The sequence below is a fragment of the Columba livia genome, chromosome 4 (assembly GCF_036013475.1).
Source record: "Columba livia isolate bColLiv1 breed racing homer chromosome 4, bColLiv1.pat.W.v2, whole genome shotgun sequence".
Classification (NCBI taxonomy): domain Eukaryota; kingdom Metazoa; phylum Chordata; class Aves; order Columbiformes; family Columbidae; genus Columba; species Columba livia.
In genome coordinates, this window is record NC_088605.1 from 34,365,271 (window position 1) to 34,492,204 (window position 126,934).

Consider the following 126,934-nt stretch of genomic DNA (forward strand, 5'->3'; position numbering starts at 1 on the left):
TGAACGGAAGAAAAAAAGGGCTGTGAGTTGAATGAAGTTGTGGTGATAATAAAACATGCACCTGAGGTATGGAGTGATTCTTCAAGCAGAAAATGGAATTGCTGTGAATGATTTTGACAAATTGAGAAAACTGAGGATGAAAAGGTTTGACTCAGAAGGCTGGGGGGAAAGAGCTAGGTGAAGTTCAGGTAATAACACAACAGAGAAGAGATTGTACAGGGCCATATGAGGATGATGGAGATAGCAAGCAGCAGCAATACAACAGAGACCACCCACCTGTTCTCCTCCCTTTCTTGGGTTTGATCCAAGATTAGAAGTGTGAGAAAAATTAGATACTGTACTAGATTTTCAGGTCAGGGTATATTTGTCCTTGTAAGTCTAGCTGCAGTGGTTGAATGAAGAAGCCTTGAGTGTGATTAAGCATCCCTTCCTTGACTTGCTTTCAAATGCGGTGAGCCTCTTTCAGCCAAAGTGGGTTGGGTTTTGGCATGATTTGGGATCACTTTGTACTTTAACTGCAAACAAAACAATGTCTGCTATGTAGTACCAGCACAGAGGTCTGCAATGGAGAACTTGGTTGTCATTCAATTTTAAAGAAGGGGTAAACTGATTCCAAGTGTCTTGGTCAGGAGTACTGCGATAACTCTCAAGGTCATATCCAAATTTCTGCCTCTTCATAGTATGTTAAACTATTTGGCAGTATCTAAATCTGTCTCTATCTAAATCTGTCATTAGATGCAAGCAAAGTTGACAGTTGCCCAGGGGTAGGTAGATGTGGGTGGAAAATGATGTCCTGAAGAAGGAGTTGGGGGATGCACACACAGAGCAAGCATATAGGCCTTCCACATCTCAGGTTGTGCCAGTAATGGAGTGGGAGCATTGATGGGGAGCAGATTATTTGTTTTACCCTTTTCTCCCCAGGTCAGCAGTATCATGTAATATGTATTTTGCAGGTGATGAGGAGGGAAACAAGCACAGGCTGAATACTGTAGATGTGTAAGCATGCAAAGAGCTGAACTAGACTGTGGCCTCCTGTTGCTGAGATCAGGGAACTCATTTAGCTTTAGCACCATGAGCCTCTCTGAGGCAGCAGTGTATGTCAGAGCTCTTCTGCCACCCCTGTACAGCTGAATTTTGACCTCTCCGAAGGAGAGAGCAAGAAGTGCCACCCAGCTTCATCCTCAGAGCAAGCGCAATTCAGCTTTGCCGAGACCGCTGAGAACTGCTGAGCGCTCAGGATGAACGATGTGTGATTGGTACAATGGGGCTGCAAGAGCAAAGTCAAATCTCTGGTTTACATAAGAAGGAAACAGAAACCCTTGGACTTGCAACACTGGGCTTCAGCACTGTACTTAGGGGTAATAGGCTACAGACTTAAGTGGAAAATCCATGACTCAGACAACCTTAGCGGAGCTCGGAGGAAATAAACCACGCTTCGAGGCATTGCCTTTGGGAACATTTGTAATGGTTTATTCTGCATGTTTCAAAAGGCAGACAACACATTTAAATGGAATATTTGTTTTCTGAGGATATTCAGGATCAAAAAGAAGTTATGAAGCCGTAAAATAACTTCATGAACAAAATATTCCCTGAAGGTATGCAACATAATATATAAGAATATCACCCTGTGTAACATAAAAGTAGTCAGTAACTGGTCATCTTCAAAAATTTAGCATTCTGCTTGCAACAAAAATAATCTCTTTCAGGACAATGTAAACAGGCTTCACGGCAGCAGTTGGTCAGGAATAGATGCAATTTCAATTTCCTCTACTCCCCTGAGAATGTTATAATAACATACACAAGATGTGAAAGTTCCTGTCTTTGGAAGTGGTCCATGCCTGATTTTTATCTACCATTAGCTGCTCAGTGCCACCCATTGACAAATCTGTGCCACCCTAATCCAGAGTGGATTGGAGAACCAGGTATCCCATGCTATCCCACACTACAGAGTGGTGTGGCCCACCCACTCTTTTCTCTTGCTGTCCTGGAGCTGATGGCAGAAAAATTTGAAAAACCTACATGATGGATTTGATGACCTGGATGAAGTATGGTATAGGATGTATATGCATAAAATCAATGGATTGTGATGATTTTGTAACAAGAGAGTGCCTTATAGATAAAACATATAGCCAAATGAGAAGTGTGCTGGAGGGGTTCCATTGAGAAGTCTCCTCAAAGCCTGTAAGATGTTCTCTACATGGTGAGGGCTGACTCTAAGTGAGAGCACCCTGCCTAGGCAGAAAGAAGGTGTGGTGAGGGGCTGAAGGTCATGGAGGCATAACTCGTTCCTTGTTCAATTTTGTAAGTCTCTTTCAGAGCTACGGGAGCTGTGTTGTCCTTTCTGCGGACCTTCTTCCTCCTGATAGCTGAGGGGACAAGGTGAGATCAAGCAGCTGAGGCTGTAAACAGCTTCTGTGAGCCAAGGTAGATAGACTTTGCCTCCGCTGCTTGCCAAGGAGATGCTCAGTAGCTGTGAATTAACTATGTTTGGGGCCATAATGAATTCTCTTCAGTTCTCAAAGGCATGAGGGGCTGCGTGACTGTTTCAGTATTTCTGTAGTAGCTGCAAGTGATCCTAGAGACAGCTGGGTAGAACCGTAATTATGAAATTGCCTATGGGTTGCTAAGTATAGACATAGCACAGACAAAAGCCTTCAAAGCAATGCCTAAATGTCTCTCAGTCATGCTTAACTGTTGGTGACTAAAACCCCTGCCACGTTCCCTGCCATACATGCGTATGAGAGTTTTCACACCCTCCCAGGCTTGCAACAAAAGTAACTTGGAGGCAAACGATCTCTGTGTTAATTTGGAATTTTTTTTCTATACCTGTTAGTTTAAAATCTGTATTTCAATCATGTAAATTACACCAACAAATCTCTTAATGAAGTTAATTTTCTAGAACAAGTGACTATTACAACACTTGTGGGGGTGGATGGGAAAAGAGTGGCTTACTTGAAATTCAGAGTTAAGATCCAGTTTAAATTGTTAGTGGTTCTGTGGGAGGGAGAAAAGGAGGGAGGGCAAGACTGGATATGAGACAGGCTTGAACAGATCTGGATTCAAATCAGACAGCAGCACTGCAGCCCTTGTGGCAGGGCTCTGTGTCAGTGATCACAGCTTTCCACAGCGGTACTGGGAAGGCATGTGCACGAGTTCAGCACAGATCAGCTGAGGACACAGAACTGCCTGTCCATCCAGTGCGCTAGAGCAGCTGACATGGAGTTTGTGGCATCCATGTGCTCTGATGCCAGCATGAAAGAGGAGGGGAGAGCACCTGCGCTAGCCCAAAGCTAGTCACTGCAGTGTTAACTTGTCACTACTTCGTCCAGAAATTTGACTTAGCATGCTTGAGGCTGCTGCCATCTGATGCAAGGTAATTTTGGTTCAACGCCAGGAGTTGTGAAACTAGATTTAGTACTATGAAACCACAACAATGTCTATACAGTCCAATACCTAGGGTGGTGACAAACTGGTGTTATGAAAACCCTTTGAACAGTTTATATGGAAACAGAGATGGGATCAGTGCGGAGCAAGTGCTCTTGCAACTGCTGGGGCTGCATCTCCACCACATCCAGCCCTTGCTGGGTGCAAAGGATTAGCTCCCACCTGCATGGAGGCCTGGGCAGGGATGGAGGGCACTCCTTGGGTGTTCCAGGTGAAGCAGAACTGGACAGATACTCTGCTTCAGGGAGCATTTCATGGGTGTGCAGGCTATGATTTTAATTGATTTCTAGGATCAGACCCTGGACTGCATTCTTGCTGCCTTCAGTGAGAGCATGACTGCAATAATTCACCAGCAACAGCGGCAACGGAGAGCTCCCTGTATTATGGCCAGAAAAGCAGTGTAGTTCTGTATGTTATCTGCATTTTAAGTACATATTTGTGCTGCACTGTCTGTATGGAAACCAAGGTATCAGATAAGAGTATGTGATGTCTGAAATGCAACTGCAAACCAAAGCTGCAGTGCAATCAGACAGAGGAAAAATGCACGTAGAGCATCTTTGTAAGACTGAACTTTCTTTGTCTTTAGGAGCCAGAATGTTTGAAGTGGATATAATATATATTCACATAATACTGGCAAAAAACTTATTTTTAAAATATATGAGTAAATCTCTTAATGAAGTCAGTCATCTCTATAACCTGTAGTATGTGAATGAAGCATAGCTCACTCAAATGGCTAATCAGGAATATAATTTTGATTTAAATATTGAGTGGCTGGTTGAAAACAACATCCAAAAGCATCTAAGAGGCACAGAACGTGTGGTGTGCGGAGTGCACTTGTATGCACGGGCACGCCTGTGCTGGGATGGAGAAGGGAGCAAGGAGCGGGGAGGGGCAGGCTTGATTGGATGTGAATAATGGGCTTGATTTCCAAGCTTTTCATCATGAAGCCTCTTCCAGACTGAAAACTTTCCTGTTCTTCCTGCCTAAATGCAGATTTCATGGCAAAACAATTCCACGACTTTGGCCGTCGTCCAAACATACTTGGAGCTGTAGTATTTTAGCTGATCGGCAAGCCCCTTTAATTTTTCTGTCATGCAGCCAAGATCTGGCCGTATAAAGATAATCCCCAGTTCAGCTTTACCATCTGAGATGACTTTTCCTTAGGAAGGAGTTCTTGGCCTTAATGAATCTGGGATTTCTGTAGATTGATAATGGATATTTCAGAAGCATCAGTCTGATTTCTGTGTATATATATCGGATATATGTGTGATCACATATATGTGTGTGCTGTATGATTTCTAATAGTTTAACAAATTGCTAAGAAGTTCTGCCCAAAAATAGTGGGTAACTGATATTTACATGCATTTCTGTAGGCAGTGTGTGGGGAGACTCTTCCCTGTAGTGGGCTCAGTAATTTTAAAATATTCTTGTTTTTTAAACCATAGACTATTATACACCTTTGTAAGCAATAATAATGTGGGCTTGTGGGTAGAAAAATCTGTGTGAAGGCAAGTCCTATGAAATAAAGTTGCAAGCTGTGCTGTAGCTACTTCACCTTTTGGTCTAGTCTTCATGTATCTTTAATAGTTTTCTGTTTAAGAGTAGAATCTAGAAACCCTTATTCATAAAAATGAACAGAATACAGGCAGCAGGATTGCTCCCTGTAAACCATGTTGTTTACAAGAACAGGATGCACATACCCTGAAATTACAGATTAGTTGGATAGTGACGTATTAGCAGATACATTTTGAATTTAGTTCGGTCTTCTCAGGTTTTTTGGATTCTTTGGATTTGGCTCTCCTCTTCTTCACCTTTAAAAGCTGAGAAGGAGACAGCATGGTGAGTGCAGCCTTGCAGAGCTGAGTACTAGGGGCTGCCCCTGTACCGTGCATGAGTTTACACCAGATGAGTTGCTTCTGCTATTACACGCTGATGGGATTTTACCTCCTCTAACTACACTGCTTGGAATCTCAGTCAGTTTTTGTGTCCTTTTTGCTCACCGATTATTTTGCAAGGCTTTGGTTGCTTCCAGAAAGCAGAGATAGTTGAACAGTTGCAGTGGTCTGGATTACAGGCATCTACATTAGCCTCTGTTGGTGACTACTTTATTGTATAAATTCCTATATAGTGTCTGTTCTTTTCAACAACTGGTTGTGGGGAGACTGCTTTGCCTTAAATGGGGTGGCATTATTTTCTGCAAAGCAATAAAGTTGAAATGTCTCCATAACCAAAATTCCTCTGGGTTATCTTTTTTTATAATCCTAGGATTGTTGTATGCTTGTAGTGATGTCTCCTGATGGACTCTACCAAAAAGACCTTTCCAGTGACATTCAGAAGATACTTTTTTTTTTTTTTTTTTTTTAACTCTTTTTTCCCCCCCTCTCTTCTCTTTGTTTTCCATCTGGCCATAACTTTGTCACATTCAAAAGAGGATTGCTGACTTTCCAGTGACAGCAAGGCTCCCATCGTGCACAATGGGTGAAATCTCTGCGTTTACTCTTAACCAGTGTTGTAACTTCGCAGATATTGGTAAACAGTGAATGCCAAGTATGTGAGGAACAGTGGCTCTGTAGTGACCTGGGGGCACTTTTGCCATTCCCTGAAAGATACGGATTTTCAATTCATGATCTCTTTATTCATTAGGCAGTTTGCATGATTTTTAAAAAGAATATTTCTTTTCAAACTGAACATGACTCCAATTCTGCCTGTGAGAAAACCAGCTCAGGAAGCAGCACAGTGTAGAAACTAAGTTTACGTTTATCTACTTTTGCTTCACATCCTGTGGGGCTGCATTTGGCTTCCTTCCCTCTTTCCTGCCGACCCTCCCCCAATATTTTTCAGGTGAATCTCAAATATGACATGTTTTTTTTCCCAGGATCCTGTTGTTCCTGTGATAATCTCTGCTGTTCTTCCCGTGTGCAGCCTAATAATGTCTCAGGCCCATTCCAGCAGTGAGACGACTGTGCAGGGAATGCCATATAAGGGTCTGGAGAACCTCTTATCATACGAGTGGCACCCAAGTTTTTACCCAAAACTTGCATCTGGGAATCCCTTCGCTACTGTTTTTACCTGGGCTTTCCGTGGTCTCCACCATATCTTCTTGTAGCCCTGCGTTATTTTTAGTGGGTCATTAAAAGAACGTGATGCTGTTTATTTAACTCTGCCTCCTTCTGTAATTCACTCTTTCTGAAAATCCAGAAGGTGTTCATGCTGGCCAAGAGGTTTGTCCATAGTAGATCAGTGTAGGATGGAGGCTTTACAACAGAAAGGGACTAATTTGAACATACCAGGGTGTTCAAATGAGTTAACGTTCACTTTAAAAGAAAAAATAAGTTTTTCAGCACAAGTGACATGCCCCACCTCCAAGTTTACCAGAAAAATTAATCTATGAAAGGACAAAAAATAAATGTCACTGCTGAAACTGCAGATTTCTGTTCATGAGTTTGAACTGAGAATAATTCTTGGAGCTCAGTGCTAGAAACGGTATCCTAGGGTTTTGTAGGCACAAGGGGGAATCTGAGTCTAAGCTCCAAAATTTGCATCTCGTCACTCAATTACCACTAACTCTGGAGAGTTTTTCTGGCTTTATGCCAGTGTATCTGACAGATCCTAACACTAGTTTTTTTTCACAACTTGAAGGAGTCCCTGATCTTCTCATCCTTGGCAATGTGCAAACAGAAAGCAGAAAAGAGCAGAAAATAGAGTCCCTCCCCTCCTCAGATGAACTCTGACCTAATTTGGGGTATAAACGGGGAAGGGCAAGTGTCACCAAAAGTTGCTGGGGAGCTTCGAGAGGAAGAGGACATAGGAGAGTTTTGTGAGACAGCCCGACATCAGTCAAAGCTTAGTCACCTATTAGCTCAGTGTTGATGACATTAGCCATTCTACATTCAGCCGTAGCTTCTTTCTTTCAGATGTTTTATTGTTTTGGAGGGTTTTTTTGTTTGTTTTTTTTTTTAAGGGAGAAAGATCAGATAAAACATCAGCTTCAACACATAATTATGCTTAAAGTAATGAAAAATCCCAAGAGCAGAAACTCCTGTCCCACCAGTAGTTTCTGCCTGAGCATGGATATTGAAGATATTTTTCTTGACAGCTTTGTTTGTTATGGTCACCATACAGACATGGATGAGCACATTTTGTGCTCTGGCTCTTGTTATACTGTGGAAATCCTGAAAGGTCATGGAGGGCACAAAGGTCTGAGTATCATTTTAGAAAAAGGTCTAAACGCTGATGTGTTAGTAAGTAGAGAAATCTCAAGGGTTAAGTTCACAACTTTGCCGTGTACTTGAACATAGGAGAACCACTAACTTTGATGCTGAGTAGACAGTGTGATTCAAATTGTGGTGTTACTTTAGCACTAAAGGGTGCTATGAAAATATCAGTTGCAGCAGTCCACCCCACAGCCACAGTTGGGATAGGAGTGTTTTGCCAGGGCACACATTAACCACAGACATGGGCAGACTCTTTATTTTTCTGAGTGAAATAAACCATGGCACCTCTTCTGAGTGTTGTTGTGTTGACACCAGGGACCCTTGCCAAACTGTGTTGATATGAGATCTTATCTTTTGCCACCTATCCCTGAATTACATCAGGGAAATTTTGCAACATAGATCTGATCTGTTTTATTTGAAATAGAAGCAAAGATCCTTAGGTTTTCAGGCTTATGCTCTGATGAGTAGGCACTGGAGTAACACAGAACAAATATCTGCTCTTATCTTGCAGCTCTCCATAGCTAGTAGCTTGGCATAGAGGCAGAAACACTTCTCGATTTTTCTCATATTCTTGGTATTTATTTTGCTGTGTCAATGAATCAGTGCACTTCTCTTTGCCCTTCTTTCTCAATCTGTGAAATGGAGGTAACTCTGCTCTGAGATTTGAGATGTCTGGGCAGTGCCATTGCGGGCTAAATCCCAGGGCAGTTTCAGAAACCTAAACGAGTCAGCATCACTGTGACTTAGTTGGGAACAGTCCTGGTTTGGCCTGGTTATGTGTCAGCAGAAAAGTTGACCTCAGGAGGGTATGTCTGAAACTGTGACTTTTCTACTAGTCATGGTAAGGCCATGAAATATGAAGAAAGATCAGAATTGTTAAAGAAGATGTGCTTTTGATGTAATCAAATATGTGTCTTGTGGTTGGTTCTCTGGTAGCATGGATCTGAAAGGAAATTAGGAAATGTGGTTGAGAAAGAAAAAAAAAAAAGTGCTGACCAGAGCACTAGGAGATGATTATCCTTTTTTCTACAGGAAAACAGCAATTGACCATTTTCTTTAATGACTGGAAATAAGATATGTTCAATTTCAAAGGGAGCTCTTGAAAGGCTGAGTCGGTTATATCAAACTCTGTCTGTCAGTCACACTCAGGCTTGCCCTCTGGGCAGCCTTGTAAAGCTGTGCAGGTTTGTTTATAACGCCACCATGTCCCATCTAAGGCTGGGAGGAGATGCTGGAAAGATAGCTGGACCTACAGGCAGCACCTGCACTGTAAGAAACTGTATTTCTGACAGAGTGGATGTTTTTAAGCTCCCTACTCTATTGCCCTTGTTCCTTTCTGCTTTGAAGGGAACGGAGTGTATCTAAACGACTCCACTTCAGGTTATATGCAGATTGTTTGTTTTCTTGAAACTTCTCTGACAGCAAAAAGAGATCAGACAAAGTGTCTGTAGAAGAGATTTAACATACCGTAGGGTTTTAGTCAAATGTGATGTTACCTGAAAAGTAAAAACCCATAGAGCATCTATTGGAGTGATAGGAGAATGATGTCCCCACATATACTTGTTTCTAGTCCTCCATTCACCACGCAAGCCCTGCAAGGCCTCTGTGCCAGGGCGTTTGCTGCATCGCTGCTGGCTGGTGCAGCTGATACACTCTCGGTTTGTCTCTGAATGGTTTTTGGGGTGGGAAGAGGTCATCAGAGAACCGATGTGTACAATAACTGAAATTATAGGTGAAAATTGTTTCCTTTCAGTTTTAAGCCATTAGGATTTGTAGGCTTCCGTTGACGACAGCTGGCCAGCTGCACAGCCCCCAGGAAGTTTCTTAATATGTCAGAAATTTGTGCTGACGCAGACTGGGTCAGGGCTTCCTCTTCTCTTTTACTGCATGCAGTGCGTCAGGGGCTGGTCATCTATTGCACCACGTCATGGAAGCAGGTGGCTTCTTCTGGCAGCTGCTGCTGCAGAGCTGTCTCCAGGAGTTTGTTACTCCCAGAGTTACTTCTGGGTTGTACCTCCACGCAGATCAGGAGCTCAACGTAGGACAGTAAGAACCAGAGCCTGTCCTTACATCTCTCTGAAAAGGGAAGAGCGGGAGGTGTAACCTCACTGAATGTAGGGTTCTGGTTTTGTAAGCCATAGCACAAAGGAGAACTGGGCTTGGGGAGCACGCTGGAAGGAGCATCACGCTAGTGCTCATGCTGTGGTTTCTCCCCACGATGTCCTCAGGGCGTTGACTGGGGTGTGCTCAGTCCCTGCAAAGTGGAGACCAGAGCTGCTGCTGCAGAAGTGTGTCATGTTGATGTCACCCTTGTTGTTCAAATACTGATCTGAAGTGGGAAGAGAGTTAGGAATAAGTTTATTGTGTGTTTATTCTCCCCTCTGTATGTCCAGACTGCTGCTTAGAGCAGGGATTTATAGCCTAGATTTGTGCAAGGGTCAGGTACTTCCCCACCTCCTGATTTCTGCATCAGGTGTTATTTCTGTTCCTGTTTCAAAACTGTGATAAATAGTTTAAAGTACAGAGCCTGTGCACTTACTTTAGATGCATCCAAACTTTCCTGACCTTATTGCAGTACATAGGCATCTTTTGCTTCTTATTCTGTTTGTCCTTCTCTGATGTCATTGAAAGCTTTCTTGCTCCCTCCCACACTCGTGTGTAAATTAGCTGAGTTTATCTGAGTGCCTGAAGCCTAGTCAGGGCAGTTTGGCCTCAGGATTGCTGTAACAAAACTTAATCCAGTCAGCCCTCAGACCTTGCACCATGAGCTCTCTGAAGTGAAAGGAGTTCATCCTTAAAGGCAGCTGTAGTATTAGGATATCTTTGTACCACAGAGGACAGCTCAGGGGGTCCTTGTTTCTTTGACATGTCCTTGAACAAACATCCTGGTGCGAGTAAAAACCTGAACAAATACTCTTTTTCTTGGACTTCCACAGGAAGCATGGATACATGTGTGGCTCAAGCCTTCGCTGTATCAGACTGCTCTGTGTGAGGTGCACATCAGCAGCATGGCTGTGAAGTGGCGAAGCAATGAAACACCATGGTAGAGAGAGGTGGTGAATTCAGAACTCGGCTGCTCCATCGCTTCTGAAAAGGTGTCAGCCCTATAAACAAACCTTTCAGCACTAAGTTCCTCTCTTCAGCCAGGAAAGGGAGGGAATAGCCCATCTGGAAACAAATTAACCCTAAGCACTTTTCCCCTTCCCAGCTATTAACATACAAAATTCTTGAAATGACCCCCAAGTAGATTTTTTTTTTTACCCATAATAGAGGGTAAGTGCCAAGGGTTTGGTGGACTTTTATCACTGTTGTTACATTTATGTGGAAGATGGTCTGTTTTTGATGTCTGCCATCAGTAGTGCAGGGATGTGAGACAGCTGCCTTTGGATGTGCTGGGTTTAGAGTTGGGGGCTAGATCCTATCATTGTGTTAGGAAGTAATGATTAAGATAGTCAAACAAATTTTCACTGAGTAATGGGTTTACCCTGACAATATCTTTTTCCTATCCACAATCCAAAGATTTTGCTGTTGCTATTAACTTTAACTGGAAAGCACTCTTGATATTATCGGGACAAGTAGCTGGTAGGACAGATATAGCATTAGATGCCTGGTGCTTTAGTTATGATGAAGTGTTCTGATATGGGAATACTTGATAAGGTGTGTAGTTGCTCCTGTACTTATTTGCAAGCCCATTCAGTCAGGGTAAGATACTGTTTGCATGCTTCTCAGTTGTGCAGAGATCTATTGATTAAACATATCTCCGTAATCTTTCTGAATTTCATTTGCACTTTCAAGTGCCACACACATAAACGAGAATATTCTCCACTTTGGTCCCTTGACAAACCTGGATATTGGTTGAACATTTTTTCTTTTCACTCAGCCCAAGTATTCTTGTCGCTTGTGAAATTTTTAGCAAGTCTAATATTATTAAATCCATCTATTTTTTTTAATAAGTCTACTTCAAATCTGCATACTCAAATTGTGTATGAATAGAACGGGTAAAGGAAAATGAAAGTCTACAAGACACTATTGTGTTGAAAATTAATGTTCCATAACCATCCTGAAACACAGCATGTTAGTTCTAGAGCTATTTCTAAACTTGCAAACAGGAAAGAGAATTATTAATCCTGAGTAATACATCCCAAGCAAGTGCTTTTCTACAGCCTGAAGGACTGAAATAAAATCCATTTGTTTGCTTGCTTTGGAAAAGAATCAGTTTTTCTGCGTCGAAGGAAGCAGGGCAGAAATGTGGCTCCTGGGGAAGAAAGGGGAATTTAACAGGGCTGCAAATCCTTCCTGGTTCTCCCCACTGACCACATCTTCTCATTCTTGGCCCTCTTCCCACTTCACAAGAAAAAAAGAAAGGATCCTAATACAAGGCTTTATAAAAAAATCCCCATGCTTTCCCTAACTAAGAAGCTGGCACACTTTTGTGCCAGAAAGTTCCTGAAAGAAGGAGCAAGTGTACATTGAGCTGAGCAAGGGTGTCTGAAGAAGAATTACTTTTTTTTTAGGGATTTAGGTCTGGATTTGGAGTTGCGGGTTTAACAAGGAAACATTAAGCAAATTGTAGATGGCCTTCTTTTTTTACCAGACCTTACCATGTGGAAAGCCAGGGGAATCTTGGCCTGGATTTCATAGATTCATGGAATTAATAGATTAATAGAATGTCCTGAGTTGGAAGTGACCCACAAGGATCATCGAGTCCAGCTCCTGTCCCTGCATATGACAACCCCACAGTTCACACCATGTGTCTGAGGGCCTTGTCCAGTCTCTTCTTGAACACTGTCAGGCTTGGGGCCGTGACACCTCCCTGGGGAGCCTGTTCCAGTGCTCCACCACCCTCTGGGTGAAGAACCTTTTCCTAATGTCCAACCTAAACCTCCCCTGGCACATCTTCCTGCCATTCCCTTGGGTTCTGTCATTGGTCACTAAAGAGAAAAGATCAGTGCCTGCCCCTCCTCCTGCCCTTGTGAGGAAGCTGTAGACCACTATGAGGTCTCCCCTCAGTCTCCTCAAGGCTGATCAAACCAAGTGACTTTAGCTGTTCCTCATACAGCTTCCTCTCCAAATCCTTCACCAACTTTGTAGCCCTCTTCTGGACACTCTCCAGTAGCTTTATGCCTCTTTTTATCCTGTGTTGCCCAGAACTGCACACAGTGCTCCAGGTGAGGCCGCACCAGTGCAGAGCAGAGCGGGACAATCACCTCCCTTGCCCGTCTGGCAATGCTGTGCTGGATGCACCCAGGACACGGTTTGACCTCATGGCTGCCAGGGCACACTGTTGGCTCATGTTCAGCTTACCATTGAACAGAACCCCCAGATCCCTCTCTGCAGAGCTGCTTTGCAGCCTCTCATCCCCCAGTCTGTATGTACAGCCAGGGTTGCCGTGTCCCAGGTGCAAAATCCTGCACTTGCTCTTGTTGAACTTCATGCGGTTGGTGATTGCCCAGTTCTCCAATTTGTCCAGGTCCCTTTGTAGGGCCTCTCTGCCCTCGAGAGTGTTGACAGCTCCCCTCAGTTCTGTGTCAATGGTGAATTTACTAAGCAATCTCTCAAGTTCTGAGTCTAAGTCATTTGTAAAGACATTGAAGAGCGCTGGCCCTAAGATGGATCCCTGCAGAACCCCAGTAGTGACTCATGTCCAGCCCAACATAACCCTATTTCAGTGGAAGTAGGGCTGAGAAAGTCAGATTAACCTGAAATTCCCTCAGCACCAGAAGTTTACTTGTTTCTATTGGACTGGGAGTCATTTGTAAAGAATTTTGATGCACAAAAATAATTACACAAATCTTAAAATTGGAGTGTTCTCTGAAAGGTACAGGTAGTTTCCTATAAATTTGAAACAGTATTTTTGACCTTTCACTTTGAATGGAGTCTCCTACTCTGGAGACGTTCAAAACCCACCTGGACACTTTCCTGTGTAGCCTCATCTAGGTGTTCCTGCTCCAGCAGGGGGATTGGACTAGATGATCTTTCAAGGTCCCTTCCAATTCCTAACATTCTGTGATTTCTTTTACAGTTGTGGTCTCAAATGAGCAAAAACCAAGACCTTCCCCCCGAAAAAAAAAAAAAAAAAAAAAACACTCCACCCCTATCTAGAGTTCTGCTTCCCAGGATTTAGACTGCTCTTTTTCTAACCAGAGGTGCTATGAAATTGTAATTTGGTGAGGAGGCCCTTTGCAGAGAAGTCACTGCTTGGCAGGAGACTGCTGCTGCTCTGCCAATGCACCACATGCTCTATCAGTCAAAAAGCTCAGTAATTATTTGTTCTTGAGAATTTTTTAAAATATCATTAAGTGTTTGGATACTTGAAGTTTTTAAATTGTCAGAGACACTTTGGTCTAAGCCATTTACTTTTGTACTGTAAATCTCTGTGGGAATCCCTTATGTATGCTGAAGGGAATTTTTCACCTGCTGAAGAACTTGCATTTTAATACATACACATTCTTAAGTTACATGTGCATCTAAAATCTGATTGTACCAAGGGTAGGTATGAGTGTGGAAAACCAGTGCCATCTTACTGTAGATAAAAGCAGCAATCTAGGCAGTGCACTGCACCTGCTGTGAATTATTAATATCCCAATCTAGATTCTGTTGAAGCTGGGGGAAAGATTTGCATCAACTCCAGCAGAAGTTGAATGAGGCGGTCGGCCGGCCCCAGTGTCCATGTGTATATGTAATCATGCTAAAGGACCGCTAAACTTGGAGTGCTGGCTAATTAGTCACTATAGTGACAAGGAGGAGACCATTACTGTATATGACCTGTATGGACTGGTTAAAAGAGGTTGTAGATTATCTCTGCATTTCCCCTGGTCTGTATTTCCATTTCACAGTTCTTATCAAATTAACATGTCAGAAAAGTCCTCATGGTTCACCACCCCATGCTACAGTAGGCGATAACAAATTTCAGGAAACATCTCTTGCCATGCTTTAGTTGGGTGTGTTTTCCTGATGTTTAGGATGATGTAGCTTTTACTTTGTGTTCTGAATGACTGCACGATGCTGCTGGATGTGGACATACTTTTGTAGCATTCTAAGCAAGCTCAGACTGCCTTTCATGAGAGGGAAAACTTCTGCATGGGCAAAGCCATGCCCTCCACTGCTTTCTGGGAATGCAATAAAGTTCTTTTCATCCCAGCAAGATCTTTGATAACTCAGCATAGTTTGTGACTGTGGTTGCTCCAGGGTTTATAGCCTGGGCTTTGAAAGGGTTTTTTTCTGTGCTTAGCGGGGTAGATATGAGAGGAAGTTGCATTATTCAAGCCTTTGAATGGGGGAAAAAAAGAGAATGTGGAGTGTACTAAAGGGAAATGAATGAAGTCATATTTTTTCAAAGCTAAAAGGTATCTTTCAGCTTCAGCAGTTCCCACTGATGGTTCAAGATGAGCCTGTGCATAGTAAGAGGGACTTGCTGCAGAATGCACCTGGTGTAACGTTGCATTCTCTCCAGAGAGGATACAGAACACGGGGATCACACGTGCTGGCCCGTGGGCACCCTGCAGTTCCAGCTAGGAGGTCGTGCTCCAACTGAAGGCAGAGTGGGGCTGTGCCATTACAGGGGGTGCAGCACATGCCATGAGGGGAAAAATACTACCACACTTTCTGGAAGGGTTACTAACTCTTGGATGTTTTTTTCCTTTATTTTTTTTGTTAATAGCTAATTTTAAATTTCTAAATTTTCTAATTTGTTGCCAGCTAATATCTTAACTGTTATCTAAAGGTTACCTCTGCTTTTTGTTGCCTGTTAAGGTGTACTAGTCAAAGTGAGCACAAAACGTTTGCATTTGTACTCTCATAACGTGAAAGAGCCTATGCAGCCTGCACATTTGCATTTTTTTTTAAATGATGTCAAAAATTGAAATGGAAGCATACCACACTGAACTTTTACCACATTTGAGATTTGCTAAACAATTGTGAAGTTTATGGTTTCGCTCTCAGACACCATGGATTTAGTGAGAAGAGCAGCACCTGTATTTAACCTTGTAGGTGTGCAGTTAATAAACGAAGCACAAAAATGAGTAAGCAGAAACTTCCTTGTCTGGGTTTATTGGATCATTTTCAGCTTGTCATTAACTCAGTCAAGCCAAACTGATATCTACTACATTCCTCAATGGTTTGTGCCAAATAATATATTTCAACCCTTAGTAATTTCAGCTGCAAGTCTACTTTAATCTTGCCTCTTTTTTTTTTTTTTTTTTTTAAATATACTCAGTGCTCCACACTAATACCCCCAGGCCCTTGTTTTCCACAGTCACTTTAGTCAAATTAAGGTTAAAAACAAACAAACAAAAAACCCCAGACCTGCCCTAAATGTGTGGTTTTTTTGAAGTTCTGTCAGCAAATTCTCATATAATGGAAACCACAAGTTTAACTGCAGCAGTACCTGCTGCCAGGCAGGTGAGATTGGGAATGTGAATGCAGTTTTCCTTCCCTGGCCACCTACATGCCAGGCAGCTGGGAGACACGGGCTCCTCGGTGACCTTGGGGTCAGCATAGCCACCTGTTGCCCTTTTTACACAAAAGCAGCCTGTGCCAGCCAGCAGGAGCGAGCGCTGACCTCTGTGGGGAGAAGCAAATAGAGCCCAGGAGGGCAGTGAAGCACCCTGGCAGAGCGGTTTGGTTTGGAGTACACAAAACACTTGCGACTGGCATGAGCAGCCTGGGCTTCATGTGTTGTCATCGCTGCCAGGAGCCCATATGGTTTTCTTGAGAACAGGCTCTAGCTACTGAGAAGCAGTGATTGTACCGTGTTGTTTGGGGGCATCCAGGGCCTGCTAGTCCATTCTAGAGGCTCTAGTTCTGTTTCTTTTATTGGTATCTTCAAGTTTGAAAGAGGCAAGGACTAACATCCTTACTGGTGCTTACAACAACAAAAAGACTCAAGTGTCATAAAAGCAATGAGAAATATTGTATGGCGAGATCCTGGTTAGGATTTTGAGGAGCTCACGTGTTGCTCCAGGCAGAAGCTGGCTGGTGTTGGTCTGCCTGGTCTGCTGGTGACTGTGCAGCACTTGCAGCCAGCGGCAAACTGTCTGTGTGCTCTGTTACACGCTGTAAGTGCCGTCTCACTTCGGTTTAGGGTCTCTATGTACTTTATAGATTTCAAATCTATGGTAGTGGTTAAGAGACTCAGATCCCTTAATCTGAGTAATCTCTTAATCTGGTAGTGATTTAAATCTCAGAAATACGTAACAGACAGTCATATAAAATTTGTGTTAGCACACAGAGGTTAAACAACGTTGCAATGAGATCTGCCACTGTTTCACAGCAGAAAATATAAGGAAGAAACTTAATGTAGTTATTTTTGAGACAGAGAAACTTAGTTTTCTTTTGTCTCTAGTAAAAATCTGTTGCTGCTAGATATTTCTAGACAGATTTTGGAAAATGAGTTTTCTAAAGTACTGGTATGTATTTGTCTGTGAATGTTACATAAAAATAAAGATAAGCACTTGAAATAATAATGTTTAATATCACTAAGCAGTTTGTTACAGAAGTAGTACTCGACTATTGCTCCAGGTCTATCTTTATACAAGAAATAGGAATTTCACTAGCAAGATGCAGAGTAAAAGATGCCTTTCTGAAGACAAGTGCCTACCCATCACTTTAAACAGTGTTGGATGTAGCTGACTCTGAGGGGGTTTGCATCTTGAAATACAAGAAAACAAAACCAAGAATAAACTTAGACCACTAAAATATCCCTAGATGTGTTAATGAGCACCTCCCACAAGACAGAGGTTGCACACCATCTCTTCACTCCTCAGTAGTGACTGCTGAGGTGAACCTCCAGCCTTGTGTGGAGTGGGAGGAAGGAGGCAACCTGAAGCAGCCTCGCACATGCCTCTGGGCAAGAGGTTGAACACCAGCTGGGGGAGGACAGCTTGCAAGGACAAATGTGCTCCTGTGTGGGGCAGAGGCTCCTGCATGCTGTACCAGGGATCTCTCTGCTCTGGCTGGGCTGTGGTGCTGCCTGAGGCGATGGAGGGTGACACTGTTGGCAGGCCATGGCTGGAGCCAGGGATCAGGGGTAGGACAAAGCGAGGTCTCCACAGTGGATGATTGGGGTGGTAGGTGTCGTAAGCATGGCAGTGGGATGGGCTCAGGAAGCACCAGGTCAGAAGTGATGGATTGACACGCTCTTGCTGTTCAGGAATGGGATAGGGGAACTTCATCTCCAAATGCTACTCAGCATTCCAACTCTAAAGCGTGCTTGGGTCTGTGCATGATGGCACAGAGCATGCTACCCATTGCTCACTGGCTGGGGAACAGTGCCAATACCTTGTAGTTATTTTGTGTGGACAATTGGATATATGCTCAATTTGATTAATGGTGGTTCTTGATGACATAGAAAGGGCCAAACAATGCTTATTTTCCACTTTTTAACACCATTTTACCAAAGAGAGGCATATTTAACCTGTGTGTGTGTTTTGTTTTTTTTTTTTTTAAACATCTTTTTTCTGTAAAAGTCAGTTTGCTTTGGAAAGTTTGTTATTTACAAGCCAGACCCATTTGTTTTCCTGTGCAGCAACAACTCTATGAATCAGCCTGTCACAGGTTGGAGAGTGGGATTGTTTCCACCCATTTCCAGAGACAATACAGGTGATTTATGATGAAGTGCCTTGACAAGTTGTTCTTTTAATCACTGGATTGGCTTTTATCCCAAATGAAGATATAGTTTACTGACATACCTTGTGTATGCCAGCCAAGCTGATCTTATCCATGTCCTACAAGCCCTTTATTAAAAATATTCCCATGGCTTCTCTTCTCCATATCACTAGCCCTTGCCCTGTCTAAATGCAGCCTTGCACGGAAGCATGAAGGAGTGTGCAACCTCAGTTTTGTAGCCAAGAAGGTAGATTAACTAAAGCCTGAGCTACTCTGGCTGCCAATCTGAGCTCCCTCTACTTAGTCCCCTCTTCCTGCAGGAGCCAGGCACTGGAGCAGGGCTTGCCACATGTGGAAATTGTAAGATTTTTTTCAGAAGTCTGTGCTTCATCATCCTCACCCATCATCTTGAACTGGCATCTGCAGGCTTGTCCTGTTTGGCACTTGATGGGCTCAGGCAAATGAGATGTGGAGCCATCCTTTCAAAAGTGGAGCTCTACTCACACACACATATGTGTTACATGAAAATGCAAATGACAAGTTTGATGTACATATTCCAGTATGCAGAGGTGTTTTATAAGAAATAAGGTTCACTGAGGCTTTTTTGAATGATTGGCACTAATTTAAAGATCGCTGTGTACAAGCTCCTTGGCTTTTGGAAAGGGCTTGGTCCTCATTAATTCTTTCTGCGTTCCCTTTCTTGCCTCTGTAGGCACTAATATTGAGTTGGAGCCCAAATGTATCCTTGCAGTGGTAGAGCACACTGGTTAGCTGGCAGGTTTGGGGACGTGAGCATGCTCAACTTGAGAGATCCTTTAAAAGCAGATGTTCCTTGCCATGACATCTGGCCTGCTCCCAGGGCTTGTGCACCAATACTCACTGAAATAGTTGCAAGGAGGTGTGGGTATGTGAAGAATATGAAAACATGCTGTGCATTTGGAGGTCATTGCGGACAAGGGATGTTCAATACTGTAGTCTGGTACTATTTGCGGCTCTGCTCTTCAGTTTTGTGTTGAACATGCGCTGCTGACTGTAAACTGTAGCTAATAAAACAACTTACTCCTTTTGTCACCCAGAAAATATTGTGCTCAGGATATGTTCCAGACGAAGAGATGGTATTTTATTTTTTGACACAGGCACTTCATTTCTCAGTTGGAGTTTAAACATAATAAATATTTAACTTCTAAGCTTTCTTGCTCTGGTTATTTCTGTGTAATATTTTACTTAATATTCAGTAAACAAACAGAACTTTATTGTCCATTTATGTATTTCTGTAATGTAGCTTTATACATTGCAGCTTCTGTTCTCAGTAGATTTTAGAAGAATGTAAACTTTTATCTTTTTCTGTTGTGATGCCTTTGACCCTTCTCCAAACAGTAGATATGCAGAGGAATGGTGATTGGGGAAAATATTTTACAAGAAAAGTGAACAAATGGGTATGGTTGGCTTGTTTGCATTGTGCTGGCAGAAACAAACAAGAGAACATCCTTCTTATGTTTGTGGTTTTACTGAAATAACTTTCACATTTGAAAATCTTCATGCTGATTGTTTGGATGAAGCGAGTAGTAAACTTGCTAGTAGTCTTGCACACATGTACCGATTGCAGGAGGAAGGAGGGAAATACAGCCTGTGAACCAAAGTTCAGAGAAAGAAAAAGGACTGATGGCAAACGAACTGGCTTTAACACAATTTAACCTGCTGATGCTTTATGCTGGCTTTTCCAGTCCCGTGCCATTACATATGTACCTTGTCATTTGAAGAATAACATTCTTGTGAGCCTGACATTAGCAAGCTGAATCAGTAACAGCCAGGTTGTCTTCTTTTTACTGGACAGAATACTATTTCCACAGGACTCCTCTATCTCTGTCATATTCAAACTGGGTCCTCAGTGCTGTGGGAAGGGCAGTTTCTGTGTGCTGAGTGTGAACTAAATGGGGACTTTGTCAGTTCATACAGCTGCTGGACATCAGAAGATCCCAAACCGTAAGCCCATGTATTTATCTTCAAGGGAGCAGGGAGCAGAAGAAGGAGAAATATGTGATGAAGATAGTAACACAGAGTGGAAGAAATGGTAGGCATAGCTGAAATATCCTTTCTGTATTTAAAAAAAATCCACAAAATCCTCAAAACCCAATGAAGTAATTACATGTTTGAAAACATGATTGTTATTTAAGTTGACTTTCTAGTTTTGTTTCTATATTTTTCTGAAAAATCTCTCTATATATTTGTGTATGTGTGTATATATGCATCACATCTCTTTTCTTGTTTGCAATAGAAGTTTTGAGGTTTTTTTTCCAGTGCTTTTATACAGAGGATTTCATAAACACTATATTTTTCTGGCTAGATATCTCAGTGTTTAGAAGACCTATATTTCATGGAACTCGTTACATTCATGAATTCCTTACTTGTGTATTTCTAAGTTGAAGAAATTTTTAAGGTAACATAACAAGTGTGACCAAAGCATGGTTTAGGCTGGCCCTGGGCAGACTTTCATCTGCCAGCACAGCTGCTTCATGACATCAGGATGTTTGAGTTTGCGTTCATTCATTTATAAGGGAGACAGATGACTATGGTCTTCAGGAATCCCCCCCAAACATATTTTTCTCTCTGAACTAGGACAGATTTTCTTATTTCTGGGAGACTCTTACCTTTGGCATATTTGCTGTTGTGCTCAGTACAATGTGTTGTTTGTTCAGGTGAAATGCATCTATATAGTGAGATACACCTGCTGTGTATTTCAGTGAGCACGGGGTGCACTGGTGTCACTGCCAGAGCCCTGGAGACACCTATAGACCTTAACGTCTCTGAGCAGCCTCAGCTGGGACCCCCACCCACATCCCTGCCCAGTAGTCCAGGGGCTCCGCTCAAGCTCAGGCCTGGGCCATGCCATTCCTAGCCCTGTTCCTTGCTCTCCCAGCTGCTTGATTTGTTTTTCCTGGATGGAGCCTGAAGGCACATTGCAGGCAGCTTGCCTTCAGCCCTGTCTCCTGGATGAGCCCTAGATATGTCCTGGCCTGGTCTTCAGTCCTGGTGTGGGCTCCTGCTGTTCCCCACTGGGTCTCTGCGTGGATCCCAGCCCTGACTCATTATCTCAATTCGCTGTGAGCTGTCAGCAGAGGCAGTTGGTGTCACCTACATGGGTACCCTGGGACTGCTCCTCAGGGGAGAGCCTCGTCTCTGCCAGAGTTGCCCTCCCTGCTATGGGGCGGCCACACTCGCCCTCCCTGCCATTTCCTATCAGGATTTATGTTTCCTTTTTCAAGTGTATGAAAGTTGTGAATGTAAACCAAACATTATTCCATTTCCCACTAGGAAGAAGGCTGACAAGACGTAAGTGACTATGCCTGCTCCATGGACCTGGTAGCTCATGTTTTTTAATTGCAATATATGCTAGACATTTTGAAGTGTTTATTTACATAACGTTTCTTTGTTTTTGTTCTCTCAAGATTCCATGCAAGTGTGAGCAGATGCAGATACAGTATGGTAGAAGGCTAGGCAGTCTGTTTTGTATAAAAATTATACACTTGGGATGGCTTTCAAATGGTACACTTGGGATAACCCAATTAAGTAGAGTGATGTGCATCATTTGTAAATCAAGATAAAAAGAACACAGCTAAGTGATTTTTCTTCTGGCAGACACTTAATTTACATTGTCAATTATAGCCAATGCAGGCATATAAGAACAGTACTTCAATATCAATATTATTGGCAAAAGCAAATGCTGGTCCTGAAAATTCTATATTATCCACACATTGCTAAAATAGAAATCCTCTGTTGTGGGTAATCTCTTTACAGGATAATTACCCCATTAATGAAATGGTCCTGGGGAGAAGAGGGGTCCAAGAAAGCTGGTTGATTTTTCAAGGATCACCTTCTCCAAACTCAGCAGTGGTCCATCCCCATGTACAGGAAACCACGCAGAGATGATCTTTCTCCCCTGCTCGGCACCACTGAGTCCACACCTGGAGACCTGTGTCCAGTCTGGGCTCTCCAGTCCAAGGGAGACATGGACATACTGGAGACAGGACAGTGAAGGGCCATGAATATGGTAAAGAGACAGGAGATTTTGTCATAGAAGGGGAGCTCAGCCTCAGAAAGGGAAAGCCTGAGGTTAGGGGGGAATCTTGCTGGTGCACAGAAATTCCTGGTTTTGGAGTGGAGAGGAGACGGAGGCAGATTCTTCTTAATGGTGTCCAGTGAAAGGACAGGAGGCAGTGGAGGCAGACTGGAATACAGGGAATTTCCTGAATCTCCTGTTGGATATTATTATTTACTTATTTGATTTATCTGATGTACTTAATGAGAGCAGATTTCCCTAGTGAAATGGATTTAGAGCCTGTGTGCCCTGTACATCGATAAAAAGAGTTGGTGGCATCTCTAGTGTAATTAAAATGCAAATGTAGTTGTTAAAGGATCCCAGCCCATGCTGTTCCCTGGGAGACAAGCTCCTTACCTCCCCGGTAGATTTTGTTTGTATACAGTGCCTTGTTTTCCTAGTTTCTATATATGTTTTTCTAAGTAGCTGTGTTGAGACTGGGTCCCTCTCTTTTCCAACCAGCTGGAAAAAAGCTGAGAGTAATGTCATCCCTGGGTGTATAATCTGGTGAGTGCCAAGTGGGAGCAGAGACATGATACCTGGCATTAGTGAGATGCCTGTTTAAATATTGCATAGCTGGGACTTTTGCAATTTCACATTAATGACAGGATTCATGAAAAGTTATGTATGAGAAATTTTTTTTTTTTTTTTTTAGAAACCCTCTTTCCAGTGGGAGACAAGAGGAAATCCGTTCATGGAAGTTTCTCTGAGAAACCTGTGGTTTATTGGCTTTAGAAACCCAGATGTGGAGATAGATGTGATAATGAAGGATTAATTAGCATCATAGATAAAATCATAATGAGTTTTGGGGGTTGGCAGATAGAAGATAGATGCATTCAGGACAAAACATGAACTCACCAGTGTCTGAGATGGTGTATTTCTACATCACTTGATTTCTTAATCCAAAACTGTGGATGTAATGTGAAAAATCACTTGTCAGAGTCTGGCCGTGTCTACACGAAGCATGGTGCAACGGGAATAAACCAGCAGAGCCCAACTGCAGAGGCAGAGCAGCTGATCTCCATGCTGCCTGTGCTTTGGGGCTTTATTCAGACTTGCCTTAGTGGTGTGGAGTCTGTGCCCATTAGGAGCTGCAGTCGATCAGGCGTGTTGCTGGATGATGTGCTTCCACTTCCTTTCCTGATAAAGGAATTTATTTTGCATTTCTGAGCCCCTCCACAATTGAACCCAAGTGCAGTTAAAAGGGGACTATCAGCAGCTTCACAAGTACACTCCTCTGTGCTAAAAAGTGAATATAGGCTCATTCCTTTTTTAAAAATGCTATTTTGCAGAAGGTCCTATGCTGGCTCTACTCCAGTATAAACTGTAGCATCAGGAGACAGTGGCTACTTTCATGTAAAATAAAAGTACCTCCAATAATTTACAAAATATTTTATATATATATATATATATGAATATATATATATATATATATATGAATGTGTATAGTAGTAACTCATGTACACACAACCCAAATACTACTTCTGAAACACAGAACTATGTCAACGCAGAGTGTGCAACAAGCATAGCGGGACTTTGAGATTTACAGGCTGATGATTTACAGGTCGAATGGAGTGATGAAGCACAGGGCCAGCCCAAGGTTCAGGTAACTGTCAGAGGTCACTGATATGACCGCAAGAGCCTTTGCTTTATCAGGGTGCACCTCAAACCTGTGGCCCCCTCACAAAGTTCACTGGTGGTGATGGGATAGCTCCCTGCATTGCAACAAGGTCGTTGGCTTCATCCAGTGCTTTTGTACTGAAACGTATTTAGCCTATTTATATGGATGCAGATATCTTTTGCAAAGCCGTAAGAACCCCTGCAAGCTGTCTCCTCAGCTCGGCAAGGTGCAGGGTGCTGTGTGCAGTGCCTGTGTTCCGCTCACTTCCCCTGTCGTTTATGCCCGCACGTACAGTATTTCCACCCCCTCACGGGGGTTTTGGATGAATTACTGTAACTCCGCAGACCGGCGTTCTGAGACACCCGAGCGACGCCCCGGGCGACAGGGCCGTGGCCCCCGGGCTGGGGCGGGGAAGGAGGCGAGGCGGCTGGGGCGGGCCGGGCCCTAGCGCCCGCGGGGCGGGAGGGCGGGCGGAGGAGGCGGGCTCGGCACACGCACACGCCGCTCCCGCCGTCCTCGGCTTAAATAGGGTGGCGCCGGGGGTGCCGCGCGGAGTCGTGGTCGTTGTTGCTGTCGCTGCCGGGAGGTGAGCGGGGCTTGGCGGTGCTGCCGCTGCCCGGGGCGGGGGGCGAGGCCGCGCACCCGGCCGCGCTGAGGGGCGGGTGGCGCTGCCGCCGGCGCAGGGCCGGGGGCTGTCAGGGACGCGCCGGCCGCAACCTGCCCAGCCGGGGCCTGTGGGAGCTGCCGCCGCCCGGCCCTTCGCCGTGGGGCTGGGGCGGCCTGCGCGGCCGTTGTCACCTGTGGGGCCGGGCGGGCGACGGTGAGGGACGGCGGGTGCCGGCGGGGCGGTCCCGCCGCCGGTGCCCTCAGGCTGCCGCTCTGGGTCTGAGGCGTTTTCCCCTCTGCCCTGCGGTGGGATTAGCGTTCCCCGGAGCCGGCTGGGCTCCCACCCGCGCAAAAGCCTTCAGGAAAGCACAGCCGGCTGCCTCCGGCCTCCCCCCGCGGCTGCGGCAGCCCCGGCGGCAGGGCATTGTTCTGGCTCCAGCGCTGCCGGCTGCCCCGGCTCGGCCCGGCCCGGGGTAAACAACTCGGGCCGCGGGGTGATGGCCCCGGGCGGCCCCGCTCCCCGAGAAGCGCTGCCCGGCCCAGCAGCGTGCGGGGGAGCGCGGCGCCGTCTGACCCGCAGGGGTTTAACGTTTAGTTACTGGACCTCGTCTCTGAGAAGGTTGTTCTTACGGGCACGAATGCAGCATGTGCTTGGAGCAGCCTTTTTTTCTTCTTCTTTAAGCAGTTCAGAGCATGTATGGAAACAGCATGAGGCGAACTAGCTTAAAATGGAAGGTTGATTGACTTTGACTTTGCAGGCCTCCTCTCTGCTGTTAGGTAGGTCTTGCAGTGCTACAGCACAGGAGTTTAGCCTGGTTACACGATGCTTTTGTTCTTGGGTGCATACATTTCTTGTTCCTGTTGAACAGGAATTGCAACACTTGAAGCCTTCAGAATTTCTAAAGGGCATGTCTGTGAGCTGTCTCGGGTATTATAGTCACCTTCTTTGGACCTAGTAATCCCTCTGAACATATGCCTCGTGTGGGTTAGAGTCTGAGGTATGATGGTCATGTCCTGTGATAGGAAAGAGTGACATCTAAAGAAACTGCTGTTGAAACCTGATGGTTCTGTATCCGTACCTGAGCTATTCCATGTGGTGGTAGCAGACTTTTTTCATCCTTGTTGCTTTAGAGGGAACCCTGCAGTCTGCTGAGCCTGCTCAGGAGTGTTTGTATTTGCCTGTCTGGAACGTGTTCTCAAACTCGTGAGCTGAGGTTTCTTGCCTCAAGATACTTGGATCAGGTTTCTTGGATCATGAAATTCTGAGTGTAAGAAGGCATTTTATTGAAATTTATTGAAGGCAGTTTATTGAAAAATACCATTCTTTTCCTCTTGCAATAGTAGCACCATAAATAACGCAAAACCTGAGAGACAAAGTTCCTCATGGAACCGTAATGCTACTGCCTGATTCTTTGAAGTCCAAGGATATCTAGCTTGCTTGTAGTGGAATATGGAAATGTCTGAGGATGGCTGATGGGGACAATCTACAACATGTAATTATGAGTAGCTGTTATGTGTAGCGTACTCAATTCAAGGTCTTGAGCAAATGGCCTTGGCCTATTCTGAGGACTGCATGTTTATAATGAATCTAAAAGACAGCTTCTAAATTTGGTGGATGCGGTTTTACAACTACAGATTGGCCAATTGGTTGAAAGTAAGTCTTCAGTTCTTGAGAAGCAAACCCTCAAGTAGCCTTTTGCTTCAAGGGCAAGTAGAAGGTTGGTATCAGAAAAACAAAACCAGTAATTCAAAATGGAAGGAAAGGCAACTTGAAAACACCTATCAGGGTAAGTGACTCTTGTCTCTTGAGTTTCCTTAGCTGACTTTCCTACCTCATCGCTCCACTAGAACTTTATACCTCATGGGATTTTTTTTTTGAGAAGATAGAGGTGGGTTATACCTTCTTTATTATAGGTATGTTAACCTCCAGTGGGGAGGGGCAAGTGGTTTCTTTTCTCTCTCTCTTTCCCCCACAAAAAAAGACCACTTTGACTAATGTGAGCAATAGCAGATAATAGTAGGTTATTGTATTTTGCTTGTTTTTTCTAAATCATGGTACTGCAATTGATTGAAATGGGTAGACTCAAAATGTCTAATAGCACCAAATTTTTCAAAAGTGCAGCAGAGAGGGAGAGAGATTCTGGTCCAGGGGGATATATTGTTTGATAAATTTGGCTTTTGGTAGTCCTATGAATAGACTGCCTGCTACATTCTACTTCCCTGCTGTGCTAAATTACAAGTTCAGATATGTTAAATATTCTAATATGTTAAATGTAACCAGTGGTAACTCCCCATAAATCCTCACAAAGAGGAGGGGAGGTGATTTGTTCATTGGTAAGTGGTTTTGCATGGGAGTTTACAATACCATGTGGCTCTGGGAAGCCCTGCTGTACAGCATTGACCTTTACAGGAGGCAGGCTGAACCCTGGCTGCAGATGGGGGCCTTGCATTTCTGCAGATCCCGCCTGACTCCTGAAACAAGGACACTCAATAACACAAGGCATCTGCTTTCTCTTGCTGCCTTTCATGTTGGGAGATATTAATCTACAGAAAGTAAAATATGATAGTAAAATACTCCTCTTTGGTTAGGATTTGAAGCTTAATAGTACTGGTAGTTTGTCCAAAACTGACTGAAAACAGCTTGCATGGTTTCATAACGATTTAGAGGAAAGACAGTTTCTGTAGTTGGACTGTTTAAGGCTTACAGCAGAAGCACGTTATTCTGTTTGCAGAAAAGGACTTCTGGCTTTTTATATGAATTATTGTTCCTAAACCCAGAACTCTGAAGATTTTTACTTTAGTACTACATGTGCCTTGTTTCCAAAACTCTGCCTCTGCAGTTGGGATACATTAATAGCCTGGTGAGGATGGATTGACTTCCTAGGAAAGCGAGAAGAAAATGCTTACTCTCACAGACTCAGAGGAAATACAGGGACACTTTAATACCTGAGGTCAAGAGGTTGCTTGGTTTGTCATACGCTTTCTTGTTATGCTGGTGTTGGGAGGTCACTCGGTGAACCAGTTGCTTCTCCTAAGCACTCACTGCTCTGTCTGGTCTCATAGTTTTAAGGGTTATGTTTTGTAGAAGATCCTTCTGACTGTAAACACTATTCAGTGTGATGCAATGCAGCTCAGTGTGCCTGACACAGGTTGCCTTCTGCCAGACTTCAGGTGACAGAAGTATGAGTAAGAAACTAATTCTTGCAGTTTCAGATGAGCACTTGAAGCATGCATTAACTTGACGTTGCATACTAGGCTTTCTGAGCAGTAGCTTTGTCCTGGGAGGAGTAGAATGAATAAGTTGGTATGATCTACTCAAGCTGTTAATGTCACCAGAAAGCTGCTGGTTTGTAGCAATTTGCATCTGTAGGGTGATCCTCATCTAAACTGTAGTTGGATTGAGGTTAAATTAAGAGTTGTGCCTTGATGTACTTGCAAATCAGAGTTGTAGGGTTGCAGTTCTAATGGATGGTAATTTAGGCTGCAAGTAGATATTTGTAAGCATCTTTGAAGGTGAGAAGCTGATAAGACTGGTTAGTGATATGCGTGTGTATAGGTATAGATCAGAGGAAACTTAAATTGATCATAGTCTGAAAGGTTTCAGTGGGAAGTATTGGTTTTCCTTGGGTTACCAAGTGCTGCTGAAGGACTGTAATTGCACAAAAGGCATTGAACATGTTCTTGTCACGTGGTTGAGCTTCTGAACTTGAGTAAACTCCACTGACCTCATTGGTGTTCACTTGGATTACTTGTAGGACATCATTAAGAGGCAAGAATCCAGGTGTTGTTCCACTTTATTGCAAGAGGATTGTAGCCCAATGTCTGAGGACAGAGCTGTGACTTTCCGTGTTGATGGAGACAGAGCCTTGACACATCAATATCAGATGTAATGCTCCTTAAAGTAAGAATCTTAACTTCAGTTACAGCTTATGAAATACATCACCATGGCCCATCTGATGGGGCTGTATCTAGCTTGTAGGCAGCTTCCCTCTGGTCCTGCCTTGCCCCAAATGCAGGAACAGAAACTGAACCAGCAGAGGCAACCTGAGCCACCGCATGATGCCCTGTGGTTGCCCAGAGCCAGACTGGGGAGCTGAACACTAAGGACCTGCTGGTTCCTCTCTTGTGCATGGAATGGGTTCCTCACTAAAAGCTTTTTAGTTCCTCCCTCTTTACTGTTGTAGGAAAGTGAATCTGTCAGTTACTGCTTTAAAAGGAGGATTTAGAGCTCTGAAGCCTGGCTGAGTGATCCAGGTGATTCTGGGTAAGATATTTAGTTTTTTTAATTTAGGATGGTGGGGTGGAGGAGTGGGACAGAGGAGTGGATTAAAAAGTTCAACAGTACTTGATTTGTTCAAGAAAGTCCTTTGTGGCTAAGGGGAGACTCGTGTCTTACCACAGGAGACATCTTGCTGTTGTGTTTGTGTTATACAGGACTTAAACTGAGGATTCTCCTTAGAGTCTCAATTACCTATGCTCTTTTGCTGTATCTTAAGGGTGTTTGTGGTTTCCTTGGTGGTTACAGTTTGGCTCTATCACAGGTGGTTGCAAGACCTCAGTCAACTTATTGTCTTGACTGCATGGTGGAGGAAGAAAATCCTCGGAAGACTTGCATGCAGTGTTTGGAGTGGTATGCTTAAGGTGTAGTGTTAAAGTGTCTATTCCTTTCCCCAGCTGTGCTGTCTTGTTTCCTTCTGGGAGCTAATGTCTGTCTGGTCACCCAGGTGAGAGTTTATCTAGCTGAGAATTAGCATCATAACTAGCCCAGCAAAATGGTGTTGCCCAGATCACCTCCCTAGTGTGACTGCACAACCAGATGAGTACTTGGCCAGCATGAAGAGGGTTGTGGGACCGTGTATCTGGCGTAGGTTGGACTGTCTCAAATTTAAACTAATTGTAAATGCACTCTGAGATTAGGTTTATGCATTTTATTCAGACAAAAGGATTTCCCTTGTTAATAGCCAAAACTATTCACACCCTCTTTTATATGAAATAAAGGAGTTAGAACATGATTCTGCACTTGCTCTTTCAAAGGATGAGTGGAGAAAGACTTAAGTAAAACAGAGATCCATGGGAGCATAACCTGGAACAGTAAGAGAACAACAAACTGCAATGGCAAGTAGCTTTCAGGATAACTGCAAGGTATATGGGTGGCATATGGGTTCTAGCATATCGTAGTGAAAGCATCTTAGGGCCATATTGCTCATAGTAAGAGAGAGGCAACTTGTCTTGTGGCTTTCTTCTGCCTGTAAGAGCCTGTGGGAATAACACAGCCAATTCTTTTACACCATGAGGTGGGCCTGCCTTTATGGCAGGCCACCGCAGTGCTGGTGTGCCATTCATCTAAATATTAGGAGAGAGAGGAGGAGAGGCCATTGGTTCTTGGGGTTGTTTTCTTTGCAAAACAGAAGCTGACGACTGCTCTCCTGTTCACTTCGGTTGCGCTCGAATGATGTCTGGCTATGGATAGACAATAGGCAGGCTGCTGCCCGCTGTAAATAGCCCATTGTATGTCCAGAGTAGGAGCAGCAAAGAACTGCAGAGTCCTGCCAAGTTGCATCGTTGCCTTGAGATACTGGCTCTGCTGTGAAGAATGAGCTTTGGGTCCTGTGGGGTGTGTGTGTGTGAGCAGAGAGAGCTGGCTTTGTCTGAGCCCTACAGAACTCCTTAAGTGAATTGATACGATGGTTTCATGGGCTGGATTTTGGGAGCTGCTGTTTCTGTGGAGGTGGCCAGGACAGGTAGTTATCTGTGAAGCAGTTTTGCCCTGTTATTAAAACTACTTTCCCATATCTGTCTGGTATTGTTTCTAAACTTACGAACAAACCAAGGTCTACTGGTTGCATTGAGGAAAAAGTGCTTTTGACCTCCAAGGTTGTCGGTTCTGCTCCAAGGTTTTTTGCTACATGTAGCAACCGGAGTATCACAGACTGGTACTTCTCTTATCCGGTATCTTCTTCCTTGGGGTCTCCAGCTGTGAGTTCCAATCATTGGTTATGTCCTGTCTCACACTGTGGCTGAGTTTCTGAGTCTGTTTCTTGTGGTCCAGATCCTGTCTAGATGAGAAGCAGTTGCAGGGCCTGAGTTTGTGAAGACAGTGTAGCTTTTTTGTCTTGAATGAACAGGTTTAGCTGGGTCCTTCCTTGAGGAAAAGGACTGAAAGCCAGATCCTAGCTCCATTGGGAAGATTGTTGTATCTCAATCTAAAGGCTCAAACTGCTCTTCCGGGTCACATTAAAGACTCTAGTAAATACTAGAGCCAAGTAAATACTGAGAATGGATCAAAGAAGGCTGGGAAGTGTTGAAGCCTCCTTTCTTGACGGGGTGCATTTGGATGCATATGCGAAGAATATTAATTTATTCTCCCTGTTGCATCTGGCTTTGTCTTAAATACAGAAAACAAGTTGATATGACGTAGTACTTAGTGCTTAAAGCTGGAAATTGCTTAGTGTTGCAGAAAGCTCTTTCCTAACCTTGTTTTTTGTGCTGATGAGGCAGAAGGTGTAATAAAAAGTCATCCCTCAATATAAACCTAAGCAGTAAAATGTATCATTAGGTATCTGGTAACTTGCAGTATAACTGCTCAAGAAATGCTTCCTGTTACAGGCTGCTCTACGAACAACTGGACAAGCAAATGACAAGTAGTGATGTCCATTTCTTTTCACCTAGGCTGAAACCTGAGCAGCTCCATGACTATGATGGGACTTCCATGTGAATGAACTGATCATGTTTACATCAGTTCTTGTTGGCTGTAATGGCATCACAGCCTTTTGATAGAGTAACTCTCTAATTACATTGCATTCTTAAATCATATAGAGTGTGTGTGCAGGACACATGACAAATGCAGAGAGGAAAACAAGTATCTGTTGTTTTAAAAGTCAAAGGTGCTTGTTACGGGTCTTGAGGAGCAAAGAGCTGAGTTTGCTCTTAGCCCTTACATGCATTATAGCCCCCTTTTTCTAGTTTCATAACATGGTGTCTGTGATATACCCAAAATTAACTTGTAAGCGAAGACTTCCTTGTTGGAATGACTTTTTATTCTCACTGTTCATCTGTGTATTTTAAAACTTAAGAGGGAGATTTTGTGCCTGCAATGCTAATGAGCGTGATTTGATGCATAAAAAGCAACAGCATAGTAATCCTAACTATTAAGTTGCTAACTGATTTTGTTTTTTAAATGCCAAGGGAAGATGAAGAGATTCCTCGTAAATATATTTAGTTCTTCTCTACCTTCCACTACTACAGCCTGATGTATTGTTGATTTTGAGCACAGCCTGCTGTGTGTCACAGTGCACATAACCAAACTGCATTTCTGTGGTGGACCTGTGCTGCCTATCTAGGTGATGCAGCCCTGTACCCTGAGGCTGTGCCATAAAAGCAAAGACAAGTGGGGGGAGAGGGGGTAGTGCCTGCAGCCTGGGGAGTGCTCAATGGGCACAGGACCCTTCCAGAGATGGAACTTGATTCCATCCTGATGCTGCCCTCATCCGTGACCTTACTTCAGCCTGTCCTCCTGCTAACATTGTGAAACCATGGGCCCTTTGAACTGTTTTCATGGCTTTTTTTGCTGTAGCAAATCCTTGTCCAAATACTGGTTAGACTTTTTGTGAACTAGACGACTCTACTGTTGCCTGGTTGAATAACTGATTGCTGCAGTGAAGATTTCAAGGGCAGACTCTAGAGGTTTTCCTGTAGAAAAATGAAATCTTAGCCTGGTGTGGTTGGTTTTAAAAGCTAATAAGCATGTCATTCTGCCTGTTTGGATTTCTGCATCTCCTACGCTGCCATCCTGCAGCGGCGTATTGTTACACAGTACATTCTAGCTGTTCAAACACATATTTTGAACATTCTTTAGGTCTTTTGTTTGATTTTTATTGTCCATAGGAAACAACGGCTGGACCTAAATTACCCAAGTAAATACATCTCGGCTCTTCAAGCAAGCAGGAAAGTATTGTTTCCCCCCATCCTGGCCGGACAGCCGCCGTTCCCAGCCGCCCCAGGCGCAGAGGCTGGGCTGGTGACAGGCGCTGAGCGCCCCTGCCAGCCGGGCGGGCGGGGACCTGTCAGCGGGCGGTGGGGTGACAGGCAGCGGGTTGCCATTGGCCCCGGGCAGGCCGGCTGCCTGCCGTTCACCTTTCACCTAGTGGGCAGGAGCTGGTGGGTTTGGCATGTGACAAACGTCCCAGGAGACCTTGGCTGTAGAGGAGAGCACCGGCTGAGCCGACTGCAATCCTTTTTTTTGTTTTTCTTCCCCCCCCCCCCCAGCTGGTTCTTGCTGTGGAATATCCATGTCAGCAAGTGCTGGTGGGGAGCTGCCTCTTTTGGCTTTTCCTTCTGTGTGAACGTGACAAATCAAATGTGCTTCCTGTGTTTGATTGTATTGCTGTGCGCTGCTCCCTGGGCCTCCTGAGATGCTGCGTTGCTCTGCCTTATGACCAGATATAAATTGCTGGCATGGTGCTGGGTGAAATAGGAAGCTTGCTGGCATAAAGGAGCTATGGGAGGATATCAGCTGTGAAGGCAGCTTGCTGTAGTGAGCTTTCTGTGCACAACTGAAGGGAGAGTAGAAAAGAGAGGGAGTTTATCTTACCAGACTTAAAAGATGAAAATATCCTGTTCCTGCTATGCTATGATAGTGTTAGGATGCTCTCTGTTGGGTTAATGCAGGCAAGTTAACACCTTACAGCCCTATCATCCCTCTCCCAGACTTCCCTGTTTGACACTCACTGTTTAAACAGCCTTATGTTGATAGTACAGCTACTCTACAAATAACTGTTTTGCATTTGTGAAAAGCTGTCTTTCAAAAAAAAAGGGCAAAAGTTTTGTTAAAGGTCAGTGTCTGTTAAAAACAATATGAAAACCCCACAGAAATTGCCTCTTGTCAGCTCTGCTTATTTTCCTAGAGTATGAACCAGTAATGACTTGCTTACTCAATCACAGCACAGAAGTCTGAAGGTATTGCCTGCCCAGTAGCAGATCAAATTGTTTTGATAGTTGGACAAAGCATACATCACTCTCCTGCAACAACAGTGAACTGAAAGGGGATTTCAAATCTTTGTGTGTAACTCTCTCTCATATCAACAGGTTCCAACATTGAGAAAACTACACTGAACTGCAATGCAAGCACATGAGTTGTTTAGAAACCTACGAATGCCAGAACTTGGGGATGTCAGACAGTATGTGCGCACCCTTCCGACAAATACGTTGATGGGCTTCGGTGCTTTTGCAGCTCTCACAACCTACTGGTATGCAACAAGACCAAAAGCACTAAAACCAGCATGTGATCTAGCAATGCAGTCTGTGGAAGTAGAGGTAAGTGTCACTTGATGGGTGCTGTCGTTCTCTGAATTTTGAAGCGTAAGGCAGCATTGAGGGAGACCAAACACTGATTTACTTAAGAGTGTTTCTAAACTTGCGTTTTGTGGGGAGTATATTTCAGGGCTTGCTTTTTTTTTTTTTTTTTTTTCCCTGAAATATGTCTTGAAATCAGTTTTTTGACTTTTTGAATTTGAAAACCAATTTGAGGGTTGAGGTCAAAATGACAGTAACTAGCATGGGAGATAAAGACTTTCTGCTGAGAACTGAGCTTCCTATCTGACTGGTGGCAAGGAACTTGTGAATGTTAAATTGCCACAGTGTAGTTTTCAATTCCTCACAACATGTTTAGGTGATGACCTATTAGATTAGGTGTTGGGGTCAGAGTATGTATGTGAGTGTGTACTGGTTAGGCTAATACTTTTCTGTTACAATATTTAGTTTATAATAGCTGACAGGTGAGACTTTATATTGGGCTACAGGCATGAGGTGGGTACTAACTGACCTCAAATGATCTGTGGAAAGATATATTAGTCCTGCCAAGAGAGAGATCACAGCCACAAAGTAAGTTGAAATTAAAGCAACCACCTGCTAAACTCTGGTCGTGCTAGCTTAGCTTTTGTCTTATGCTTTTTAGAGGCAGAGTTGCTGTTAGGTGGTGTGTTTTTAACAGTGCAGTCAAATATGGAAACAGTCTGACTGGGAACTGTTGCTTAGAAGCAAATATAAACAACAGATTACATGGTTAGTGTTTCCTGAGCAGCATTTATATCAATTCCCCTGTTCACGACAGAGTTGAGATTTTACCACTTACCTCATTCTTTCAAGAGTGTCTCTGTATTTCTTCAGGGCAGGTAAGGTGCTTCGTCCTTCTGAAGAAACAAGGCAGCTTTGGAAGGTTGTGATCTTTAAGAGAGATATGTAGAAAATGTAGGATTGTAAGGCTGACAGTTTCTTGCATTACTCTTGCTAGTCAGAAGCTACCACTATAGACTTTCTTTATTCTTCCAACCAAAATTTCCCATTACAGCACATTCTTCTGTGTGGATAAACACAGTCTCTAGTTGTCCTGTGTCAAATGCAGTTAATATGACATCTTTTGCTTAAGAGTAGATGTGACTACAAACTAATGTAAGTAAATGTGGCAGAGCAGTTTGGAATTTACAGTAGGTAAACTTCCATGAGCTTCAGCAAAGCAAACTCCTGTCATAGCCTCAAATCAGGCACTTTCTTTGCAGTGTTTCATGATACTGAGATTAAAGAATAAAGCATTAGTTGGCCCCTCCATTCAAAAGTTTAGCTAGTACCATTTATTTCCCAATCTTCTTTCTAGTCTGGTATACAGTAAGCTTACTGACTTGTCACACTACTATAGCAAGTAATGGTCTCCTATTAGAAGCACACAAAGTGGAAACAAAAATATGGTCTGGCAATGAGGTAATTGCCCAAAATACCTCTTTTCAAGGAACATGTGTAGAGTAAGGATCCAGAGGTTAGATCTTAATCATCTTGGTGACCTTTTCCAATCCTGACAGAAGACACTTAAGACAGTGGGTGGAATAGTATTGTAGAGCAGCACATGTTGGTGGTGGGAATAAAGTAGTAGTGAAAGCTTTCCAGCTGTGGAGGGCCTCACTAGTCAGTGTAGACTTCAGCAGATTTGGAGGACCTTGTGTTGGAAGGTAGTAAAACAGTGGCTCTTAACTGGCCTTAAAACAAGTGACAAATGCTTATTTGCTTGAGACTCTTGACAGCAGTCTCAGTTCACTGCCTTTACCTCTTCAAGCTAAATTGCTTGTCGCTGCTAGATTCTGTGACTGAAATAACTGTTTGGTGTAACGTAATACTTCATTAAACTACTTAATGCATCATTGATCCATATTGTACTACGTAATTAACATCAGCACTCTGATCAGAGCAAGATAGGTGTAACTGTTATTTTTCATTGCCTCTTCAGAAAAACATTTTAATGGGAAGACTGAACAGCAGTAAAACTTAAATGAAAAACAGCTGTGTTAGCATGTCTTGGTGATAAAAGAACTCAAACTTTGAGAACATTTTGAGATGAGCAATATCTATTGAGTTTTGTTTATTGACTGTTCAGATGTTGATTTGAGTGTGGGTGTATGGCTGTCAAATATATTAAATCTTGTTTTAAAACCCCAAGTACTTCTATTGGCTCAAGTTCTGCTAAAGCATGTAGGACAACATACAAATACACTAGGAGGTCAGCATTTTCTATTAGTAAGCACTTGGATTTATGACTCTGTCTTTTTTTTCTTACCTTAATAAAAGACATTCAAATATGGGAGAGGTATTCAACTAATGAAAATTTTTAAACCTACTTGCATTCTCCTGATGCGTTACCCAGAACTCTAGCTTGCCTTGTCTTTCAAGAATCACTTGATTAAACATAGGCTTGTCTTGCTACTAAGTGACCAGTTTTATCTGTTTTGTGCTTACCTAGGGATTAGCATGATTAATTATACGACTGGTTTGAAAACTCTAGTTCATACTTCTTGCTGCTCAGAATAGGCCTGTGGATGACCTAAGCACCATTCGCTAGTGTACTTGCCCTCTCAGGAAAATGGAAATTGGGTCTCTCCTCTGAGGTGTGGTGAAGCCAGCGGTGTGTCCTGGCAGTACCGCTAATCCTAAACAGCCTGGGTAAATGAGAAGCCAGCCCATGACTTGAACAAAACCAGCTATCTTTTCTGTGACCCAAATAGGCATTAATAGAGTAATATACACCTCTGTTGTAGAATAAGTGTGGTTTTTTTTCAGGTGTTGGTATTCTGAACTAATGCCAAGATTTTCACTTAATGTCCAGCACTTGCTGTGCAATGGATCAGTTCTTGCAACTCCTGAGCTGCTGCTGCAAGGGCTGCCTGATGTGGGTAACCAGAGGCTGTTCTCGTGTTAATAAGGTTTTATTGCTTTCAGTCCATCCATTCTCTCGTACATGTTTTAAGATGGATTATCACTTCCATAGAAGAAAAATATCAGATACTGCTCTCAAGCAATACAATATTAAAAGGGCTAGGGAGTAAGAAATGTGCTCCAAAAAGGACATGGCATAAGGCAGTTCCTCTACTGTCTTAATATCTAATCTACCTGTTCATTAATGGTAATAATTTTCAACTATAAATAAGCTCCTACTTACTTCTTACTTTGACTTATTTCCTTGGCCTCTAACGAAGTTAAATGAAGTCAGTGACTGGAGTAGGGTTTCTACATGTTCTGATAATAAATCTCTGTAACTTTATATGGGAGGAAAAAGATCCTGTTTACTGCTCTTCAGGTCACTTCCTATCTCTGGAAGGCTTTGATTTGGTAGGCCAGCACCCAGTGACCCATTTTTAACCATCACTGAGTGAGTGTGAAGATTGCACACTTAGTTGAATATGGGTACCAAGAGTTACTGAAAGTATCAGCTCTTCTAAAGTAAATGGCACAATTAAAATATGTGGACTACAATCTTTAAAGTTTGCATACTACAGTTACATTTCACTGAAATAAACCCTCTAATCTTGAAAGCTCCCAACCTGATCTCACTTCAGGGGAACATCTCAGAGGTATAGGTGAGAAACTTTCAGGATCCACTTGAATCCCTTGTCTGCAGGAGGGGCAACAAGATTAATGAACAGTAATTGTAAACAAAATCTGACTAGTGTGAGACTGCATTGCTGAGACTTGTGCCATATTCACTTGTGCACTATCCTGTTAAGAATTTCAGTGCTACAGTAATGGCAGAAATAGAGCATTAGTTCTGTGTTTTGCAAAGGTTGTGCACCCTTAATGTTTATAATTGTAGTCACACCTGGGTCTGTCTGCTTGTAGATTGCTCTTTCCATTGGTGATTGACAGCTGAACAACTCTGGCTGTTGATTTGAGTGTGGGTGTATGGCTGTCAAATATATTAAATCTTGTTTTAAAACCCCAAGTACTTCTATTGGCTCAAGTTCTGCTAAAGCATGTAGGACAACATACAAATACACTAGGAGGTCAGCATTTTCTATTAGTAAGCACTTGGATTTATGACTCTGTCTTTTTTTTCTTACCTTAATAAAAGACATGCAAATATGGAGAGAGGTATTCAACTAATGAAAATTTTTAAACCTACTTGCATTCTCCTGATGCGTTACCCAGAACTCTAGCTTGCCTTGTCTCGCTTGATTAAACATAGGCTTGTCTTGCTACTAAGTGACCAGTTTTATCTGTTTTGTGCTTACCTAGGGATTAGCATGATTAATTATACGACTGGTTTGAAAACTCTAGTTCATACTTCTTGCTGCTCAGAATAGGCCTGTGGATGACCTAAGCACCATTCGCTAGTGTACTTGCCCTCTCAGGAAAATGGAAATTGGGTCTCTCCTCTGAGGTGTGGTGAAGCCAGCGGTGTGTCCTGGCAGTACCGCTAATCCTAAACAGCCTGGGTAAATGAGAAGCCAGCCCATGACTTGAACAAAACCAGCTATCTTTTCTGTGACCCAAATAGGCATTAATAGAGTAATATACACCTCTGTTGTAGAATAAGTGTGGTTTTTTTTCAGATGTTGGTATTCTGAACTAATGCCAAGATTTTCACTTAATGTCCAGCACTTGCTGTGCGATGGATCAGTTCTTGCAACTCCTGAGCTGCTGCTGCAAGGGCTGCCTGACGTGGGTAATCAGAGGCTGTTCTCACGTTAATAAGGTTTTATTGCCTGGCTCAAAATCAGCCAGACTCTCGAGTCCTGAGATTCAGATGTTTTGTGATTGTAATGACCAGAGTTTTTTAGAAATGTTTGCTACAAACAGAACTTTCCCAGATGTTGCACAAATATTTTTTGTAAGGACCCTTTGGACAGGCTGTTAAAATATTAGTTCTTGCTACTCTCAAGCAAAATGTAGACCAATACCATAATATTGCATGGTAGACAAGTTCAAACTGGGAGCATGAGGACTAAATTATCTTCAGCATATCCAGGTGTATTTCACTGCATCTTTGAAAAAGAATAATATTAAACTCCTGATGGTCTTCCCACGAGGAGCTGGATGTTTTTCAGCAAAACTCTTCCTCTAGGGCTGCTAAAAATTCAGTTAATTTTGCTTTACTTTGGGAAAGAGAATAAAACGAGCAGAACCATAAGTTGTATATGTTTCCCTTTACTGAAAACTCAGGAGAACTAATGGGCTCTTTTCAATAGCAATCTGTTACAGACTTTCTGGTGTTAATTTTTTTTTTTCCACCCCCAAAAGGGCAGTGCAGTCAGCCTTGTATCTAAGCAGTGTGCTGTCTGATAAGTCTCATCCTTTAATGTGATTAGTGCCTCAGGCATGGCACAAACTGCTTTCATGCTGCTGAGTAATAGAGCATATAAACAAAACAGTAGTAGCTCAGGTGAGGAGAAAACAAGTATTTCTTGACTGTTGCCAAGGAACAGCCTAGGATATTATATTTCACCCGAGGAAGGAGTTGTAGCACATCAACGGTGGTATTGATACATTGTGCTTGTTGAGTTACCTATGGCTGTGGTTACAAACTACCTTGTGTGGTCTTCCTTGGGTTAGCTCCAGAGGTGGTAAAACTGGGAAAATCTAGAAGCTGACCTTGGTTCTCCAAGATCGGGGCAATAAAGCGAGAGTCTTGCACTTCTTTCCAGGCAGAGACATATACTAGTGATAGGTTCATTTCCTATAGAGTAGATGTTGGTCTGAGTGCAAGTATGCTCTTCAATTTTTACGAATTTTTAGAGGTAAGCCAGTCATTAACTTGTTCTGGGTCATGTTCGCAGTGTAGGTTTCTGCTTACTGTCAAAGGAGTGGCAAGCACTGCATTACACACAGTGTTTTGCTAAAACAAGTTAGACTTGTTTTGGTGTTAAAAGGTTTGGGTTTGTTTTGTTTTGTTTTTCCCTCTCTGAGGTGCCTTTAATGGGTTATCTCCTTCCTGTGGAGCTAACATCTTCTGCAGATAAATCTGTGTTTACCTAGTTTATACAGGAACAGATACTCTCTGGTCTTCCAGGGTACTTTGGAAACCGAAAAATAAACCAATGGCTGGGAAGAGCCTGTGATTGCATATGAATAGGTTTTTTTTTTGTTGTTTTTGTTTTGGATGATGGCACAATTTGGGCACAGATTTAGTTAGTCCAGGAACTGACTTTGAGAGATGCAGGACTTGACTACAACCACTGATAGAGAATCTTATGCAATGTTACCCAAGCCCCTCTGTTTAACCAGCTAGGCTCTTCCTGCTAAGAACTTGCTTGTAGGTGTCTGTCATCATAGTAGGACTCATAAATGTGACTCAATAGTACTTGCATTACTGCAGTTTGTGAATCTTGATTGATATGAAATGAGATTATTTAATCAGTCACTCTATAAAAGGCTATGTTAAAATTGTGAAGTATTAAATTCTTGTATTGGCATCCAATTGTAGCCTATATAAATGCTAACCTGCTGAAAAATGGTAAATTTTAATCCTTAAGGTGGTGTTGCTTTGACTGCCTCTAATTAGATTAGGAGGAAATCTTTTCTGTAAGATGGAACTTTAAATTGGATTATAGGATTCAATTTTTATCTGATATAGTTGTTTAGGGTGGTGTTGACCACCCTTAAAACTGTTAAGGTTTTAAAACCACAGTTTGGAGTGTGATTATGTTTTGTGATCTTAATTAAAAAAAAATAGATTAGGATCTTAGCATTAATATTGTATCTGGAGAGCTCTGAGGCTGGAGTGATTTAGAAAGCTTGATGGAATTAATTATGCTATATACTGCAATAACAGAATAAAACATTTCTGTGTAGTAAGGAGTGTCAAAGGGCATTTTTGTAATTCTCATTTGTTCTGTGCTATCATAGCTAGCTGAGGGATAAGATTTTGCCTGACGGGTTTGTAGTAATGCATGGAGAAGTCCTACTTTTAAACTGTGTGCTGTAAAACCTTTCAGATCTCTTCCCTGGTGGTGAAAAGAACTGAAGTTCTCTCAAGTAGAACTTGCCAACACTCATAAGAAAACATAATGGATGAGATGTTTTTTATTTATTCAGGAAATTCCTGTTCATTTATAACCAACAAGTGTGTCTAACCTTTCTAATTGGTTTTCATAGGGTGGTGAGCATGCTCGAAGGTCCTGTGTTCTTAACAGTGATGAACTGCTGGTTTACTACTATGATGATGTAAGAACAGTGTACGATATCTTCCAAAGGGGTGTGCAAGTATCAAGTAAGTCTAAAATTGAGGGTAATTTTCGCAACAGCTTGTCAAGAACTAAAGGTCTGGTCTCTTTTTGAAATGCAGTTGAGGATAGGGGATGTCTACTTAGCAATATGATAAATATTGGATGTTAGCTTTCTTGAAGGCAAAACTGTGTTCTCTTATTAAGAAGAGTTGTGTGAATAAAGTCAGTGCTGTGTCCCTTAGCCTAAACCAACCTTGTTGCCTCTGTGTCCTTCCCCAGCTTCCCTCTCTGCCCCTGCTCTGAACAAAAAAGGTTTGTCTTCTGAAGGTGTCTGCAAAGAATATAGAGGCTTAACACTGAAAGTATAGTTAGTGTGGGATCAGGACAGGGGAGTCAGGGGTTAAATTTTGAGTAACTTTTGATTATCATTTTTTAGATAATGGTCCCTGTCTAGGTGTTAGAAAACCAAACCAGCCATATGAGTGGATCTCCTATAAAGAGGTAAGTAGTCTCTCTAACTTAGTACTAGACATGCTTTTGCTTGCTGAGACCATTGACACAACATCCAGTAATGTGATAAACAAATCTTAATTATTTATAGATATTTCAAAGTAGTAGCAGAATATTGCAGAAAGGTTCTAGTTCCTATTAGAGTGTCTTAAAGGGACAGCCTCAAATACATGCAAGGGGGAGAAAAAGAGTATCTCCTGCACTTACTTGGCTAACTAATGGTTTGATTTTGGAATTTTCGCAGCTTTTAGTATGTCACTGCTCAGTTGTTTAGAACTTGGACACTGCCTCTGAGGGGCTGCAGCTTTGAAGTAACATTCAGGCACTCGGGACTTGTACTACTTGAGGTGCTTGCTTCTGAGAGGCTCGTTTTACACTATGGGAAGTCCTATCTACAGGTGTTACTTGTGCTTCTTGACAGCTTGTACCCATAGTGCTGAATGATGATTGTTTAGGCTGTTAACAGATATGCTTCTAACTAGTAGAATGTTCCTTCACGATTGCTAAAAATATCTTTATGCAAATCTTCAACTGTGCTTTTAGGTCATTCCTGATTTAAGTAGTTATTTTTTTCAAATTTGTATAAACATTGCCTACTGCATATTGTTAAGGTCATTAAACACCTTCTGTATGTTTTGCTGGGCACTTGTTAGGTGCAACCTCTTTTTAATAAAGCTTTGCTGTTTGAGTTGTGTGACTAATGTGAAATTCAGGTCATGTGCTATATGGAAAGAATGTAGAAAATTGCCTTCCCAAGCTTAGTTTATAGAACAAGCTGAGTGTTGCCTCCTTATTCTCCTACTTTTTTAAGAGATAAATGCTATTCCCATAGGCACTGAATGAAGCAGAAGGATGGCAGATATAGTGCTTGGGATTAAGCAGAAATATAGTACTGAATCATTCCAGGGTCACTTCTGGGATTTAATACAGATTGAACAAAACAGCCTTTTCTGTGTATGTGAACTTACCATCTAAACTTACACTTAAGATTTTCAAGTCCAACTGGATTAAGTGTCTCTTCTGCTGCATAATGAGTGCAAGTGTGGTATCTACAGTCACTGCAGTGTAATGGTGCTGTGATGTTTAGGCTATCAAAGTTGCAGAGCACATCAAAAATAGCTCAGAAAACTTCTGTCTACTTAATAACAGTTATTTGCCACCTTTTTGTAAGTCTTAAGGTAAAATAAGTGTGTACTGATGAGCTTGTTCTCAATTTTTGTCTTCTCTCTCTTTTTTACCCCTCCAGGCTTCAGACAGAGCTGAGTATGTGGGCTCTGCATTACTCTACAGAGGCTTCAAACCATCTCACACTCAATATATAGGAATCTTTTCACAAAACAGACCTGAGGTAATTTAATTGACAGTGTTTGAAGTGGCTCACTCTTATATCTGTTGCTTTTTGGTAGTGTACTGAGCTTCCCTGCTTCCCTGCTAAGAGTCCATTTGGTGTTGGGAGGAGGCTAAAGGCTGATATTTTAGAACCACAGATGTGGTATCTTTAGCTAAGAACCAAAACTGATCACTGGCACAACCGTTAGTTTGTTAGCTCATTCTCTTCCTCTTTACAGTTTGTAGAGGAATGGGAAGCTAATGCAGTATTTAGTGAATGTAATTTTCTTTTGCTTTCTCTTAAAAAGTGACATTGGAGTACAAGGTAACTGAAAGCGATATGAAGTTACAAGGGGTTGTTTTAAATCCTTCAAAACTCGAAGAAACACTTAGTGATTAAATATTTGCACAGATAGAAGATGGCTAAAGGTGACAGTTCTATGTCTGCCAAAGGCCCTGTGCACAAGATTCTGGGAGGGAAAACTGCAGATTAAGGCAAAAATTGAAAATTAATTGCAGTTTAATAAAGGGGCAAAAAGACTAAATAAAGTGACATAATTAAATAAAATCACCTGACAAAGCAAAATGATGTTAAGAACCTGAGACAACTATGAGGATATTTAGATTGATTAGCTAGTGTCTGTCCATTTTAACCTAGAAGTCATTTTAGATTGCTGTTTCTAAAAATATTATGAAATATTCAGTAAATATTTATTCTTTAGACTTGTCTATTAAATGTATTTACTAGGAGTTAATTTTTCTAACGTGTTTATGTGCTTAGTAGCTTGAGCTGTTACTTGCTACATTAAGCTAGTTCAGTCCAAACCTGTATGAAGACAGGAGACTGGTTCTTAAGTTTTGTCAAATATATGCTGTCCCTTTCGATTAAACCCTCCAAGCTGGATGCTGTTATCTAGAGCCATCTACAGTGTTGACAGGGTTAGAAATTGTATCAGTGTCTCAGTCGTGCTGGACAACAGCTTGCTGTTTGATCTCTTCTGATTTCAGTTTGTCACTGAGCCTTCCCTGCTGTCATTAAAATGCAAGCTGTGTGACAAGTGACCTTGATTCCCTTCCTCCTCCCCAACCCACACCACAAAAAAAAAGTCCTAACTCTAGTGTTGTTTACAATGAAGAAAAACACTTTTTCCAGATTCTTAAATCTGCAGTAGTTTGCTGCTTGTATTTTCCTGCTGGAATTCTGTTTCTAAAAGCAAGGGTTCTGTTTCTGTAATAAGGAAGGCTGGGATGTCTCCAGCTAGGAAGCTGTTAAATCACATTATGTTACAGACCCTTCAGTCTCCTGTGCTTATAACATTGTGAACTGGAAGTAAAAAAGGGAGCCAGATGTTAATATTCTACCAGGTTGAACTGTTCCTTTGGATGCAAAGTCTTTGACTGCTGGGTCAGTGGATTTCTGAAGGAGAGCATGGTCGTGTGGTCTGCTCTTGGATCGAAGAGATAAAATGTGCTTGAATTGCATTGCTCCAGCAGGATTTGAGTTGGATCAGGAATGAGCTGGACAGACTTGTTTAAACCATCAGTTTCAAATACGGGGTTTTCCCTGCTGAAACCTACTGGATGGGTGTTGTGACATCCCCAACGTAATCTCTAATCCAGACAGGAGTTTATGTGAAGGTTTTTTTGTGTGAAATGACTCACGTCTCTCAGTTCAGGGAATGACTGCTGGGGAAAACCCCCTAATGGGGAAATTCCTAGCATGCTCTCTGCTTCAATGTTCACTAAAAAAAGAAACCCAAAATATTAATAAAAATATTACTTTCTCTTTGAGTAACTGGAAAACAGATGATCTCTTGTGCAAGGAAGGAAAGTTGTGTTCTGGATTGAGGAAACTGGACAGTGAAATACACTGTCCCTTAATAGAAGATCAGAGCTATGTCAGAAAACAAATTGAAACTTTCAGACTGCTGTCTATATTCAGTACTTGCTGCTTGCTGGGGTTTTGAGAGAGAACTCAAGTGTCAAGGTTTGATATTAGTATTTAAATACTCTTACTTAAGATAAAATGGAAGAAAAATATCTTGCTAGTCCAGAAAATAAAGATGCTGGTTGTTGTATTGAGAATGATGATGTGCGAGAGTCATTGGAGACTGCAACAGGAAGCTTTTATCACTGTGTGCGGCTTCTGAAGTCTGCTGCTTTGGACCCCCACCCTATTAAAATAACTGCTAAGCTTCAGGCTGCTGAAGAGCAATACAGCTGCCCACTTGTTATATTACAGGTGGATGCTATCTAGGAAGAAATATTCAGTGGACACTTTCATGGCTGGTGTAGGTGTGCCTGCTCAGACTTATCACTGTCTAATGTCTGCATGAATGTCTAGTCACCTATTAGCTGGCCTTGAACCAGTTTTATAAGACGTCTTTTTGGACAAGAGGTGTGTAACTTATTGTGTAATTGCTTTCAGAAAAAAATCCCTGCATTTAAGGCTGTGTCCGTCAGTAGAGAACTGACTTTAGGAAACTTGCCCATAACAAACTTCGTAAAACTGAGATTTAGCAACTTTAACATATGATCTATATCATATGGAATAACCAGCTGAATGATGCTTAAACTTGTCATCATACAGGGGTGAGGTAACTGGCCAGTGTCCTGCAAAAACACTGGAAAGTGTGACAAATTTTGGGGGTGGGGAAGGGAAACAAGCACCCTTGTTAGTGTAATCCTTGTTGAATCCTGAGTTCTGATAGCTTTTTAAAATTTGTTGTTTTGTTCCTGTAACTGAAACTGACTAAACATATCATGTCTCAGAATTTTTGTCACTGTCATTTAATGGGAAAAGCTAAAATGTTTCGGTTCCACTGGCCTCTTCATGTGCCCAGAGGCTCCCATGAATTTTGGTGTTGCTAGTTGTTTACAAACTATAGTAAATAGCTGCTATAATTGCATGACTATTTTACCTTGATGGTACTTTGGGTGAAATCAGGGTTGGTGTAAAGCATTGTCAGCTTGCATCACATACAGTAAGGCTGCAATATCCATTGTGTTTATTGAGTATTGCACTTCTTAGCAGGCAAACCCTTCTTACTGAAGCTTGCAGGGTTGGAATTATTTTTTTTAATAGAAGTTTTTGGATTAGATTCCTTTAAAGAAGAATGGTTAGTCTTGATAAATATTGAAAAACTTTCTGGGACTGACTTTCCAAAGGACTTGTAATTTAACTGCATATTTTGCATGTCTGGCCATCAAATGAGATGCAGATAATGTAGAGGTAAGAATATTGTGTGTATATAAATATAATGTGTGTCAAGACATGAGCAAGTCCTTCAATGATTCAGATACCATGGTTATATAGAATATTGAAGCCTTTGGCTACTTTGGTAACTTAAAACCATGAAAAAATATTATGCTCCAAGTCTCTTTCTGTTAATAGGTAAACTAAGGAGACAGTTAATGTTAAATGTTTTTGAAAAGTATTTAGAATTACTCTTAGGAGCAGAGTTGAGTTTTATTGTTTTGGATTCTTTCCCATAGCTACTCACAGTTTATTTTTTCTTCTTCCACAGGTAAAAATGTAGTTTGTCTTTAAAGTAAACAAATGATACAAACTGCCACTTGTTTTTTTTTAAAGACTTGTCCAAATGAGCTCTGTCCTATTAGACTCATATTTGGATTCTAAGAAGAAAGCTTTCTTGGAGGTCTGTTATGATAAGCAAACACATAGTGACTTGCATCTCTTCTTTTTGTGCAGTGGGTTATCATTGAACAGGGGTGCTATGCATTCTCCATGGTGGTGGTGCCGCTCTATGATACGCTGGGAACTGAAGCAATTACGTACATTGTGAACAAAGGTAAGATGCTTTCAGAAGTTCAGCAACTTGCATGTATGATGGCAGAGCTGACTGAGGGCAGAACTGTAGCCTTCTTCAGAAGAGGCATCCATTACCACGTTCTGAAGTATGTATGGATCTAGTCTAAACTCAGCTTGTCATATTGATAATGTCATTCTCTTTCACTAGCTGACTTGTCATTGGTTTTCTGTGACAAACCTGACAAGGCCAAACTTCTGCTAACCAATGTGGAAAAGGGGGAAACTCCCATACTCAACACCATTGTCATCATGGAGTCCTTCAGCAAGGATCTTGTGGAACGTGGCAAAAAGTGTGGAGTAGAAATTTTCAGCATGAGAGAACTAGAGGTAAGCACACTCGGGCCTCCTGTACTGGTTTCATGCTGTTTTCCTCATCTACAAGTAAATGGGATATGTTGAACAGACTTTAGGACTGTGAACAAAATGTGGTGGATTAGTTTCAAAATACTTAACTATCTCCTGGATTGAAGTTTACACAAAAAAATACTAAAAATATTAAAAAAGAAAAAAAAAAAAAGGGAAAACAACTTACTAATAGTATTTCACAATGTTCAAAATGTAAAAGCATATATGCCAAGATGACGGAACAAAAGCTTGTTAACATAGTCCAGACTGAACATCAGATCTGAGTGTTAAGGCTTGCTCATGTGAAACAGTAACGTGCTAATTATATACTATGACTAATACTTCAGAAATACTTATTTCTAAAAGAGCCTGTGTAGGGTTTGGCCTTCTGAAAAATGGCATCTTCCCCCTGTACAATGAATGTACAAAATGTTTCCTGGTGGAGGAGGAAAATGGCAGTCAACTGTTCCAGGGTAAGGCTTATGGTAATGTAGGGCAATGAGAGTTCCAGGTTTTGGAAGAAACCATTTTGCTTAGCCACGTAATGTTCAAGTCTTGGTTTTGCTTGTAGTTATTTTGTCTGCATAGATCTCTTATGCAAGTTTATTTCATAACTTCACTCATTATTTGGAGAACTCTGTCCCAGGATCAGATTGCATAAAGTACATCTTTACTGTGAGATCATGGAACCGGGTTTAGCCTGGTTCCAGCTGGAGTTCTGGTGAAGGCTTGGCTCACTAGGACTCAAGTGTCTCTAAATCAATGTGCTTGTCTTGTGCAGGTGTCAGGAACTGGTGTGAAATACTTCATTTCACTGAACTTGTTTTCACAGTTGTCTGAACTGCTGTGTTAACAGGGCCACCTTCTGGTAGAGACACGAAAATGCCCGTGTATCTTTTAAAAGGTGATTAGCTGTATGGTAGCTAACTAGCCTCAGCAAAACTGCCAGGTCAAAATGGGGCTAAAAACATTATGCAGAGTAAGTGACTGTGCTGTAGCTCACTGGCATAAGGCTTGGGTTAAACCTGGATTGGCCCAACTGCAAGTTGGTACACTAAAATCAGCTTCTTTCCTTGAGCTGACCTCCAGCTCTTGGCAGGGGAAGATGCTTTCCACTGGATCTACTAGTTACAGAAAAACAAAACCAAGGGTGAATGTTATCTTTAAGTTGGAAGTTTAGATGCTTAAGTAGTGACTTCCAGTAGTACTTTGTAGCTCTTATTTAATAACAACAGTTGATGTTTGGATATGCAGTAATAGGTGTTCCAAGAAATTCTTGTCTAAATCTCAGAAGTTAGGCAAATTTAAATATTTCTAGTAGTGTTTCAATGAGCAGGAATAGATTTTTGTCACTTTCTGTTTTTGAGGTAGGGGCTTTTATTGTCTCCTGGAAGGCAACTATGAAGTATTTAGGAACTTAGAAACAGTCATTCTATTCTAATCTAGCTTTAAGTACTTGTTTGCTGGATTTCTGGCTTAAGCTTATTGTTCAGCAGTGCTTCATAGGTTATGTGACCAGTTCCTCTGTGTATCTCCCAGAATACATAAACTTGATTTCTGATGCCTAATCTGTATGTATGCTGTCATTACTTAGAGCTCAGTAGCTGTGAATAAATGGCTTTTCTGGTAGGAAGAGATGATTTGAGTTCTGTTCTAGGAGATCAAAAGAAGTGTGTGGAGATCTTAGCTGTATATTCAGCAAATACCAGATCTTCCTCCAAACAGGCTGTAGGGAAGTATTGAACTGCTGGTGGTACTTGAAATGCAGATGCTATTGTTTTGAGCAGACAGCTGCATTGTAATAGTGGCAGATTTTTGCATGATGGCACTGTTTTGAAAGGGAAAACTTACAGGTAGGGGAATGTTAACTGTGTTTCCAGACATTCCTTTTCTCTTAAGCCTCTTTGGGTAATCAGAGGGACATAATTCTAAAGGAAGTCTAGGGCTGGGAAAGGAATGCACAGTGCTATTGTTGTTTACTTGGAACATAAAGGCAATGGTGAAGTTGATGTGTCTGCCCTCAAAGGGTGCTTCCAAAGCTATATTTAACAAAGGTCCATTTTAATTTGCTTAAGTCCTTAAGCTAGTATTGTTTCTAGTCTTAAATAGGCATGACAGCAATAAGTCTTGATTTGAAACTTTAAAGCTCATAGATATTGAACATCAGCTTTCAAGTCTTTCCTCTTAATCAGTATATCCTTGATGATAAAAAGATCTTCATGGTATCCATTTGTTTCTGCCTAAAGACCGATGGCATCATTAATGGTCAGGCCTGAATAACTATAAGGAGGCAGAGGGAAGAGAAGAGGTTCTGCAGGAGACACTCTTGTGCTCTCTGATCTTCAATATAAAAAGAGTACACACCACCAGTGTCCCTTCATGGGGAAACTGTCTTCCTTCTCACAAGCAGTGAAGTTGCTGCAAGGTGCTCACTGAAATGAATCTTGCTTCATCTGTCCAATGCTTGTCAGTGGCACAGATCTTCTGCATGAGGTATTGGATTGATTGCCTGCTGTGGCTTCTTGTAATGCTGCTTAACCTTCAGCTTCTCTAGTGAGTGACTTCTGCTTTGCTAGCTGGAAAAAAAAAAACAACCAACTTTTAGATTAGTTATCGCTTCTGTATTTGCAGGACATGGTAGTTATTGTATACATCTTTAAAACATCCTTTTAAAGCAGGGGTGTCAAACTCATTTTCACCGGGGGCCACATCCTACATTTATACAGTCCTGAAATTACATTTGGCCCTTTGAAGGCAACTGTGAGGCTGATGTGGCCCCAATGAAAATGAGTTTGACATCCCTGCTTTAAAGCCTTTGTTATCCTTTTATAAGTTAAAATGCCTTAACAGACAGTCTAATGGAATATTATGGTGTTTGGTAATGCTTATCTGGTAAATTTAAAGCAGAAAAGGTTACATGCTGATGGCTAAACTGTCTATCTCACTTTTCTTGCTTTTCTGTAGGAGTTGGGAAGAGCACACAGGCAAAAACCTATGGTAAGTATGAAATTAGTTTAAGTTACTTTATCTGAAGCTGGATAGCATTCTGTAGATCAAGCTAGCAAATCTCCCTATCCCCCATAGCTCAAAAGTAACACTAGTATTTCAGTGTTTTGTCCAAGAAAATATTTTTCTTTCCTATATTAACCATACTAATCCTTTCTTAACTCTCATAGCCTCCAAAGCCAGAAGATCTAGCAATCGTCTGTTTCACCAGTGGAACGACAGGTACAGCTCATTACATTATGCAGAATTTATTATCATGTATGTGCAAAACTAATTCAAAAGCCCTCCTGCTTTTTTTTTTCAAGACTGTCCCCTGCTGCTGCATCTTTTTGACAAATAGTAGCTGGGGAAGTTTTATGGTAAGGCTCCCTTTGATACTTTTTTCCCGTTAGTAAATACAGATTTGCAGTATTGGAGGGTGGAGGTGTTACATTTTTGGACTTGGAAATAAGTACTGAACCTGTATTTCTATTATAATAAGGACTCTGCATTAGACTTCAAACTTCCATTTCTTCTGCAGTCTTTTTTTTTTTTTACTGTATTAGCAAAACTTGTGCCCTAGCTCTATGCAACCTTGGTGTCAGACCAAACCAGAAAGGCTCCTGTCTAGATATCACCTGCTTGACACTTGTGAGTTAATAGCCAGTGCTAGCAGGGAGCAAAAGGGAAGAGTACAATGACAAGCTATACTTTTAAAGCAGATGTGACAACAGAAATTAGTCTGGGTTTGATAGCTGTATCTTCACAAAAGTGTTGACTTTTGAATGAGAAGTTTATTCAAGAAACATGACAGTTTCTTAAGGGTTTGCTCTTCTTACGGAAATTGAGGACTTCAACACAAACTTACTGCTTAGAACTGTTACCAACTGTTCTTGAAAGTGTTTTACCAAGTTCTCTGCCCTTGTTTAATTGATATACATAGAAAGATTATTAATATCAGAAAAGGGACTGATTGAAATGCTACTAGTTTTACCGCTGCTTGGTAACGTAAAGGATCTAAAAATTTCACTGTTGCATCCTGATGTGCTTTTTCATTAGGGAACCCCAAAGGAGCTATGATCACTCATGAAAACATAGTCAGCAACGCTTCAGCTTTTATGAAAACTACAGAGGTAAACTGCAAAGGTTAACATTGTGGATTTGCATGAAGGGAAGAATCTCAGGAGTAAAACCAACACTGAAATATCATTAACTTTGGTTGTAACTTTTAGTAAGGTCCAGGTGAAAATGTAACTTGATGGCACTCTGCCGATGCTAGGTCAGAAGTCTGTGTTACTGGTTTCTTCTCTCAGGGTCAAGAACCTGGCAGATTTACAGTTCGGTCTCATCCAAGCAAAATATTATAAAGATCTTGAATCATCTTCAGATCATGATGTCCCCCTGTGGGCTTTATAGTGTTTGTCGTTAGTGCAAGCTCTGTACCAGAGGGTTTGTGCAGAGGCTAACCTTTTCCACTAGGGATGGGAGAAGCTACAATGTATTTTAACACCGCAAAATAATCAGAGCCCTTGCATAAATGAGCAAGAAGTGTAACTCTGTTTTTATTTAATACGGTGTTAACGTTTAGTTTACAGTAGACTACTACAATTCATTTGCAGGTTAGCCGAGAAGACAGGTCTAACACATACAGATGTAATTAAAAGTACAGTTATACTTATTTTGCCAAGTATGCTGCATATGGAATTGTTTTTAAATTAATCAAGTAGTCTCACAATTAGATCGTGTAAGGTACTTCTGATATCAACCTTACAGTAAATTGCATAAGCAAATTTTCTGATCTAAGATGAAAGTGTGTATTTTTTTAAACCCCGAAGGCATACTACTGTAACTTTTTTGTTCCCCCTCTTCTCCCAGTGTCTGTAATGGAACTTTTTGTGGTTTCTCTCAGAATTTGTCGTAAGAAGTTGTACTAATCTGGTCACTATACTCAATTCTAAAAGTTTACCACTTCTGCAATGTGTGTTTACTCATGCTAGAAGTCATTGCTGTGATGTTTTTAATGAAAGGAAGACAGTGCAGCTTCATTACAAACAAAATTTGAAGTAAGCGCTGTGCTCTAGAGTTTAGATGCTATATTTCATTGTTGTGTTTAACTTCAGCAAAACAGAGAATCAATGAGAATTAAAATTTATTTTACTGACACTTTCAGAAAACATTTAATCCTCGCTCTGATGACGTTCTGATATCATTCCTGCCCTTGGCTCATATGTTTGAGAGAATCGTTGAGGTAAGCACCCATTGTACTGAACTATTGAGAAGCTTCCTTTTCTTACAGGACGTATGTCTCTTGAATCCCAGTGATAACACACTGTTCCTTTTTGACTCTTGCACATGTCTATGAAAGCTCGAGGTGTACGGTTGAGGAAAACAACCCATAAACAATATTCAATGAGTACTAGACAACTGTTATTAATGTCATGAACCTCAGAGCTGGAGTTAAAAAGAAACTGGCTTGCTAGAATATGAGACAATCTCTTAGTGCACGTACACTGCCTAGAAATTCCCTTTAATGTAATCAGTGGACTGTTGAAAATCCATGCCATTCTTTGGTCTGCAAACTTTAAAAACTTATTTTGTAATGTGGCATCCTGTTTGCTTACACAACACTAGTTTTAAATTGATTAAACTTATCATTGCTTCGAAGAAACTTCAGTAAAAAGAGAGGGATTTTGTTTCAATTGAGTCCTCTCCAAGGAAATGAGAATGGCTTTTAATGCCATTTAATGACAAACTTTGAAGGTCTTTTGGATAGCTTCTTTTACCATATAGCAAAACCTGGGGCTTCATTTTTGAGGATGAGGGGGCTCAAATTGTCTGAATACTGGCAGTCTTAATAAGGACTCTGAGCCCGTAGTTGGGTGATGTGCATTATTGAAAGGCTGCAATCTCCTCAACCTTATATACAGTAAGGGCACAGGTGTTTAATTACCATACTTATTGAAGTTGAATTAACACCTCTCCGTTAGGTGAGTTTGTAAATATGTGTGTTGAAGGTAGTCACATTCTAATTATGTAGGGAAACAAACATCCTCTATGTAAGTGTGAAAAGGCAGAGCTAGAAATTGTCCTCTGATTTCAGTTAGGAAAGCTTTCTATCAAAAAAGTGTGTCTATATACATGTAAAGTGTGTATGTGCATATGCATCTGTATATATGTATATTATGAAGATTTGGAATAGAGCCTAACTGAGGTGTATAGGTCCCCTTAGGGCAGGGCTGTCAAACTCATTTTTACTTGGGGCCATATCAGCCTTGCAGTTGCCTTCAAAGGGCCAAATGTAATTTTAGGATTGTATAAATGTAGGAGTAGGGTTTCAGTGCTCTTCTTTTTTCAGTCCTGGTGACCTGGATGCCAGTCAGACTTCAATGTCTGTTTTACTGATGCCTGCCTTGCACCAGAAGGTACAAGCTCTGTGGGTAGCAGCTCTGTTGATCATGAAGTAGAAACAGGATAGGAACTTGTGCTATAAAGAGTAAAATGAGAAGAAAGTGTTTGTATCTCAGTACTCCTCTGCTGTTTGAGGTCTTTACAAAGTACATGTTTACCTGTATATTTATAACTAGATTAAGCAAGCACACTTTTGGTAGAAAGGAGAAAATATTTGTTACTGTTTTGGGTGGATATGAACAGAGTCTCTGTGGGAAGCAGTCTTTAGAGCCTGCTCCTGTTGTAAAGTAAGCCTGTTGATTTTTGGTTTCCTAAGGAAGCTAGATGGTCAGTGAACTTGACAGGACAAACATGTTCCTGCCTCGCAAAGGCAGTTGCTGCTCACTCCATCTGAACTGATGCATTTTGATGCATCTGCTTTAGCAGGTGGGTTGGACTAGATGGTCTACAGAGGTCTCTTCCAACCCCAGCTATTCTGTGATTCTGATTCTGTGATTTACAGCTTTTTAACAGATGTTGGCAAAGCACAGGTGAAGGAGTAAAGTGACACTTTAGCTTGTCTCATGTGCAGAAAAGATGAGAATGGATGGCAGGGAATGAAAGAAGACGTGTTATGGAGGAAGCAGAAGAAATAAAAACTAATAGGAATAAAGAAATGCAAGAAGAGTAGGGATGTTAGTAAAAAGAAAATAAAACCCTCAAACAAAAAAGGAAGAAGAGGGTTGTATAGGTGCGGGGGATGGTGCTTCTAGACTTTAACATAGAAACTATAGAACACAACAGGATAAAGTCTGCCTTTCTTGGTGTAGGTCTGAAGTGATGCAAAAAATAATCAGTGGCTCTGCTAGAATCCTCCAAAGAACATCTTGATCACTTAACAACAAATCTGCTTGCATCAGTCCTACAAAACACGAAAGAAAGCCAGAGCACAAGAGAATGAAAATCAAGACAGACAAGGCAGAATTCCCTGCTGGACCGGTACATGGCATGTACTGACTTTTTTTAGTGTATAGCAGGGAACCAAGTTCTAGTATTTTTTAAAAAGCCTGATAACTATTTAAAATAAGAAAGTTCTGGTTTTCAGTCTCTTGCTACCCCTGAGTTGCTAACATTGCCTTATTTGACCAACTGCCCCTTTTTGAATAGGGCTTTCATGCTGTACCTCATTCTTTCAAAGTCCTTGCCCTGTGTGGACAGTGTGGATACCAGGCATGTCTTGATACTTGGTCTGTCCAGTCCCAACCTGTAGTCTGAGAATGCTGCAGAACTTGTCCAGAAGCTGAGAGGATTTAAGGTGGATGGGATTGTCATACACATATAGCTAGAACACATTATACATGCTGTGTTTTCAGACATTTTAAACTATTTTTTTTTTTTCCTAACAGTGTGTGGTTCTGTGCCACGGAGCTCGGATAGGCTTCTTCCAAGGGGATATCAGACTACTTATGGATGACCTAAAAACACTGCAGCCAACTATATTTCCTGTAGTACCAAGACTGTTGAACAGAATGTTTGACAAGGTAAGTCTATAGGCATTAATTCAGACCTGTGCAAGGTTTTAAGAGACTTCATGAAGTCTGTGCTGACAAGGTAGGAGAAACTGTTATGCCCCGGTATGTTAAATTGGCATGCTAACAAATTGGTGTATCTTTTTCTAAAAGAGACCTGAAAGTGCAAATACTAGGGTTGAAAAGCCTGTTTCTCTCTAGCTTGATTGACTTACTGTTTTGCTCTGAGCAAGTTATTTAAGTCCAGTCTACAATGTGGACATGAGGCTTAGCATCTGCATGCCACGCTTTTAGCATCTGACTCATGGAATGGAATTTGCAAACCAAGGTCAGGTGTTTGCTTATGTTTGCATGGACACATACAAGTTTCCTACACAGCAGCCAGCATGTTCTAGCAGGGGGAATTGCAAGCCAACCAGTCCAGAGTGCTGGGGAGAGGGAGTGTCAGCAGCCCCAGCCTCTCCTGCACTTGCTGCTTGCGTGTTCAGGGTCATCTGAGATGGGAATTCAGAAGTAGATTGTTTTTTGAACTTAAGATTTTAAATCATCCTTTTGCATATGCATGCTGGTAAGCTGTTGGGTCTGTCTCTTCCCAGGTGAATATACTAATCTGTGATCTGCTGTTGAGTCTGCTCTGACTTGCCGAGACCAACCAGAAGGAGCCTTTGAAAAGTGATCTAAAAAGCAAATTGTATATACGAGACAGATCTGTGTGGTATTTCTGAAGGGACATGCATCTCCTCAGAAAACCCTGTGTGACATTACATGTAATGATGGTGTGCTCTCTAGATTATGCTGAGGATTATACTTAATGCAGCTTTTGATCAAACTGGTGTAGAAAAGTAAAACATCCACTTTTATTCATACATTTTAATGAAAAAACTATACATTGAAAAAGCATCACACAGTTGGATGGGAAACAGGCATTAGTTAAGTGGTAATTTTGGTGAACATCTCCTGAACTGAGGTAAAAAGGCCAAAATCAAAATCCACTAGTATTTCTTACCAGAATTAAGATGCTTACCAATAAAGGTTGTTTAATTTATTTGGTTTTCACTGTCACTATGCATACTTCTGTAAGAAAGGGAATGGCAGTCTGTGAGGCTTCTAACCACAGATCATTTTTCTTAATAGATTTTTGCACAGGCAAATACATCATTAAAGAGGTGGATGCTGGATTTTGCTTCCAAGAGGAAAGAAGCAGAACTCAGAAGTGGTATAGTTAGAAACAACAGTTTCTGGGATAAAGTCATCTTCCGCAAAATACAGGTATGCTTGAAAGCCTCTGAAGCCTTGTATGGTGGATATTGGAACTTTTTTATTATGTTATTTGTTTGTTCATTATTATTTTGAGAACAGGGCTCCAAATATGCTTACTGTGTTACAGAACAGCAGTTTGATGTGTGTTTTCAATATTGGAAGTCTGAAGCATCACTATATATATCCTATCTGATTACTAGTTTATGGGCATCAGATTGCAATTGCTGAATTTCATATGAATGGTTACAATCTGGTACGGCTTTCATCGCTGATTAAAGACTACCTGGCTACTCGGAATAAAAACCAAAACTGCCTTATTTCCAACTTGATTTTTCAATTCCATTTGCTCTAATAATATCAGCTAACTGTATTAGGGTCGTTTCTCCGAAGCAGTCGAGTGCTTGTCTCTTACCACTTTGAAAGCAAACACTGTCCTTCTGAAGGAGGAATGCTGAATGTGACTCAGTGCCACCTGTAGCCCCCCCCATCTCCTCACTGTTGGTCACTAGTAAGTTATGCTGGCTATTATATCTGTCACTCACTTGCTACAGCCCTAACCTTGGTTGTACAACATGCCCCTGTGGCTGCTTTTTATAGCAGTCAGGATGTATGAGAAGCTGATAGAAAGCAGTTAAAAATAGTCATTGCTGTAAGGCCATGACTTGAGCTCTTTTAGGCTTTTGGCCAAGTGTGCATTGCAGTTGCACTACAGCATAGTGTTTGTAGGTAACTGTATGTTTGAAATACTGTTTCTTGCAGCCACTAATCAGATCTAAAAACTGCAAGAGAGACAGCTTGCAATAGGAGATTAAACTTCAATCTCTGACATTTGTGGGTGGCACCGCAGGTGAACAGTGGCTGAGGGTGGGATGGAAAAAGACTCTAGAAACTTCTCTAAAATGCTTTTGGTGTCCACAGTATCTTCTGTCTGTTGTAGGCAAGTTTGGGAGGAAAAGTAAGGCTCATGATCACAGGAGCAGCCCCTGTGTCTGCAAGTGTACTGACCTTCCTGAGAGCAGCTCTTGGCTGTCAGGTGAGTTGCTGCTGTAAGCAATAATTAATGTTCTTGGACTAAGTTTCTGGGACTTGTCTTGCTTCCAGAAGTATTCATAACTACTGTAGAGAATCTGATCAATGTGATGATATTCTAGTGTTGTTGCTTTGGAGACTGGGGAGAATCAGATTGCACACATTGCGTTTGTCTTCAGAGCTTCTTCAAAGTATATGCTTTTTGTGGCAAAATCTGAATAATAATGGCACAGGATGAACAGATGTGTTGAAATGAATTTCAAGGATAGAAAACATGAAAACACTCTGAAATGTGAAGGCTCTGTGACTTCTTGAAGTTCTTCAGAAGCGTGCTGGTGTAGCAGTGCATTCTGCACAGAAAAGGGAAACCTGTCTTGTATATAATAATCGCAGAGCTCTGATGGGGTATAGGGATTCCATTCCTAGCTGTCTTGGGCAAACCTGTCCTTAATATATGTGAACAAAGTAATTACTAGTGACAAGGTTCTTAGTTTCTTTGTCTTGCTCTCTCTGTTGCTTTCTGTTTTGATCTGTACAGGTGTCATACAGCACGTGAAATTGAGTGAAATTTTGAGTAAATATTGGAACTGAAGGTGGACTATTAGCACTTAAAATTGTGTATCATGGTAAAATTCTAGTGATACTCTTTAGAAGATGCTGGGGATTTTGCTAAACTCAAATTTAAACAACTAGAAAAGGAGGCAAAATATTAATTTCTTTTTATTTAAGAAAATATATGTTGAAAAGTTCAAATTTTAAAAAGTCTTTTGATTTCATATCCTAGTTCTATGAAGGTTATGGGCAGACTGAATGCACAGCGGGATGCTCCCTGTCAGTTCCTGGTGACTGGACAGCAGGTACAGTGTTTCATGGTCTGCCTGCCTGTTACATTTCAGGATGCTGTAGAGGTCCCTGATCACATTATTTAGTCTTCAGTACACCGATTATGAAGCATAAGATTGTGTTTTTCTTCAAGTGAAGTAAGAAAGTTTTGGATGGATCCCTTGAAGTTTCTACCCCTAAATAGCTAGAAATGTAGTAATTAGTAATCCAAACTTACAATCAGCTTTGTCCTTGTTTGTTGAAGTGGATTTGAGAGAGGAAGTCATAGTATCGACTCCTGTAATTTTTACAGAATAGGAATCTGCTGTGCATAGACAGTGCTCGAAATTTAAATGGCATTTTTGGGTGTTGGAGCAAACAGTCAGCATTTTTGTCAGCTGTTACATCTCTAGCTCCCTAACTGATATAATACTGGTATTTGAAACTATAGTGGAACTTTTGCTACTTAAATGTGTCTGTAGAGTGAGGATCCTGATTATAAGAAAAAGCAAACCGGAGTACATGGTTTGGCTTGTAACATTCTAGTGATATCTGAGAATGTAATGCTTCTTTCCAAGGAAATTTAAGCTATTACTGTACTGGTTTTGGTGCAGAACATTACCAGAAATCAGTTTGCTGTCTTTTTTACTTTAGCATGTAACCAACTTATTACTTCAATAACATGACTAAAAAGCAGTTCAAGCTACTGAAGTGTTACTCCATTTAATAGGTCATGTTGGAGCACCCATGCCATGCAGTATCATCAAACTTGTTGATGTACCAGAAATGAATTACTTGGCTGCCAAAGGAGAGGGTGAGGTAAGTAATTTCAAAAGGTCGATGTCAGCCTCTTATGAAATCTTGGAAAATGTTTTTTGTTCCTGAAATAACAAGTAACTGAGTTTAGTAAAGCGCTAAACATGGCCTGCTACCCAAAATCAAATACACCTGCTTTCCTGTATGCATTATCAGCTAACAATTCACAGAGGCAAAACAGAAAATAGTGTATTGGAGGGGAGAAAAAGTAATTTACCGTGGGATAACAGATTACTGTGCTTGTATGACCAACATACCATCTTCCAGCTGTGAGAAAGCTGAGAAACCAGCTGTCTCATGCTGCATGTATCCCTCAGGGAAATGCTAGCAGAGGGCTTCCCACCCCATCAAGTGCTGGAGAACAGCTGATCCATGTACCTTCTTACCCAGCTTGTGATGTGTGAGCTGAGGTAATTTAAAGTGGCTGGAACACTATTAAGAGAAATAGAGATAAAATGCCATGAAGGATGCTAATGACTTGTGACAACTACCCACACATTCTTCTAAACTTTTTTCTGCAGCCTGCACAAATTGAACATGTATGTTTTACAAATTGCGCTTTGAGGATTCAGCTTTGTTTGTAGTGCTATATGCTGTCTTTTTCAATTTTTTTACAAGTAATATGTATACAGCTTGAACTTTGTGTACGTACCTTGAACAGATGTCCATGTGGTAAGGTATTTTCCCCTAGCCCTGAAAGCAAATTAATTGTGGTGTCTTTCATGTGCTTTCAAGAGGCCTTGGAAGCAGCTGGGGGGTGAGAAATGGATAAATAAAAAGTAGCTTAAGCAAGTAACTAATTCGTTACTGCAAACAATATATAATCTTTATTTGTTTTGGTTGTCATTTGTACAAGACTAGAAACAAATCATAGGGCTTTAATTCCCAGAAATACTTAAGGATTTAATTGGGCTTGGTGGTGGGAAACTATTTGCAAGTTGAAAGCAATGTCAAGATTCTTTCCTGTCTTGTATACGACCTCAAGTTTAGCCTTCATCTGCAATTTTTGCTTCACTTCAAATAGGATTTTAAAGCTTGGTCTGCTAGAGGAACTGAGTATAAATTTTCGTAATGAGAGTTAAGTAGTTTTTTAAGAAAAACTTCTAAAATGTTTTGCTTGCACTTACTGTGAAAGTTTTCTGCATTAGGAATTACTTTGGACTTGAATAAGTATGGTAGCCCCTTAATGTATCAGCTACCATCTTACTCTTTCAGTCTAAACTTAATCAGTGTGAACTATTTCAAATTTACCAAATAAGAATTGTAACGTGTTTCACAGAACAGGAACCCATAGCTATAGAAGTGGGTTTCATTATCCTTTGCCTAAAATAGATCTTTCTCGTCATTGTCTGTCTGCTTTTCAGCTGGATTAAACACTCCCAGTCCTACTTCCTGAGAGTAAGCTTTCAACATTCTCCATTCTGTCAGCCCTTGCTTTTCACTTCTGCCCGTTATCCATGTTCAAGAAGGATAAATTTGTGAATAGAATTATATACGCTTATATGCAGATGAGGTCTTAGTGCCAGTTAGCAGGAAACAGATAAATGGTTTGCTGTCTCTACTGGGAAAAGGTGTCACCTACTGCCATCCTGTGATTGTAGGAGCTGTGAAAAATGAAATGTTTGATCGGTCAGCCTTTGACTTGACTGGCACATGCAGAGTTCTCCTCTACTCACATCCTTCCAGACAAGCTCTGTTTTACAGCAGAAATACATGGGTTTTAAAACATGACCTTGTCTTGACCATGAGTTTAGTACTGTCTCTGCAAGGTCATTAGAACTCTCACTAATACTCTGACCTCCCTCATATTGACATCTGCTGTTCATTGTACTGTAGTTTACCAGCATTCCTATATTTTATGCTGAGGGAAACACTGAAAATACATGATCTGGGATCATCTCTGGATAGTTGAGGGTCTATTCCATGTTCCTGACTAGTTGCTTTAATTTTGTTCTCTTACTGACAGATACTCAACCAATTGTTTTAATTTAGCTTGTAAGATCTGACCTGGCTCTCTTACAACCTCTTTATTTATAAACCTTTAATCTTGTTGGTCCTTTTTCTCATACCTTGTAAGCATGTTTCTTGATCCCAATAATCCCCATGCATCCAGTTATACCCAGAGAAGTTGTTCTTAGTTTTCTACTTGTTACACAAATCCCAACAACCTTTGATTCAAAGAAATTGCAGATGTCCTTTATAGAGAAGTCTTGAGTTCTCTAAGCCCAAAGCTATTAACTGGTTTACTTTTCTACAATAAGCATGTGACTGCTTGATACACAGCTTTGTCATCACTAGTTTTAGCACAATGCCCCTGCTGCTTACCAAAGCTGCAACGAACATGTTGCCAGGCTGAGGGGTGATATTTCTGGATTGAGCAGAGTTTCTTCAGATAAATAAAAATAAATTTCCTCTGACAAACTGGATTATTCAAATATCAGGGAGGAACATTGCTGCTAGACTGGAAGAGAACAGATGCTTCCAGTTGCTTCTTATGATACTTTGTACCAATGGAAAATGTTAGGTCTCCAGAAACCTCAAGCAGAGATTTCTGTGCTTAATGCATATACTTAATCTTGTCTTTTTGGTTGTGTTTATCAATAACAGTTAGAGAAAGCATTCACTGCAAATAATGTCTGTTAACTTCCCTTTGTAGTAGTATATATTGACAAATCCCTGTTTTCAGGTGTGTGTGAAAGGGCCAAATGTATTTCGTGGCTATTTGAAAGATCCAGAAAAAACAGCAGAAGCACTGGACAAAGATGGCTGGCTTCACACAGGAGATGTTGGGAAATGGCTACCAGTAAGTGAACCTATGGCTGAAATGTGCTTCCATAGTCATTAGCAGTGATTTAACAAACAAAATAAAAAAATATTTGGTATTGAACATAATGAATTAACTGAAAGACAAGTAATGTTAGGAGGAGGGTAATTAATGTGTTTCTAGAACTAAAAAAGTGTTAGCAGTGCCAATCCTGAGGCACTATTTTACTGTACTAGTGTAGCATGCTTAAGCTGTGTAGATTGGTTTTTCACTTGAAGTGCCTCATCTGAGTGGAAGTCATTTCTGTCAACAGAATGGTACATTGAAGATCATTGACCGGAAAAAGCACATATTTAAACTAGCCCAGGGAGAATACATAGCACCAGAGAAAATAGAAAATGTGTATCTGAGTTGTGAGGCACTTGCTCAGGTGTTTGTCCATGGAGAGAGCTTGCAGGTAAGCATTCTTCAGGTAATTTTAAAAAATAAGGCAAGATGAGATTGCAGAAAAGAGTCTTCTTTTCCTTCTTCCCTTCACCTCAAACTTTAGGACTGAAATGTTAAAATTAACATTACACATATTGGTTCTGAATGCGCTTTTAACTCCAGCAGTTATGTAACACGTTTCTGGATTTAGTTTCAGACCAGATAGTAGAGCTGGATTAATTTAACTGAGTATTAATGACTGTATGTAATTTGCTAACAGTGGCGGGGGGTGGGGGGCTGGAACTCCCTTACAAAACACAACAAACCACTACAAAGGAAGAAAAAAAGAAAAATAAACACACAAAACCCAAGATGTCCAGTTTTTTTGCAACTGGATATTGAAATGTGGGTCTTAACAAGAGTAATTCTCTGAAGCACAAGCTCCTGAACTGCACTCCTGTATTCAAGTAGCAGAAAGCTGCTGACTTTACAGCAGGATCAGAACTGCTGTCCAAACCCTAACAACGAGTAAGAAATGTGTAGGAACTAGTGCTAATTTTAAAAGAAAAAATAAAAGCTTGACAAAAATTCCTTTTTAGGCCTTCTTAGTAGCTATTGTGGTACCTGATCCTGACGTTTTGCACAGCTGGGCCAAGAAAAAGGGATTTGAAGGCTCGTATGAAGAGCTATGCAAAAACAAGGTGAGTCATATCTGACTAAACAGTTAGCTGTTTTGCATCAACGTTTGCAAGCTATATAATGTATTCCTGTATCCACAGGACGTCAAAAAACACATTCTGGAAGACATGGTGAGGGTTGGGAAAGAATCCGGTTTGAAGTCATTTGAACAGGTAGGATGCCAATAAGAACTGAACACATAATTCTTTAAACTTTTCAATACCAATCTAATACTGAGGGGTGATCTTATTAATGTTTATAAATATATAAAGGGTGAGTGCCATGAGGATGGAGCCAGGCTCTTCTCGGTGGCAAACAATGATAGGACAAGGGGTAATGGGATCAAGCTGGAGCACAAGAGGTTCCACTTAAATTTGAGAAGAAACTTCTTCTCAGTAAGGGTGACAGACACTGGAACAGGCTGCCCAGGGAGGTTGTGGAGTCTCCTTCTCTGGAGACATTCAAAACCCACCTGGACACCTTCCTGTGCAACCTCACCTAGGCGTTCCTGCTCCAGCAGGGGGATTGGACTAGATGATCTTTTGAGGTCCCTTCCAATCCCAAACATACTGTGATACTGTAATATGACTGCAGAAACTGCAATCTGGAAATTTTTTAAAGTGATGGGCTTTGTTATGAGGCACACCTCAAATACTGCATTCAGTTTTGGGCTCCTCACTACAAGAAAGTCATTGAGGTCCTGGAGCAAGTTCAGAGAAGGGCAATAAAGCTGGTGAAGGGTTTTGAGCACAAGAGGAGTGGCTGAGGGATTTGGGGCTGTTTAGCCTGGAGAAGAGAAGGCTGAGGGGAGACCAGAAAGGAGGCTGTAGCGAGGGGGGGGTTGGTCTCTTCTCCGAAGTAACAAGTGATAGGACAAGAGGAAATGGCCTCAAGTTGTGCCAGGGGAGATTTAGATTGGATATTAGGAAAAAATTCCTCACGGAAAGGGTTGTCAGGCATTGGAACAGGCTGCCCAGGGAAGTGGTGGAGGTGTTTTAAAGATGTGTAGATATGGCACTTAGGGACATGGTTTAGTGGTGGACTTGGCAGTGTCAGGTTAACGGTTGGACTCTATGATCTTAGAGGTCTTTTCGAACCAAAACAATGTTATGATTCTCTGATGTTTGGGCAATCTTCTTAACAGCCTTGTCTATTCCCAGGAATGTTGCTTGGCTAGTAACTGTTTACTTGGCAGGTCAAAGACATCGTCGTGCACCCTGAAATGTTTTCTATTGAAAACGGCCTGCTGACACCAACACTGAAGGCAAAGAGACCAGAACTGCGAAAATATTTCCGGTCACAGATAGATGAACTCTATGCCAATAACAAAATGTAACTGAGAAGGAGTGAGGAAAGTGGCACATGTCTGATGTCTACTGTTGGCCTTCATATCTGTAATCTGACTACAGCAAACATAGGGAAGGAAACTGTGCAATCATTAACCTGTACAAAAAAGGGTACTTGCCATAGGAACATTGAAGAAATGGAACACTGCCTTACTGTCAAGTTGTGTTGCATACTGTTTTTATGGTGACCTACAATTTCCAAAAAGAGCCTTAACCAGAAATAGTAACTATATGTAACTTATTTAAGACTGACTTTGCCAAAAATGAGACTCTCCTTCACCAAGGAGCTAAGGTTTTCTTATTGACAGCATGTTTGCTGTCTGCAGTGTGTTTTGCAGTTGTCAATTCCACAAGGATTTGGCAGGCTTGAAAAAGCCTCGAAGTATCTTGTATCCCCTCAGAAGGATCACTTAATCCATTCAAAAAAAAAAAACAGCCACCAAAAAAAAACCCCAGCCCCTATGGTTGTGTAGCTGGCATCACCTCTTGCATTAGTCCTAATATTAATGGGTAAGGCATCCAAATGTTGGGGTTTTTTTCTGTATCTGCATCCAGTTCTGAGATGTACTTTTATCAGTTATAAGTCAGAACTCCACACAAAGGAAGACCAAATAATACAAGGTCCTGAGAATAAGTCTGCATGTGGTGGTTCTGCACTGAAAGAGTGGATGCAGTTAATTCAGCAACCGTCACCTTGGCTACATTAACACAATTCCAGAGTGGTGCCAGCCTTGTTGATGAACAGATCCCAACTCTGGAACACTAGAACACTAGAGACCTAAAATCAAAACCATTCAGGAGGCTGAGCTATGCTAACAGTCAGGTAAACACTGCACCTGTACTAGCCACTTGTTTCCATGTAATGAACATGTATTTTAAATGCATTTTAAAAAATGTGCCAGGTCCTCTATAAGCAGAAGAGCTTCTGACATAACCTTTCAGTTTTCTGTGCTTTATGTATGAGCCACTGAATAGCAAAATAGGTCAGGTAGAATGTTTTTGCCTGATGCTTTGCAGCAATTGGAAGTATTTATATACACCAACAGAGCTGTGTGGCACAGGATAGGTGTTTGTTCAGGGATAAAAACCTAATTCCCAGATAAATTACAGAATAACTAGTTACCTTTTGTTTGAGAAATCAGCAGAAATAAGCCTTATTACAGCATTAAGTCTTTTGCTATCCTTAACAGAGTTGTTTTTTCATTAGCATTCATTGCTGATTTTTGGAAACGTGGATAAATGTAAAATACAAGCACAACAAGGTTTGCACTAAGATTTGTGTGTGATTGTAATGCACTACTCTGTAGCATAATTTCATACATGTGTGCAATTAAGGTACACAAATCCAAGTCAGCTGTTAGAACAGTAGTTTGTTACATTGGAATTCAAATGTTTGCATAGTCTTGGCTATTTCTATGTTTTATAAAACCAAAACAATTTTGAAAACCAATGAAGGAAATCAAAATAAATATTTCTGCATTTCAACTCTGTGAAGTGTTTATTTATCAAGGGAAGATGCTGCTGACTTAACAGCCTGAGGTGAAAGTTGGTAATTCTGACAAGCTGTACACTGCCACAAACACACAACTTAACACAGGATACATGCTGGTTGTTGACATCTCACTTTTGGAAGGTAACTTTTTGCTTTGCTCTGATACTTGTGTGTTAAGTTTTTGGCCAACATCTGTAAGGGATGCTGTTACATCTAACTTGCACCATCAGTATTCTTAAACAAACAATCTTTTATTTTTGTCTTCAATATGGTTTCTGACAGGCAGTATTCTTACCGTTGTCATAAACAACTCCTGAGTGAAATCTGGAGTTTTCTTAAACTGTTATGATGCTTTTGAGTGGTGGTGGTGGTAGTGGTTTTCCTTCCAGTTAGGTCATCATTCTCCCCTTCCTACCTTATACTGTGCATCTGGCTTTAATTGGGGATATGGTATGAAAGATTTCATGGGCAGATTTATCAGACCAGGGTCGATGGAGCATCACAACCAAAACAATGTTTAGAGCTCAATGTTAACACAGATGTTATTGTGAAATAATAAGCCTGCTTCTGTTCCTAGCCATGGTAGTCTTTCTCTTTTTGAGTAATTTTGTGTGTTCCTTATACATTCCTTTCCTACTGAAGGAACTCTAAACCAAATATTTGTCACTTATTCAATACTACATTCAAATATGTGTGTATGCTGCTTGGAAACAGAGTGAAGTGTCACTGTACCTCTCCTAAAGGAGGTGGCCAAGAGATGGGTGAGAGCTGGGTCTAAGGTTTGTGTTCTTAACACTTCCCACCCAAGGCGGCTTTCTGCTGTGCTGTGTGGAGTCTGTACTACTGCTTCTTACCCTTGGCCCCTAGACTGCGAAGTGGGGCTGGGTGCTATAGCCAGAAAACTATGAAGTACAAAGAAGCCACTTGTTAATCCCAAAGTGACGTTTCTTGTGCTTTAGTTTATTTGGCTGGCAGAGGTGTGGGGTGAGGGTGGGCAGCAGGTGACCCGCAGAAGAGCACAGCCACCTGTGGATTAAAAGGGCCACTCCAACTAGCCAAGACTTCCAACAAACTGCTACATCTGCTGATCATAATTTAATTGCTGAGTAGCTAAATGCCAGAGAACTACAAGTTTTTAATCTGAATCCTGATTTTTTTGCACGCTATGCAGTAAGATTTGTGTGTTTTGAATCAATTTCTTTTTGACTGCTGCACATTTTTAACCTGAGATTTCAGGTTGTCTTTGCATAAATGATCTTATTTGGTGGGGTTTTGTTTTTGTTTTTGGGTTTTTTTAGATAGGTGGGAAGTCAGAGACATGATGCCACATTGGCACAGCATCAGTTAATGAGAAGAAAACATGGGGCTTTTGTCATGTAGAGTAAGGAAGATAAAAATAAAATAATAATTAAAAAAACCCACAACCAACCGACAGGTCAGTAGAGCACTGGACACAGAATTCTTCTGGAACGCTGAACCCCGAATGTGCTACTGGTCAGCACACAATGTGGGTACTGGAAAAAATTATTGATATTTGGAATGAGGAAACGGCTTTTCTCCTCTCGCCTCTTTAAAATGAAGAGAGGGCAGCTGCTGGTGTCACGCACCTTGGCGCTCCATTTTAAAATGATCAGTCAGCAGCAAAGGCGCTTCTACAAGCGGCCGCTCCTTCCTCCCGGCACCTGCCGGGGCCGCCACAGGAGCGCGGCAGCCCCCCGGGACACTCACCGTCCGGTCCCGCTTCATCCCGGCCGCCCACCCAGCGCCGCTGCAGCTCCTCAGGCGCCCGGGGGAGCGACGGCCGCTACCGCGCCTGCGCCCGGGGGCGGAGCGGGTCTGTCCCGGCGGCCGCACCGCCTCCCGCTTCCCCTTCCGGCGCTGCGCGGCCGTTCGAACCGCGGCGGGAAGGCGTCTGCCGGGGGCCAGGCCGAGCGGCGGCGGTTGGGCGAGGCGGGGCGGGGAGCACGGGGGCCGCCGGTTCTCCTGCCAGGCGGCGGGAACCGCTGTTCGGGGCCCGGCCCGGGCGCTGCCTGTGGGGGAGCAGGGCTGCCCGGCTTCGGGCTCCCGGCGCTCGGGGGTCTCCTGCGTGAGGGAAACGGCAGCGCTGAAGGAAAAGCAAAGGTGTAAGTAGCGTTATGCGTTGTCTTGCTTTATATTTTTAATACGTATGTCTGGTTGCTAACTTCCGTGTGCTACAGAGGGCGTCGGGCTGCTCTGATAAAGTCAGCTTCGCTGCTTTTGGAGTGAGTTGTGCATAACACATTGAATTAACAAATATTTCCCATTCTCTCCCAGGTTATCGAGATAGAGAAAGCAGATTTGCATCCAGGGCCATTTTTCAGTAACTTAATCCCCAGTTAGATATTTAATAGTATAAACTGAACAGCGAAATGTCCTCGAAGAAGAAAATGAAGAAAAATCCCTCTGGAAATAAATTAAAGGTAGGTTTTTCTGGATGGGCAGAATTACAAGAGCAAGTGTTCTGCTGTTGTACTGTGACACTGGCTCAGGAGGTGGATGTGCAGGTGTTAGCATGGGGCTTTGCTGGGAGCCGCTCTGCCGTCCCTGCTCCTGCAGCTTTCCGTGTGCCGGGATTTTATTTTTTCATTTTTTTAAATGTTTTTTAAAATGTGAGGAGTAGTGCATCATCAGGCAAACCAGGCTGTCAACTTTCAAACCTGACAGCTTAAAGAGGAAGCAGCTGGTGTGTCTGTACTGGGTACCATAGCAAAACTCATGGGGCACTGCCAAGTGCTAGTAAAAGTAAAAGCTCAGGAATTTGGTTGCTGCTTCTTGTAATTCCCTTTCCATGCACACACGCAAAGGAGTGAGGGTATTTACTGCCACACTTAAGGTGTGAATGACACGTTGACAAATATTTCCTAAATTAATGCCATTCTACACTTCTACTTTACAGAAGTGTCCAAGTAATACTCGACTTACAAAATCTGCCATTTATAAGAAGCTACAGACAGATTTTCATTTTTTTGAAGTGCAAATCATTAGATTGGACAGCATGGAAATTCATGTAATACAGAGGTGTAAGAAGAATTATTTGAATGCCTGAAAAGAAAAGGGCCACAGGTCATGGAAATTAGTTATTAGACTGTTGTCAAATTAGATATTAGACTGTTGTCAAATTAGTTATTAGGCTGTTGTCAAATTAGATATTAGGCTGTTGTAAGATTTTTAAGCTTATACACTTAGTTTTATAAAATAAGACAAAGCTGATGGTACAGTATGGTATCAAATAGCAGAATATGTCCGTTTTTTACTATCACTTCACTTAGGAGAAACAAAAACCATAGCCTGACGAAAAAACACATGCTTCAAATGCTTTATATCATAGCTCTGTAGTCAGTATGGTCTAGGTTAAATGTATTTCTGTTCAAATGTTCTTGAAATTCATTGTCGTATTGAATCTGTTTTACACTTACAAAGCTGGGTGAACTATCTGTTAATGTCATGCCCACCTGGGTACACAAAGCCGGCTCCCATCCTCACTGGAGACTTTGTCCACTTGAGGAACCAGATGTCTCAAGGATATTGAAGGTAGCAGAAGGAATTCACCTTGAGGAGATCGATGATTCGTTTGGTGAGTATTAAAATCAGTGTTATTTAATGTATGATTTTCCTGAACAAACCACACGGGCAAAATATTTCAGTGCTTACCTAGGAAAAGGTTTTGTTTCTTTGCTGGAGAGGATGCATGGCAGCAAGCTTAGACATTCACAGGGATGTTGTTTTACTGAGGAAGTAACACCACAAAACCACACTGGTTTTGATGAAACATTAAAACCACTTTCATGCTGCGTATGGGACTTGTGCAATGAGGCCTCCCTATACTGGAAGAGAATTAGTTTAGGTGGAATAGGTGCCTCTGTGTGGAGTTCTCTTATTAAATATATATAACTCTTAAGTGTCAGCAAGAAAAATATTTGAAAAAATATGTAATTAGAAGTTGTAGAGAAAATGCTAAGAGCCTTTTCTCAGCTGTAGTATTTATTGCTCTAAAGAAATAATAGAAATCTATATATAACTACTAGGAACAGCACTGAAAATGAGCTATAAAGAACAATATAGCAAAAGGACTGTCATAATGGAAAGTCTGCAAAATAAAAAGCTCTTCTCTTCCTCACTTCTGTGGTCTGTGTTAAGAACTATAAAAAGGATGCCCTCTAATACTAATGTAAGCTAACAGTAAATTTTTGTGGCAATGTGCTTGGAAAAGAAATATTTACTGTGGAAGGCAGCCTGAAAGCTTTACGTTCTCAGATTCACAATGTATTCTGGTAGCTACCTTCAAGAATTCTATATTTACAGACTTTTGGTAGCACCTATAACTGTCTTCTTACAGCAGCCAATAAAGCAGCGAGAAATCCGTATTAGGAAAAAAAAAAGGTAACATTTAGAAAGCAGTTGTTTAAATGTATAGGAGATTGATGTATGCCATAGCAAAGAGAGACTTTAAATAAGCTGTACAGAATGTTTTGCTTGCTATATGCCATACACACCTGCTGAGCTTTCATGCACCTTTAGTTTCGGTTTGTAAAGAAATAGCAGGTGGATGAGTATAGAAACTATGAAGCTTTTCACTGTATAAATTTTTCCTAATCCTCAAATAATACTTGTAAGGAGGCTTGCTCTGTACTAGTGAGCAAACCACACAGGTTCTAAATGCTGAATGGCAGGCAGTGGTGCCGTGTCCGTGCTCTTTGCCTGAGCAGGTGGGAACAGGTTTCTCAGGGCTTGTTTTCTGCTCTTTGCAGACCACCCTTTGCACAGCACTGCTGTGGATGCCTATGGAGAGGAGCAGTCACCGAGCGGGTCACTGGGTCACGTTGCGGCTCCACAAAGGAAAAATGCGGAGAGAAGGTCCGGTGAAAAATATGATTGTTGGCACTTGTTTTAATCTTTTAGATTTTTAGATTAGGTGGGAAAAATGTTGTGTTTGTCAGGTTTCCCCTAGCTGCTTATTAAACAGATGCTTTAGCTTAGAACTTCCCAGGTGAAAAACCAAAAGACTGAGTAAGGGTGAGGAACATGGGAAAGAAATGGGAGAATAAATTAGAGTCTGTCTTCTGTAAGCAGTATATTGATTGAAGTACTTACTGTATTTTTATAATATGAAAGGATTTTAAAATACCTCTGTGGTATATTAGTTCTGCAAATGTTGGTGTTTTTAAGATAAAAGGCAGAAAAATGGAAAAATAAATAGAAACCAGTTAAGTTATATGTAACAAAGAAAATTACTTAAATAAAGCTTTTAAAGCATGCTTTAGCATATTTCTTCTTTGTTAAATCAAATTTGGTTTAAATCTGAAATACTTATTTGAATAAAATAGCCAGACAATAACAGTACTTCCATGAGACTATTATTTATTAACCCTGCCCACCACCAAGAAAGCTGCCTCTATTCCTGCTAAAATAATCTCAGAAATAATTTTGTCTGTTTCGGAGTTCCTGCTCAATACAACACGGCTATCCCAGCGGTCAGCTAGTAATGGATTGCTAAACTGTTGTGAGTTTTGCTGTTGAGGCATAAAAATTCTGTTCCCTTTACATGCTATTTGCAACTTTTTATGTACTCTACTTAGGAAGCGCAAAGTAAATGGCAAAGCAGTACAAAACGTTCCCCAAAACACAAGATTTTGTTTTGTATATGGTTGAAGGTCATTCTTTCTCAGTGCGTAGTGAGTTTACACGTGGATATTTTTATTTTCCTAGTAAAAAAATGCATAGCTCAAAAGCGTCTGCCAGTAATGTTCAGAAATTCAACACAGCTGATCCTGAAGATGAATCCCTTACAGAGAATGTGGTACAGAAAAAGTTGCAGGTCAGTTTAAATTTAACTTAACTTCATGTTGTGCCTGCATTAGACAGGGGGGAGAGGAAGAGCTTTCATTTGTTTCTCACTACTGCTGTAGTACTGAATTGTATCTGAAGTCATTAATCCTCCAAGTATTCCTGTGAGATGGCCCAGTGAAATGCTTAAAGCTACAGTTGTCATGTCGACAGGGAACACAATAGCCAGGTGTTCCTGGATCCTGTTGCTCATTTGGGAATGTGTTCTTTCCTTCTTTCAAATATCTTCTTCATATCTGGAATATGTCTTCTTAAAGAATGGCATATTGTAGTAAAACATACTTATGCCATAACTGGGTTTGTCATTGATAAAATAGATTTTAGATACATATTAGAATCAAACAAAAACCACTGTAATTGTTACTGACATTTCAGTCAGGAAATGTCTTCCTGCATTCTACCTAATTGCCATAACTCAGAATTTTAAATGAGTGAACCTAGGGGGGTGGTGGTGGGTTTTTTTTTTTAAGTTAATCTGCTTTTTATATCACAGAAGGGTCCGAATGCAATTCAATTCCAGCTGAAGAAGGAGCGGCCTTTAGAGGAGAACATGTCAGATCCTCCTGGTAAAGTAGACTTTTCAAAACTCTTTTCCTCATTCAAAATGAATGCTTTTCTGTAATTAGGTGGTTTTCATTTCTGTTATGTAGCAACATCCTGTGTCTAGAAATGGGAGGTCTTAATTTCAGTTTTGGTTTAGACACTCATTAGCAATGGTTAAGTTGAGGAGCTGGTGTGCCACCCAGCTCCAATCCCCATGGTTTAGAACCCTGGACTTGGCTGTTACTCCCCTGAAGGGGTAAAGCAGTGGTGTGTGTTGTCCCTCGCACGCAGCCCGGTTCCCTTTGGAGGGAAGCTCAGCTCTGGGTGCGGAGCTGTGTGACGCTTCAGTGCACCCCTTGGTCTGGGTGCCTGGAGCTCCAGCTGTGGGGCGGAGTTTGGGATGCCCCCGACTCACAGCGTAGGCGCAGATGTTGGCACAAGGACCTTTGAGATTGGGAGCTTCGAGGTCGTGGCATTTTTCAGTAGAGAGAAACTGTTTCTCAGGTGTCATCTTGCTTCCTTCGAACGGTACCCTGTCACATTCCAGTATTAGATTTACATTTGGGAGTGTATGAAGAAACATAGTTTAACTTTTTGTGGAATTCATTAATAATGCAGTTGCAAAGTTTAGACAAACATTTGTATATACCTTTTTTTTGAAGGTTATATGCTATTAATAGGAAACACATACAAATATGGTATAGCCATTCTTGAATCTTTGAGAATGCAGGTTGCCCAAACTAAGGCTAATAGTTTTTACAGCACAGTACGCTGTGTACTCTATCAGTCGGTTTACTAACATGCTCCTGGACTTGCTTGAAATGATGAAGGATAAGAAATAAATTGTATATGATTGATCATCCAAATTTTAAAGTGTTCCCAGGTAAGTCTATCACAGTTGCATCATCAAAGACAGATGAAATAATTCATATATCCCTCTTCTCCAGTTTCATAATAAAATTTTCATAACTTTTAGATGGCTGTTTTAATGGTGACCACAATAACTTTGCCATTATTTTAGAAAACATACCTGAATTGTACAATCCTTATCTTTATTCTGTCTTTTCAGCGCATAGTCCACTTTCTGTACAGGTTTGGTGTCCCAAAGATCTGAAGAGATCTGCTAGAGATATTACAGAACTGGATGTTGTTCTTACTGAATTTGAGAAGATAGCAGCAAATTACAGGTAAATATTCAGCTTTCCTATGGCTGAGTATTCAGTTTTAAAACCGAATTACCTGCATTTTTGCTAATGGGATGCCCTTTAGGCCGTGCAGTGTTGCATGGTTTTACTTTAATTATTATTAGGTTTCTGTGATACAAATATTTTTTCATATGTGATCTTGAGGTGGTCTCCGGGGATTTAATATTTTTCCAAACATAAAAACAACACATTTCAGCTGATGTTTTTCAATGTAGAAATTAAACTGTTGCTAGTACACGGAAGATCCGTAGTTGCCTGTGCTACTAGCTGCTTAACATGGTGTTTTATTTGTTACTCAAAGGAATGGTTTTTGGATGCAATTTCTCCTTAACTAACCCCAAATGGGTTGTGTTTTGTCCCTCTGACTTCTTCAGGCAAAGCATAGAATCAAATGTTTGCAGACAAGCCATCAATAGCTTCTGTTCTGCTTTCACAGACAAAGTCACAGATCTTGTAAGTACACCGTAAATAAAAGCAATTTTGTGGTAGTGATTGTAGAGCTGTATATTACATTGTAGTAAAAATATGTATGGTTTTATATTGTCCTTTACACATTCATTTTATAAGACTTTATATTTTCTATTTCTTGTAAAGTTAAATAATACACAAAATCAGTTAGTTGTGTGTAGCTTATGATTTGCTGCCTCTTTGCTTGATTTTCTTTTGACTAATGATAATTGCCTTTAGATGGAACACTGCTGTCATGCAAGAACAATGCAAAATCATCAGCTTTTAGGAATAGGGAAGCATATAATAATCTTGAAGTGTTTTCCTATCTAAAGCATTATGTAGTAAAACTGTCAAGCTGCATAATTTGAATAAGCACACAGTTATGTAAAACATTGTTTTTAACAGCTTGTGGGCTGGATTTTTAAAGGGTTGACAATTTAATCTCTATACTGTGTCTCAGTGACACTTGTGTAGAGGCCTGACTATGGCCTCTAACATACTTCAGGAAAAATCATCCTTTTTAATTAATAGTTTGAACCTAACAGTAAAAAGCTTGTTAGCTTGGAAGGCTAAGAATTATTCTTACTAATTACAACTAGTAAAATAAACTCAGGTCTTTGTGAGAGTTATCTTAAGTACAATGGATAAGTACTAAAGCTATATTTTTAAAACTACTCGATTTATGTGTTTTATATGAAGTTATAGAAAAGTTAAGATGGGTAGTATTACACTAATTGGTACAAGGAGTATTACTTGCACTAACTGATGCAAGATTCTTGCAACTGTGTTTTTAGGAGGGTAAGGATGAAATTAAGATCCATAGTAAATCTGTAATCCTTCTTTTCCTCTGTAGATAGCGGAAGTCCAGGAATTAAAGAATATGAAGAAAAAAAATGCTAAGGTAAATACATATCTGAAAGACGTGCTGTCATTAGACTGTGCAGCATACAGAGGTGGGCATTGGAATTTGGAAAAGTTGACTTAAAAAAGAAAATAATCCACAAAAAAGTGTACTGTACTACAGAACCAACTGCACAAATAGAGAACAGAGGTGGTTTTTTAATGATCTGAGGAAATATAATGGCTTGCAAACTCCATACATGGAGTGGTGTAAGAAGGAGTACACATTAGGATGTGTACCTATGCGTGTGAATTAGTCTTTAATGAGCACTGATGAAGCCTCTGGAGAGACAATTAAATATCGAGAGCTATCCTTCAAGAAACATAGATGAGTGTAAAATCTAAGAGGGCAGCAAGGACGGTGACGTGTGAGGGCGGAATTGGATTGTTTAGTCTGAAGGAGAGCAGTCCGGGGGAGCTGCATTCCCTACGGAGATGCAAGCCTGTTGTTCAGGATGAGCAGTAATTGACTGAAAATGCAATGGAGTGTCCACAGGAGGAGGAACTTGTGCATTGCAGTGCTTTCATCAGGTGAAGCCCTGCAGTAGAGATATTAGGCAGTGTCTGTCAGAGGCTTTCTGCCAAGATTAACCTCTTCTGCAAAGTTTTTGGTGACAAAATAGTTGTTAACAAGTCAAGAGAGAGCTTATTCTGAGAGGTAGCAATTTTGTGCTGAAGTCTTGTTAGTTTGAAGTGATATGGTCTGCTGTTGTGCATGTAAAATGAAAATTGCAATAAACAACTAGCATTCACAGCCACTCAGTTACCCTTATTTTGCCTCTTATGCTTTTGTTTAAAATCAGGTCTTTAGGTGCTAAATTTATATTAGCTTTTTTTTTTTTTTTAATTGGATGTTGTACTAAAGACAGCTTAATTATCCTTAGTTCCTTATTTATGGCAATGATACTGAGCATACATTCATATTTCTCTGCATTTTTCAAACAGAAACAAAGAAGAACCTGCCAGAGTTGATCATGTTTGCATTTGAAATGTCACAAACTCCTATGCTTGTAAATCCAATGTTCCTTAAGATAAATTTTTGATGGAGATCAGAGTTTGACACTTTAAAGTTCTTTAAAATGTCTAAAATATGAATTTCAAGTAAGGTCTGGTATCTTGGAATCGTCCACACCCAGAATCAGAAGCATAAATCTCAAAGAAAAAAAACAACAATGGCATTTGAGTTGTTTGCCTTTGAAGTGACAGAAACTGTTTCAAATACTTTCCTCACTATTTCGTTGTTTATTGCAGGTAATGACAAACATCAACAAGAAAAGGCAGCAGCTGTTGCAACTCAGAGGAGAGCTCACTCGGTATGTTTGTGTTGATGCACAATAATAGCCTGAAGAACGTAAGAAGTCTGGTATTTGGTAGCCGAGAAGTTAAAGTAACTTTTTTGTTATTTTAATTGGTTTTAATCATTTGATCATTTTAAGAAAGCTTTGCTGCAACACTATTAAATGAAAATGGCTGCTGGTGTTCAGTTTTTGGAGTGATAATTTAACAGATTAAGCCCTTCAGTTTACTTAGGCGGAGGTGTATCGAGTTTGTAAATCCCGAATGTGCTTCAGCGTAAGCACAGAACGTCTCAGCCTGTGCAGAAGCAGAACATCAGGTACTTAAGAAACTTTACTTGAAAAACTCAGGTGCTTGAGAAAGAGTGGCTGTATTGTCAGACTCACTAAAAGTGAGATGTGGAAAGAAGTTTGGCATTTTTTTGTGGATTTGGACCTGTGCTCCTGTTCAAATAATATGCTCGTTGTTCTGATTAAATAGTATATTATACTAACCTATGCTTTGTATTTCTGACCAACATTTCCCTTACGTCTTCTTCAGAGGAAATATGTTCATAGTTACTCATGAAATAAATATGTAGATACAGTCATCAAAGCCTTGATCTTTTTCAGAGCTGAACCACAACTGATAAAACTACGAAGAGAATATAAGGAGATAAAAGAAAGGAAATCTTCCTTAAGGCAAGCAACTGCATTACTTACTGATTTAAAGGAGCTACAGCAAGACTGTCTGGATTATAGAGAGGAAAACCCAGAAGAAAAATTGGTAGTAAGTACATATTTTGTGTTTCTGAACTGTTCTGGATAAGCCCCTCCCCTTTTGTTTTCCTAGACTGATGGGCATTTCTGTTAACGTTTGCTTACATTGACTAGCAATATTTTGTTCATTGTCTTTGTGGCAGCAACTGGAGAATCACTGCTACAACAACACTGCAGTACCTGACTTGTTTTTTTGGTTTTGTGATAGAAACAAAAGTAGTTCAGAGAGGATTTGGCTACCTTGCTGTCTCTGTCCAGGAATTCAGAGGGCGTAGAAGAGTAACGTTTGTCCTCAGGCCTGACTCTTTTTTTTAATAGTAATTGAAGAAAGATATACAGTGAGAAAAAAGAAATCAATTTATTTTGTTGTTATTGTTCAAAGGTAGGGAAGGCTCTGGTACTTATGTGTCCATTCTGTAAGGTAGTTAATGCAAAGGACAGCGCTTGTATTCCATGACCAGATTAATTTATAGTCTTAGACTTCCTTCCTCTTTTACTGTGGCTTATGACCTGGTGTGGTGTATTCTGTTGGCAATGCCACGTGCCTGCCCTGTGTAAGGAAATCCTGCCATCTCCGAAGACTATCTAATGTTGGCTCTCCTTCACTTTTAAGAATCATGATCATACAGATATGTAAGCGATTTTTTTTTTTCCAAGAGTTCAAAATGTTGCTTTGTGGTTTGATTTCCTTAACAACAGTATGGAACTTCCAGCCTACCTGCTCTTCTGGTGGAATCACGGGGAATTCTAGGAGCAGAAAGACACTTTGAGAACATCAATATGAAACTGGAAGAGGCTCTAGCTGTACCAAGAGGGAAGTTATCAAACAAACATTAAGTGCATTTTAATAGACTTTTCAACGTTCTTTAGGAACAATTATTAAAATGGACAGCGCTTACATCTTGTTTAATTGTTGCTGCTCTATTTTGCTTCAGTGTTTAAAAGAAGTCAGTGACTTAATCAGTGAGTGTAGCTTTCTACTGTCAAATAGTCTGTGTAAGAACTTAATCAGAATGTCAGTGAAACTAATGAAGTAGCAATTCCACTTAAAGTACTAAAACTTTTATACACACTTAACAATGCTGGTTTTTAATCTTAGGCTATGAAAGTAATATATGCTTTAAAAAAAGAACACATAGACCTTGCTTGAACTAGTGATAGATCTCTTTATTAATTTGTATTTGAAATAAATAATTACCTCCCATTTCTGGAAGTAAAGAAATTTATTTTACTTGTCTTATCAGTAAAACTTAGAAATATGGCTAACAAAATAGAAACCGCGCAGCGGCGAGTGTTAAAAGTGCTAAACTTGGAGCAGCATTCTCAATGAGTTTTCAGGCCCATCCTCTTTAGCACCTGTGTAACTGTCCATGATCTCCTCGTGCCAGCTGATGGTCATCCAGTTATGAGGGTACTGGTTTGGTACTCAGGTCTTTGTGTCTTACAGCTCTGGAAGAGCATTTCTGAACTACAGTGCAGCGTCCTTCCCAGAAGACGTGTGATACACAGATACCGTTAAAGCAGATTTCGTTGCTAGTGGTCTGTTTGCTGGCCAAGTCTGGTTAGCTGCCCTCTTTACTGCAGGTGTCCTGTCTCCCTAGAGCTTCCAAAAGAATTTCATCAGGAATTTCTTCCATGGCATCATTCAGACTATCATTTGCAGCTTCAGCGAGTTCCACATCTTCAGTAGCTTCTAGGAAACAGGCGTCATCGTTTGCATCATCCCACTCACTGTCTGACAACGGGAACGCTTGAGACAAGCTTTCCTCTAGAGATGTGGAGCTTTTTGACAAGTCTGAATCATTAGAAAGTGGTTTCACTTCTGTGTTCCCCCTTTCATCCATTAGTGTATGCTCTTCTTCCTTTTAAAAACAAGAATACTATTTATTCCATATGAAAATGGCTTTCATGCCTTTAACTGCTCAGCTATGAAAGTTTGAAACTCATACTGTCACATATAACAGATACTACAGGAAGCTGGCCATTGAGACAGATTTTCCAGCACCTTAATTTCTAGTCATGTTAACCTGTGGAAGCCTATTTTAACAGCAATAGAAATTTCCTGTTTTCTTTAGTCCTGGGTGAAGTGAGGCTATTGAAGTGAATTAGCTTTATCTGTGCTGACAGTTTTTGTGCTAAATGTGCTGCTGTAGAACTTTAATATATGGAGCTACTGCACCAGCACAGCTGTTATAGGGAGCTGTTCTATACGAGCATGACTACTGTATGGAGCTCAAGAGACTGCATTAGCGGGGATTTTCAATGATTTCCAGAGACAGATTTGCTCACAAAAGCTTTAGCATATTGAAAGGACAAAAACATACCTCTTTGAAAAGAAAAGAGAGACATATCCGAGGTGGTAATGGAAAACCTAAATCAAATACATGGCATTGAAGTTAACATTCCAAAAAGCATTAAGAATAATTGCTTTGAATTCACAGAATACATACTTTGTGATTTGAAGTTTTTTTCTCTGCAGACTGGATCATGACACTTTTGATACCAAACTTCCTTCTTTAGATCTACAAGAATCCTGAGGAAGAAATAATTTAGTTTATAGTAACAGTACATAAATGAAGTGAATGCATACAGTAAGAAACTCTGACACTAAATGAACAGGTTTTGTTTGTCCCCATCTATGGATATTGCTTTTGTACTCTGACATAGTTATTACATATTTGTTTTGTACAGTCTGTCAAGGTTTTTTTTCAATAAACTTCCAAGTTCCTAAGATAAAAATATATTTCTTTTAAGACTAACGTTTGAAAGTGAACTTTTGTCTTCTTCCAAGCTTAATGTAATGAAGTTGACTTTCTTGAAGTAAGATTACTATATGGGACCTAACTGTAAGATAAGATTTTGTTGCTGCTGCTGTTACAGACGATTTCATTACAGAAGCCAGATAAAATCACTATTTCCTGTCAGCTGCTTAAACAAGCCGGCTTTTTCAGCTGTGCCTTAGAAACACCAGGCTTCAACCAACTTGCTTGAGAAACACCAAGTTCATCTATGACATAGTGGCTTTTTATACCCGTATTTCTCAAAACCACATTTTTAAATGTTACGTAGCATTATTTTCCAGACAAAAAAATTCTGCTAATGATCTACTGCAATTCTAAGGTCATCTAAACCCTCTGACTCTTCAACACTTATTTTGCTAAAACTATGAGTCTAGGTCTTTGTAGGGTCACTAGCAAAACTCATCTTGACTCGAGTGGTGCCAGGTTTGTCATTTTAATAATATCAGAATGGAATTTAAAATATATTGTAAAGGAAGTTAAAAGTGATCTGTTTTCTTTATTTCTGTTTGTTCAGCTTCCGAGCTAGGAAGCATCATTGTGCCACTTAATAACTTTAACATACTCTGACTTGTATGTTAGCATCTCTAAGCATGTATTTTAAATAGCATGAAGATTACTTCACAGAGATAACAGTTTATCAGCATTTTTATAGAATAACAGTTGAGCAGGAAATAAATAAAGCTGTTTTAAAGTTAATTATTAAAGAACATACATTATGTTGTTACTTTTGTGAGCTCTTCCAATATTTTCACACCAACGGTAACCAAAAATATCATATACAAGTAGTTCTTCTAGAGAGAAATAATTCCATCGTCGTATACCTGTGGGGAACAAAAACATAATTCTTTAAAAATACTGCTGCAAATATTATTTTGTAAACAGTAAAGTGGTCTTTACCTCCTTGCACCCCATCTTTATTAACCAAAGAACGAACAAAATGATCAACTTCTGGATATGGTGAATCCTGATAACCTTCCATGAAATCTGTTGAAACAAAGACCACAGAACCATACTATTAACTGGTTTTGTCATTGTAATATGTAATTGTTACATGTTATATAGACCACAGACAGAAAATATACAAGAATTACACCAAATCCTTAAATAAAACCAGGGATAAATCTAATGCTAATTTCCTGTAGATCTTGAAACTGCATTCCCCGCTCTGCCACAAGGTACAGAGGGAACTGGAACAAAGCATGACTGGGAGCGGGAGTTGGGGTAAACGGAATTCAGGTACTGCAGAGCATCCCTCAGGACGGCTGTGCTCTGCCTCCTGCAGACAGCTTGCTGAGGAAAAGCTCACCTAGAGGTCATCAGGTGTGGAAGTCATAGTACATCTAATTTAAGAGCACTTTTTTCTATACAGTAGAAAGGGCTTGCGGTACCTCTACTGCTTCTGGGAGTTTTACTGTTGAAAAAAGCAGACGCTTTTCTCTCCTCCCCTGAAAAGGCAGATGACAGAACTTTGGTGTCATCCCTTATTCTGAAAAGAGAATACCAAGGAAAATGTGTGATTTTTACAGCATAATATAATATGGTATAATGTAACACAGTCCTGGGCAACCAGCTGTAGGTGGCCCTGCTTGATCAGGGGGCTTGGACCACAGAAGCTCCAGAAGCCCCTGCCCACCTCAGCCTGTGATTCTGTACCTTTCACAGGCCCTGTAGCACTTTTTCTTCTCATTTTGCTGTTCTCCCCTGACTTGTACCCACAGAGGACCAGGTTTCCTCCTCCAGAACAACAAAATTTGGTCCCTGGCAAAACTCCCAAGATCCAGGCATTTAAAGACTGTTGGTCTACTGTACTGCTCTACTATTCCTTGAACAGTATTTGCTCTAGGTATAATATTTATGCTTATAGACTCGTGAAAAGCTTTCATTTTCTTTTTTCTTTACTCTCTACAATGAACTGCTTTGCTGTATGACGAGCTGGGAGCCAGACAATCACACAGAATTTCTCATCCATATTTATGACAGACTCAGCTGATATCTGGTCTGAACACACCACATGAGTTACACTCTGGGGCTACTGGCATCAGTTCAGGATAATGAATATGTCAGGATATAAAATTTGAAGTCACAACAAATATGTTTTGAATAAAAAATATTATACGTAATATACCTATGCATGTATCATTTTAACCTTCTTTCTGCTGAAGTAACGATTAGGATCATCTTAAGATACAGTCAGTGCAGGACAAGATATGTCAGACATTTAGCTTAGATACAGAAAACTTGATTATTATATGTACCAGTATCCAGCCTAAGGAGGTATATGTAGTATCAAATTGGAAATCTATATGCAGGTAAACACATATAAAAATATTTTACATTTTTTTATCATACATCAAAATATTTAGACTCTCTGTAGTTAATCGACAGTAATTTTTCCTTTCAGAACTGTACAGAATCCAACCAAACCTAATAATTATTACATTTTTGCATTTCGAATGTGTATAGAGAAATAAGGCACAACTCAGATGCTGTACCACACGTTCTGTGTTCTTTCAACATTTGAAAGTAGGTTAGGAAAAAGAAAAAAGAAGTCCAAAGAAATTTTTTCTCCAGAAGAAGGAGTTCTACTGGGAACTCCTAAATTACACTGTAACAATGTTAATGAGATAACTGCCCATTGATAGCTGTCATTTGTAACTGCTGCAGGAAAAAAGAATCACTAAAATCAATATTTAAAGATATTATCAATTCCACTAGAATTAAAGATTTACCTAATGTTGCAGATCAATGAGGAAAGAAAATATGCTTCTTCCAAGGAAACATTCTCTTCACAGTTAGGGACAAACTTATTATCCTCTGCTATCTTCAGAATCACATTTTTTCCTGCTTTTGATGATTTGTACATCCGGAAATTTCTATTCTTTGTATAAACTCCTAGAGGAAAACAAATATTTCTTAACATAACAATGCTGGCTAGGATATAAGGTACTTAGCACTTCTAAATTAAACAATTATCCTTAGACCCAGCTAAAGGTCTAAGAAATGGACAAAAATTCTTACTGACTTCACTGCACCTCCCACAGAAGAAACGCAACAAAGCAAGATCAGGCCCACATGTACATTTTTATGTTACCAAAGAATTAAGAACCACCTCTACAAAGGCATTTTAATCATTTTGACATTATCATTACTAAATGTTTCTTCAGCATAAAAAATAAAAAGGTGCTTTCACATTATCTGTGTGAAATACAGCTGAGCATAAAAAGCTGCACAATTATTTTAACCAGCAAGTACTTCATCAAACTTCTGGGGTTCTGTGTACCAGACACCACTTGTGTGTAGCACACTGTGAAGTTTGCCTCAGGAAAATGTAATTCCAATCTCAAAACCTAACCAAAAAAAATGAACAGGCATTGTCAGACATCGCTTAGTCTAAGAATGCACGGAGGATGTTACGTGTTATTTGCGGGTTTCATGAAGAGAAAGGAATTAAAAGATCTCACACAGTGAGAACGTCACATCCCTTTCTATCATTACAGCCTCATGATGTAACTCATTATTCCAGCTATTTTGATATTAGTCTTCCAAGATTTGAGGTAAAGTGTGTAACATAAATATTGAGGATGGTTAATTTTGGGGGACTAAAATCAAATCCTTAAAAGGTGAAGTGACACAGTAAACAATTTCTTTTTCTCTAATTTCCATTCACAAATATGCTTGAAGGAATTTTGAACAGTAGGTGCAAAGTAATCCTTCCGAATCAGGAATGGAGAAGCCTAATAGAGGCCCAGCTGTGGGGTTACGTTTCAACAAATCAGACATACTGGAGAGGCCAGGAATAAAAGTGATGCTGAATTCCAGGAGAAGAATGTGAAGGAGTGGGGGTTCTTCGGAGAAGCCCGAGGAAAAACATGATACACAGTCCTCAAGTACATATACCGCGGCTGTATAAAAGTATGCTCAGCTATTTTAATTTCACTAGAAGAGGATGAAAAAGCAGAGAAACCAGATACAGGGATGGAGAAGGGTGGAACTTTCAAACTTTTACTATGGGTGTTGTGCTCCTAGAGATTTTAAGCATTTTAATACCATGAATACGCTAAGCACAACTGAGGCATGAAGTGCCCAACCCAAAGTTTCTATTATTCTATCATTAAAACCTAACAACTGCCATCCCAAACAGGTGAAGAAGGCTCAGTTTGTACGTGCAAAACAATACAGAAGGCCACGCCTTAAATACCTGTTCCATAATTAAGCAAATTCTAATTCAACTGAAATAACAAAAATGCAATACATACTATACTCTTTTATTCCAAACAGGAGCACTATGTCCTTAGGAATAAAAGAGAGTCTTGTGTGGCTAGAGTTTCTTCAAACTTCAGAACAAAATAATGAGATTTAGTAATACAAGAGGTTCCATGGACCAAGAATCTAAGCCTTCTTTAAAGTGCCACATTTATCATGGCAGTTTCAGCACATACTGCATTTGGTTTAAATTCTGACCATAGGGACAACAATAAGAACACTGTTCTTACTGCCTGTAATCAAAGATGAAGCAACATCTCATTTCTTATCCTTTGCTGCATCCCAAAGAGGTTTAAAAGCACATCTTATTATTTACCTAGATCCACAAAAAGTTGCTTGTCTCCTTCTTTGTCATTTACTATTAGAAAGGAAAATTCTGAATTTTCTCCCTGGTGTGCTGTTTCCACGTCCTTTGTTTCGCAAGCAACAGCTGGCCAGCCGTTGGAAGCACCTTCGACAGCTGTGAGGTTTTTAAGAGAACCATCTAATCCAACTGCTTCTGCAGAACACTGGGAAACACAGCCAGCTCCTTCTGGAATCACAACTGCAGCTTCACTCTCCATCAGCCTTATGGCAGGCTGCAAAAGGGTTCTCACAAAGTTACCTTAAAAACAAACCAACAAACCCCAAAGCAGTTTACATCATTTATGAGTCAAGAAATAACTTATTTAAATGTCTTTTATAAAATGTAGCTTGATTTAATATTTAAAGTACCGCTCAGTAGAACTCTTCAATACACGAATAAAGCATTCATATAGCTTTGCTATTACACACCTTATTTTTTTAATCCAAACACAGGTAGTTTTTACTCATTTAGCTGAATATTGTTGTAGTACTCAATGACAGCACACAATACATTAACAAGCTCAGATTTAGGATGGTGAAGAGCTTGTGATTGTCCCTCTCACTACTGCTTTCCTTAATTTCACTGTCAGAATGATTAAAAAGTTTTGCTTGCAGCTCCATGGTATATTAACTGATATAAGAGTTTGACCAGGACCTACTTGAACAACAAATTACTTCTACAAAAGTATTTTGTAATGACTTTTCAAACTCTCAGTACTGTAATGCAACTCCCGTTGTACTCCAGACTCTGCTAAATGGTAACAAAAGCAAGACAAATGAAAACCATGGCCAAATTACTTGCAGAGATAAAGAAGAAAATAAATATAGTTGTGGGAAAAAAAAAAAACCTGAAGTGGAAGGAATGCTGGCAAGGAGGATTCTGCAGTTGTTGGTTGAAGCTTCAATGAAAGAATATGAAATATGGGTCTTCCTATGCTACATACCAGCAGGATGACTCAGTGAATCAAGCGTTAATATCACCATCTTCATCATTCGTTACAGTACTGCTGAAGCACACGAATGATTCATAGTCATAAGAAGGGTTTTAATCTTGTGTGTTCAAATATGCACACAGAATTTCTTCAGTTTATAACAAGAGTTACTTGGATTTTCAGTTCAGGGAGAATATCTACCTATTTCAGAACTGAAGTTTATTTCAAATACCATAAAAGATAAAGTATCTTTAAAAGTCCTGGTTGACTGCGCTTTTGTGTGTGTGCGGTCTCAGAATAGCAAGGTTTTTGTCAGTGAAAGATGATTTGGGGAGTTAGTTCTTTATCATTCACACACAACTTTGTTTTCTCTCTTCCTATTTCTTCTAACTGATCAGACACGGGAACTGAACCCACCACTTCACACTCTTGATTCTTGACCATATTTTCTATTTTTCTATTTGGGATTTGTCAGCTGTGTAGATCAGTGTCAATTAACTGATCTCCACGGCTTTCCTGTGGACCTACATGATGTCCTGTGCTTTCTTACATGCACTGTGAACTGAGTCCCTGTATTTTAACTAGTAACTGATTCCAAGTATTATATACTAAATGTTTTTAGTCATATTTAATTTTAAGCCCATGCACTTTGTGCATGACTCCTGACATAAAATGCTTATGAAACAACAGTGATAGTTCATAGTCTAGTTTATCCCACATAAATACCACTAACTCATTTTAAAGTAATTGTTGTTAGACAGAACACCACAATGATGAATTTAAAAAAAGACAACACCTCAATGTGTCTGAAAAATATATTAACCCTCTTAAGTTTGATATTAGATAAAATATTTTATCACCTCAAATAATATATGTATTTCATAGAGATTCTGTGAAATTATGAAGTTATCTGCATCATTAGTTATATACTACAGAAGAATAGTTTGCACAAAGTACAAAGCAAATAGGCTTTAAGCCAGGTTTGTCAAGCAGGTTACTAAAATGCATTAATGAAAAGCCTGGAGTGTTATATTATTGGTAACATGTATGAATCTAACACTGATATTTACATATCTTAATTATTTAAAAAAAATCAGTTTTTTCGGCGACTTTAACATCTTGTTGAAAAGGCAAAGGCAGAACATGAATACACAATCTCTAAATATATTTTAGGTCTGACAGTAAACACGTCAAATTCATGTCATGGCGGAGATGCAGAACACTTAATTAATGGACTAGAATAAACAGATCAAACTTCTGCTGAAAGAACTGACTAATCTAATTTAGTTGTCAAGATCACAGGCTAAAATTGCTGTCATACCGAATTATTTATTATCCATGTATTACTTAAGAGTTTTACGGTGGCAGAGGAGCTAAAGGCCATAGTTTTGAACTAAAAATTGCAGTAATCCCATTTAAGTCTTTGGGGCTTTTAGCTGTTGTCACAGTGTTATGCAAGAAATAACTGCTCTGTGTCATGCTTGTGGCTGGAAGCCAATATTATAAGCATTTCTTTATAACTTGGACAATCTACTTAGCTTGCCATGTCAGCTACTCCTCAAAAGGTTTAGGGACAGACATTCCACTACTCCTAAGAATGAGATGTAGGTTCTTTAATGTTAAAAAAAAAGCTGGAAAAAAATGGTTCTGAGAAATCCTATCCTCTTTGTGTTGAAGTAAGGATCTGAATTTTGGCCTGAAGTGATGTTTAAGCCATGGACCACATGCATATATTAAAAATATTTGGGAAAAAAAAGTGGTACATGCTCGCAAGCCTACAAGATCCAGTCTCTCCTTACAGTTTGCTCTGCTCCTCCAGCTGTTCACGCTGACAAGACCTTTTGTAGATGATTCCTCAGAGTGACACAGAACACGTGTCAACCCCACACAACTTCGATCCAACAGTACGTGTTCTCCCCATGAAATAACAAGACCATTCAAAAGGAAAAGAAGATTTTCTGTAATGCTGTACCGGGCTAGAAAGAACTCCAGCACTGTGTGATGTACTAAAAGCAAAGAGCCCATCTCCTCTGTGCTCTCTATAATGCCCTGCTAGGACGTACACAGCACACAGTAAGAAGCTACTTAAAAAACACAGGGGGTATAAAAACCAAGAAATATAGTATAATCTTTACTCAAGACTTCAATGAGGGGAAATACAGACCTAGAAAAAATAAAGGTAAGGGTGAGAAAGGAAAAGATTGGGCATGAAGACAGTCAGACAGATGGTGACCGAGCAGACAGCGGAATAAAATCAGGAACCTGAGTGGGACCAAAATTATGAACATAACATCCTCAGCTCTTCCTGTTCTACAGCAGTGGAAACCTAGTAACAAAGCACAGCATTTCTTGCAATTCTGCTGCTGTTGTCACAGCTCCTCCTGAACACAAACGGTAGAGCTAAATGTCGCCAATCTAAATTTCATCCCTTCTACTAACCCACGAGAATTTTAATACAGTACTCTAACAGCATTTCTGCTTCCTCTCCGTCACCCTATTTGTTTGTTTGAAACAAAGGCAATAAGGAACAAGGATTACAAAATGAAACACTCAAATATTAAGAAATTACAAAGCCAAGGCTGCAGGTGCAATTTTAAAAGACCCAAACTTCTGCATTTGTAGGTTTATACAGATTTTAATTCCACCACTGGTCAAACTGTTTTCCATCAGTTCCTGCTTCACTCAGACAAAACTCAGCTGATTTTCTATTGCGCCCACATTGTTCAAAGTAAGTCTATAAGCCTGCTTTACTGCACAACACACAGAATACAGATACAAGGAGAAATTATGAATTTCAACATGAACTTAATGCTCACCACCGGCACCTCAGTGATTCATAAGCAGTATTTTTAAAGAATGTTCAAAATACTTCTGTGAAGTGAGGAGGTGTTATTGTACTTACCTTTAAAATGGAGTCAAGAAAACCCTGAACTGGCAATTATTTGTGTTGGAGTTGCCATATCACATGAAATCCTAACTTATAGCAACAAGTAAAATTACTTTCGGCTTTTTATTAATCATGTTTATGCACAGGTGGCTTTAAACCATCTTTGTCCTGCCTTTCTGACCCTGTGCTGAGCACAAACCAACAGTATTAAGGGAAATAATCTTGGCTTCAATTAAGACTGACATTAAGCTGAAAATTAAGGAGCCATAGTCATACTGTAATACAATTTTCAAGGCAAAAGTCAGTCTTGCCAGTAGTTTCATAAATAAAACATACAGGCACAAAAAAGTCACATTTTTGCAAACACATATGCTAATTATAGAAAAAGAAAGTAGATGAGTTTAGAAATAATGAGTTTCAATGAAACAGAAATAAGTAGTCACTTCTGCTGGGAATACATATTTGTTTCCACATGTAATTCCATTGAAATAAATATTAAAATGTGAGATGACACTTTACAAAGTAAAACCCTCACTTTTTATTTCTAGGTGTAAGAGAAAAAAAACACTTACCGACATGAGTATTATCCTTAAATACAGTTTTCTGGGGTAGAAATATTAAGTGTCGACTAAATTTTTCATCAGTACTGGAATCTAAATTCAAGACATCTTTGGCTGAGCAATTTACATCATAAAGTTCTTTTAATTTTTGGCTGACAAACTGAAATGATAAACATTAATTAGGCTTTCTTCCCCGAACATTTTTAATGGTGGGATCTATGAAATTTAACACGAATGCAGATGCTACAACTTCTTTGAGGTTCTTTTACTCCTTTTGAGTATTTAATTCAAACTAATTCATAACATCACAAATTTGACATAGACTATACTTCCTGAAATAAGCAAGTCACTGAATATACTAACAGTAATAAGATGAGCAGATTTGCAGTTTTTCAGGTCAAAGTTTAATTTAGTGGCTTTATCTTCTGTTTTATTTTCCATCACAAAGCATTTCACACCCACAGTGACACTGTTTGTAATACAGGCTGACCTAGAGTGGAAGACAGGCTATCATGATATAAAGGGCTGGTATGCTAATTCACTGTTATGATTTCACTAATTCATTGCTATGAACACTAACTAAGCAGAAAATATAAGACCTTCGGCTCTAAAATAGCTCTAAAAATCTTCTATAAGCTAAGCTTGTCCTAAACTCATGTTTAGGACTGGGACTCAGAACCTAAGGATCTGGAAGTTTAGGATTTTAGGATCTCAGATCCTCCATCCAGCAAATCTAAAGCTTTTTTCCTAACCTGAGGAATCTCTAGATTTCACAATTGATCCACAATGGAGTAAATAGCTCCAGAATCTGTATCAATGGTTCTTTATGAAGGAACACCCTCAATCTTCCTTTCCCCTTTCCTTTCCCTTTTCCTTTCCTGCTAGGGACATGTAAGTGTCAGAAGTTTTACAAATAAATGGCCACTCACAAAGACACTTTACTCAAATAGAAGATATTCTTCTAAAAACCTGCTTTATTGTCTACCTTTGTAATACTGAATTTGCAGTGGAGTTCATTTTCCAACCAAATGTACAATAAAATGGAAATTTGCACTATTATTACTAGCAAAGATACTTAACTTTAGGTCCCAAACTGGTAAGTGCAGTCACCTGATATTCTCTACATCATCATTTAACTCAATTACTTGATATATGACTGCACCTGGCAAAGGAAACTAACCGAGGAATATCTGAATTGAACTTTTATTGATGCTATTCTAAGGAATACCTAAACATTCCTTCAATTTCACAGCTCTGAAGTGGCAGAGCACATATAACAGTCTGCGAAAGCAAACTTATCGTATCAGTAAACCTACAGTAAATACAAGCACTTCAACAATCATTCTCTGTTTTTTTCTTTTCACTTAAAGGAGAGAACCTTTGCTTTAATTAAATCAGTACTTTTTACTTCATTAAAATAACCATTAGGTCTACAATTCATTTTCGTTTTCCTACAGAATAATCAAGATAAAGTGGTCAATACTTCAGTTTCATATTAAATAACAATAAATTTAGATTAATCTACATTACTTTGCCCAAGTATACCTCAATTAACTTCGCAACCATACTCTTGCCATCTGCACCAGGATTTGCTGGTTTGTAGAACTCCAAATCAAAATAAAGCTTGCAAGCATCTTTTTCAGGAATTACTTCATAGCAGTGCATAAGACTTGTTTGATAACCTATGCTAAGGAAAAAAACAAAACAGAAGAAGACAACAAATCACAACCTCTCACAATAAACATTATATATGCTGCGAAAAAGGATCCTGAAAGTCCTAAATATTCTTTTATTTTTCAATCAACTACCCCTATTAAAAAGTGGCAGCCCTGTAATGCTTTGAAAAAATTGTAACTTCATCATCAAATATCAACAAAGATATTTGTCTGGCCTAGAATCTAGAGTCCGTAAAGTATTCTCTTCCCCATCCCCCTCATGTCTTACAATACACACTGTCAACAGAAATGCTGTTGAAAATTTAAGGAATGATGGAAACTACAGTAAAATACTTACTAAGTTATCACTCATATGTCTTAAGCACTAAAAACGAGATTACATAGGCTTTTTTGCAACTAAATTAAAAATTAATCTCATTTTCAAATTGAGAAAAAAATTACAGTTTACTTTTCATATAAAAATTGATTCTTAATTTCTTTTACTTTATAACCAAATGTTTTATTCGAAAACAAAAAATTAGGGAAAAGGTTCAGTGCATAATCAAATCGTCAACACTTGAAATTACATCACGCAAATACAAAACCATAACTGGTAACTGGACATTTATATTAATGCCCACTTATTTTTATATGTGAGTAATCGTAGAAATGTGTTTGTGTCAGATGTTTGTATGATCTCCTGAGGAAAGCTGACCGCTAAAGCAAATCTACTGCTATTAGATTTAAGTTCCGTAGATGGGGTCCTTAATTCCCAGGAAATAATGGCCATCTGCAACTCAAAATAAAGCTGAAACCCACTACAGAATAGACTGGTTTGTCCTTATGAAGATTTTCCCCAGGGCCAAGATCAAACCTCAGGCCACCCATCACAGCTCTGTCCTAGGCAGAGCAGCAAAGGGCTACTGGGGATACTTCTCCAGTAATAGCTCTTGCTGGGTAACAGTCTATCCAGTTTGCTACTATATCTTACAGTAACATATAGGGTACCTTTTCAAATACTCACGTGTAATAAAACCAAAGCTCTTTATATGTTGTCACAAGGTAAAATCTCTGTCCACTTTGTGTTTTCTTTTCCAAGGCAAATACATGAACATCCTTTTAAAACAAAAACATGGAAGTTTTTTTATTCAAAGAATGAGTTAAAGTCTTCAGAAGTTCCTATTTGACGTTAGTTTCTTTGGTCAAAGGTTAGTAAATACTAGAAAACTACAAGTAGATCACTTATCCTTTTTCAACCCAAGCAGCATCTGTTTTTATTAAGAACGCCATTCTGATTTCAGTTACGTGGTAAAAAGTTGAAGCTTTTCTTTGCTGTGCATTAATGTAAACTGTTTTCTGATCAGTGGCAAGTGCATATAAGGGAAAGAGGAACAATGTCCTGAAAGGAACAGTCTCATGGACACGATGGCAGCATATGGCTTTACAGCAAATATTCTTTAGACACTATGTTATTTAAATCCAATAGTGGAAATCTGAAAAGAAAACAAACACACACTGCTGAGTCAGTGAGAGTGCATTTTGGAAAACAGACTGTCAAGATTACTTAAACACCTGAAGCAACAGGGAGAAACTATCATACTTACTTTAAAATCAGCAATAAATTTGAAAAGTACTGAATGCAGAGAACTGAAAACAGAGGATACATTTTGCATAATATTTATTTGGCTCATCAGTTCTTATAATCTGAACTTGATACTCTGATGCCATTGGAGAGTTGTATTGTTTTTGTTTTGTCTCTGCCTCCTGTTTATCTGGTTTTCTTCCTCTGTTTTTTCCTTCTCTGTCTTTCTACTCATCTCTCACTACCTTCCCATTCTCCTGTCAACCTTGACAGCTTCCTTATCTTCAGAAGAAACAAATCTATCACCACAATGTTACCAAAAAACACTTTTACTGTTAAAACCTAATACCACATATCAATTTATATGTTAGAACTAGTACCTCTTAGAGCTACCTCCAGTCTAGCATGATCACCTACAAAGACAAAAAAAACCCAACAAAACCAACCAACCAACAACCACCAAAAAACCCACAAACTAAACCAAACAAACAAAATCCCAGAACAAAACCTTGCTGTTTCAGGACTGGGGGGAAAAAAAAGGAAAAACAAAAAATGTCTTTCAACCTGATAAAATACTTTAAGTGAACCTTGAAAGTACGTAAAAAGTAGACACATTCACCTATCAAACAATTTACCTCTTTGCAGGTTTTTACATAGTTGAAAGCCTCAACCTGTCGATGAAATATTTTCCAAACAGAGGATGGCATAGAGGGTTTGGACAGTCTTGGTCTATAAACTGGAGGAAGAGGGTTTCTTTCATAGTGAGATGCTCGTTCTTCCACTTTCTTCAGTCTTTCTTCCCATTTCCTCTTCATTTATCCTTAAGCAATTACAAATAGTTAAATCAGTATCAATTTATGTTTGTGACTCACTTTTAAAACACCCAGTACCCACCACTGATTTTGATTCTGGTTTTGTTGAATGTACTTTATGTATTAACCAAGAGTAGCTAGTATTCCAAATGAACACCCAGCCTTGCTAGAATACTAATTTTAACATTAATTCTTTCCATGCAGTTTGGAGGTAAAAGATTTTAATATTAATACTATCAAAGGTAAACACAACAGAATAGGCGTAGTCAGGGAAGGCCTATGAAGTTTCATTTTTGTTTAGAGAACGGTGCTACATTCCTCCTCAAAATGTGTACAAACTGTGTTAGTTAGCGACACAATATTGGTAAAGAGTGAAAAAATACTATGATTTCTATCTGTGGTTGGAGAGACAAATGAAAGAATTAATTTGTATGGGTAGCACAGCAACTGAGTTCCTGAGAAAAATCAAGATTTCAGTCACTCTGGCTCTGAATCTCAAAGTAAAAGAATTGAAATCCAAAATGAGGGCTCCATTCCCCACTGCTGACCTTTACTATTGGTCAATGATACTTTTGCCTGCTTTAAAATCTCATTTACTTTCTTGCAAACTTAAGACAGCAATGTTATCTCTTTTCAATAAACAGTGCGTGATGCAGTAATGCTTGCTATCTTGCAACCTTTAAACTTCTAGTCATAAAGTAATCCAAATGCTACAAATAATGTAGTAAAGCATAAACACACATTAACATACATATGATTATCTGTAAGTTTAATTAATGTTTTTTTCTGGGAGAATTCATTGCCCCTCTGAACACCTGCAAATTGCTTTGAAACTGAAAGAGAGGAAGTGACATGAGAAGTAAAAAAAGATGAAGGGGCATCTTTTAGTTCTGACCAGCATAACCACCTACCAACCCTTGGCTCTCAAAACAACCTCCCGGTTGCAACAGAAGATCAAGATGAAACTGACTATACTCAAAAGTATTTCAACCTTTAACACGCTAGATCCACAAGGTGAGCTTAAGTATTCAAATACTCTTTGTGGACTCTGAAGTCCAAATTTTAGATCCTCTGAATCCTCCTCCAAGTATTCTGTAGTAAATGTTCCTGAACACCTAAATTTCTGCCCACGGTACGTCTAAGCCTGCCTGCATTTTGATAGTTTAGTGCCTATGTCATGTCTAAATAAAATAATGTTTTTTCTATTTACAGAGGTCAGACATATTATCTCTATAGCCCTTGCCAATTTCCTGACCTGTGAATTTCCTCCATTCCCCTCATTTTTCATGCAAGTAGCTGCTTCTTTGGAAATGAAAAATGAAATTATAGACAGCAATCAGCATTTCTCAGAAGTGCTGGCAGAACCCTCAGTTTCGTTTTGATGCTGTTGGCTTTATTGTAAATTAATTGGGTGCAAAAGACATTCCCTACATCAGCACTTTCCCACAACATGACCATTAAAAGAAGGGAAGCAAGGAAAATTCCCAAAATTCTGTACTCATTTTAAACTTTCTAGTTAGATCAGGGCATAATTTTGCAGAAATACAGCTGAGAGGATATCTGAAACTGGGAGAAGGCTATGACCCTTACTTGAAACCGATAGTTGTCACTGTTCTTGCAGTCCAGATACCCTTGGATTCTAAGCAGCCCACTGTGTTGGGTCTTTCCAAGGTAACTTCAGTTGCTATATAAACTATACCTAACACAACACATCTTTTTAGAGCACATGCAATTTACAACTACAGACCAGGTGTAACCGCAGACTCGCCTTCTGAGTTCGCTGGGAAACTCCCACTTCGTTGTACTCTCTTCTGTCCCACCAGAAGTAAAGGAAGTAATGATTTTTATTTTACTTGCCAGAAAACTTGTGTCACCAACACGCCTGGACATGAGTGCTTTTGAATCAGCAGGATGACTGCATGAAAACCCTGGGAAAAATGCATCTGCTAGGAGATGACTTAAAGAACTTGCTATTTTATTCGCCTGCTTTGATAGAAGACTATTTCTTTTTTAGTGATGAAGACAACAGACATCTTGTAATTCTGTACCTCACATAGCTGTTGGTTGGTGAGGGTTTTTTTAAACAAACGGACTCACTATTTCAGATATACCAATTTTCTCCCTTGTGCTACAAAGACAAACACAAATGCACGATTTCATTATGTGTCTCTACATTTAAAAAAAAAAAAAAGCATGCTCAAAAGCCTGTAACGACTATAGACAAAACACACTATCCACACCTGCTAAGAAACAAAGTTTAGATACGCAAATCAACCACTGCTCAAAATTACATTATTTACATTGGTTTCCTGGCCGGCGCGTATCACGCAACACAGCTCTATGGCAGAGTTCCTGCTCCTCAACACCAATAAATCCATCAGATTTTCTCCCAGCTACTGAATCAGCCTTAGAGGAACCCATTTAACAACTTCCTCCCTACTGCTATATTTCTTAACATTAGCAAAAATTAGCTTAGTTATCCTTACGTTGAGCTGAAGCGCGGCATACTGACAAACACCATCTTCCCTCAACAAAAACAAGGAGGAGCTAATTATCAGCTTGCACTCCTACAGCTTCTACAATTAAGATTTTCAGGTTTTTTGTGCAAAATGAAGGATATTAGACCTGGTGATAAGGCCTCAAAAAATAGGCTAGTGCCTGTTGTGAGAAGCTGTAAAGCTTTGTTTCTGTGTTAAACTGCGATAGGCCCAGCCCCAAACCCACGCAAGGCTGGCGCGGCGCGGGGGTCACCGGGCCGTACCCGCAGCCCAAGGCCGCGGTGCACTGCGCCTCCCCGTGTGGCAGAGCAGGCCCCAGGCCCGGCCGGCTGCGGCAAGCACCGCGCTAGGAAACGGGGCCCGGGGGCAGCAGCGCCCAGCAGGCCGCAGGGAGGACAGCGCGGGCGGGCGGCCGCCCCTCGCATCTCCCCAGTCACAGCACCGCCCCCGCCGGCCAACGGCCACAGGAACGGGGAGAGCGGCCGTCCGCCGATACCGACTCACCGCCACAGCCCGCGCACTGCCGCCGCAGGCGTTCGAACTACGTGCCGCTGGCGGAAGCGGGCTGCTCCGCCCGGCGCGGCGCGGGGAGGAGCCAGTGGCGGCGCTTCCTCCGCGCTGTACAGAGCCGAGCCCCAGGGCAGGGTGGCTGGTGGCAGCGCAGCGGCGGCGGAGCGGGCAGAGGGCACAGCCGGTGGGTGGCGGTGGCGGCACCGGGCGCGGAGGCTGGCTGAACAAAGCGGTGGGGGGCGGGGTGGGGCTGGCTGGCGCCCGCCCGGGGCCTGGTCGTGGCACTCCGGCTCCCGTGGGCTTCGGTCCGGCGGGGCTGGCCGCACAGACTCTCCCGCAGGGAGCGGGCTGAGAGGAGCGGCAGTCTCCGCACACCCGGGCCGGGACCGGCTCAGAGAGCCGCCTTCCCGCCGCCCTGGCTGCCCGCGGGGCTCCAGGGGGGCCGCAGGTTGTGGGGGGTTTGCTCCCGGGCACGGCGGGAGGAGACCGGCCGCGGTGCTGGCCCAGCGCTCGCTGCTCCCCCCTCCCCCGAGGGAGAGTAAGGGGCCTCAGTTATTAGTTTTGCAGAAGCTTAAGGCAGGGAATTTGTTCTTTTAAACCTGTTTTTGTAGGGAAGATGCCTGAACAAAAAGCGAGCTGGGGGGGAGAACAGCTTTAACTTTAATTTGCTTTCTCGCGTCCCTCTGATAGACTGTTAACTAACAGGAAAACACAGGCTGAAAATCAGTATTCGCATCTACCAAAATAAAGCTTTGGAGACGGCGGGTTAAACCTCATCTAGAAAGGGCTCTGCTGATGAAGGGCGAGTGTGCGGGAGTTGCCGTCGCGGGGCGTGGTGCGGATCCTGAGCCGTGTTGTGCTGCGGGCGGGCACGCTTGAGCCCCTCGGTGCGCTGCGGCTGGCGCTCCTAGCGGGGAGGAGACCTCGTCCGGGGGATGGGTTGAAGGCTAGGGCTGGTAATCTAGTCTCAAGGCTATTATCTATTGCAGTGGTGATGTGGCTAATAGGTACAGTTGAATTAACAAGCACGGGTTCCATCTACCCTCAGAATAATTTCAGTTCTTGCTGATTTTGCAGATTAATGCTGACTAACTAAAAGTCTGTTTGCTTTTGGGAGATCAGAGTGCTGGCCTGGTGTCAGTGCTTTCCAACTACCACATCCAGACCAGAAGTAATGTGAAGGGCCCTCACAGTATTGGCACGCTTCCATCAGTAGTAGCAGTATTTAATAGGGAGGTAGTGCCACACAGAAAATGTAGTGGTATATTTCAGGTTTTTTAGTTTTTTGATACAGTCAGCTTTTATATTTCATTCTGTTATTAATCAGGTAATTATTAGTTATAATTATACATTGTGGAATGAAAAATTCTTCATTTACATGTCTGTATTAGTATCACAGTGTGCCATGTATATATTTAGTGTACGTTAAAATACCTTCCTTGAATGCTTGACATTTTCTCTTGCAGTTATGTGAGGTGGAACACTGCCCTTTTCTAACCTTTAAAGACATGTTTTAGGATACTGGTCTCTGTTTTGGACATGTATTTTAATACTGCTACAATTATTGCTTTGTAGCAGCTGACTCATACTGAACATGTGTTGTCTCCTGTGGTTTGCATATTTCAAGATACAGTTGGTAACTAGAGACATTTAAGTTATTTGCTTCCTTCCCTGCCTGAGAAGCTTTGGTACTATTTTTGTCACTATAATTGTTTTGTCTTGTTGGTCCACAATTCAAATAAACGCTGCTGTAAAAAGAACCTGATGGTTCTTATGGCAGTGGTGATATGTAATTATGTGAATCTGTTTTCATTAGATCCAGGTAGAATAAGTAAGTTCAGGCTGTTTTATTTATAATTTTCCTATCAAAATGAAAGCATTGGAACAACGACATTTGTGTAAGGCGAAATATATTATTACTTCTATTGCTATATAGAGACAATTTAGTCATTTTTGGTAGCTTGCTGGGCATAGTTTTGGACCTTTTTGAACCACTTCATTTTTTACTACTTAGTACCTGTAAACATCATTGTAGCATCTTTTTTTTATATCTGCTATTTCTGTCTTATAGGGTTTTTTAAAAAAATAATATTTTTTTCAGATAAAATGTTTTAAAATAAGCTTCCTAAAATTTACAGAATATATTCTGCTAGCTTAGAAAAATGCCATTGCTCATTTCAGCTACTTGTTTTTTTAAATTTCCTTACATTTGTAAACTCACTTTACCTAAGCTTTCAGAGAAAATAGTATCAAGGAGCAGAATAACATTTTTAAATTAAATTCTTAATGGATTGTCCTGATTTTGTTTCCCCTATCCCTAACAGCATGAGATCATTCTCTATAGGGAAATATGTATTCTGCTTGACAGAACATGACATCATTGCTTTACCTAAACTAAGATGAGGCAATTCTTAGCCTGTTAGAATCAGCGCTGTTCTCTAGAGAGCGTTGCTGTTACCCTGACGGGTGCTTTAAAGCAGAAAACATACTGCTGATGAAAACGTGTGCTTGAGCGCCTAGCAACAAAACAGATATCTCTTTGTGCATGTCTTTTGATCTTTAAAGAAGTGCAGGTGACTTGGTGCATTAAGGTGCTCAGAAACTGATGGAAATTAGAGGTGAGTTACAGATTCTACTCTGAAGATAAAGCATGTGTGTTTTAAATACCTAATGTATTATACTCCATTTTTCTTCGCTATCTCTCTAGCTTCTGTAAAGACTCTCAGACAAGCTCCACTCATGATGCAGTAGGATGCAGTTGGCCCTAACACTTCATTAAACAATTGAGAGTATAGGCTGTGAGCTAGGTTTGCAAAAGCTTTAGTAAGAAATATTTTTATGGTATTACAAAGTGTATTTTACATTTTTCAGAAACAAAGTACTGTTGCTCATTGTAATCATAGGTTTTGCTAGCTACTTCTTCAAATTTCATTCTTTCTTTGGCATTGGATCGAGGAAAGCAGTTTTAAGGTTGCAAAAGGTCAAAGAGGTAAGTCTTAATTTAAGGTCACTTAAATGTTGAAGGTATTTTTTACTGTTTGCAGCGTGCTTTAACATTCATGTTATAAGAAACATTCAGTGGTCTAGTCTGTTAGGTCTCCAATTTGCCTACTTAAGTTTGCTGCTGTTCACCAGTGTTATTCCTACCACTTTACCAAAACTGGTCCCTAATGGGATGCGACAGTTTGGTTGGAGCATACCTGACATGAACCCAAGGCAGCTGCATGACCCACTTACCCTCCCTAAAGGTTCCAAGGTCCCCTCTATTGGGCAGAGAGTGGTTTGTTAGCTTTCCCTATAGTTTACCAGAGTCTTTAAGTAGTTATTGGTAGCCCAGGCTGGCTCATATGGTAGACAGGAGGTGACCACAGCTCGTGTAGGTGTACACTGGCTAATTCAGGTACTTGCTGCACCAGCCCTGCAGATCTTCCCAGTGCCAGAGAGCTGGGATTAAAACCTGGGCATTTAGCAGAAGCTGAATGCCGTGTGGACGTGGCCACATTGCTCTCAGTACACCTGCTGACTAGTTTTGATAATGCAGTTGGTACGTGATACTCTGCTTTTTTATATGGTGTGGCTTTTCATTACTGTTGACAGACAAAGAACAAACAAGGAAGAAAGTTAACCTTTTCCCAGTTTCTCCTGTTAATCCCAGCGACAGTGAAGGGTTTGGGTTGCGCTTCTGCACATAGTGCTTCTCCTGAAGAAGGAACCGCATGGGTTGCATCAGGACTGGGGGTCAGTCTGGTTGATGTTTTCCAACAAAATAAAGTTTTGTTCAAAAATGTCAGGGCGAGAGCTCAGGAAAGCTGGGAACCAGTCAAGGATAGTTGTGGTGGGGACAGTGTTGAAAGAGGCATAGAAACTCCTTGAGGCTGGAGCAGAGGAACTTGTAGCATTCTTGTCAATGAAATCCATTTTTTCCTCTTCCCAGGGGTCTGGGATCTGCTTTTCAGCTACAACTGAGTGGACACACCAGTGGTCCCTCCAGACTGGATTTCATTGTCAGTGCTGATGCTCCCTGCCCAACGAGAGGGCATAGGGTTGGGTCACTGTTGTGCCACAGGTCTTAGGTACTTGGGTTACCCTTTGGAACCGCTCGTCTCTTTTATTATAGGGAACTTTGAAAGGATTAGACTTAGAAGTTAGGATGAATTAATCCAGATCATGGTGCTAGGCAGGTGAGTTCAGCATTGCAGGTGTAGTTCCTGCCTCATGATACTGTCTTTAAAGTAAATTTCTCAATTATAAAGCAATAATGTATTTTAGAAATCTCATTTCTAAGATACTGAGTTTATTTGATACTTTTGGAATTTGGTTTTCAGGAAATATCCTGTGTGATGCTAATTCATGTGATACAGTCCTGAAGTCTGGAATAATTTTGTGAGCAGGAAGGTTTCTTAATTACATCGGTGCTCCAAGATACAAAGAAATAATATTCAGAGTAACCCTGAAAATCTTCTGAAGTCGCTAAAAATGTAAGTAAATGTCTTTCAAGAAACAAGGAAAGAAGGAGGGTTATATACCCAGAGTAGTGTTTCTGGTGTGTCAGTGATGGTTACCACAGAAAATTGATGTTAACGGTATACTAGCTGGTGTATAGATATGAAATTAAGAAACAGTTTAATAGTAATATGATGGTGTAAGATGGCAAATACAGTTTTCCACCAGAGAACCTAAACCTTAAATAAGCATCTTCATCATATCTGACCAGCAAATCTGACTACTTAGTCTGGTTATTTATACATCTGTATTGACCATAAATATATCTGCTAAGCAAGTTTCTTTCAAATTCTTGCCGTATAGTGCCTTGTTTTTTTCTTGAGGTCTAAGCATTTATTTCACTTCTAAGCATTTATTCCTTTGTCCTATCGGGCAATTTAACTTTATGGTGCTTAATCCTTTTCTGAATTGTGAGTTAAAGGTAACTTGTGGTAATGTGCTCTGTGAGTACACACAGAGTAACTGAGAGGGAGGTCTATTGCTTTTAAATTTCTGGCTTAGCATGTCATTCATAATTTCTTGTCCTGTGTTCTAATAGCAGTTTACAGCATAGAGTTAATTTCATCAACTATTGAAAGATACATTACAGTGGTTTTCTGTTATTTATATTGCAGTTACCTTCACATACACCAATTAGGACTGGCTGCAGTGTTGTTTCATTTGAAATGGAATGCAGAAAAAAACGTTTGTTTCTCAAAATACCATGACACAAAATCTAGTCTTCTGTATTAGTCTTTGCACATATCCCATAACTTCTATTGCTTGGTTTTGGACCTCAATTTCTGTCTTACTGAAATGGAAGGATCTATATATGGCACAATATTCATAAGACTAAAATGTTACTAATACATGTAGGGACATTAAAATATTATAATGATTGTTTTCGATTTGTTTGTCTCTTATCCTGCTTTTTGGAGGCATTTTCGATCATTGGGTCATAGGGATCTGCAGGCTGTTTTTCCCAGAACTGTTTTAGAATGCAATAATTTAGAGAAATATTTCATGTTCTTCTTTCAAATATAAGATATGTAGGGTTTACTCAGAAATGCTATTTTTTACCCACTCATACACCTAAGCTAAAGTTATTTTGCGTGAATAACCCCTTTTAGCATTCCTGTTTTCTCTATAAATTTAAAAACTGCTCTCTGGTTGTGTAAGGTTTTAAGGCGGCCTAACAAAAATTATGCAATCTGAAGATACTATTTCATATGAAAATTAACTGTAATATATTTTGGTTTATTATCTTTTCAAGCTGATAATTGGGAGCCATAATGGCGGATACAGGAGATGGACCCCATTCGGGGCAAGACCTGGCAGATGCAAAATCTATTCCTGGTTTCAAAGGGTAAGTGAGGTACTTTTGGTTTGAGCCTTCAATTTAAGTCTTGAGGAATCATGTGCTGTAACAGGAGATGAGAGCCCCAGAAGAAATAATGCTAAAAGGAAAATATTCAATTATGATAATTTGTAATAGTCATAAACAAAGGTTAGAGTTGTTATACTAACTTTGAAAATATAAAGTCTCTGACAGAATAGGCCATGTGTATGTACAAGGAACTAAAAAGCAAAACACCTGAGGTGCAGTTAGACTTGGCTTAACAGTATTATCGGGTGGTTAGCTGTTCTTCCAAAGAGACTTTCCTGTCTCACCCTGGGCTAAATGTTCACCCGTTTCCTTTAACTGCTCCTAGAGCTCTCCTGAACCTGTGGCAGTTGATTCAGCTGCTTGAGCTGACCTGCTGCAGAGTTACATGTGCAGAAGCACAAGTGCAAGGGGAGCTTACGGGGTGGAAGAGAGGAAACACAGGCCTGTTCTTCCTAGTGCCAGCTAGTTGTTATGATGGTGTAGCGCTGTCATCAATTGCGGTCTCTCCAGGAACTTCATTTGTTTTTGAAGTTGTTCTTTTTAGTATTTTAATGAAGATTAAATTTAAGAGAATTACAGACCTTTTATTTGTAGAATACAATATGGTAGTGGGCCCCAGTCTTGTAACCACTTTCCCATATGCTTAAATGAGAAAATCCATACCAAATTCAGCATATATTGACTGAGTAAAGTTTACAGCAGTTTCAGAATCATGAGTGGTGGTGTAGCTGGTGTGCATGTAAAGGCAGAATTATGCCTCCTTTAGAGTCTTGGTAATTTTCTAGGTTTTTTAATGTTTACTTGTGAAAATTCAATGGCAACGGGACTTTTGGTTAGAATCCAGAATAGATTTACACTCTCAGAGCTGATCTCATCTCCAGGTACTTAGCTTTCAAAAGATAATAGTAAAAAAACCCAACTGATTACTTGTTGATGTAATTATTGGTTTCCTTAAACTATTTTTATGTTCTCCTTTGCAGAGGCATTATCATTCTAGACAGTCTTCCTTGATTCTATACATTTTAAGGTTATTACAAGTTGCACAGAAGGTTATTACAAATACAAATGACTATTTTTCTTTTTAGTTTTTAATTATTTGTGTATGTGCACATTTTGCCAAACTTGAAACAAAGCTTTTATTTGGGAGTATAACTATACAAGCGGTTTTATTTATTTTGATCTCCAGAAAGTACAGTTTTCACTAGTCTTAAATCAGATCTACCATCTGACTTTACAGACATAACTTAGAATCATAGAATGGTTTGGGTTGGAAGATCATAGAGTTCCAAGCCCCCTGCCATGGGCAGGGACACTTTGCACTAGATTTGGTTTCTCAAAGGCCTGTCTAACCTGGCCTTATATTCAGTTTTTCATCTGACAATACCTCAAAGCCCTTCTCCTCAGGGTTGCTCTCAATCCATTCTCCACCCAGGCTGTATTTGTGTTTGGAATTGCCGTGGCCCAAGTGCAGGACTTTGCACTTGGCCTTGTTGAACTTTATGAGCTTCCCACAGGCCTACCTTTAGCCTGTCAAGGTCCCTCTGGATGGCCTCCTTTTTCTGTAGATCATCAGCTACACCACTCAGCTTGGTGCCATCAGCAGACTTGCTGAAGGAACTTTTATGGAACAAGTAGCAAACCTCATCATTTTCATTGGTTTTGCTAAAATAACCTTGTTTTATTATTATTTTGAAAGTAGAGAAGAGAGATCAGAAATTGACACTTAAAGTTTGTCTCATTTCTATACAGAAAGAACCTACCTGCCAGCAAGTCTATGGACTCTGGAATTCTGCCAGACTACAGTTACAGAATGGATTATCCAGAGATGGGGCAATGTGTAATAATAAACAATAAGAACTTCCACAGACAGACCGGTACTGCTTTCAAATTTTAAAGTTTTTTCCTTAATTCAGATAAATTAGTGACATGTATTATTCTTCGAAATTAAATATGCAGACTTCTTTTGATTGCAGTCTAAAGTTAAATGGTTTGAATGGGTACGATTCATTTCTGTGCATTCTTCCAGATATGCATACAGCAAACACATGACAGTACAGCAGCAATGGGGATAAAATTGATGGGCAGTACAAGTCTGTCTTACCTTTTAGTCATGATTTTGGTTTTGTAAATAAAATCCTTTTCTTTGTCTTTCTATAGAAAGGTAGTTATAAAAATGAGTAATAGACAAATCTATGACATAGGTACAGAGGAAAGGAGATGATGTTCATGTATAACAGTGCAATGCTTTTTCTGTTAGAATGGATCTGGAAAAATGGAATAATATTCCAGACTTATACAGGTATAAGTGAGAAAATAATTTGTCTCAATCAGACCATGCTATCTATATCATATAAAATATAATACATTTCTCCTGTGTATAGGGATGTTACCACGGTCGGGTACAGATGCAGATGCTGCAAGTGTCAGAGAAGTTTTTATGAAGTTGGGATATAAAATAAAGATTAACAATGATCTTTCATGTGGGGACATTTTTAAACTATTGAAAAATGGTAAGTAATAATACATTCAGTGTGTGTATTAAATCAACCCCTGTTTCCAAATACATCTCTAGCCCTCAAATCTCTTCTTCTATGGTTCCTTTCGGTGATATTTCACACCTACTGATTGTTTATTGCTCAGGATGACACATACTTCATAGCTATGTTTTTATGTTTATTCATCTTTGCTGTCTCTCCATCTTTTGTGCCATGACTGTTGTCTCCATAGCCTTCCTCATCTTCTAAAGAAGGCTGGAAAAAAGGCCGAAACTTAAATGCAGACTGATTTATATTCTGAACCTGGGATCACTGAAGCTCTGTGAGTTGGAAAGAAACCTGCTTAATTGTGTAGTGGGGTTCTGTGCTATATACTTAGTGATTTGGCCCAAGAGGGGTTCTAATCCAGGGACCAGAACTGCAAGTGAGTGGACTGAATTACTCTTTTAGTGAAATGGCTCGTGTTTTGTTTGACTTGTGAAACAAAACACTCTTCTGTCAAGTGAGAGCTTCGTGCTGCTGTTGGTGTTAGCCCTGCTTTATTTGAACTTGGCTACCTCTGGGCCAGTAAATTAGAGGGTGCCTGGGGCTATCTGTAGCCCTGGAACATGGTCTATTCTAATAAGCCTTTGGGAGGTTTTCTGCCATGACTGTGGCTTATGCCTACTAGCACTCTCCCAGGCTGTTCCAGATCACAGTTACAACAGTAAAAGTGTTTCAGGGATTATTCCCAACAGCCAGTTAGCCTGCAGCAATCCTGTTTTGGTTTGCTGGTTGTTTTTAAATGTGTTTGCTATCATAGACGTAGGTTCTTTAGTACCAGTTAATGTTTATGTCAGAGAACGCTCCCAAGTATGGTTAATCTATTAGTATAGTTGCAGCCTGTAGCTGAAAGTGGAAAGTCAGATTCTCTGACTCAAGGCTTCTATTGTACCTGTTCTATAAGGCCTCCAAATGGATGGCATAAACTACAGACTGCAGCCTAACTAGAGATTCCCAAAAAATAGCCCTTCTTGACTGTTCTAGATGCAGGGCTTGTCCCTAGATTATAGAAATGCCTTAGTGTGCATCTCTTTAGAAAAATCTAAATAGTTCAGTTTTTCCAGAGTAGAAATTAAATGTTTTGGCAAGGTCTAAACAGAACGCTTCAGCTTTTAGGACTGTTACAGTTTTCATCTACAAACTCTTGCATCATCTTGAGTTTACCACTCAGAATTCTTTTTGGATCCTTCTTTTAAACCATGTTTGTATATTTAGTATTTCAAAGAATATCTGTTCTATGCTCTTTGCGTACCACAAGATGGAAAAAATCCTGTAAACCTGCAAACACTTGATATCAAGCTTATATGTCTTTAAATACAAAATTCAGAGGCTTGATAATTTTTTCTGGACCTTGCTACAGGACAAGAGTGAGAGAGACAGAGTAATGCTAGTACCTAGGTCCCTGCAGCAGCAGCAACTTTCATACTGCATTCAGTTCCCATGTAATCCAAGTAGGTGAAGCCTCACTGGAGAGGTCAGACTTCCTCATCCTTTCTCAAAACTCAGAACCTCCCCATCAGTGTGATCCCAGCTCATGAGACTGACCATTACTGCACGAGCAAGGTGTCCTGTTCAGGCTTTGAGACACTGTCAGAACACCCGCTTTGTCTCCTCGTGGTGTTCCTGGCCCAGTTCTGTGGCTGATTGTTAGGACGGGTATGGTTGGCCTTTAATTTGGGGTTTTCTGTGTCCAACCTCCTGAAGTAAAGTAGGCTGACTCCTTTTGTTCATAAGCAAAAGCTGTCTGGAGGTTTCCAGACATGTGAATTAGTTCTTAAAGACTTCTGTCACATAGGAAGCATCAAATGTTCAAAGCTTTTAGGGAATGCAGGAAGTTAAGATAGTTTTCTTTTTTTCTTTCAAGTTTCTGAAGAAGATCACAGCAAGCGAAGCAGCTTTGTTTGCGTGTTGCTGAGCCATGGTGATGAAGGATTAATCTACGGTACAGATGGCCCTCTTGAACTGAAAGCACTAACAAGCCTTTTCAGAGGTGACAGGTGCAGAAGTTTAGCAGGAAAACCCAAGCTCTTTTTCATTCAGGTGACGTACAGCTAAACAATGATCATCAAACCAGCTGTATACTTAAAATAAGTTTCATATTAATTACTAGTGCAAAACAGTTGTTTCTAAAATTGATTTAAATGGAATTACTTTCAGAATAAGATTCTCTTCAGGCCTAGAAGTGGCACAGTCCGCCCTGTTAGGTAGGCAGTATTTGTAATAGCTGAGATTACTTAATCCATGCAATTAAGGTAAGGCCAAATCTTTCTGAACACTAGCCAATAGTTCAGTGAGTTTCTGAATGCAATTTTGAATTAATATCTGTCTTAAGCAAACCATGTAGTTAATTTAAATAAATGCTACTTACTTTTCTTCTGAGTCTAATGGAAGCGTGACACATGAATTCTTGTTATTTTTGTAGTTTTTTTTAATTCAGATGTTATTGTCTTAAAACTGGAAAAAAAAAAAACAACACAGTATTCTGATCATGATTGCTGCCTTTGTTTCTCATTTTTTATTTTATTTTCCGTTCTTCTTTCCATCAATAGGCTTGTAGAGGGACAGAATTAGATTCAGGTATTGAGGCGGACAGTGGCTCAGAAGAAACAATGTGTCAAAAAATACCGGTAGAAGCAGACTTCCTGTATGCGTATTCTACAGCTCCAGGTGAGAGACTGGCAAAGAAATTTTTGTTTCTGAAATTATATATCAGCTTGTATTGATACCATAAGTGACAATTTGCAGTTGTGTCCAGTCAGTAGCTGACAACTTCATTTGTTCTCTTTCATGGAAATACAAATTTTGTTCCCTCAATCTTTTTTTCTCCCTGGTTTGATTTCCTTTTGACGTAGTTGCTACTCTTAGTTCCCACAAAAAAAATAAAAACCAACCCTGAATATACATATTTCTCAGTTGCAAACCCTCAAGTGTTCGTTTGCTGTAAATTCAGTTAATCTGAGTTCTGCAAATATTTTACAGCAGGAAATAAAAAGTATTGTTAGTTCTGAGAGAACAGAACAATCGGATATCTGCAGATGCATGTACAGAAGTGGGGATAGATGCCAGCATGTTATTTGGCTGTCACCTCTATTTTGATTGTGTTCCTAAGCAAAATTAGCAGTGGCAGAGCCCGTAGCGTGCACTTTACATGATCAGCCAGCAGAAATAGGCTCCAGTCTTCATGCATGTAGTCCTGAAGATAGTGACTCTGAGATCCATTTTGCGCCTTGTCTTCATCTGTACTGTCACCTCTTCTTCGTATGTGCGTATTCTGTAAAGTAAATTATTAGTAGCTAAGACTGTTGCAGCAGTAGATAGTTTTCCTGCCTTCTGATTTTCTACCTACTTAAGGTTTTCTTAGATTAGAACAAATTAGAGGATTAGAAAAATCTTTCCAGTTGGCATTTGGGGAGATTATCAAATCTAAACTACTTTCATTAGTGGTTTTGAGTTTGTAGTTTAAACATCGCTACTGAAAACAATGCATTGTTCCCATAATCTGTGCTGTCCTGTATCAGCGGCGGCTCCGTCTGATCAATTTGGTGTCTCTCTCTTCCACAGGCTATTACTCCTGGAGGAATTCAGCTGAAGGCTCCTGGTTTATTCAGTCACTGTGTAAAATGCTGAAGGAACATGCAAGAAAGCTTGAACTCATGCAGATTTTAACTCGTGTAAATCGCAGAGTGGCAGAATATGAGTCTTGCTCAACTCGGCAGGATTTTAATGCAAAGAAACAGATTCCGTGCATTGTCTCTATGCTCACCAAAGAATTTCACTTCCCTTGCTAAAAGAATTTCACATTGTAATTTTTCAGTTAATATTTTATCTGTAATTTATACACAATGTTTTTATGGAATATCACTTTTAAATCTGAATTACTGTTCACTGCTGTGTGTGGCATAATGAACTGTCTCAAAGTTAGATACGTCTGTTGTTAGAAGTAAAACATAATTTGGCTATGTTAGAAATGCAAACTTCAGTAGCTGAAGCACTGGCAGATTTGAAAGTAGTGCTCTAGTAGCTTCATAACTTAGGAAGAAGAGACTGAAGAAAGGTCAGATCACTTATCAGAACTATTTGGTGCTACGTTTCACTTTCTTGAAGGGACAGAGAAAAGAAACAGTTACTGTAAATAGTTTGGTTTCATATCTTTGCCAATAGGAAGAAGATTCAGAATGTGTTATGTATACTAATAATGGTAATGTGATAGTAGCATAGTCATACATTTCTTCTTAACTCGAGTTCTTAAATTTAGGGTACAAACCAACCTAAACTGTTTTTATGGCTTAGGGCATAAACTGTGGGAAACAGCCATTGCAATTTTTTTACTTTTTTTTTTTTTTTCCTTAAATAACTTTTTTTATGTTGCAATTGTATCAACCTGGAAGCTGTTTCAAAATGAATTTTGTATTACTGACCCTGAAGCTGAGTGACAAAGGGACCAGTCTTGCAAAACTTCTTTTTCTGCAGCTCCCAAAGGGAGAAGCTGTTGAGGCATATTTTGGGTGATAAGAATCAGTGCAAAAGGAAGTCTACATTCTGAGTAGTCTGCTTTCCTCTTTTTGGCCATAGTGTGGGTTTGCTCTGTGCTGTGTGTGTACCACATTTAATCTGTGTGGAAACCTAGATTTGTGGTACTGGACAAATTTAACTTCTGAAGCCGAATACTGATTAATTCTAAGCTTTTAGCTAAAATATAATAACAAAATGTAAATTTATCTCTTGACTCCAAATTTTGTGGAGCAGGTTTTTACAAAATTGTAAAGCATTGTTATTGATGTTTCAGCTCGTGGCAGTTTTATTAAGATCAGAGGAAGACAGAATGGTAAACGACCATAGGGTGCTTGCAAAGCAAGACTTAAAACTCTTTCAACTGTGTAGCATAAACCATGTTAGCAAATTGATGTTCACTTCCAGAGGCATTTGGGGTTTTTTAACTTAAATTAAATACTGTTTCCTAATTTGTATCGTGTGTATCATTTGTTTAGGATCTGATAGCTTTTGCAAAATAATTTAAACTTTATTTACATCCCTTTTTCTCAAAATACTGCTTTCCCTATTTTTTTCCCATCTGCTTTACCACCTGGAGTTGAAAAGAAACTGCTTTAAAACATTATGTACTGTATAGTCAGGTAATAAGAGTGGTGATTGAGACATGGAAAATGCAGTTTCAAAAGTCATACAGAGGAGGCAATTTTAAACATTGTGGATGAGTTCTCTGATGACTGTCTGGTGAGTAGGAGGAACCTTGTCTCCTCTTGTAGAAACGTTTTGTGAGAGAGGATTAGTCTATCTTAACCAATTGAAACGAGTTCCAGTGGATTTATTACCCATGCTTCTGTTGAAAAACTAAACAGGGCCCTGTTAAACATACCTAAAAATAACATTTACGAAGACCTATATGTAGATTTCTTCTTGTAGGTTGTGAATTACAAGAAGTATCTGCGGAGCTATATGTTATAAATGACTGACAGGACTAATCTACTTCAAAGTAATTGAGAATAGGAATGTTCCTTGAATTATTTGTTACTTTGCTGTGAGAAAGCCATGTCACTGAGTTTAACCTTCCGATAGATTTAATACGTTCTGGTCTTGATCTCTCTTGGTCCTTTTAAAGAAAAATGATTCTACAGCTTTTCCAATAGTCTTTAAAATAGAACAAAACTAAATCAAAGCTAAGCTACAATGAAAAATGAGTAATTTAGAAAAGCATAGAGGCAGGGCTTACGGAAGGAGGCAATATTCCTGTCAGTCCTTTCAGGACAAGAACTGTGTTTTACTCCAAGTGAGTAAATTCTTCACAGTGCCAGGAAGGCTTCTGGGTGTTTCTGGCTGAGGGCTGGTGTTCTCGTGTACCAGCTGGTGGCACCTGTGCTGAGCTCATGATAGCTGGGAAAACGTCATCAAGTTGAAAGGCTGAATTCAGGGAAGAGGCAGTGGGGAGGAAGATTGTAATAAAGTAAGGCAGGGAAAGGGATGGATTTTAGGTGATTTGTGGAGGATCAACTGTGGAGAAAATAGAGGTGTAAGGGATAAAAAAGGCTGGTCATGTGTAAATAGTTTGCTGGTCATTACACCCCTCCAGCCATGTGGAATGTATACATGCGAGGCCATGGGAGGAGCTGGATGCCAGGGGGACAGGGACCAGGAGAGTCCTGGCCAGCTCTCTGCCTGCATGTGTCCACATTTGTCTAATGTTTGCTTTCTAGCAAAACTGTTTTGTTTTGTTTTTTCTTTTAATGCATTTGATGCTAAGCAATGGAAGGATGAAGAAAATAAAGACCTAGTCTGAAAGTGGGGAGGCAATTCGTGCTGCCTGGTTTATACCAGGTGGAGCACTCCCTTCCGGCTAAGCAGATCCTTGCATGCCGTGCGGTCAATCTGCCCTCTCCCCACAACCACCTCTGAGAGTGCATATTCCAAACCTGTTTCTGTTAAAGGAAAAAAGGCAAGGCAGACACTGGTGCTGGTAAGTCCCTTGGAAACAGTCTGTCCTTGACAACAGAATCCAGACTTCTTATACTCCATAACAGAAGAAAACCCATGCAACTTACTCAAAATATACACTGGTTAACAAGTTACTAGGTCCTTTTTCAGACATAATGCATTCCTCTTGGAAGTATATATCGTTTCTCCTGACCTTTTAAAGTAATTTACTATACTTTCATATGCAATTTATATTTTTAACTATAATTTCACGCTTCTTTATTTTCTGCTAAAGCAAGGCAGTATACATATTAAATCACTTTTAGAAATATTAACAGTATGAATAAGAATGGTTAAATTATAACAGTAACAGCAGAAGACTTGTCTTCTCCTATCCTATAAGGAATGCTTATCATTACCAGCAAAAACTACCTTTCAGCTGTATATTTCCTCCTGCTAATGATTGCAGGCAGCAGGACAGTTGCAGCAGAACATTTTTTTGAGATTACAAAGATAAACTACTACTTCATCACCACATGGTGTCACTGCAGATAGCACCAAAGCTCACATTAATGAGGGAATTCAAAACCAAAAGCCTTCTGAATGAAGCAACAACCCTTTCACAACTCAATGGTTTCTCGCTGTCAGCTTTAGCGTTTATTACATCCTAGGACTTGCACCCTGAAGTACGCAAGAACGTCACATTGCTGCTTCCCAAGAAAACCTCTCTTTTTCATTGCATGTCAGAGTAAACCAGAATCGGCTCATTTTGAGACAAAAAGGGTTGTCTCTGCTGTCCTAAAGAACACTTCTGACTATGTAGCATTTCCCCCTGAAGATCCCACTGCTGTACCACTGACAGTCCTCTAACATTTAACAAAAAAAAATCCCACAGCACTCCCTCAAAAAAGCTTCTGCCATAGCTGTGGTGATGGTCTTTAAGCAGAAGGATGATGCAATAGCTTGCTTTGCCTGCATCATGAAAGGTGATTACTGGAAACAGAGAGAAGAACTTGCCTTGTAAGCTCTTAGATTTTATTTTTATGTGTCAAAAATCAAATTCTTAAGTTGGGATATTCCTGGATAACCACAAAGCAAAAAATTAAGACCTGACTTTTCCAACGAATGAAACTTTTTTTTTCTTTTCTTGCTAGAGACCAAGATGTTCTACCATGAAGACAGTAGCATAATTAAAGTGCCTCAAAAGAAAACAAGGTGCACAGCAGTCATTTTCTAAGTGTTTTTGTTTAGCATTTGCAGGTAAGATTTGGCATTGGATTCAATAGCTCGCTACAGCTGCCACCAACTTCAGAGGACCAGCAATGACACTCTGTCTGCTGCACACAAGGCCTAAATATTTCTGCCTAGATGAACATGGTCAGCTTGATAAGGGACTTATCCGGTGAAATTCAATAGCATGGGGTATGTAAAAGACCGACTTAAATGTTCTAATAGGTCCTCCTAGCTTCAAATTGTACACAGAAAGGGGTCATGCAAAGCCGTCTCACCACCTCTAACGCAGGACCAGATAACAGGTTTACCTGCATATGCATAAAGATATCGTAGTACTATTTGAGTGGTTTGAGAGTATCTGATGCAAAGATGTACCTATGGATGAAGAGTGCTACCATAGCATTCTGCAGCCATTAAGAAGATATTAGTTCTATTTATTTAACCACAAGACCTATAAAGAGAGCAGTGGAAACAACCAGCACTGTGCAATCTACACTTGTCTGTACAAAACATAATTAATACTAAACTTTGACAGCTGACTTGAAGAGGGGTTTCTTTTTGTAGGATCCTTCTTAACAGACACAGGAGTTTCCTCTTTCGCTCACTGTCTGCTTTTGGTAGCAAAGCCAGAACACTTTGGGTTCCCTTTTATCCCATTCAGCTAAAAGCAGCTTCCTCAAACGCACAGCCCACCCCTCTCCTGTATGATGCAATGCAAAAGGCTGGTTAAAGACAGATGTAACCTTCTCTGGGTAGAGTGGTTCTCTGCAGAGCCCCTTCGCCCTTCTCTGCCTCCTCATCCTCAGCTGGTTCCCCGTGCTCAGATCTCCTACCTTGCCTCAGCTGGGGCTATGAGCTTTCTGGATGAGGGTTGACCCTCAGATGACGGGAATGCTGCTTCTGCTGCCTTATATTTAGTATTTGCTGCTTGCTGAAGTGCTGCTAGTTGAAAGCATCTAGGGGTGAAATTAAAACCAGACTCTTCTCTCCCTTTCACTAGTCCCTGTATTTTATGTCTGCAATCCTCCCAGGAGCTGTATGTGATGTATAAGTCCCTCTGGCTACTGCTGTACTGGGGCTTCCTGGTCCCACTGTAGACCAGCTCTAAAGACAAGTGCTCTGCAGGGCTTGGTGACCCACCAGATTCCAGATTTCTGTAGGTAAGCCCAAAGGGTGATGATACTGGCTTATTTTTGTAAGAAAGTAATGGAAAAAACTGTGGAGTTTTGAGTCATGCTGAAATCAGCCAAAGAAAAAGAGATGGCTTAGCTACCCAAAGTGACCTGGGTCTGTGATGACAGCAGGGACAACTCCCACCTACTGCAAAAACCCCGAGCAGCAGGAAGGGACAGCATCCCAGTGAGCATCACCAGCTGTGCCGCTGGTCCCCAGCTGGGTGGTATGCGGGCTGCATCCCCCTGAGGCTGGACACAGGCTGGGTGAGCTGGGCAGCCCTTGCTGTGGTATATGGTGCATGGGGCTTCGACCTCTGGGGCATATCAATGCAGGTACGTTTTGATCAGCTTTTTCCAAAGGTACCTCTGTGGGAGGCATCAGTGAGGGCTGGGGAAGTGAGAGGGGCAGCGGGGGGGTGGGAGACCCAAGAGAGAGGTGGCATGTCTGACTGCAGCCTTTAAACACTGCTCAGTGGCTCTGAAAACCTGGGAGAGAGGAGGCTTTGCAGCAGTGTGTCAGCTACTCTGAGTTTTTAAGTTGGACATTGACCTTAGGAATGTAATCAGAGAGCTGATTATAAATAGTTGGTGCAGTTGTTGACAAGACTAAAATGTGCTGCGGCAGGCGGTTGGGAGCAGAGGGTTACTCCAGCGTGTGCCCAGGATGCTGCACCCCCAGTCATCTATGGCTGTATGGCAAGCCTGAAAAAGGGAAGTGGCTAAAGAAAACACTCAGAAAATGGTTCCAGGGAGAGGGGGGAAGGAGGAAGCAGCCTAGCTTACAAAACTGGGGGTGAGGGACAAGGGGCAATGGGCCAGGGACAGAGAAAATGAAGCAGGAGAGAGGACAGTCAGTGCAAGTGATTGTGGTCCAGGCATGGGACTTGGAGCTACAAAACAAAACCATCCTGCAAGGAAAAAGGCTAAACCAGCAAAACCTTAAAATCAGGGGGAATGCCATATTTAGCAGAAGTAAAAACCTCCAGGTAAAGCATCGGTGCTAATTTGCATTCAGGTGGCAGTGTGTGATAGAGCTTGGGAGAGAGGGCAAGGGAGGTGGGGAAGAAGAAGTGCAAGTGGTGGGTGACCCAGCAGGTCAAGGCACCTGCTCTCTCCAAGAGCTGCAGCAGCACCTTGAAATGGGCACAAAATGTCCCCAGGAAAGGCCAATCATGTCACCCATGAGTCTGGGCAGGAGTTGCTGCCAGACCTGTGCTGTCCCAGCAAGTGGAGGAAAGGCACTGCCTCCTGAAAGCTTGAAACTTTACCACCTCAAAGACTTCATAAGTGAAGGATGGGGAAGCAAACAGCAGGTGGGTCCAATGGGGCAGGCAGAAGAGGCACAGAGGTGGTGCTGGGCAATGTAAGAGGCAGCGGTATCAACCTGCTGTGGGGTTTTCCGCTGTTACGATGAAGAGTTTGAAGGACAAACTGTAAAGATGCCAGGAACTGTGCAAGATGCTGCCGTAGAGCATCAACCAAATGAGGGTGGCAGCTGGAAAGAAAGCGGAGGAGCACCTGTTGGGCAGCAAAGCAAGGACAGCTTTGGTGGGCAATGGGGATCAGGAAAGGCCTTGAAAGCAAAGGCAGGCAGGCTGTGCCAGAAAACCGTATTTGTAAGAGACTGGTGAAACAGCAGAGAGATGCAAGGGGAACAGAGCAGCAGCGGGTAGGGAAAGCCACTGGTACAGCCACCTCCTGGAAGGTGTCTGTGGAGAAAACCACCTGCATGAGGGCCCGGGAAATTATTGGTAGTGGCCAAGATGTGGAGCTCTTGAGCAAGGGTTGTAGCTGCTTGGATGCCCCGGAAAGGGCCAGTCACAGAATCCTTCTTTGCAGGTGAGTTGTTAGGTAAGGTGAGCTCTACCTGTGTCCCTCGTGGGCTGCTTCTGCATGTGGAGAGGTGCTGAGGTCCCCCCACGCTGGTTCTCCACCAGCTTACAGTGCAGGCAGATGGACAGATAGACATCATTCAGGACAGACAGGCCTAGAAGCCTCAGGTTTCTCTCTGTCCTGCCTCTAAGGACCACCTCAGGTTTGACAGGAGAATGGTGCTGGAGGAGAGAGTGGATCCATCAGTCAGCAGCACGGGTGATGGAGTGGGGTTTGTGTTTGTGGATGAAAAAATCCCTGAGGAGAGGTGTGTGAGGACAAGAGGAGGAGGTAAGCATGGAGCACCCCTTGTTCACTGCCGAGAACAGGAGAATTTACAAGAAAAATTGCTCATCTGTGTAATTATAGAAGGGAGAATTTTACAGGGAGGAACAGCAAAAAAAAAGTTATGAAGGATAAAAAGGAGTGCTCCAAGAGATGCTACAAAGCATGTTATTTTCTTCCCCTCACTTCACAACAAAGTAGCAGTTATCAGCCTTTTCCTAGTGACTGAAATGCATATAAAGCAAGTGAGGGATGTGTTATTACTGACAGCTGAATGCACGCACAACCTGACAGCAGCAGCTTTCACAGATGCCAAGTTCTAAAACCCCACTTAAATCAATTGAATATTCCCCCTGAGCCGCTCTTCACGAGTTCTGCCAGGAGTTGTGTCCCTGCAGCTGGACTTCAGCATTCTCTTCTGTGAATTTTCAGGGCTCAGTGTTACCAGGTTGTAACATTGTGGCAGGCAGAACATAAAGCAATCCATAGCCTAAAAGGACCATATTTTTCCTACCCAAGGTCTGAGCAGGGTGAGAAAACAAACGCTCTTTACTCACATAAGAAATAGTGATAGAGTTAGCAAAAATCATGCTTCTATGAACAGTGAAATTTCTGTCGTTGAATTTCCTGTGGCTTTATGCTTCCTGTTTACGTTCCTTTCATGCCATATGTACGAGGGGTGAGCTCTCTTCAGGGTTTCTTGGGGACCCTGCACCATCCTGCCCGTCCAGCACCACAGTTCCTCCACACCTCTCCTCCTTGCTCTGCTCACACCAGGCAGTGGATGATGTAGCTGGGTGGGAAGCTGAGAGCCGGGGAGAAGGGGACAAACGTGGCTTCTTTCCTTTAGGAAAGCTGGGAAAACCAAACAAACAAACAAAACCCACCACAAAATAAAAGCAAACCACAAACTTTTCTCAAAACAAATGACTCCTGCACACATGTTTCTTCTCTGTGGAGAGGGCGTCAGTGACAGCTGCCATGGGTGATTTATTCTTTTACTGCTTATAACAGGGGTCTCCAGTGCCCCAGGGATTAATGTGGTGTTGAAATGGGTAGTGTAGCAGAGTGAAAGCAGTGCAAAGGGAGCACAACCTTCTATGATTCATTTGCCTTAATGTTGGAGGTGATTTAAAAATAAAACCAAACCTACATTTCACAAGATTGATAATAAGCCCATCAAATCAACCACGTTTATTTTGCTGTCTAGCACTTAGGTTAAAGGTACAACACATTGGGGAACCACTAATTTATTTCACTGATTGGCTTCACTCTGAGTTTAAGCTGAAAGCCACCTGGCTTATAATCAAACCTGCAGCTTAGTCATGATAGCAGGGGAGTAAAACCATGGTGGTATCAAGCTTAAGCTGGGAAATGAGATTCCAGCATGGATGCACGTGTAGATGCTGGCACTGAGTGACGAGGCAGCTCTGTGCAAGGAAACTGCAAAAGGTCAGTGCAAAATGTCACACATCTCTGGAACCCAACGATATGATGTGAAAAGTGTAAAAATACAGAGGCAAGCTTCCTCTGCCTTAGTCTTCTTGTTTTGACTGTGTCCTGGTCTATCCATGATAGCAAGAGGTAAGGTATCTGCAGTGGAGTTCACCATTTACCCTGTTTCTAAAACAGAGGATTGTTTGTTTTGCCATCTTGTAAAATTATGTAAAACACTCCAAACATTGATTGCAGGCATAAGTCACCATCGTTGCAGGTGACGCCCATTTCCATACTGCTGTTATTCCATGTCTTGGAAACATGTATGGAGGGACATAGCCACAGCAAAAGTTGGGCAACTCAATTTGCTGAGGTCCTGCAGGGATTTGGGCTGGGAAATGGGAAAACTGAAACTCAGATCAAATGAGATTAAAGTGATATCTGGAGGAAGGAGAAAAAAAAAGTAAAGAATTTAGCCCAGGATTTTCCACGTTGTTTTAAGGTGCATCCAGCCTCAACGGCATTGCGCTGGTCAGGGAAGAGAGGTCTTACCTGCATGCCCCCACTCACTGCTGAGGAAGCTGGCAGTGCATCAGGGCTTGCTGTATTTCAGGGTTTATTTTCCAGCTGAGATTAGTTGGCTATGGCCTGCCAAAACCAAGAGAGCTGTGTTGGGTCGGGTCATTCCCGGTTTACCCCAAGCACGGAATAATGGGGGTGGCTTGTGGGCAGAAGGAGCCCTGTAATGACGGACACTCAACGAGCCCTCCAAGCCTCCTGGCTTTTGGTATTTCCTTCAAGTTAGCAAAATAACCAGCAGCTTTGCATGCAAGCAACAGCACCTGAGTTCTGGTGGGAAGTGGGAGATAAGAAGACATGGAACAATCTTGCAGTGCTGGACTTGTAAAGAGAGGTCACATCTTTCACCAGAACCACTAATGAAGTGGGAGAAAGGGGCATTTTGAGCAACCCACCTTCTTTTGCCTTTCTAAAATCCTCAGCTCATAATGGCTACTGCAATAGTGCACCTCAATCTTCTTTTTTGGTTGATACTATAGTTTAGCCGTGCTGTCAGGTCAAGGGGCAGAAAAGTGACAGAGCTGAAGTACTGTACCACATGTGAGCGATCGGATGGGACAAGAGGCCAAGCAACAAAGCACTTCTCAGAGCCACCCTCCATGGCTGTTCCCCTTTGCACCTGAAACCATTTAATGCAGTAGCATTTGGCTTTGGCCAAAGGACAGAAGCCGTTCTTGCACGCACGGCTTTGGGCAACTGTCTGTGTGGAGGAGCAAGTACTTGCAGATGAGCTGAAATGTTCTTCTTAAGGAACAAGATACCCCTGGTTGGGAAGAAAGGGGAGATAATGTGATGGGAACTTTAAATACACAGAAAAAAAAAAAGAGGAGGCCTGTGCAAACACCACCATCAGATCTGCTAACAGCTTCTGTGTAAATGTGCTCTGCAACTGTTCCACAAACTATTTACAACTGGTTTATGTGCATTAAGTGTTGGCTTGCCAAGCAATGAAACATTACGCTTTCTTTGAAGCTGATTTGGAACTATTAACACCTGCTTATCAGGTTTTTACATATCTAGCCCAAGGTATAATTTTATAAGGCATTCCAACACAGAGAACTCTTGACTCTTCAGCCAGCTCCACTCCACAAGTGAAATGGTGGTGGAGGAAAAGGAATGCAGTGAAATTACACATAATTGCTTTTTCTCCACCTCTATGATACAGGGAGCAGGTGAGTCAGCATTCCCATAAAACTACTTTACTGGGAAGGAAGGAGCTCTGCCCGGGCCTGGCAGCCCTCAGTCCTCACCTCTGCTTTTGATACCTGCATACTAAACCTTTCCTGCAGGGCTGCCTGCTGCGTATCAGCCATAACATGCATACCTGTGGAGTACTCCTTTCTTTCATTAGAAGGTGGATTTGCCACCCCACATGTAATTATTTAAAGCAAGGTGCAAATAGGCAAATAGTAACCACAAGCATTTGCGTTATGTTTTTCAAAATAGTCCCACTAATTTAATGTACTACTGAAGCCCAGCTGGGTTCATGGGTCCAGCTGCTGTGCTGTCTTACAGAGCTAAAGAAGCAAGCCTTCTCCTAGCTTTGAATCACCTAAATAGCTGCTTCTGGTTGTCGTTGGTTTTTATTTCTTTGAGATACTGAAAACTCCAGTACAAATAAATTGCCCTACTGGAGAACCACTGTACAGAGCAACATTATTTCTTGTAGTACCATACAAGAGCAGGGTTCCTGAGAAAGCAAGACACATTTGTACCAGGCACTGTAACACTGAGTAAAACGAGACAGCTGTTATCTCCAGGAGCATATAATCCACATAGACAAAGAAGACAAAATCTGTGAGAAATAAGAGTAATGGGGAAACCTCACAGCAGGCAGGTAAGGCTGGGAAGGCAACTCAAATTTCCCGAGCCTGTGCTGGCACTGACTCCACTAGCCTACATTCAGAGACCGTCTCTCTGAAGATCAAGGCTGATTGATCTCTGGGTTATTTTTTAATTTGAGCATTTTGGCTCAGCCTGTTTATAACTCCCCTGCATGGCAATGCTTTTTTATCTGTCTGCCTCTCACTGATCCGCACTTGGGAAGTTAGCAGGTAGAGTGTGTGGAGAGCCTTGCTTCTGCATTGCATGTCTCTAATTGAAGAAGCCATTCAAAACAAAGCTCCTATTCATAATCTCTATTAATAGCCAACAGTTTTCCTCCTCCCTCCCCTCCCACAAACTTTCTTTTAAAGAGATAAGCAACCCTGCCCAAGGTTTTGAGATCTCTTGCATTCAAATACCATCTCATCTCCTTTCCAGCTGCATTACAGCAACATTCCCCAAGGTGGTTTCCTCATAAATATGCCTTATCAATACCCTGGTAGCAATGGCAAATTCTAGGAACAGATGACTTAAAATTTATGTCACCTTTTACTACACTATGAAAGGTTTCTTGACACTTTCTGACACTGATTATCCTCTCGCCTCTGAAAGAGTGTCTCCTCCATTACATGGGCTTAGCAAACCTGAGAGTGGGGCAACGGTCAGAGTGACAGAAATGACTTGTCAAAGGAGAAGTGCAGCGAGATGGGCTGCAGGAGAGATGAGTCACAGGTGAGCTGCGCTCCAGAAACAGCTCAGCAGGGCCAGCTGTGGCCTTTCAGAAAATGAGCTTGCTGGACTCGACAGGCTAACACCAAAAGTGCAAGAGAGGATATCAGCTTCAGATACTCCTGTGCATTCAGAAGACGTTGCATCTGCTCTTGCTTTGGGAGGATGGGCAGCTGGGTGTGCAGAGGCTATGGGTAAGCTTTCTGGAGATGGGGGTTGCCAGGCCAAATACACTCAGGCAGTCAGCAGATGGGACTCGTTATCCAAAAATTACTCTTCTGTTAATAATTAATCACTGATTAGGAAAGGCAAAAGAGCCAAAGCTTTAAAGAGGGTGCTGAGTTGGAAAAGGATCTGTAACTTGCAGTGACTATTTTAACTTAAGGTAGAAGAGTCTGAAATTTAACATTCATAATTGGGTGTTTGTTTGTTTTTCTCCTTCTCCTAGGAGTCACATTGCTCTGTCACCCAGGCTGTGCTGCAGTGTGAGCTGGGGACCACACCAAAGAGGAAAGGCTTGAGCTATATTTAAGTGGCCTCCCAGACACGTAGTGTCAGAGGCTGCTGTGGGGGCAGACAGGGTGGGGGCACACAGAGCACTGCTTGTTTTGCCAGCAGGAGACCTTCTGAGCAGGAGCCCTCCCTTCTTGGCACCTCTCTGCCACCCTTGAGAGGGTTGGTGAGGTGTCCACATCCCAGCACCTCCTGCCTCTCCTCCTGAGCTGGGCAACAGTCCTATTGCTCAGCCACTGCCCAGCACAAGGACATGGTGGCTTGAATCGTGGGAGGCAGTGATGGGAGGTGGGATGCTGGTCCACCCACACAGGTGCATCTGCCAGGTGACGCCCAGGGCAGCCTGGGGAAGGTCCGATGAGCGGGTTGGCTCCATCTGTTCTCCCATCCTCCAGCTCTGGAGGTGAGGAAAACACCCCTAGCATGGAGTGGGACCTTTCTCCCCACCAAAGCCAGGGACTTTGGCAAAGTACACAGAAGAGTGTTGTCTGTTTCAGATGGTGATTGATAAGGGAATATGCTTGGTGTGCATTTCTGTGACAAGAGTTCCTGGAAAGACTTCTTTATATATAAAAATCCACTACAAACAGAAAGTGAAAAGAGAAAAACAACAGAGAATTGACCTGATTTTAATAATAAATACATTTTGAATTAACAAATCAAAGCCTATGTTTACACATGATATGAAGCAAAGCTCTTAATTTCTCATCATTATCCAGAATAAAAAGTACCTGCTCTGCTTTGTCAAGCCAATAGGCGATAGATCACTTATCTTTTTATTCTACCTCAGTTTCACTGGGAAAATTGCCATAAAAGCTTCCACTTCAGTGAAACACTCTATTAAAGCAGGGCTAAGCAGGATCATTTTCAGGTAGGATCTGCTGAAGCAGCCTGGCTCCCATCCAGGTTTTCTCTGCCAAGCTCCACTCCGGCCCTGAAATGTCAAGATGCTGTATATGTTTTTAAAGGACTGTTTTCCTCCCTAGAATTTGCTGCAAGGGCCAAGAGACGCGAGTAACTAAATATGTCTTATAATGCTGGTGTTAAGCAAATTCCTTGGTCCTTCTCTTCCCTCCTGCTAAAGAAAATTAACTTACATACACAGCTGAGCTGGCAGAGTGATGGGGCTGAAGTAATGGAGCCAAATAAAAGCAGTGTCAAGTAAAATGAATAGGCAATCTAGCCCTCGGCATTTTTCTGTGTTGTATATATGACTCAGATGACAGGGTCTCCCCACTTACCCATCCTCCTGAAGCACCTGGGTGCAGCCAGACCAATACCATCAGAAGGTATAAAGATTCCTTAGCAGAAAAGATGTCTGTTATGGGTTATCACGTTCTCTTTCTGACCTAATTCCCTAAGGGCTGGATAAAGTAGCACCTTAATAAGCACACTTGCCTTTACTGAAAGTATACAAGTCTTTGAGTTGTGATGGAAAAGTTTCATTTTGCCAGCTTGAGAAGACATTGTTCAGAGTTCTGGTCTGAGCAAATAGATTTTTCCATCCCGGAACGGTTTCTGTAATTATTGCTTTAATTATTACCACTAAAACCAAAGCAACACTCTCACCAGCTAAATTCTTAGGAATCAAAAGATCAGCACAGCTGGAATATGAGATGGCTGAGAAGTACTCACTAATTTAGACACCCTCTTCAGCCTCTCAAGGGCAGGTCTTCCCACTGGTGTAACCCAACCAAAACCAAATTAACCCAGGGCTGGATTTGCTCTTAAATATATTAAATAAATTGTTCATCTTTGTTTGTTTGTTTGTTTTTTCTTTTTTCTTTTCTTTTTTTTTTTTTTTTTCTGTGAATGGCATTGGGTGGTGCTGCTGTTGATGGGTTCCTGCTGCGGGTGGCCACGAGGCTCTCAGGCCGTGCTTCTGTCCCCTGAGATGACATGGCCAAGCCCCACCAGGCACACACAGGAGACCACATCCCATGGAAGCAGCCTCAGTAATCTATATGCCAACCTGCATCTGTTAGAGTGGGGGAAAAAAAGAAGAAAGACCACAAAAACCTTGAGTTAAGGAACCTGGGGAAAATGAAGGTAGCAAGACTGAGCCAGGAGGTTCTCCCCATCCACAGCCCTGCACGCACATGCATCTTCAGGTGTGTGAAGGCTCCCTCTGAACTCAAGAGGAATTGCTCGTGTCCTTACATTTAGGCAGATACTCAAGTATTTGCTCAATTGGTACTTGAGTTAGTTTTCCCCACCCCAGATGTTGGGTAAAGAAGGTGAGACCCAGATGTATCTCCAGGGCTCCACCTGAACCAGCTTGCAGATGCTTCCTGATGGCCACTGCTCTGCTGGTCCCCCTCACCATGCCAAGGCTGGGGTCACAGCAGAAGCAGCAAAGCAGAAACACTCTTTAGTTTCTATTGATTATTACATGAGTATAAATACATTTAGAACACTGCAGAAACATGGAAGACCAGACAGTCATTTTGTTTAGAACAGTAAAAACCAAAAGTAAAACAAACAAACAAAAACTCTCCAATGAATAAAACTGATTTCAGTGGAGAAATTAACTACAAAATGTTAAAGCATTAGCCAACATTTTTTCCATTTTACCTTGGGGTGATTATTTGTGTTAGAGTAATATAAAAATGCTTTAAATTCTTAACTATACTCAGAAATTTTTTTAATAAGAAAGGTGCCATTCCTATCTAAAAATATCAGTGCTACAGGTTACATCAGCATCAGAATGTTTTTCACAGAACAAATTAAAATTTAAATATATTTCACTGTGCATCATAATTAAAAATGAGTGCAGGCACTCAGGAAGACGTGGGTAGTAATATTCAAGTGAGAATTATAGGACTCTTGCAATAGATTTATTTTCTTTATAAGCACAGACCTGTAACGCAAATTACCAATATGGTTTCTGCTGGAAAGCTTTCATACTTTAACGTACTAGAAGAAATACACAGATCAGCTGTGGGTGAGTACATAAGCTTGGGGCCCAACTCCATGAGCAAATTCAACTGCTCCAGTTCTAAAGATGAAAAGTCACAATGCCTGTGACAGTGGTTTTAAGAACCAAAATGATGGCATAGTCAGCTCAACATAAAGACAGCGTGAAGTCCCACAAAAACAAAAAGAGAAAATGTCAAAAATAATATTAAATTTTTCAAAAATACGATTAAGCTTTAAAATAAGCTGTGTGGCTCATTTACCTTTTGGAACTTAAAGAATTCTCAGTTTCAAGTTTTTTTCCTCACATAAATGAAGCCTATGCCAGAACAGTGACTCATTTGTGAAGGAAAGGCGGGACACTAATGGCAACAGACAATTCCAGTAGCTGGATCCCTAAGGAAGGTGATTAAAAGTGTATGTTGCAATCTTTGGCAATTCTGCAGAGAAAAAGCTGTGGATATTTGATGTTTCTCAGTTAAATTATCTGATTTTAAAGCTGCCACGTCTTAACTAAAACAGTAAAGTCATGAGAGGTAAAAGTCTCTTTTTGGAGGGAATGAGTCACTGCTGATAGTTAGATTTAGAAAACAAAAGCTGCCCATTCCCATTACCTTTCATCATCAAAAAAAAAAAAGAATTGCAACAGAAGATTTAACTTCTGTTATATCCTGTGAACTTGTGGTCCTAGAAGAGGCAGAGGGAAATGCCTTCATTAATGCCTTGAATGTGCCCCATGGAGCTCCTTGAACATTGTGCTCCCTCACGATCAGCTGAAGGTGGTGGAAAGAAATGGCAAGAGCGAGTTGTAAATTCGGCTCAAAGTTTGGCTAATGTTTCTCAAGGAAGACAACTGTGTTATATTTGACCAAAACGAATGTAATTCATGGCATTGCCACTTTGTGAATAAACAGTCCTCTGAGTGTGATATTAAACTATCGATATGATGGTAAGCATTTTTTCCCCATAATATCTGCTGATACATAAACTTCATGGCTGGCTCATTCTGTAAACAATTAAAAGCACATAACAGAAACGACAACAGCCACAGAACACTGCAAAAGCCACCTCGAGACACTCTTCCCTTTGCTAAGAGGCAGGGAGGAAGCAGCATTTGAGCACCTCCCCTGTCCTGAGCCATTTGCAGGCATTTCCATGGCCAGTCTGGCCTTTTTCAAGGTTTAGGACAAGGGCATCCTCCCAACTGCTTCTAGGCCCTATAAACTTGTGGCTTAGGGGGCTGCTTTATGTGGAGTTGTTGTCTTTACATTTAATAGCACCTCTTTTTTTTTTTTTTTTTTTCTATGAATGTGTTAGGATGCTTTTTTTTGGATCCCCTGTGATGAACTTTTGGCACCTCAAAGCAGGATGTCCCACCGTTTAATTACCTGCTCCACCTCCTTCTGTTTGCTTTAAATCTGCCACCTGCTAGTTTCACGTGATGCTCTCTAGTTCTCATATTAAAAAATAAAGCAAATAGTTCATCCCTAGTCTTCTGTACTCATGATTGTGTATTCTCTCTTGTCTGACCATTTTCTGTTGGTTATCACTTCTCCAGCCTAAGAACCCCTTGTCACTCAAATCCTTGAATCACCCTAATATTGAGGCCGCTCCATATTTTTAGTTATATTTGCTGCTCTTCTCTGGATATTTGCCATTTCTGTTACACATGGGCCAGAGCCACCAGAGGCAGGCATGCTGCAGCCCTCCCCATTATCTCAGTTGAGTTCTGTCCTGGCATGTCCCAACAGCTTTGTGACAGTTTCTGAGCGTCAAACCGATCCTTCCACAGAGTTGTTATGACTATAAGATCTTATTTCTGAGTGGGAACAAGTTGGCTAGAAATTTCTTGCTTTCAATCTCTTTACTGCTCTCTAATCACAGCTGGCATAGTAATCTCCTCCACTCTGGTCGGAGTCAGTAATACCATCTTAATGCTATTGTTTCCCTAGTCAGACCTTAAGTCTATAAAAACTCAGCTTTAGTTGCTGGAGTTAGATGATTTCACAGCTTCTTTTGGCCTGGAGTTTGTAGCCCCTTTCCTTCCAGCCACAGCTCAGTCTGATCCTCCTGTACAAGCTGTGTCCTGTCACTAGTGTGTCCCTCACATCTGTTCAGTCAACATGCCAGTTCAAAGCCAAGGCATCCCAGGTCCATCATCCTCATTCCTCTGTGGCTTCATGGAAATGAGTGCTTCTCATCTTCTCTCTTCTGGAAGTACCTGCCATGCGAACCTGGCTTTCTTGCAGCTCCTTGACAGCTGCTCTGGGGACCTGTGTCCTCATTGGTGTGGACTTTGCCATCCTGCTGCAAGTCATTCTAGAGAAGTTTTGGAGGAGATGCTTGATTTTACTGTCCTGCCTGTCACTCTGCATCTTGCTTCCAAAACCTCTCCCTTGCCCTTTCCTACTTCACTGGCATATGCATGGACCACAGGTACCTGCTAGGCCCCAGCATTTTTCGGGATGCAGTGGATTCCTGACATCCACGGGTCTCTTCCAATCTAGATTATTCTGTGATTATGTTTTCCTCTGTGCAAGGAGGGCACTTTCCGAAACAGGAAGACTTGTCACCCACAAAGGCAGACTTACCACCCCATCACTACAAGCTTGGTGTCCTGGGCATGGCCAGGGCTGCTGCCACAGATGCCACAGAGGGGCCTGGCAACCACCTACCTGTTTGCCATCCCACTGGAGACAAGATCACTCCATAACCAGCCACTTCTGCCCCCTCCTGTGCAAATCCCCATGTCCTGACATTCCTCCCACTGCTGATGGCCACGCACCCTGCAGCTGCACACATAGGTATACCATTTGCTTACCTGAATATGTGTATGTACACACGTGCACATATGTGTGCACGTGAGAGATGTGCACATCTTTCGCTCCAAATATAACATTTTGTAAAGAGCTTGTTTCTTATCTCCTCCAATGTCCCAGTGCCTGGGGCCTTTCCTTCATCATCTTTGGTTAAGGCCAGGAATGATGTACTGCAACCTCTCCTTGGTCAATTTTATATGCTGGAGTTTGCATCAGGATTATCTAAATTCTGCAGAACACCCTTGGTCACTGCATAGACTCCATGACCAACAGCAGCTTGCAAAATTTGTTGAAATCCAAGAGCTCTCTCTTGAAGCAACGCTGCTTGAGACTCGCTGGATTCAAACGGCCCGGTCTAAAATTGTAAGACTAGTCGGTTTCCAAAGATAGGGTCAGTCCCAGATGGTGTGTGTACCAGACCTAGACCATGAATCCCACCTCAGCAGAGGGGGATGAGACACAGGGACTGATGCCATCAGTGCTGCAGGAGCCAGCTGCACGGACTCCCCCAGGGTCTCAGGGAAAGCCTGCTTGGAGCCATGGGCTTGTGCCTCCCGGGATAATGCTCCCTCACCCCCTGCAGCCCTCAGCCCCTCCATGGCTGGTGGCTCCAGCTCTCAGCCAGCCTTGCATGGGGCTGACCCCCCCGCCCCGTATTTAGGGCTGGCTGGGGGTGGGAGTTACAGAATCACAGAATGTTAGGGATTGGAAGGGACCTCGAAAGATCATCTAGTCCAATCCGCCTGTCAGAGCAGGAACATCTAGATGAGGCTACACAGGAAGGCATCCAGGTGGGTTTTGAATGTCTCCAGAGAAGGAGACTCCACAACCTCCCTGGGCAGCCTGTTCCAGTCCTCCATCACCCTTACCGTAAAGAAATTTCTTATAAAATTTAAATGGAACCTCCTGTGTTCCAGTTTATACCCATTGTCCCTTGTCTTATCATTGGTTGTCACAGAGAAGAGCCTGGCTCCATTCTCGTGACACTCACCCTTTACATATTTATAAACATTAATGAGGTCACCCCTCAGTCTTCTCTAAGCTAAAGAGCCCCAGCTCCTTCAGCCTTTCCTCATACGGGAGATGCTCCACTCCCTTAATCATCCTTGTAATTCTGCGCTGGACTCTCTCCAGCAGTTCCCTGTCCTTCTTGAACTGAGAGGCCCAGAACTGGACACAATATTCCAGATGCGGTCTCACCAGGGCAGAGTAGAGGGGGAGGAGAGCCTCTCTCGACCTAC

At 40.9% G+C, this 126,934-nt stretch overlaps 4 protein-coding genes across 15 annotated transcripts; 3 read left to right on the forward strand and 1 right to left on the reverse strand.

Annotated features, from left to right (window-relative positions):
- Positions 1-24,418: 24,418 nt before the first annotated feature.
- Positions 24,419-65,610, forward strand: ACSL1 (acyl-CoA synthetase long chain family member 1). The gene is made up of 21 exons (XM_065061178.1): positions 24,419-24,566; positions 33,671-33,898; positions 40,997-41,111; positions 41,504-41,568; positions 42,824-42,925; positions 46,619-46,718; positions 46,887-47,065; positions 50,048-50,080; positions 50,260-50,311; positions 51,128-51,201; positions 52,239-52,316; positions 54,862-54,996; positions 56,119-56,253; positions 57,182-57,277; positions 58,058-58,130; positions 58,826-58,914; positions 61,598-61,714; positions 61,989-62,132; positions 62,701-62,802; positions 62,881-62,952; positions 63,975-65,610. The coding sequence occupies exons 2-21, from the start codon at positions 33,704-33,706 to the stop codon at positions 64,113-64,115; spliced, it is 2,097 nt and encodes a 698-aa protein (XP_064917250.1). The 5' UTR covers positions 24,419-24,566; positions 33,671-33,703; the 3' UTR covers positions 64,116-65,610.
- Positions 65,611-67,465: 1,855 nt separating this feature from the next.
- Positions 67,466-80,159, forward strand: CENPU (centromere protein U). Its single transcript, XM_013371897.3, has 12 exons — positions 67,466-67,740; positions 67,913-68,058; positions 69,059-69,212; positions 70,387-70,492; positions 71,345-71,453; positions 71,976-72,048; positions 73,095-73,212; positions 73,605-73,683; positions 74,534-74,581; positions 75,832-75,893; positions 76,488-76,644; positions 77,334-80,159. Exons 2-12 carry the CDS (start codon positions 68,008-68,010, stop codon positions 77,469-77,471), a joined length of 1,095 nt encoding a protein of 364 aa, XP_013227351.2. The 5' UTR covers positions 67,466-67,740; positions 67,913-68,007; the 3' UTR covers positions 77,472-80,159.
- PRIMPOL (primase and DNA directed polymerase) lies at positions 77,781-95,605 on the reverse strand. Of its 9 annotated transcripts, none has more exons than XM_065061179.1 (13): positions 95,474-95,605; positions 92,295-92,479; positions 91,102-91,193; positions 89,968-90,109; positions 88,435-88,582; positions 84,015-84,302; positions 82,165-82,327; positions 80,824-80,921; positions 80,333-80,419; positions 80,148-80,256; positions 79,085-79,167; positions 78,959-79,005; positions 77,781-78,496 (listed from the first exon to the last, which is right to left on the reverse strand). In XM_065061179.1, exons 2-13 carry the CDS (start codon positions 92,472-92,474, stop codon positions 78,197-78,199), a joined length of 1,737 nt encoding a protein of 578 aa, XP_064917251.1. In that variant the 5' UTR covers positions 92,475-92,479; positions 95,474-95,605; the 3' UTR covers positions 77,781-78,196. The 9 variants fall into 9 exon arrangements, with proteins under 9 accessions (XP_064917251.1, XP_064917252.1, XP_021140181.2 ...); XM_065061180.1 differs by having other exon boundaries at positions 89,968-90,104; positions 95,474-95,526; XM_021284506.2 differs by lacking the exon at positions 95,474-95,605 and adding an exon at positions 94,958-95,155.
- On the forward strand, positions 95,457-108,846 carry CASP3 (caspase 3). 4 transcript variants are annotated; one of them, XM_065061213.1, is made up of 9 exons: positions 95,566-95,663; positions 98,383-98,468; positions 99,805-99,957; positions 101,235-101,327; positions 103,098-103,222; positions 103,730-103,858; positions 105,750-105,925; positions 106,435-106,552; positions 107,447-108,846. In XM_065061213.1, the coding sequence occupies exons 4-9, from the start codon at positions 101,254-101,256 to the stop codon at positions 107,671-107,673; spliced, it is 849 nt and encodes a 282-aa protein (XP_064917285.1). In that variant the 5' UTR covers positions 95,566-95,663; positions 98,383-98,468; positions 99,805-99,957; positions 101,235-101,253; the 3' UTR covers positions 107,674-108,846. The 4 variants fall into 4 exon arrangements, with proteins under 4 accessions (XP_064917284.1, XP_064917285.1, XP_064917286.1 ...); XM_065061212.1 differs by lacking the exon at positions 98,383-98,468 and having other exon boundaries at positions 95,457-95,663; XM_065061214.1 differs by lacking the exons at positions 95,566-95,663; positions 98,383-98,468 and adding an exon at positions 95,735-98,097.
- Positions 108,847-126,934: the final 18,088 nt, after the last annotated feature.

Excerpts from the sequence above, each read along its gene's own strand:
- CASP3 (XM_065061212.1), top strand. The coding sequence starts at position 101,254 with ATGGCGGATACAGGAGATGGACCCCATTCGGGGCAAGACCTGGCAGAT. Across the intron at positions 101,328-103,097 it reads TCTATTCCTGGTTTCAAAGG|AAAGAACCTACCTGCCAGCA; the intron begins GTAAGTGAGGTA and ends ATTTCTATACAG. Across the intron at positions 103,859-105,749 it reads TTTTAAACTATTGAAAAATG|TTTCTGAAGAAGATCACAGC; the intron begins GTAAGTAATAAT and ends TTTTCTTTCAAG.
- PRIMPOL (XM_065061179.1), bottom strand. The coding sequence starts at position 92,474 with ATGAAGAGGAAATGGGAAGAAAGACTGAAGAAAGTGGAAGAACGAGCA. Across the intron at positions 91,194-92,294 it reads ATGTAAAAACCTGCAAAGAG|GATGTTCATGTATTTGCCTT; the intron begins GTAAATTGTTTG and ends TTGTTTTAAAAG. Across the intron at positions 84,303-88,434 it reads TAAGGATAATACTCATGTCG|GTAACTTTGTGAGAACCCTT; the intron begins GTAAGTGTTTTT and ends TTTGTTTTTAAG.
- ACSL1 (XM_065061178.1), top strand. The coding sequence starts at position 33,704 with ATGCAAGCACATGAGTTGTTTAGAAACCTACGAATGCCAGAACTTGGG. Across the intron at positions 41,569-42,823 it reads AGTGGATCTCCTATAAAGAG|GCTTCAGACAGAGCTGAGTA; the intron begins GTAAGTAGTCTC and ends TTACCCCTCCAG. Across the intron at positions 61,715-61,988 it reads ATGTTGGGAAATGGCTACCA|AATGGTACATTGAAGATCAT; the intron begins GTAAGTGAACCT and ends TTCTGTCAACAG.
- CENPU (XM_013371897.3), top strand. The coding sequence starts at position 68,008 with ATGTCCTCGAAGAAGAAAATGAAGAAAAATCCCTCTGGAAATAAATTA. Across the intron at positions 72,049-73,094 it reads GAACATGTCAGATCCTCCTG|CGCATAGTCCACTTTCTGTA; the intron begins GTAAAGTAGACT and ends CTGTCTTTTCAG. Across the intron at positions 73,684-74,533 it reads CAGACAAAGTCACAGATCTT|ATAGCGGAAGTCCAGGAATT; the intron begins GTAAGTACACCG and ends TTTCCTCTGTAG.